Consider the following 142400-nt stretch of genomic DNA (forward strand, 5'->3'; position numbering starts at 1 on the left):
TGTCTTTCTCTTGTACAGATGTCAGTGTTTCTTATGTGGATGTCCCCAAGTGTCTCAGATTGGCTAAGTATTGCTCAAACATACTCTTGTGATCCCGTGACTTCTCTTTTTCTGTTTTGGTTTTAGGAATCGAACCCAGAGCCTTGTGCCCAACAGATAAGAATGTAGCCACTGAGCTACATTGCAAGCCCCCCTACCCCCATGGAATTTTTGAGACAGGGTCTCCTGTATTCCATGGTACAGGCCTTCAGGTTCCTTCATGTTGGAAGACGTGAGGCCCTCCCCGTTGATGTAGGATGTAGACTAGGAGAGACAATACCTCACATGGAGATGCTCTGTGACCCTCACTGTCTAATCCCTGCAGCCTCCTATTCCCCCTCAACTAGCAGAGTCTGCTTTCCTGTTCACTCACACCCTCTTGTGCCACTCCTCATGGCCCCTAAACCCCCATGGCTCAACCCCGCCGCTCAACAGCTGTCACCTCGAACTTTCCACACCAGGATAAAATCACATTGCCCATCGAGGTCCAAATGCAAGTCTTCTCCAAGCATGACAAGAGCCTCTCGGGAATCCCTGCCTCGTTTTCTACCATGCCTTCCTTTCCTCTCTACCTTCTCTCTGGACCCCAGTCCTGTGGTACCTCAGACACAAGGCCATTGAGCTGTTGAGAAAGTTGTCGCAGACTCTCAGTCGATGAGAAAGTCCTAAGGGAGGAGACATAAGATCAGGGGTGCAGGTAGTTTGATGGAAACAGGGCTCATGGGCAGAGGCCTGCCCTGACTCCCTCAGTAGGGAACACTTACTTGGTCTCCTCCATGAGGTTAGAGCAATTGCCAGCATCGTGGCTCTGTGTGGGTAGAAAGAGACAAGGTAACATTATTCAGCTTCTGCTTACTGTCACACAGGGACACCATGAGCCAAATTCATCTCAACTCCCATCTTCCCAAGCCTTCCCCAGCTTGGCCTCCCCATGCCAGGCTCCCGGTGCAGCACCCGGACCAAGCTATCTGAAGAGAGTTGAGAACTTCGGGAGTCCTTCGGGAAGCAGACAGGAGGGTGGGGAGAAGCACAAACCTGAGGTGACACCCCCCTAATGAGATCAGCATCTGGGCAAGGAACGACCCCGAGGAACATAACGTCATCAGTGGTTGGAGGTGCAGAAGCAGTGTTGTCTGTGGTCACCTGTCATAGAGCGGAACAAGTTGGGGGGGGCAGGATTAGAAGACCATGTGCCTCCCTGTCACAGACATGTGTGGTCCCCAGTCTGCCCACTTCCCTCTGAGGTGTCAGACATGTCTGTATGCCAGACTGAGGTGGCAGAGTCTGGGATGAACAGGTTCCACAGGACTCAGGCCCAGCTGGGCATTAATGCCAAGAGTGTTCCAGCTCGGGGCTGGGTGGCCTGCACTGGGCAGGTAGCTGGGGTCCCAAGTCCCTCAACAGCTGCAGCAATGGGAGTGTGAGCTGCTGCCACTCTGATGTGAGCCCCTGCAGGCAGCGGGAACCTGGCCAGCCAGGCGGGTCCGAGATCCGGTGATAAATGCTTTGTGAGGGAGGAGTCTTCTCCAAGAGTCACAGCTCAGTAAAGACAGCTCCTTTCAGATGATCCTTGGGGAACTAACTTGTGCACTTTATTCCTGTGGGACAGGGACTATCAGGACCTTGGGGAGTGGGATGGGTTTGCGGAGGTAAAGGTTTCCTATTGGCTGAGTTTCAGATGTTGGTGATGCTTTCTTTGAACTCCAGATGCTGCGTTACATGACTGACCGCCGTGGTCCTCTCGGTTGGTGTGTAGTTACACGTTCCAGAGCTGGTGTGGGAGGCTGTAAGGGGGCAGCTCCACTCCGACCGTCTCAGATCTCTGAGACTCCCAGGGTTTGAGCGCACCCCACCACACCAGTTCTTATGCCTGTCTGGCAGCACAGCCCATGTGCCTCATGGACATGAGGTGATGGGGCAAGCAGGGTAGCACAGCCCCAAGCACAGGACAGTTGCACATGCTGGGAGCTACTGGGCTACAGACAAGACATGCCCAGGCCCCAGGCCACTTAGTAGCATTCTGAAGGGCCAGAGCTCAAAGCAGAGGCTGCAGGGGCTCCTTCCTGAACACACAAGGACCTAGTTCCCTCTGGAGCTCTGACCTGTGGCAGCCACAGCAGGTAGACGAAGTGCCAAGTGCAGGAGGCAGAGAGCTAACGGCCCCTGGCTATAGGCCTTGCTCCTGGGATGGACTCTCATCAGGGTCAACATAACCATTCTCCCTCTCCTCTCGCTTTCCTGCCTTCCCTCCTCCCAGACCCACGCACTGGCTGTGTTTGTCGATTCAGAAACAACTGAGTAAAGTAGAGAACAATGGCTGCCCTTTGGCTTGAGCATCCTGGAGGTTGAATCTAGTAGATAAGAGCAGGGTGACAGTAGCTGGCCAAGCACGGGTGTCAGTTCTGTCTAGGGAATGGGAATTAGATTTGCAGAGTTGTCATCAAGTACCTTTTCCACTGAGCAATCCCGCTGGCCATCATTAACCTCAGAGACGGTTTAAAACCACACAGTTCTTAGCTGTGGGGCAAGGGCTCTGAGAATACTGGAACAGACCAGAATTTTCCTAATGAGGAAACTGAGGCCTCAGATCCCCTCCATCCTTTCTTTAGGATAGCAAAAGTCTCATACGTGACTTGCAGATTCCTCTAGTCAATCCTGTCCTCCCCACCCCTCTGCCCCCACCTCATGTGCCACCCCTGAGATGACAGGTTGAGCCCCAGTACCTGAGTGGGCCAGAATACCTGGCCTGGATCAGCTTTGAGGACTGCGAAGTCATTCATCTCTAACTGACCGTCGTCGTCTGCCTGTCTCTGTTCCTTTCCCCATACCCAGCTCCAGCAGGATGAGGCCCTCGCTCGAGCCTCCTCCTTCCTCTGGGCAGAGGCCCGTTTCCTTCGTCTGGCAGATGGCTCTCGGGGAATGAGAATCACGAAGGAAGTACTAACATCATAACCAGAGGACGCCATCTCTGCCCTGGCTGGAGTCACCGTGTCTAAAGCGTGTCTGTGAGCTCAGTTGTGAGCTCACAATGCTGCGGTGAGCTCACAGCTCCCTGCACTCCAGCTCTCCACGTGGTTGAACGTGACCCTCCTGTCCTTTGAAAGGACGCTGCAAGCACCCATTCCTGCACCCTCAAGGCCACCGAAAACCAACATACCCAGCCCAGCTTGTGGGATATCACCGCATTAGGCATCCTGGAGGGAGCACGGCTTCTCTCTGTGTTCATTTTTTTTTTTAATACATGGACTCATGCATAGATATATGTGTGCATGTGCACCTGTGTGTGTGTGTGGTGTGTGTGTGTGTGTGTGTGTGTGTGTGAGAGAGAGAGAGAGAGAGAGAGAGAGAGAGAGAGACAGAGAGAGACAGAGAGACAGAGAGAGACAGAGAGACAGAGAGACAGACAGAGAGACAGAGACAGAGAGGTAGAGACAGTGACAGAGCACATGGACACTAGTGTGTTAGTTCCAGGACAGCCTGGAGGAATCTCTGCTCTCCTGCCAGCTTGTGGGTTCTGGAGATGAAGCTCAGGTTGTCAGTCTTGGCAACAGCCTCCTTACTGCAGAGCCATCTTGCTGGCCTTCAAGAAAGCCTGTTGCTGGTTATAGGATCATGATGTTCTGGGTCAGCAAGGGTTGGTACTTGTTTTTCATGTGGTGTGTGTGTGTGTGTGTGTGTGTGTGTGTGTGTGTGTGTGTGTGTGTGTGTACATATGTTATATATCATATACATATGCACATATACATGTTGGGATAATATTTATATGCACTGTGGGAAAATGTGTCTCTGTTCTTTGCCAGCCTAAGGCACCTTCTGATTCATCAAAATAAAAATCCGATGGCCAATAAGCTGAGGTGGGATATCCAGCAGAGAGAAAGGAAATAGTCAGGCATGGGAAGATTCACCATCCTTCCTAGGAGGAAGTCAGATGTATGAAAGTGAGGAGAATAACCAGTCACGGGGCAGACGTAGAATGGAATAACAGGATAATTGAGTTATGAGCTAGTTGGGGAACAAGCCTAGCTTAAAGCCTAGGCATTTATTGATAAATTATAAGCCTCCTAATTGTTATTCATGAACTAGGGCATGGTGGAAAAGCCCACAGTTTTATATGTATATATGTATATGTATATGTGGGCTGGAGAGATGGCTCAGGGGTTAAGAGCACTGACTGCTCTTCCTAGAGGTCCTGAGTTCAAATCCCAGGGACCACATGGGGGCTCACAACCATCTGAAATGGGATCAGATGTCCAATTCTGGTGTGTCTGAAGACAGATACAGTGTACTTATATAATAAATAAATCTTTAAATAAAAAATGTATATGGGTGTGTATAATTTTTTTCTTTAGACGGGGTTTCACTATGTAGATCTTGTAGCCCTGGCTGTCCTGGAACTCGCTCTGTAGACCAGGCCGACATCAAACTCACATAGATCTGCCTGCCTTTGCTTCCCAGATGCTGGGGTTGAAGGTGTGTACTAGCACATCTAACTGTTTCTGCTATCCTCCTCCTCTTCTTCATCCCTTTTCCCACGAGGTCTCATGTAACTCAACCTGATAAACTTGCTATGTAGCCAACAATGACCTTGACCTTGTTGATGTTTGTGCTTCCACATATAGGGTGCTGGGGTGACAGGCGTGTGCTGGGATGACAGGCGTGTGCTGGGGTGACAGGCGTGTGCTGGGGTGACAGGCATGTGTTAGGGTGACAGGCATGTGCTGGGGTGACAGGCAAGTGCTGGGGTGACAGGCGTGTGCTGGGGTGACAGGCATGTGCTGGGGGGTGACAGGCATGTGTGGGGCAGCAGGGCTGGGGTGACAGGCATGTGCTGGGGTGACAGGCGTGTGCTGGGGTGACAGGCGTGTGCTGGGGGGGGTGACAGGCATGTGTTGGGGTGACAGGCATGTGCTGGGGTGACAGGCATGTGCTGGGGTGACACATGTGCTGGGGTGACATGGGGTGTGTGCTGGGGCAACAGAGGCAGGGTGGGGTGACAGGCATGTGCTGGGGTGACAGGCGTGTGCTGGGGTGACAGGTGTGTGCTGGGGTGACAGAGGCATGTTGGGGTGACAGGCATGTGCTGGGGTGACAGGCACGTGCTGGGTGACAGGCATGTGCTGGGGTGACAGGCGTGTGCTGGGGTGACAGGCGTGTGCTGGGGTGACAGGCGTGTGCTGGGGTGACAGGCGTGTGCTGGGGTGACAGGCGTGTGCTGGGGTGACAGGCATGTGCTGGGTGAAAGGTGTGTGCTGGGGTGACAGGCATGTGCTGGGGTGACAGGCGTGTGCTGGGGTGACAGGCATGTGCTGGGGTGACAGGCGTGTGCTGGGGTGACAGGCATGTGCTGGGTGAAAGGTGTGTGCTGGGGTGACAGGCATGTGCTGGGGTGACAGGTGTGTGCTGGGGTGACAGGCGTGTGTTGGGTGACAGGTGTGTGCTGGGGTGACAGGTGTGTGCTGGGGTGACAGGCGTGTGCTGGGGTGACAGGTGTGTGCTGGGTGACAGGCATGTGCTGGGGTGACAGGCGTGTGCTGGGGTGACAGGCATTCTGGGGGGCAGACGTGTGCTGGGGGAGCAGAGGGATGTTGGGGTGGCAGGCATGTGCTGGGGTGACAGGCGTGTGCTGGGGTGACAGGTGTGTGCTGGGGTGACAGGGGTGACAGGTGTGCTGGGTGTGTGCTGGGGTGACAGGCATGTGCTGGGGGGTGACAGGGTGTGTGCTGGGGTGACAGGCATGTGCTGGGGTGACAGGCACGTGCTGGGGGTGACATGTGTGCTGGGTGACAGGCGTGTGCTGGGGGTGACAGGGTGTGCTGGGGTGACAGGCGTGTGCTGGGGTGACAGGGTGCTGGGGTGACAGGGCATGTGCTGGGTGAAAGGTGTGTGCTGGGGTGACAGGCATGTGCTGGGGTGACAGGCGTGTGCTGGGGTGACAGGTATGTGCTGGGTGAAAGGTGTGTGCTGGGGTGACAGGCACGTGCTGGGGTGACAGGTGTGTGCTGGGGTGACAGGCGTGTGCTGGGGTGACAGGCGTGTGTTGGGTGACAGGTGTGTGCTGGGGTGACAGGCGTGTGTGGGGTGACACATGTGCTGGGTGACAGGTGTGTGCTGGGGCAACAGAGGCATGTTGGGGTGACAGGCATGTGCTGGGGTGACAGGCGTGTGCTGGGGTGACAGGTGTGTGCTGGGGTGAAAGGGCATGTTGGGGTGACAGGCATGTGCTGGGGTGACAGGCACGTGCTGGGTGACAGGCATGTGCTGGGGTGACAGGCGTGTGCTGGGGTGACAGGTGTGTGCTGGGGTGACAGGCATGTGCTGGGGTGACAGGCGTGTGCTGGGGTGACAGGTGTGTGCTGGGGTGACAGGCGTGTGCTGGGGTGACAGGCAGTGGGGTGTGGGGCTGGGGGTGACAGGCATGTGCTGGGGTGAAGGTGTGTGCTGGGGTGACAGGCATGTGCTGGGGTGACAGGTGTGTGCTGGGGTGACAGGCGTGTGCTGGGGTGACAGGCGTGTGCTGGGGTGACAGGCGTGTGCTGGGTGAAAGGCGTGTGCTGGGGTGACAGGTGTGTGCTGGGGGGACAGGGCATGTTGGGGTGACAGGCATGTGCTGGGGTGACAGGCGTGTGCTGGGGTGACAGGCGTGTGCTAGGGTGACAGGGGTGTGCTGGGGTGACAGGCGTGTGCTGGGGTGACAGGCATGTGCTGGGTGAAAGGTGTGTGCTGGGGTGACAGGCATGTGCTGGGGTGACAGGCGTGTGCTAGGGTGACAGGCATGTGCTGGGGTGAGCGGCGGGTGCTGGGGTGACAGGGAGGAGCTGGGTGAAGGGGGCGTGCGGGGGTGACAGGCATGTGCTGGGGTGACAGGTGTGTGCTGGGGTGACAGGTGTGTGCTGGGGGGTGACAGGGTGACAGGGCGTGTGCTGGGGGTGACAGGCGTGTGCTGGGGTGACAGGCATGTGCTGGGTGAAAGGTGTGTGCTGGGGTGACAGGCATGTGCTGGGGTGACAGGCGTGTGCTGGGGTGACAGGCGTGTGCTGGGTGAAAGGCGTGTGCTGGGGTGACAGGCATGTGCTGGGGGGACAGGGCTGGGGTGGGGGTGACAGGCGTGTGCTGGGGTGACAGGCGTGTGTTGGGTGACAGGTGTGTGCTGGGGTGACAGGCATGTGTGGGGTGACACATGTGCTGGTGACAGGTGTGTGCTGGGGCAGACAGAGGCATGTTGGGGTGACAGGCATGTGCTGGGGTGACAGGCGTGTGCTGGGGTGACAGGTGTGTGCTGGGGGGTGACAGAGGCATGTTGGGGTGACAGGCACGTGTGCTGGGTGACAGGCATGTGCTGGGGTGACAGGTGTGTGCTGGGGTGACAGGCGTGTGTTGGGGTGACAGGCATGTGCTGGGTGAAAGGTGTGTGCTGGGGTGACAGGCATGTGTTAGGGGGGCGCGTGACAGGCGTGTGCTGTGGGTGACAGGGTGTGCTGGGGTGAAGGTGTGTGCTGGGGGGTGACAGGTGCGTGTGCTGGGGTGAAAGGCGTGTGCTGGGGTGACAGGCGTGTGACAGGCATGTGCTGGGGTGACAGGTGTGTGGGGTGACTGGGGTGACAGGTGCAGGCTGGGTGACAGGCATGTGCTGGGGTGACAGGCGTGTGCTGGGTGACAGGCATGTGCTGGGGTGACAGACCGTGCTGGGTGAGCAGGCATGTGCTGGGGTGACAGGCGTGTGCTGGGTGACAGGCATGTGCTGGGGTGACTGGGGTGACAGGCGTGTGCTGGGGTGACAGGTGTGTGCTGGGGTGACAGGCACGTGCTGGGTGACAGGTGTGTGCTGGGTGACAGGCGTGTGCAGGCATGGGGGTGACAGGTGTGTGCTGGGGGGGCATGTGACAGGCCGTGCTGGGGTGACAGGTGCATGCTGGGGTGACAGGGCGTGTGCTGGGGTGACAGGCGCGTGCTGGGTGAAAGGTGTGTGCTGGGGTGACAGGCTGGGGTGTGTTGGGGGGTGACAGGTGTGTGTTGGGGTGACAGGCATGTGCTGGGGTGACAGGCATGTGCTGGGGTGACAGGCGTGACAGGCGTGTGCTGGGGTGACAGGCACGCTGCTGGGTGAAAGGTGTGTGCTGGGGGTGACAGGCGGGGTGTGCTGGGTGACAGGTGCTGGGTGCTGGGGTGACAGGGCCGTGTGCTGGGTGAAAGGCGTGTGCTGGGGTGACAGGTGTGTGCTGGGGTGACAGGCATGTGCTGGGGTGACAGGTGCATGCTGGGGTGACAGGCGTGTGTTGGGGTGACAGGCACGTGCTGGGTGACAGGTGCATGCTGGGGTGACAGGCGCGTGCTGGGGGGTGACAGGCGTGTGTTGGGGTGACAGGCGTGTGCTGGGGTGACAGACACGTGCTGGGTGACAGGCATGTGCTGGGGTGACAGGCGTGTGCTGGGGTGACAGGCACGTGCTGGGTGACAGGTGCATGCTGGGGTGACAGGCGTGTGCTGGGGTGACAGGCGTGTGCTGGGTGACAGGTGCACAGGTGCATGCTGGGGTGACAGGCGTGTGCTGGGGTGACAGGCGTGTGCTGGGGTGACAGGCACGTGCTGGGTGACAGGTGCATGCTGGGGTGACAGGCGTGTGCTGGGGTGACAGGCGTGTGCCATCACGTTCAATATGGATGTTGTGGGTTAGTCTAGTGCTGCTCTGTATTCAAATGCTGGCCACTGGCCCCAAGGTCTTGGTGCAGTCCCACACGCACACTCTCGTCTAACACCAAATGATGCTGCATAAACTTTGCTCAGTCTTCTCTGACTGGTTATAAAAAATGACGGCAGCCAATTACTGGGGCGCCTAGTGGTAGGAACCAGGAGGAGAAAGAGAGAGGGAGAGGAGGAGAAGCATGGTAAAGTGAGGAGGAGGAGGGGGAGGAGGAGGCCACTATGAGAGGAGATGGACGGGCATCGAGGAGGAATGCAGCCTGAGGACAGATTGTTGGAGCAGAAAGGCAGCCCGGATGATGCTCAAACAGCAAGGAACAAGTGCTGCTGGGAATTAGCTAGTCTATCACATAGAAAACAGCTCGGCTGTCCTGAAACTCACTGTGCAGACCTGGCTGACCTTGAACTCACAGAGGTCTGCCTGCCTCTGCCCCTGGAGTGCTGGGATTGAAGTCGAGGGCCACCGTGTTCAACCTTACTTTTGAATTTTTTTAAAAAGATTTATTCATTTATTATATATAAGTACACTGTAGCTGTCTTCAGACACACCAGAAGAGGGCATCGGATCTCATTACAGATGGGTGTGAGCCACCATGTGGTTGCTGGGAATTGAACTCAGGACCTCTGGAAGAGCAGTAGGGTGCTCTTAACCGCGGAGCCATCTCTCCAGCCCCCTGAATTTTTTTCCTTTCTTTTTTTTTCGGAGCTGAGGACGAACCCAGGGCCTTGAGCTTTCTAGGCAAGCGCTCTACCACTGAGGTAAATCCCCAACCCCCTTACTTTTGAATTTTGAAGCACTACATTTTTTTAAAAAGATTTATTTATTAATTAATTATATATAAGCACACTTAGCTGTCTTCAGACACACCAGAAGAGGGCATCAGTACTTATATCCATAAAATAAATAAATCTTGAACAAAATTCCAGGTGAGCCAGGAAGTGGAGTCATGTGCCTTTAGTTCCCGTTCCATTCAGGAGGAGGCTGGAGCAGGTGGATGTCTGTGAGTTTGAGGCCAGTCTGGTCTACAGAGTGAGTTCTAGGACAGCCAGGGCTACACAGAGAAACTGTGTCTTGAAAAAAAACCACAACCACCACAACAACAATAGCAACAACAAAGCAAGGTTTGGCCTGCCTTCTCCTCTAGCCCATCGACTGCAGATGAGCACGGTGCTGCGATCTCCCCCTCCCCCTCTTTGCTCCTGAATGACACGCTTGGGTCTTCTGGTCTACCTGCTTCCTGGGCTCTGTGCTGTGTGGCCGGATCTGTTGCCCATTCTGGCTCCTCCTCCATGTCCACAGTGTCATGGTCTCTGGACTTTTCCCAGTGACTTTCTCCCTCTTAGTTGCGTGCCTGTGTGGTTGATGTTTCCTCAGGAAGGCGAGGAGCTGTCTGTAATGTGTGTTTTCATGGGTATGTGTGTCCAGGGGCGTGCTGAGGCCAGAAGAGGGCAACAGATCCCTTAGAACTGGACATACAGTGAATGGTGTGATGTGGGTGCTAGGAACGGAACTCCAGTCCTATGCAAGTACATGCTCCTCTGACAGCTCCTCCTGAGCCATCTCTTCAGCTTAACCTGCAACCGTTTCTTGTCCAGTGCCTTTCGTATGCTTTTGCTCAGCTGCAGAACTCCAGATGTGGAATCTCGCTGTCTGCTATTAGATACACGTCACTCCAAAACGTCATGCAGAGTGCAGCAGCCTGTGGTTCTGGGTGCTGGCTGCTTCCCCTGCAGTCTCCTGTAGGGCTGCTTAACCAGTGACTTTCACAGTGTCTGAGCTGAGAATTTATCACCAGGCCAGGGAGTACGGAGATCCTGTGCCTTTGAAGTGCTGGGCTAAAAGGCATGGGCCACCACTGCCTTAGAACACACTCTCCTATCTTAATGATCAGAGATCTCCTGGTAAAGTCTAATGTTTATGACAGTTTCTTTGTTTGGGGCAATCCCCTTTCTCCTTAATGATCTTCAGGTCAACTTAAAGCATTCTATAAAAACCTAAACTCCATTTAGTCGGGGCGGCTCTCCCTCCTCTCAGGCAGTCTTGCAGTTTGTGTAACATTAAAGCTTCACCCTTTGGTCTCCCTGCGGCTCTGGTGGTCTCTCTTTCCTGTAAACCTCAGACCAATACATTCTTCCCTAAGTTCCTTCCGTCATGGTGTGTCTTCAGAGCAATAGAAAAGTAAGACTTTGTAGTTGTGTACGGGCATGTGAGTGCAGTGTCTTTAGAGGACAAAAGGGTGTCAGATCCCTGGAACTGAAGCTACAGTTGTGAGCTGCCCAGTGTGGGCGCTGGGAACCAAACTCAAGGTCTTAACCTCCGAGCCATCTCTCAGCCCCTCCCTGTCATTTTTTTTTTCTTTTTTTCGGAGCTGGGGACCGAACCCAAGGCCTTGCGCTTGCTAGGCAAGTGCTCTACCACTGAGCTAAATCCCCAACCCCACTCCCTGTCATTTTTAACACATACATTAGGAGCTTCTGGATCACATGGATGAGCTAACCTTGAACCATATATACTCAGCCGGTGGGAAGGGTTCATTTCCCTATCCAGGAGCTCTGCTGAGTCTTTGTAAACTCTGTGAGCCACCTCTCCTCACCCCACATCTCTGCCTCATCCACCCAAGCTTCAAGGCCTGGTGAGAGTTAATTTGAAACTCAGCCATGACCAGGGCTGCTCAGTCGGTCCCTCCTTCTCAGTCACTCCCTCGTCAGTCATCCTCAGTTCGGTTCCTAGGCAGGTCCTCCTTGTCTGGAGCTCAGCTGTGAATAACAAAAGGTGGCCAAGCATCCCTGCCTTGTGAGAGCGGTATTTTTAAGGTAGATTCTTTGGCCTGCTGTATCTCAGGGGCCAGGTAGGGCTTGTGGGAGGCGGAATGTTCTAGATCTCAGCTCTACACTGTGGCTTCTCCGGCGGGTAGGGGGTGAGAAGCTGATGAAAAACCCCACCTGGCCACACTATCCTGCTTTGGGTCATAGGTGCACCCTGCTTCTCTTCCCAGGTAGGTCAGGTCTCCACCTCTCCCCATGGTCTCTTTCCTGGCTCTATCCATCCCCGTGGGAATAGCCTGTTCCAATCTCTCGTTGGCTTCCCCCAACCCCGACACACCCAGGCCCCCGCAACTCCGCAAAGGGATCGATCAAGGCTGCACAGAGCGGACCCTGCCCTCGGGGTCCTCTGCAGCTCTAACTATCCCAAGCCAGGAGGACGCCGGGTGGGTGCGAGCGCCAGGGCGCGAGGGAGCGACTTGTTGACTCAGCCGTGGACAAACAAGGCGGCCAATTATTAACCTGCCGCGCGGCGGGCACCAGGAAACCTGAGCCACCACCGTCCACCGGCTTGGGGCGGACCCAGGCTACAGGTCCTGAGCAGCACAGCCCGCGGGCACCCACGCTGATCGGGTCATGGAGGCAGGTGAGGGGCGCGGGGTACAGGGAAAACAGAGCAGAGACTGAGGGTGCGGACAAGAGCTAGGCAATACTGGGGCCGGGGCACACTCGCACTCAGAGCCTGGGGTGCCAAGAGGCTGCGGGGATAGCTCAGGATCTCCCGCCCTTTCTTGCATCGTTGCGGGACAGCTGGGGAAAGACTGGCCTCAGACGGACAGAAGGTGTCCTGGCAGCAGCAGGTGGCTCTGCATTTCCCTCCCCGGAATCTCCTTGCAGCGTCCAGTATTTGTTGGCTTTAACCATCACCCCCTCCCCCCCCGCCCCCCCCCCCACACCAGGACCAGGCCAGGTCCCCAAAGCAGGGCAGGCTGGGGGCGCAGCCTGGATCAGAAATTGCAGGCTGGGTGGGTTCGCGCGGATGCTTCACGGTAGGGCCACACATCGGAGCAGCGGACCCTGGGGTGGGGGTGGGAAGTGGGTCAAAACTGTGTCTCTAGAGACTCCGAAGCTTAAGAGGCCAGGACCTGTGCAGAGTAGCGATCGGATGCCCTGGGTGTCCCCTCACCTTCCCTGCACCTGCTGCAGGGAATGCTGGGGTGACTGGTAGAATTTGCCTCTGCCCCACCCCCTTCTAGAACACCCCAAGCCTTGGAGCAGCCCTCTCCATTCCCCTGTCTCAGCTGGACTATCGTCTCAGGCTCGGGTGTCAAGAACTCGAGAACCCGAGGCCACGGAGCCCGGCGCAGCCAGAGGATTTATTTACTCCGGGGCCCCTATCTCGGTGCCATCAGGCCCGGTATTTGAGCAGGCTGGATCCAGGGAAACTGTGGGTTTTGTTGTTCTGATAACTAGGGCAGGGGCCTGGCATTTCTGTGACAGCGTTCTGGAAGGACGGGCTCTTTCCCTAGTGGTTCTAAGTCGTCGAAGTGCTATCTGGACTCAGGTTCTCTGGTCTAAGTAAGGGGGCCCCTGAAGTCCTGAGGCCAGGGCCTGGGCACCGGCTTGCCATTTCTGTAACACTGTAATAACTATAGGCAATGGTGGTGGAAGGATTTCCCCACAAGACAGGAGAGGCGCTCCAACGTGTGCGTGTGCGTGTGGGTGCGTGTGTGTCCGTCTGTCCATCTGTCTGTCTCTGTCTCTGTCTATGCAAATGTGAACTAGTGGCTCCTAATTGGGCATTGAAGGCCAGAGGGCAACTCCAGGTGTGTTTAGCATTTTCTGCCTTATTACCCTGAGAAAGCATTTCTCACTCAGCCCAGGGCTCAAAAAATTGAAACCATCCTCTTTTGTCCATCCCCTGTAGCATTGAGGTGTCTGGTACACAGATGTGGATCTGAACCCAGAGGGTACTGTGGATCTGAACCCAGGTCCTCCTGTATGTTTAGCAAGAGCGCTCTCTCTCTCTCTCTCTCTCTCTCTCTCTCTCTCTCTCTCTCTCTCTCTTTTTTAAAGATTTATTTATTTATTTATTATAAGTACTCTGTTGCTGTGTTCAGACACACCAGAAGAGGGCATCAGATCCCATTACAGATGGTTGTGAGCCACCATGTGGTTGCTGGAATTGAACTCAGGACCTCTGGAAGAGCAGTCAGTGCTCTTAACCTCTGAGCCATCTCTCCAGCCCTGTAGGTGATTTTTTAAAAAACCTTCCTTTCTCCCCGCCTCTTCCATCTGTCCCCTCCCCCACTCTCCTGTATTGAGGGTTGAAGCCAGAATACCATGAATGTCAGGCAAGCTATCACTAAATTATATCCCAACCTTTAACACTTTAAAAAAAAAAAGTTTTAACTCTGTTCAAACACATCAGAGGAAACATAGTTAAAGTGTGTTGTGATCTCATTTTGAATATCAGACCTGGGTTTTGGTTTTTGGAGACAGAGTCTCTCTATGTAGCCCTGGCTGTCCTGGAGCTTGCTCTGTAGACCAGGCTGGCCTTGAACTCACAGAGATCTGCCTGCTTCTGTCTTCTGAGCACTGAGATTAAAGGTATCACTGTCACCACCTGGCTTTATTATTTTTTTGTCGGTCTTTTTCCTCCCCATCTTCTCCAAGTTTAGTGTGTGTGTGTGTGTGTGTGTGTGTGTACACATGTGTGTGCACACGAACATGTTAGGGGTGTTCTCATGCAAGCACTGGAATGCCGTGGTGCATAGCGGAGAGGTCAGATAACAACTTGCAGGGGTCAGTTCTCTCCTTCTACGGTGTGGGTCCTGGGGATTGAACTCAGGTCATCAGCCTCAGCCCCATGCTCCTTTACCTGGCTGAGCCATCCAGCTGGCCTTTCTTCCTGCCTTTGAGATAAGTCTCAAGTTGTAGCCTGGGCTGGTCTTGAACTTGCAGCAATCCTGCCTCAGTTTCCTGAGTGCTGGGATTGCAGGGCTTGTTGGTCTTTTCTCTTGAAAAGAATGCGCACACGGTCTTCCTCACGGTGTAGAATATTCAGGGTTGTGCCCTGGGTGCCAGGCTGTTCATGTTGTTTCTTGGCCCTGCTGTAATTCCCTGGCTGGGGCGATGCCCACCGCACTCAGCCTGATTGGTTCGTCTCTGTATTGCTTCCCCGTGGTTGGCTCCTTTCTCACGCCTGCTGCGTTAGTGTGGGGCTGCCCCTGCACCTGGTGCTCAGGGCTGCATCCAATACTTGGAGGATTAGTTCTCGAGCCTCAAAGCCTCCCTAATTGATCAGGACTTGGGCTCCTCCAGGACCAGAGACAGTCAAGGGCAAAGGCCTTGACTCATGCAGTGCTCATGGAGTTCAGAATCCCCCTCCACTCTTCCTGCAAGGCCTTTCCTTTATCCTGGGCTCAGCAGTACAGGCTGACTGTGTGCTCAGCAGCTTGACCCTAGTTCTGCCCCACATCCCTCCTGTGGCCAGGTCTGGGGCTCAGGACTGGGAGGGAGCAGGGGGTGAGGAATCTCTCTCCTGTTCTCACTTTCAGTGACTCGGGTGACTTGTATAATCAACTGGAGAGGCAAGCTTTTTAAAAAAGCGTGGCTAGGGCTGGAGCGATGGTTCAGGGGTTAAGTGCACTGGCAGAGGACCTGGGTTCATTTCTCCACCCTCACATGGTGGCTCACAACCATCTGTAACTCAAGCTCCACAGACTCTATCGCCCTCTTCTGGCCGCCTTAGGCACTGCATGTATATGATGCATAGGATACACTCACGCACATAAAATACATTCAGTTTTTAAAAAGTGTGGTTAAAGCACACAGCGTAAACTTTTTCATTGTGAATTTTTTGTCCTTTATTTTCTTCCTGAGAAGGGAGGAGATAGGTCAACCTCAGGAATTATCCTTTTGGAGCTGCCTACGGTATTTTTTGAGTCTCTCACTGGCTGTTAGGTCATTAGGTTAAGGTGGCTGGCCAGTGAACCTCTGGGGACCCACGTGTCTCCATCACTGGGATGGCAAACCTCTGTCACGGTTTTTATGTAGGTTCGGGGGGTTGAACTCGGGTTTTCATGGCGCAGCAGCCACAGTTTCAACGAATCCATCTCGCCGGCCCTGACTCCCAGCCCTGCCTTTCTCCCTAGGTCCGGACGCCAAGACGGGCGACATCCCCGCAGGCCGGGAGGACCCCCCAGCCGCCGAGGACCAGCGCGGCGCCGCGCAGCCATCGCTCCCGCAGCTCCCGCGCCGCCCGCAGTTGCTGGAAGAAGACGCGGGGCCGGAGGAAGATCGGGCCGAGGCCGCAGAAGGCAGCGAGCCAGCCGGGGGGGACCCAGAACCGGCGACTGCGTCCGGCGAGGCGGGTCCCGGGCCCAAGGCTACTGGCGGTACTGTGCCGCCCATCGGCTTCGTAGGCGAGCCTCCACCCTACGCGCCGCCGGACCCCAAGGCAGTGGCGCTGCTCTATCCGCCCTTCCCGCAGGTGCCGGTGCTGTTCCAGCCGGCGCCCGGGCCCGCCGCCCTCTACCCTCCAGCTCCCGGCCCACTTTTCCCACCCCCTGGCGGAGCCTCCTTCCCTTTCCCCACGGTGAGCACAACGCCCCACCTCATGCCTGCAGGAGGAGGAGATTAGCAACAGAGTTCCTAAGAACCAATAGGAGCTGTCCAGAAAGGATCCTGGGCCCCGCACAGACTGTGGGGTGGCTAAGTCAGGTGTTCTGGGAAGGATGGGGTTTGTTTGGTGGTGGTAAGAGGAGTAAGAAAGGTGACATCAATGGCGAAGGTCCCAAGGGGGTGGACGTGAGGCACGATAGAATAATAATAATTAAAAAAAAAATTTTAAAAGATAACGTCTCATGTAGCTTAGGCTGGCCTGGAACTCACTATATAGTTGAGAATTCCTGATCCTGTTCCCTCCGACTCTTTTTTTTTTTTTTTTTCCGGGCTGGGGACCCGAACCCAGGGCCTTGCACTTGCTAGGCAAGCGCTCTACCACTGAGCTAAATCCCCAACCCCTCCCTCCGACTCTTAAGTGCTAGGACTAGGTGGCCCAAGCCTTTAACCCTAGCAAAAGCCTCTCAGAGGCTGGCGAATCTCCAGAATTTCAGTCTGGCCAAGTCTACATAGAGACCCCCTGTTGATGCAACAAAAGCAGGGAGCCATGGTTTGCCAGTGGAGACTCCGAGCCTTCACTCTCCCTGGCAGAGAAGACATCTGGTAGCCTACTCTGGGCTAGATTGTGTGCTGCACAGCAATGAGAGGACTCCAGCCGCATGGGTGGGTGAGCGGAGGGGAAATGGGGCAGCCTGACTTTCTCTGGTTCTTCATGTTAAGTGGTTCTACCCCACAGTATGGCAGCCCCGTGGCTGGCGGGCCTGCTCCCATGCAAGTGGAGCACAGGCCTCTGCCCAAGGACTTCATGATGGAGTCGGTGCTGGTGACCCTGTTCTGTTGCCTGCTCACAGGGCTGATTGCCATTGTCTACTCCCACGAGGTAGGTGACCAGGAGGGACATACTCATAAGACACAACCTCTGTCCCTGTGGGGACTTGTTAGGGGGCCACTCAGCACTCAGCAGCCAGCAGCCGGGTGGGACTCAGGAATGCGCTTTGTTGGAGCCTGGCCTTTCTCATCTGTTTTCCTTCTCTTTCTCACTTGTGACCTCACTACTAAGGATCTGTTATGGCAATTTCTAAAACAAACAAACAAACAAACAAACAAACAAACAGATGTATAAGCAATGATGAGGCCCAAGGTGTTACGCATCACTGGGGCAGGGGTATTTCAGCACCCTTTAGTCTGCATCTCCTGGCTGCCTCAACTGCCTCTCTGCCTAGAGACCATCTGCCTGCCCACGACTCATGCCATTGTGAATGTACTCATCTGTTAATCCATCTTTCCACCCTCCCTCCCGCTAGGACACATCACCCCATCAACTCAGCTACCCATCCTTCACCCCTCCATCATCATGAATTCATCTGCCTTTTCCCTTACCCGCCTATTGGTCTCTACTCATCTGCCCTCTGGTTGTTCCTTTACTCATCTGTATAACTCTCTACTCTCCACCTCACTAGCTCCCCTCCTCCCATTTTCTCCCTGAGTCCCTCATTACTGTCCAAACGCCCGTCCGGCACTTCATGGTTAGGCCATGAAGGTGGCATGACATTCTGACTGACAGAAGGCAAGCCTGTGTGCGTGCTACAGCCTGGCCTTGCTGGGAAGTAGCAGGAGGTCTCAGGCCCAGGTCATCAGTAGTCAGAACTGAGGGGAGCAAGCAGCTCCAATGTAGGACGATGGACTTTGGCTTTACCATCAGCTGTGTGGTCCAGGGAGGTCACTTAAGGTCTGCTGAGCTTACATCATCAGCACAGTGGGGTGCAATGAGATTTGAGGGCTGCTTTGAGGTGGCATGAGAGGAGCTTGGGAGCATTCCTCATGATGGAGGTACCTCCGCCATTACTCCTGGGGCTGCTTCCCAACAGTCTCAGAATGTCAGTTTCTGGCTTGCGGCTTGGGCCTCACCTTCTAGCTGTGCAGGTGGGGTCTGGGGTGGATAAGAGGGGGATCATCGTTGGCACTTCCCACCCTGGCCTATCTCATTACAGACTCGAGCAGCCCTGGGCCGCGGTGACCTGGCCCAGGCAGAGGAAGCCTCAAGGAAGGCTCGCTCACTTGTGCTCTTCAGCCTGCTCTTCGGGGTCTTCGTGTCTACCAGCTGGGTCATCTACGTGGTGGTGGCCCTCTACCTCCCCTGAGGCCCTGGACTTACAGGCTAGGCTGTGCCCTTTCTGGGGACCCTGGTCCCCACTGTAGTAGCCAGTTCTGCTCACGCAGGGCAAAGGGGAGGTGGGCTCAGAAGCCCTGTCCGTGAGGCCTTGGGTGGGATCCACGTACAGCCTGGAAGTCTGCCTTCACCTTTACTCCTGGAGAACACAGAAGACTAAAGCTCTCACTGTCTCCAGAACCTTCTGGAAGGACATGGCTACCTCCAGCTCAGGGATCTGGCTGCAGTCAATATGCACTCTCCCTGGGAGTTCCTGCCTGGTCTTACACCCTGCCCATGCTGGGAGAGGCCAGGACAACTATGTGTGTAACAAAGTGGCAGAACTTCCTGCCATTACTTCGGGACCCAGCTTTTTGTCTTCTATCTCTGTGCAGTCGAGTCCCAGGACTATCGCTGCCCTCTTCTCTTTACTGCTCTACTGGTCCGGTCTGAGGCTTTTGGCTTCGGCCTCTCCTTGCCCTGCTCATTCTGTCTTTACAGTCATGGCTGCAAATAGGTGAGGCGGGATGTGTTGGTCGACTGAGTGCATGTGCAACGGCTGTGTTCATTCCTGGCATTACGCAGAGGGGGGTGGGGCTGCATACTTGTACTCCTAAACCTTGAGCAGTTTCAGGTCATCTTGGCTACACAGGAGCTAAAGGAGTCCTCTCAGGCCAGGGCAGTATGAGACACCCGCAGAACAAATCCCAGCTGTCCTCACATGCTCTGGGGTCAAGTCTGGCTGGCTGTGAGAAAGACTGTCACAGGGGTCCCGTCTGTGAGAAGGGCACGAGGAAGGACTGTAAAGCGAACAGCTCCCATGCAGGCTGACCTTCCCTTCAGGCCCTGCTGTCTGCAGACACAGCCCCTGGAGCCCTAGGGACACCCCCAGAGCCTCCTTTGGGGCAGAGATGGAATACGGAAGTCAACGGTGAGCAGCATGGAGATGCAGGACACAGGGCTGTTCTGGAATTTGACCTTTGAGGTGCATGGCAGCCATAAAGAGGAGAAAAGAGTGGGGGTGGGGGTCTGGCAGATGCCTCAAAAGTACATCACAGCACCCACCAGCCAACCACCATTCTCACACACCTTTTAAATAAATCACTGTGAACCGGGCAGGGGTGACAAACATCTTTAATCTCAGCACTTGGGAGGCAGAGGCAAGCTTATCTCTGTGAGTTCAAGGCCAGCCTTGGTCTACAGAGAAACCCTGTCACAAACAAACAAGTCACCCCTTTGAAGGGGTGAGTCACCTGGGGAATTGCATTGAAGTGCTGTGGGCTTGTAATGGCAGCCTGAAGCTCTGCTTGGGGAATGAGCTTCTTGCCTCCTCTGGGCTTCAGGACACTGGCTGGTGATTCCGAATGTTAAGAGTACTGGCGCCAGCATCTCACCATCAAAGCTGCAATGTCTGCCACTTAATGCTGTTGTGAAGTTGCAGCTGATATGAAAAAGAAGAGGTAGGGTCTGGAGTGTGGGAAGCAGAGATGGAAGGCAGTGCTGTCACCAGCTAAAGTGGGGGACGGCTCACTGTATATGAATAGTCATCAGATAAAGGGGGACGGCTCAGCACTGCATATGAATATTCATCAGATAAAGGGGGACAGCTCAGCACTACATATGAATATTCATCAGATAAAGGGGGACGGCTCATCATTGTGTATGAATATTCATCAGATGAAGGGGGATGGCTCACTGTGCATGAATATTCATCAGATAAAGGGGGATGGTTTAGCAGTGTATGAATATTTACCAGATAAAGGAGGACGGCTCAGCACTGTGTATGAGTATTCATCAGATAAAGGGAGATGGCTTAGCAGTGTATGAATATTTACCAGATAAAAGGGGGATGGCTTGGCACTGCATGTGAATATTCATTAGACAAAAGGAGGACGGCTCAGCACTGTGTATGAATATTCATCAGATAGGGCAGGAGAGATGGCTCAGAGGTTAAGAGCATTGACTGCTCTTCCAGAGGTCCTGAGTTCAATTCCCAGCAACCACATGGTGGCTCACAACCATCTGTAATGGGATCCAATGCCCTCTTCTGGTGTGTCTGAGAACAGCTACAGTGTACTCACATATATAAAATAAATACATCTTAAAACGGAAAAAGAACAAAAAGAGGAAAAAAATCACCAGATAAAAGGGGGATGGTTCATCAGGTAAAGGCTGCATGGTAGGAGGAGAGAGCTAACTCCTCAAAGTTGTCCCTTGAGTGCCACAGGACACCAAAGCATGTGCACACACACACACACACACACACACACACACACGGAAAAGAAAACCAGAAGAGATGATTCTGCAGCTAGAATACTATGAAAAACAGAAACAGAAAATGAATTGTGATGGTTTGTATATGCTTGGCCCAGGGAGTGGCACTACTAGTGGGTGTGTCATTGTGGGCATGGGCTTAAGACCCTCACCCTAGCAGCCTGCAGATGGAGATGCAGAACTCTCAGCTCTTCCTGCACCATGCCTGCCTGGATGCTGCCATGCTCCTGCCTTGACGATAGTGGACTGAACCTCTGAGCCAACAGCCCTAATCAAATGTCCTTGTAAGAGTTGCCTTGGTCGGAGGCTGGAGAGATGGCTCAGCGGTTAAGAGCTCCGACTGCTCTTCCAGAGGTCCTGAGTTCAATTCCCAGCAACTACATGGTGGCTCACAACCATCTGTAATGGGATCCGATGCCTTCTTCTGATGCGTCTGAAGACAGCTAGTGTGTACTCAAATAAATAAAAATAAAAAAAATTTAAATAAGAGTTGCCTTGGTCATGGTGTCTGCTCCCAGCAGTAAAACCCTAACTAAGACATGAATAAACACAAAAGTCAGACTTAGTCAAGTGACTGGATACAAAATATACATATATGGAAATTAACTGTAGCCACTTTGAAGTTGAAAATGAAGACTGGGGTTGGGGATTTGGCTCAGTGGTAGAGTGCTTGCCTAGCATCCGTAAGGCCCTGGGTTGGTCCCCAGCTCCGGAAAAAAAAAAAAAAAAAAAAAAAAAAAAAAAAAAGAAAATGAAGACTAGTGCTCACAGAGTGGGGCAGGCTTTAGTGGTCCCAGGTGATGTGCTCTGAGCACTGCTACTATGTGTGTGAGGGGAGCTCAGGCCATCTGTGAGACATGTTAGGAAAGAGTGAATTAATGTTTTTAATTGAGCTTTCAGTTTGCATCTGTGCCCAGGAGCAGGCCCTCCACATCCCAATCACACCCAGAGACAGCTTGACCCCCAGCAGTTCTGACACACCCAGTCTCACAGGGAATGTAGGACAAAGAGTGGACCAGAGGGTGGAGAAGGAAAGGTCATCCAGAGCCTGCCCCACCTGGGGATCCATCCCATATGCAGCCACCAAACCCAGACACTATTGCTGATGCCAAGAAGTGCTTGTTGACAGGAACGTGGTATGGGTGTCCTCCTAGAGGCTCTGCCAGAGCCTGACCAATACAGATGGGGATGCTCACAGCCAACCATTAGACAGAGCATGGGGACCCCAATGGAAGAGTTAGGGGGAGAACTGAAGGAGCTGAAGGGGTTTTCAACCCCATAGGAAGAACAACAATATCAAACAACCGGAGGCCCCAGAGTTCCCAGGGACTAAACCACCAAAGAGTACAACCACCAAGGAGGGACCTATGGCTTCAGACACATATGTAGCAGAGGATGGCCTTATCTGGCCATCAGTGGGAGGAAGGGCCCTTGGTCCTGTGGAGGTTTGATGCCCCAGTGTAGGGGGAATGCCAGGGTGGTGAGGCGGGAGTGGGTGGGTGGAGGAGCACCCTCATAGAGGCAGGGGGTGATGGGGTGGGATGGGGGTTTGCAGAGGGGAAACTGGGAAGGGGAGCAACATTCGAAATATAAATAAATAAAATAACCAATAAAAAATACTGCTCATAATAGCGACAAAAGCCAGGAAGTGGTGGTGCTCACCTTTAATCCCAGCACTTAGGAAACTGAGGCAGGTGGATTTCTATGAGTTCAAGGCAACCCTGGTCTACTACAGAGTTCTAGGACAGCCAGGGCTACACAGAGAAACCCTGTCTTAACACCCACCCCTCCCAAAAGTAACAGTAGTAGTATTATAAATATATTTCAGTAAAGATCTATCTGGCTATAGAGATGGCCCAGTGTAGGGACACCTGAAAATACAGGTGCATAGAAACAGAGGCAAGTACAACGCCCACACTCAAAAATAACAAAGATATAGACATCTGTAGATCCAGCTGTCTGTCTTGTCTTTGTCGTGTTTTTCGAGACAGGGTTTCTGAGCATAGCCCCAGCTGTCCTGGAACTCACTTGGTAGATCAGGGTTGCCTTGAACTCAGATATCTGTGTGCCTCAGCTTCCCAAGCGCTGAGATTAGAAGTGTGGGCAAAAATCTTAACTAAGCCAAAAGTGGAGAATTAAAGATGACATCTGATGTTAGTTAGCATCTGGCCTCCACATGCACATTCGCGTGCGCGCGCCCTCGTGCAACGCCCACACACCTGCACCTGCAGACACACGTGCACTCGCACACTATTGCGATTGTAATAGTGATTGCTTTACACAGGCGATTAGCTGAGGTCAGACGGCTATTCTGGGAGAGTCGCAGCGTGTAGGCGGAGGCGACACAGAATACTGGTATACTGGACAACTCGCATCTTTACAAGACCAGCTCGTGAGACATTTTATGAATGTAGTATTTTTTCCTGTTCGCATGTGCTGTAGCACTGAGGATTGAATCAAGGACCTCACACATGCTGGGCAAGCACCTTACCACTGAGCCACATGTGAGCCCTTACAGCTGGGCCTTTAGCAGCCTCTGAGTGCTTGTTTCCTGTGTGGAATCTGGCAGATTCATCAGCAGCCGTTTCTTTGACGCTGTTGGAACTACAGCCCCTTCTGCTTTTCTCTCCTTTAAAGCCCAGGCAGTTTGACACATCTGTGAAGTTAATGGTCACAGGAGGCTGTAATCCACACACTTTGCTGTTTTCCTTCTCGGGGTTTAGCGTGTTCTTCGTGTTCTGTTGCATTGGCTAGAATTGCAAGGCCTGCAATACGTAACAGGAGTGTGGATGCTGAACTGACTTCTGAGTTCAGAAGGAAGGTTTTAAAAGACTTTAGTCCTAGTTTTTTAAGCACTACAAAAAAATAACAGAGATGTCAGATTTTGGAAGTGGTTTTCATGTATCAACTGACAAGTTATAAAATGAATTCTATTGCTATGTTAACTACAATGACTTCAATCTTTTTTTTTGCGACAAGGTCCCCAGCACCCTCGGTTGGTCTGGAACTCAGAGATCTACCTGCTTCTGCCTCCCAAGTGCTGGGATTAAAGGTGTGCACCACCAACCAAGCCTGGCTCAGACTTCAGTTTTCTAGATTCTGTGGACGAGTGCTTCGTCATCATGAGTGTGCACTGCATGTGTGGTGCTGAAAGAGGTCAGAAGAGGGCACTGGAGTTACAAATCACAGATGCTGGGAACTGGACTCGGGTCTTCTGGAAGAGCAGCCAGTGCTCTTAACTGCTGAGGTCTCTCTTCAGAATCCGGTGCTGGCTGTGAGCTGTCCTTTGGGTGTGGTACTTTGGTCTTTCTCAGCACTTGAATTCGGAAGACACAGGATTGAACGACCCTCAGAAGCAGAGGCAGTGAGGGGAGGAGTCAAGGCCCGGGGCTTTAGTCCTCCCCTGCTCACTCCCATGACAGTGTGTGTGACAGTGTGTGCGCGGCCGTCAGAGGACAACTTGCAGGAGTCAGTCCTCTCCTAGCACACGGGCTCCCAGTGCTTACAGAGCTCAGCCCACCTTCCCTTCCCCACTTCCCTTCCCCTAGGTCACACATAGCAGGGACTGGCCCAACGCAGCCTGATAGAGAAAGCCTGGACACAGACGTGGCATCAGACGGGCTTTTGTCTGTTTATTTTTCTTTCATATAAAAATTGCGCGCTGTTCTGTCTGTAGGAAGATGCATTGTCCGACAGGTGAGTGGGGGGTTATATTACAGTGCCACACTGGGAGGCTTAAGGGTCAGTCAGACATGGTGTTTGCTTGCCCTAGCCTTGGTCAGACCATATCCACAGGTAAGGGCTGGCCTCTGCTGGGAACCGAATTGTCCATGCTGCTTAGTATGTCTATAAAGACCCATCTTCACAGCTCTCCCAGCCCCCCACCCCTAAAAAACAGACATGTGGAAGCCAGGCTGCGGGAACGCTGGGCTCAGCCGCAGCCAGAGGCAGGTGACTGGGGAAGCCTGCTGGCTAATAAGTTAAACCCACACATCGCACCTCAACATCCCCACACAGAAACTCCAGATGTGCCCTGGCCCTTGACTTAGTCTGCCTAAGGCTCCCAGGATTGTAGGAGGGCCTGGCTTTTCTGGTCTGGAAGGAAGGAGAGCCTTCCTTTCTAGCCAGCTCATGTTTGGGAACCAGTAGACACAGACCACAGAGCCGCTCTGTTGGCTGCAGCACCAGTAGGCTGGGCCTATGTTGGCCTGTGCTACAGAGGGAGGCTGCAGGGGCCTCTAAAGCGCTGGGAGGAAAGACCCCGTGTGCACAGTGCTTCCACTCGCACACAGCAGCACCTAGAGCTGCTGAAGGACAGCAAGTAGGAGCAAAGACTGAAATGAAAGGACCTGTAAAAGAGGAACACACCAAAGACCCACGCGACTGTTCACAAGCCTGACTCCACAAACGCTCCATAAACAATCCAGTACCGGCTGCTGCCAGAGGGAGCTGGCCAAGGGGCTGTTTACAGATGTCCCCTTTCTATTTACAGCACAAATAAACAGAAGAGGGGCCTATAGTTCTTATTTGATAAAAGCTGCTTTAAAAACAAAAACAAAACAAAAAACCAACCCAGGAGGGGTTCAGAGTGACAGCTGTTTCAAATTAGTACCCGGCCAGCAGCTGCTGCTGTCTTTTCTTCTGCTCTGACGACTGGGCTGGGAAGCACAGAAATCCCGGGATCCACTTGGCCAAGCCCCATGACCAGAAGAAGAGGGTGCCTGTCCATGCAAACCTGAACTGGAGGGATGGTGCAGGGCCAGCAGCACCTCTGCATTCTGACCTGCACCCTGCCGATCAGCCTACAGTGAGGCCGTGGGACCATGGCCAGGGAGATCCCAGTCCTGAGCCCTGAACAGATTGTCAACCTCAGCAGCAGGGGTGGCTCTGCCACCTGCCTGGAATCAGGAGCCTCTGGAGGCCTCACATCCTAGGCTTCTTTAGCCTTGGGAACAGGAGACATTCCCAGGGAGCAAAAAGGGCCCAGGACCCTGCTGGCTGCCAGGGGTGGGGCACAGGAGGAGGGAAGCCCACAGGCCTGGAAGGAACAGGAGATGGCATTTAAGGCACACAGCAAGCACGGAGAGGCTGCTTGCCTCTCCCTAGGTCACTAAAGATCCTCACTTTCTGAGCCACTTGGAAGCACAGCCTTGGCCCCAGCTCAGCATGAACTCTCCCTTCTGCCTCCTGTTCCTGACCCCCAGAGAACCGCTGATGTGGGCTGGGCTGGGGCTGGACAGTGGTGGGGCAACAGGGTGGAAGGTGCAACTGGTGCTGCTGTCAGTCCAGCAGGTGAGCCTTGGTGGACCATGCCTGGCAGGACAGGGCTGGGGCCAGTACTGTGACAAGTGTCAGCTCTGGCTGCTGCCTATCCCATGATACTTTCACGCCAGGTCGACATCCTCATCCTCCATGTCTAAAAGGCAGGAAACAGACAGTGAGGGTTGCCTGCTGTGGCCCTTTCCTCCTCCTTCCACCTCCCAGCCCTATCTCCTCTGCTCCAGGTACCCTGGAGGGCGGTCTACCCAAGGGCCCTGGGGCCTCTACTTATCTGCCACTTAAGAAGGCCAAGGCAGCCTTGGGAGGGAGGAAGGAAGCCGGCCACTCCCCCGGTCTGCTGCTCAGGTTTCTTCTGCTCCCTGTTGGAGGGGACAGTAGGGAACAGGACGGAGCATCGACAGAAAACAGAAAACAAAACCAGACCAGGGGCCACCAGTACACAAGCCAGTCCTGAGGCCTGCCAGCCAGCTCACTGTGAACCCTGGGGCTTTAGCCATAGGGAAGGAGGCAGGAAACCGGCCGGCAGACTCGGTGCTGCCACACAGCCAAGCCATGGACAGGCTCTGAGGCTGGGACGGTCCAGGTCCTCTCCTGGCTGCTTGAGCATCCTCACAGCCAGCCTGCTCCTAGGTCTTCTCTTCGCGGTCTGTTTTCCGCCTTGTTATGTTCCTAGGCTTGATCTTCAGAGAGAGTTCCCATAGGGCTTCCTCGGCCAGGTGGTCGCTGAAGTCATTGAAGAAGTTTATGATGTCGTCGTTTCTCCGGATTTCATAGTGCCTGGTGGGAGAGGGGTAGTCAGCAAGTCCAGGGCTAGCTGAATAGCTTGGCCGGAACCTCACAGGGTGGGTCCTCACAGTCATCTGCCTGGTAGGGTCATTGCTACCTAACAGGGGACAACAGCACTCAGTACCAGAAGGCAGACTGAGCTCTGGCTTCCAGCCAGCACTGTTCCTGCAGCTCCTCATGGAAGCCTGGCTTCCCAGTGGTTCCCTGAGCGGATCCATCCGGGACATGACACATGTAGACCATGCTGAGTAGGGTGACGTTGCCTACCCCTTCTGCCAGGGAGGCTGGATTGACAGCCTCCTTCTTGTGACCTGGGGAGTACCTGCTTCCTGACTTGTAACTGGAGGACAAGCTGGCTGCCACCACAGGGCCAGGCCAGCAGTCCTTTGAGTCCTTTATGTGAATCTCCCCATATTGTCCTGGAAAAACCCTAGGGAGCAGGGACTAAATTCCATCCCACAGATGCGGGCTCTGGCCTCTCTTGGCCGTGCCGTCCCTGCAGCAGAGCCGGCTGGTACCGGCCAGCACTTACACCTGCTGGAAACAGCGCATGCTGTCCAGGATGTTGAACTGCTGCCACCGCTTGGAGAAGTTGACCTTCCCGTCTATGTAGTCTGGGTTTCCCAGGTGGACGAACGTCAGGTCTTGCAGGATCAGACCTCTGAGGGGGACAAAGGCAGAAGGCAGTTGCTGTATTAGGGAGAGTCAGGAGGTAGCTATGTGCTGGCCCACGACAGGCAGCTGCTGGCCCCAGAGCGGGCCAGGGCACATGCGGTCTTCCAGTCCACAGCCAACTCTACCCTGTGGATCCCTTAAGGATCAGCTCAGGATTGACAAACATGGAGTACTTGTAAATCCTCTATGCAGGGCTGTGAGGCTGGCCTGGCTGCAGAGTCAGACAGGGCTGTGGTTGCTAAGGTCGACTGTTAACTGAGCAGTCAGATCTCGAAAGGCAAGCTGGCGGCTGGAGTTGGCTCAGCAGCTAAGTGTGCTCACTGCCTTTGCAGAAGACTTGGGTTTGGTTCCCAACACCCACATGGCCACTCATAACTACTGCTAACTCCAGTTCCAGGGAATCCCATTCTTTCCCATACACAGTACATACATATACAGTCAGGCACACATATACATGCGGGGACACACACACACACACACACACACACACACACACACACACACAAAATATATATTAAAGATGAAAACATCAAAACCCAGTAAAACTGACAGAGGGGACCAAGATGTCTGTACTGTCAGGCGTGGTGACTGGGTCGCTGTGGGAGAGAGACAACTCACAGGTATGGGATACATGGAGGTTCCACCTCTGAGAGGGCAGCCCGGTAGGCTCGGAAGGAGGATGAGCTGTCAATCAACGTGCAGTACTCAGCCAGGCCCTGCAGGAGATGGATGGGTTAGTGATAGGTGCTGATGCCACAACATGCCAGACTCAGGCCCTGTGGACTGCTGTTAATGGTGTCGGCTAACCTCTGGCAGAGGGCCTCAGGCCTGTGTGACACGCTCTGTGGGTGGCAAGAGCACGTGCCCTTCTCAGGAGCTCACTTGTCCGTCATCTTGCCCACACAGCAGGCCCAATGCAGTGCTGAGCCCAGAGCCCACTTTGGATGAATGGGTTAAAGAGTAGACTCTACAGGTGAACCTGAGGCCCAGGGACAGAGACAGGTGACAACCCCACAACCAACCATGAAAGTCCCTGGACCTGCTGACTGGAGAGAGCAGGCACCAGGGTCTGACGCTGGGTAGGCAGCAGTCCCGGTCACACGAGAGATGAGTGGCCAGATGGGGACCCCTGCCTTGTCTTGCTCAGGCCCTGCCCAGCCTGCCCAGGCTACTTCCCACTGCCCACCTCTGAGGTCTGTCGCTGCCACTCCAGTCTGCGGATGGGGGCTGAGTCCAGCGCGGAGAGGATGGCCAGGTAGGAGTTGAAATTGTTGAGCTTGCGCAGGTGCTATGAGGAGAGGCGATGGTGAGGGGAAGGGTAGGGCAGTGTGGGGCTGAGGCTCCAGCCCCCCGAGGCAGCAGGAGAGCTCTGGGCGTTGAGCCTGTTTGCTACCTTCATGATCTTGATGAACTTCAGGAGCAGCCTCTCCCGGTCCTGGGCCTTCTCCTGCAGCATGATGACGGACCGCACCCTGCAGGAAAAGGCAGGCAGGCAGCAGCTGAGAGACCACGCTCCACAGGCTCAGTGGCCCTGGTAGACGAGACACGTGTGACCCCTGTGCCAGTATCACGAGTTCTTACCCACCAGGGGCCCACAGCCCAAGCCCGAGCCTGGTCCCTGATCTCGGGGTCTGGAACAGGCTTCCTTCTGCAGAGGACTTAGGGACTGAAACAACTTTTCAGCAGGGAACCGCATCATGGGCCTTGCTGCTGACTCAGAAACCAGCTGACACAGGAGTAGGAAACCACTCTGACAGTTGATGGGGATGGAAACTCAGAACCTTAGTAGTAACTGAGGCTGAAACCCAAGGCAAGCCTCATGTCTTCTGTTGACCTTGGCCTCAGTCCTCTCCTATCCCATCAAGAGCACCTGTGTCAGGGACATGTCAGAGACCATGGCTCCAAAAGGTAAGTAGCTCCTAACTACCCTAGAAGCCAGGACACTCAGGTTGGAGTGGTGGCTACTGCTGAGGGCCGGTGCTTCCCATGCCAACAACACAGAGAAACAACAAGGCCTTTCCCTAGGGCCATGGCAGCCATGTGGGGCAGGGCCAATGTAGTAGGAGGTGGAGGCACCTGGTCTAATCTTGAAATGGCAAAGTGACTAGCTGATAGACACACTGCTGCCTTCATTTTGCCTTAAGAATCCAGACACAAGCTAGGTGGTAGTGCACAGGGCAGAGGCAAGTGGATCTCTGAGTTTAAGAACAGCTAGGGCTATGTAGAGAGACAAACTCGTCCCCCCAAATTAAAGCCACAACAATCTACTCCTTTGCTAAGCAGTTGGTCTCTATCAACCAATCAGGTGAGTTAATGCCTTAAAGTAACTGTGGAGACAGGCAATGAGCAACAATGGTGAAAGGGTACCTTCTCCTTGCAGTCAGTCAGTCAGTCAGTCAGTCAGTCAGTCAGTCAGTCAGTCAGTCAGTCAGGGCAGACATTACTAATCAATCCCGACAGAGTCTATGGTGCTACCTCAATCAGCTCTGCCTTCTCTCGGCTTCCCACAGTTCAAGGCTAGTGCTTAGACTCTGGAAAGATCCAAGACTGACCATTCAACCTCTCTGCCAAGGAAGCCTAGATTGTGCCACCCATGCCACCTGAGCATGTGCTGTAGCTCCTCACCAGTAGGACATGTTGTTGAAGTGCTCTGTGAACTGGGTCAGATTGGGGCTCTTCTCTTCATTCTGCTCTTTGGCCCAAAGCAAAACTTCGGGAATCTGTGTGGAAACAGAATAGTCAGCACTGTAGTCTCTGGTGCTCCTGCGTCTGGGTGTGGGGCTCTCCATAGGGACAGCCATCAATAGCTTCCAGGCAGAGAGCTAGCTGCCTTCCTTGCAGGGCCACTCAGTCATACCTCTATCTTATAGAAAAGCTCGGCATCCAGCAGTGTCAGCTGTTCAGCTATCTCGTGGCTGTGGAAATCATGCAAGGTTCCTGGCCTGGAACACAGCATGAGAAGCAAGGTTGAGGCAGGGCTACACTCAGGGTGTCTGGCCTCCTTCATCCCCTGACTCTGCTCCTCACCTTCCACCTTCCACACCCCCACCAGCTAGGCAAAGAGCAGGAGAGACTTCCCAGGCCTATAGGAAGCCAGGATGGTACAGGAGGAAGCATCAGTGCTGGGAAAGTCCAGGGCTGACCGAAGCCCAGTGCAGTCATCTCCTGCCTTCCCAGCTCCATTTGCTTTTTTTTTTTTTTGGCAACGTGGGATTCCTTGCTCTACATGGACTGTGGGGAGAGGCCCAGTCACAGGTACTCAGGGTCTGTCCCTGAGGCACCTGTGATTAACAGGGCTGTGGGGCAAGGTGGATGCTGGGCTTGGCTCCGACCTACAATGTGGAGCTGGCTGAGATACTGGTTCCTCACCTGGCTGCAACACCCCTGGCTGCCAAAGGCTGGTCGGAATGGGCACACCTGAGCAGCTTCTTCTGGTCCACCTTGTCCAGAATGTTCTTTCGGAGTACTCTGGCCAAGCTGAGCTCTCCACTGCACACTAGGCGGAAGACTAACTCCATCAGCAGCTTCAGGATCTCCTCTGTCAGCTCCACCAGGCTAAGGGTCAAGGGCACTCAGTGAAAGGCAGGCCAGGGCCCAGCTGAGGATGCCACTCAGAGCCTCCACAGCGCTGGGATAGCGTTTCTGCAGCAGGCCTCTGCCAACTCACTCAACACACTTGCTGCTCTCTGCCTTGGGGAAGTTCCTGGTCTAACACACAGTGATGCGATGCCAGACAGGCATCTGTGGAAGACTGTCATCTCCACTGAGCTCCTCCATTCCTTACCTGAACATTATATAGCCACCATATAAGGGCGAGATGACACTGGAGGGCAAGCATTCAGAGGTGGCACACCCAGAACAGGCTTGACTAAGTATGGAAATAGCAGGAGTGGTGGAGAGCAGCCTCTTCCACACATCCAGCCCCCACTTGGCCCCACTGTGCTGCTATGAGTGTGTCTTGCTGTGAACTAGTCATAAGATAGCATAGGGAGAAGAGTCCCCGATGGGGCAGGGACTCATCCTGCAAGGAACTCCAGACCTAACATCCACCCCTACCTTGGTCTGTAGGGTCTGTTCCTCTCAGAGCTGGGAGGAAGCAATGGAACCAGTGGGCAGAAGTCTGTATTAGGGCACATACCTCCTCCCCCCTCAACAGTGAGTGGAATGCAATGGTTGTCCAATCCAGGTGAGGAAGCCGGCATCCCTCTGGCTTGCTGGCGGCCTGCACACAGGCTTGAACATCTGCAACCACTCCTGCGAACCTGGGGCAAGGCACTCACCAGAGCTCGTCCACCACCCGCACCAGCACGAAGAATGTGTTCTTGCTCACTCGCTTCTTGAATGTGTCAGCAAAGGGAGAGAACTTCTCGTACGTGAAGTGTGGGTTAAGGTCCACAGGCAGGATCCGCATGCAATGCTAATTTTACCCCACCCCCACACATGTGCTGGGAACCCTGTGAGTGAAGGCTTAGCTTATAGAAGCAAAGGGCTGTCCTGTGTGCAGCGGGATTGTGCAAAAGCCACAGTCTAGCCTGGGCTACTGGCTTCAGAGGCTGTTCCTGAATGCTGCCTTCTGGTTTGCAGGACTGACTCTGGCACCATCCATGTTGTCTGTGTGTTGGACCTGAGTGCCATCATACTGAGGGTCATGGTGTTGGAAGGGAGCAGGACCCTGTGGGCCCAGAGAGTGAACAGGCCCAAAAGGCCTCCCTCTCCATTCTATGGGCTTCCATCTGAAGAGCTTTTTTCCAACTACATGGCCACAATGGTATGGATATTCTTGGGAACTTGTGCCTTGGAAAGTCAGGCTGGTTCATCCTTCTGGGGCCAGTAGACCCCCAGGTGTTCCCCTAGGCCCATGGCAGCCCTCAGCTGACTGCTGAAGCTGGGGTCTACTCTGGAGATGACTGCTTCCTGCTGCTGTCCTGTCCCCACCCACTTGCCACATCCTTGCTCATCCCCCAATGATGCCTGATCTGAGTTTTGGCGTTCAAGGGGAGCCACATCGAATGGACAGTCTGCCTGGGCCCCAGGAAAGCACTGCCCCAGGATTTGAGAGGAAATGCCTCCATGGACTTGCTAGCCGAGGCTAATGGGGAAGGGCTGAGAAACTGACCTGGCCGTAGAGGTTGGAGGTGGGAACATGCAGGTCAGTTGCACATTCTCCATTTTAAGGGTGCCATTATACAATAGAATAAAAATGGCCCCCACGTAAATGTGGACCCCACATGTAAATGCATGTCAGGTTTGACATGTTCCTGGCAGATGTAACTGACATTTCAGTGAGGCCAGGCTCTAGCTGGTGCTCAGAGTCCACAAAAAGGGACAGGCCACGGTTAGTCAGGGTCAGACTGAGCAGAGAAGGTGTACAGGAGCCCCACGGGAATGTGGAGAGCTGCCCAGTGACAGCAGCTGTCCAGCAGATGGCAGTCACAGGCCATGTGGCTGGGAGGTGGCCTCGTAGCTGGATTCCAGGTAGGCCAAGGACAGAGAAAGAGGAACAGGCAACAAAAGTGGGTTCTTTCAAGACCACAGATAGGGTCTTGTCCACTAACAGGGGTAGCAATCCCCAAGGGTAAATTCTGGGGTGGGCAAAGTGTAACTGTGGTGGAGGACCTGTGGTCCTGTGGTGGAGGACCAGGGCTAGATGACCACGGCAGGCAGGAGGGGCCAGGGCTGCTGTGGTGGAGGACCAGGGCTAGATGACCACGGCAGGCAGGAGGGGCCAAGTCTGCCATGAAGGCACTTAGTTTTTTCTTCTCTTTCTCTCCCTCCCTCCTACCCTCCTCATCCTTTATCTTCCTCCTACTCCTTTTGGTTTAGTAAGACAGGGCTTTTCTGTGTAGCCCTGACTGTCCTGGAACTCACTCTGAAGACCAGGCTGGCTTTGAACTAAGGGATCAGCCCGCCTCTGCCTCCTGAGCACTGGATCAACCGTGTGCACAATACCTGGCTGAGTTTTCTTCTCTTAAGACTGTTCCACTCTTAAGTCCACAGGTCCCCACCAGCTAGATACTCAGGGCTCAGTGTGAGACCCTGTAGGAAGCCCCCAGGAGGGCCACCCACCTCCTTCCTTCTCTCAGCCTTCTCAGTCTTTCCTTTCCAAAGTTACCCAGTGGTCCCACCCATCCTCAACAGTGCGGCAGACCCCATTCCAGGCTCTCTATGCCATTCCACATTTTCCTCAGCCATTCTGTGAGTCAGTGCTGGGATATGGCTGGTTGGGGTGGGAACTGGGGCCCCACAGTCTTGAGGGAGCAGTGCCTCCATGAACAGGCTGGGTGCAGCTAACCTGGGAAGGGCTGAGAGCCCCAGGGCTGATGGCACTACACAAGCTTGGTCACTTCAACATGCTCAGCCTCAGTCTCCTCAGTGACTGCTGCGGAGACAGTAAGTCACCCAGGCCGAGGCCGCAGGCGGGGAAGGATATCGGCACTGCAGCTTCTTGATGAGCTCCTCAGGGCTGATGAAGGTCCTGTAGGTGGTCAGGAAGGCTTCACAGTACAGTACCAGGTCTGCAGGGAGCAAAGAAACCATGTAGGCAAGGCTCAGGGTGTGGGCTGTGCCTTACAGCATGGGCATCATGAGGAGTCCTCTCCAAGAGCCTGGCCAGGGAGAGCCAGGGAGGGTCCTAGGTCTGTCATCTTACAAGCATGGGGGGGACCTAGCTGTGGGAGGGCCTGAGGCTCAGTGCAGAAAACAAACTTCATTTACTCAGGGACCCCTGTGCTGGTAAGGGGCAGAGATCTAGGTATAGTGGCTCTGGATTGTGCCACCCCCAGATTAGCACAGATGCTGCCCCACGGCCCAGTGGCTCACTGACTCCTCACTGCTATGGGCAGAGAGAGCAGTCCAAACTTGCCAGCCAGCAGGTTCTTGTTAAACCAGAGGCAGTATTTTAGATAACAGGATCCAGTAATTAAACAATTTGGGGAAATTCTATTCTAAGTCCCCAGGGGCGGCTGAGGTGGCTGTGTGCTGAGGCTCAGTGGTACCTTGCTGCTCACAAAGGGTAAGGGCGGCTGTGACCCCCAAACCCAGTTGCTGGAGGCCTCAGCCTGGTAGCACCAGCCTTCCAAAGGGAAAGGGTGTTACCAGCTAATGACCCCTGCCTCTCTAAAGTCCTAGAGCCCTGTTTACTGTTGTGACATTTCCCATGCTTAGACAGTAGGCATAGGATGTCATGGGAGACAGAGTGGGCTAGCACAAGGATGGCTGTGCTGTACCACACTGGCCCTGGGAAAGCTCACTGCATGGCTGGTGCAGCACTGTAGTGTCTTGAGTTTCACTTTCCGGGTGCAGAGCATCCTCCCCGACCTTTTCTCATACCTCTCCAATTGCTGGGGTGGAGGGGTCTCAAGGCCCTGAGTGGCATGTCCTGCCATCACACTGTGCTTGCATTTGATCCCTGTGCTGTGCTCAGCCTCACAGCCGTATTCTACCCAGCCGACTCACTGTTCTAGAAAGAGCAGAGCTAGGGCAGCTGTCTCTGGAACCAGGGTGCAAATGCAGGGAACTGCCAGGAGCCAGTGGCCTCTTGCAGGGTGTGTTCTAATGTGCTGGTGAGCACCAGGCAGGCAGGTAAAGAAACTCACGTTCGCGAAAAAGAGTAGGTCAGACTTGCCGGGCAGCAGTGACGCACACCTTTAATCCCAGCACTTGGGAGGCAGAGGCAGAAGGATCTGTGAGTTTGAAGCCAGCCTGGTCTACAGAGTGAGTTCCAGGCCAATGTGTGTCGGGGAGGGAAGAGTATGCCAGACACAAGGATGGTGGTGCTGTGCCCGGGCTTGCTGGACTAGAGCTCTTCGCATAAGCTGGTTGTGGGCTCTGGTTTCACCTGGCGTGTGGGTGGGAGCTGGAGCCAAACGCTACAGTGCTCACAGGGCTGTCTTGGTTAAGGCCCCCTTGTCCCCAGTGGCCTTCAGAGGAATGGAAGCTTGGGGGTCAAGTAACAATTTAGGACACAGGTCCCAAGGAAGGGGCAGGATCTGAGCTTGGGCCCAACATCCCCAACCTGGCCCCGTCCACACTTCTCACAGTGCCACCTGAGAGAAAGGCTATGTAATGACAAGTGTGCCATCCTTCCTGCTTACCTGTCTAAATGGCTTAGCCCTGCTTGTCACAGCTGAGCCATGAAGCCTCCCAGGGCCTTTGAGTCACTCATATACCACTGGTGCAGGGAACCACCTGCCTGAAGAACTTTGCCATCTGCCACGGGCACTGTGTCCACTCTGATGTAGCTCAAGGCCTCTGTTTCTGGTAAGACGCCTAGGTAACGCCAAATCTGATTCTGCAGGGACCTCAAATCCTATTGAAACTTCCGTTCAAAAGTCTTCCTCCAGCAGACCCAATGGGAAGACCAGAAAGCTTTTGGGTCCCTGTCAGAGAGCCCTTTGGCCTGGCTACAGCTGGCTGCAGCTGGCAGGGCAGGGGAGTTAGCCTTACATGACTAGGCCAGAAGGCAGCCCACATCCTAGCCCCACTTCTAGATAAAAATGAGGTGAAAACGGCTACTTTGCCAGGATGTCCTGAGGTGCTACTGAACAAGCCCTGGACACTGCCTGTACCTCCACCCCTAAAAGGTCAGGAAACCAAGGCCCAAGAGAACAGGCTGTCCCAGAGCTGTGAGGTTGTGGCAGGCTTCCAACAGTGTCTGAGACTGCCTTCCTGTCATGGCTAGGAGAAAAGGGTGAAGATGGCCGAGGGTTCAGATAAAGGTAAGCTTGTATGAAGGCTTCCCCTTTCAGTTTCTGCCAGCTAAACGGTTTTTACACTATTCTCTTACTTCAGAATTTCATAGAACTTTGTATTTACTTTGGGTTCTAGTCATTTAAAACAAACAAACGCAAGCTGGTTGGGTTAGGGTTTTAAGTCTAGGGTGATTTTACCTATAGTTTAACTAACTTTTCAGAATTTCTTTTCCTTCCTTCCTTTCTAGTTTTTCTGAGACAAGGTTTCTCTGTGTAGCCCTGGCTGTCCTCTGTAGACCAGGCTGCCCTTGGACTCACAGGGATCTGCCTGTCTCTGCCTCCCGAGCGCTGAGGATTGGTTCCAGGGTCTCTCCATACAGCCCTGGAATCTTACAGATCTGCCTGCTTCCCAAATTCTGAGATTAAAGGCATGTGTGAGTATGCCCTGCCCCTTTTAAGTCCTTTAGAAATATGTAGGCAGAGGCTCTGTGGAACACACCCTGTCTCAAAAAAGAAAAGAAGGAAAAAGAAGAAGAAGCTGGCTGTAGCATGCAGTGGGCTCAGCAGCCTCCTGGAGGCGGGCGGGACAGGGCGGGGTAGGCCTTGCCCGACCTGGGCCACTGGTGCCTTGCTCTGAGACCAGCTCACGGAATGCCCAGTCTCCTTCCATACAGAGCTTTATGAATGGCTGGTTCTTCTGCAGGCACAGCCTACTTAACAAGTGATTCCCAGCCTAGGCCTGGCCTCTGCCTCTCAGCCTGCTCAGATGGTCAGGATGCAGAGAGGATGGCAAGGTTGGGCCAGGTCTTGGACAACAACTTTTGTTCCTAGGAGTTTGTTAGTTAACTATGTGAACTAAATATGTTGAAGAAAAGAATGGCTCAACTATAGGGAAGGGTAGAAGGGGCTGCCCTGTGCTACTGTAAAGGGTATATTTTAAAGAAAGTGTCTGACTCCAGGTTTAGCCTTCTGAGTACCAGCATCCTAGGTGCGTGCCACTGTGGTTGCTTTAACTTTCATACCATGGTCGAGCATGTCATTGTCAGTGGGCTACCCTTGGAGCACACAGTAGGTACCACTGACTGTCCTCCCCTCGGGAGGCTCGTAGGGCCAAGGGCATCATTGTCTTGCACCAAGAGAGGACATGCCTGGTGCAGTTTTGACAGGATCAGGGTCTCCAGAGCCAGCCTCTCCTTCCTCTTCCCTGGTACCATCAGGCCCAAAGTTCAACTCAGAAAGATGGCAGTACAGTGGTTATGTGATGCCTTTGGTGGGACACAAATCCAGCACAGTGCGAGCTGCCATACCTTTTCTGTCTGTCTCAGTAGCATGGACCAGTAAGATGTCTCCTGAACCTCCACGAACATCTGGTCCATCATCACCCTGGAGTAAAAGAGCATGAGGCAAGGCTGAGGTGATGAACTCCCCATGCTTCAGGGTCCCCGAGCCCCTTCTGTTCCCCTCAGCTCAGCAGCAGCAGCAGCAGCACTGTGCACACAGACAGCATCTGCAGCCACCTGCTCCCATGGATTCTGTAGATGGTACTGGGCATTAAGGAAGCTGTCCAGATGCTGTGAGCACCAGGGTACATCACTTTCCAGAGGCCACATGGGGTCAGAGCACTATGGTTTCCACCCTATCTCCACCTCGTGGCTCACCCCGAAAGGTGAGATTCCAGAGGAAAAAGGCAGTCCCTAAGCCTAGGAGACAGGAAGATGATATGCAGGCTTGTGTCTCTCCACACCTGCAGCTACCTTTGGGTTTAGCTCCTTTCCAAGGTGGAAGTAGGATTCATCTGCAGGGACATACCCCACAGGCTGCTCTCAGGAGGACTTCACTAGTAGAGTGTAAAACATCACAAGACTGCTCATGACATAGGATGTTTACAAGGTAACCAAACCCAGCTGCTAGTGGAAGACCAACTCTTTCCACAGGCAAACGAGTTTTAGTCTGGTCTAGTGACGGAGCTGTAGGTGGGGCTGGGACTCTGAGGAAGACAGAGCCAATGTCCTATCTGCGCACCCCATGGACAGATATTTCCATCTGAACTTCAGAGTTCTGAGTGCTCTGGGCTTCCCACCCGGGACAAGGTTGGCTATGTTCATGACCCTGTTTTCCAGAGGAATTTAGCTTTTCTTTCTGCAGAGGTTCTGCCTAGATTCTGCTAAGCCTACCAGCAGCCTGATGGCCTAGGAAGCTGCTCAGGATGGCCCAGGAATTGCATAGGGGAGTACCTTTCCTATGTCTGTATGTTACAACCATCAACCCAGTCCCCAGATGCAGAGCTACTCAGGGGCCGAGATGTCCACTAACCCAAGTTCCCAGAACGTACAGAGAAGAGGAAAGCTCTTGGGGCCAGTTTCTTCCTCTCTCATGACATGTCTGGGTGTTTATCACTAAGGCTCCTCAAACAAGGCACAGATCAGCATCTATGCCCCATTTTCTTAACGGGCAGAGACCAGAAGAGGGAGGGGCTGGCTGTGTTACTAAGAGCACACACATGCCTCACACTGCTTCTTGTACAGGCTACACTGAGCCTTGCAATGCCCTCAGAAGTACCTGCTTGAGGCTCAAAGAGGCTTTGTAAGGGCCAAGTTCACTTCTGGAAAGAAAGGGACAGTGAGCTTTCTCCAGGAGCCCTTTTTAGCTGGGACCCAAGAGCTGAGGCGCTGCCTGACTCAGGTCTCCCCACTGGAGCATTTCTCTGCTTCCCCTTCCCTCTTGGTTGGTGGTTATAAGATCCAGGTTTGGGGAATCCTCACCTCTTGCTTCAGTGTCAGCCTGGCCATGATTTCATTGTGGTCAATGAGGGACAGTTCATCCACTTCCTCTTCTGACTGGGCTGACTCCAGAGCATCCAGTGACTTCGGGGACCTGGAAGGAAGAATGGTTGGTGCGGAAAGTGTCAGACACACCCCAGGTTTCCCAGTCCCTGGAGGTCTTTAGGTTGAGGCAACACAGGTGATGGTTAATCTTAATTGTCAGCTTAATGAGACCTAAGGGGACTCAGGCCTTTGTGCATGTCTGATTAGGCTAGGAGGGGTGGAAAGACCCATTTACTGTGGGCGGCACCATTGCCAGGGCTGGGGTCCTGGACTGTCTAAAAAGGAAAGAGTGAGCTGGGGTTGGGGATTTAGCTCAGTGGTAGAGCGCTTGCCTAGCAAGCGCAAGGCCCTGGGTTCCGTCCCCAGCTCCGGAAAAAAAGAAAAAAAAAAGTGAGCTGAGCCCCAGAAGTCATTGCTCTCTGCTTCCTGACTGCATGCAGTGACCACTGCCTCGAGCTCCTGCCGCTGTGACTTTCCCATCACTACTCACTGTGACACTGAGCTGTGAGCCCAAACACACCCCTGTCCCTTAGGTAACTCAGGCACCTGCTAAGTACAGACCAGGGTGTACGAGCTGCGCATAGGCAAGCTGGGAACGGCAACCATAATGTAAAGCTGGAGCTGCAGCAGGGCCAGGTGACAACTAGACTCCTGGTTTTGCCTGGGGACACTTCTGTTCTCTGAAGCTGGGGGTAAAGGACTAGGCTGTTGAGTGAAAATGGTCCCCTGCGCTCTCTAATGGTTTCGGCTGCTCCTTGCCCAGCCCCTTCACAGACACACATGGGCAGCACTTGAAGGGAAGTGCAGTAAGAGGGCCACAAGGAGGGAGGCCACATGTCCCTCCATGTTACCCCCAAGCTGTGCTTAGCAGTAAGAAAAACCTGGGACCTAGCAAATGTAGTCCCATGTCGTCAAGTGCTCAATCTCACAAGAGATGGCTTTTAACACAGGCAGCCATTGCACTGGAGAAAGAGGGAGGGCCCTTGCTTTGGACAGACAGACTTAGAGCACTGAACAGCATTGGCCAAAGGAAGAGGTTCTCAGGCTACATCCAGAGAGACATTAGCCAGGCTTTGAGTCTTCAGAGGGCACTACCCCCCGCCCCCCACACTCTCAGAAGCAAACGTGTGAGAGTCAGTCTTCTCTCCAGCACTGGGTCCCTGGCAGCAGTGTCACACACACACACACACACACACACACACACACACACACACACACACACACACACACACTCAGAAGCAAACGTGTGAGAGTCAGTCTTCTCTCCAGCACTGGGTCCCTGGCAGCAGTGACACACACACACACACACACACACACACACACACACACACACACACACACACACACTCAGAAGCATACGTGTGAGAGTCAGTCTTCTCTCTCCAGCACTGGGTCCCTGGCAGCAGTGTCACACACACACACACACACACACACACACACACACACACACACACACACCAGAAGCAAACGTGTGAGAGCAGTCTTCTCTCTCCAGCACTGGGTCCCTGGCAGCAGTGTCTTTGCCCACTGCACCTCTTTCTGTCCCTCAGGACACATTTTCTCTGTAGCTGAGCTGGAGGAGCCATGGGTTAGCACCAACATCCCCCGGGCTGGAGAAGAGCCACACTCTGCTGCTCTTAGGAGGCCTTTGCGTCCCGGGAGCTTTCTGACTAGCAGTGTGCTCGTCTTTCTAACCATTTCACCTGCAGGTCTGCTGAGCTCCAAGAGTAGTTCTTGGGAGAGTCCTCCCTCAGGAGGTGGGTAACCTGAACATGACACCTGATTCCAATGAAGCAGGTGACAGGATCCGCAGGCTGCTTTGGCCTGGCACACACAAGCCTTTCTGGCCAGTGTTCTACTAACACTTGAGGACAACCCAGCCTGGAGGAGTCATCAGACAGACCCATGACCATGAGAATCCAAGAGCAGACAGGATGCAAGCCTGTCCAAATGGCTTGCAGGTCTTTGCTTCTCTTGTCTTTTAAAGGCAAAACAAAAGGAAAAACAAAACCCTTTTAGTGCTTGCCCTAGGCCTGCCACTGATCAGCCAGAAGTCACTTTGCTCTGCTAAGATCAGTGAGGCCTCAGGTGACCGAGAAGCCAGAGTACCTGGCACATTTCACAGGAAGTGGCATCGTGGGGATGCTCACTGGCAGGGAGGCTGCTTCAGCCTGCACTAAGTGGTCCAGGGAATGAGCTACACTTCTGCAAGCCTGAACACACTGAGACCAAGGGAAGGGACAGGTGTCTAAAGGCACTGCAAATCTGTGGGTCATAAGCCAAAATGTTACAGAAGGTACTCTTAGGAGGGCTGGCCTGTGGCGCAGTGTTAGAGTCCTGCCCTGGAGGGAGGAGGAGGAGGAGGAGGAGGAGGAGGAGGAGGGAGGAGGAGGAGGAGGAGGAGGAGGAGGAGACTGAGATGTCTGGGTTTGCTTTCCAGAGCACATGAGGGAGCCTTTTCTGTCTCAGGTGACAATGATGTTGTGATCACTGTTTCCACTTCTCAGGAGGGTGTGACGGTTATGTGGGACTGAGGGTCACAACACCTGTAAGCTCCTTTCAAAATGGCTTAGCAACACAACATATGTATTTATGACTGGAAATGCCCACAGTGACAGGTTTGTGGGTGGGAAGGTCTTTCACACTTCCTTCGTATGGGACAGTAGACAGCACAGGTGCCAGCAGGAAGGCACACCACACCGTGCGTGGCAAGGCCTCAGAGGGTGGGTTATTAGTGGCCATTCAGTTTCTTTGTAGCTTTCACGCTGAGCACTGACAATTTTGAGGATCAGAAAGATAAAAGACAGACAGTCTCACTGAATGGCTGCGGCTTTTGGGGCCTGGATAGTTCCTGCTCCCTTCTTACCTCTCCCCATTTTCTCTGCTGTCCTTCCCAGATGCACTGCTGACCGAAAGATCTCTGGGATGTCCGTCCTTCCCAGATGGCGGTTCCTGCAAAGAGAAGAATGGAGGCGTTTGGACAGACGGCCTATGCTGGGGTGGTCTGTCTCCTTAGCACTATGGAGCAGCTGGCCGTGGGAACAAGCTAATGAGGAACGGGGTTAATTACTAGAAACACAGGCCCTCTGGAGAACAACACCTGCCTTGGGAGGGGGAGGTGCCATTCCTTCTACTGTCTATGGCCTGCCAGTCGGGGTGCAGACACTGTATCCACTCCCTGAAGTCAGAGTGCTGAGTATCTGCACGCCTCTCCTTCACTCTCTTCAACAAGCTACCACCATGCCGCCATTCCCCGCAGAAACTGACTGCCAGGATATCCAATGGCAGAGTAGACTTGAACTCTTAGGAGGCTATCTGCCCCCCAAGCTTCTATCTTTAAGCACTACACCCAAACTTCCCCGACTTCTTACACAGTCTTCAGGGCTATGACCCTTAACCAGTGACAGGCTGTTCAGAAGTCCAGCTGCCCAAACTCCGAATGTAACCTGTCTTGGGCAGACTTGCTGCCTCTGTACCCACTGACAACACACGTCTACGATGTTTCTGGGCTGTCCTGGAAGTGGTGGTGAAGAAAAAGGCCTTGTGAATCCTGGGACTGTCACCAGGGACAGCATAGTGGGGCTGGCACTGCAGGGCAGAGAAGGCCGTGGGGCCTGGGCATTGACTCCCTGAGTTCGGTGCTACTGGTGACACAGGTCACCAGTGGGTGGGGAGCTGGTTCAACTCTCACAAACAGGACCAAATCCCACTGGAGGGAAGCTTATGTTGTGCTGATGTCTGGGGGGGGGGGGGGCGGTGGCTGCCTTGACATAGACATTGGAAAGCCCTAAGGAATCATGGCATGACTATTCATGGGATGGCCATGATGTGCAGTCTGGGCTTGCCAGGGCGGTGATTCCTTGTCCATGATGACCTGACCTCACCCCTAGAACTTCTCATTCAATCTCCTGGGGACAGTGACCTCTGACTTCATCTCCCAAAGGAACTTCTCATTCAGTCTCACATGATGGTGACCTTTGAAGTCTCTCAATTTGCCCGTTTTGCTAAAGCCAAATTTGGAAAGCTGCCTGCTCAATAGAAGGTTTGCAATGTGAGGCCACCATCTGGGCAGTGGCATAATCCAGGCATGGACCTCCAGAACCCAGCAAGGAGCCTGCTCTCAGGAGGGACAAGTGTAGATATCCAGCAGGGCTCCCATCACTGGCCTTGCTTCCTTGGGAGTAGCTGAGGGCAGCAGGGCATGCTGGGAAAAAGGGCAGGAGTGAAAAGCATCTCTTGGACAGGGGATCAGCACTGAGGGATGAATGGGAAGAAATCCCAGGGAGCAGCTGGGGCTGGGCCAGGGTCCAGTGGTTTCTAGGAGACTCATCAGCCAGGTTCTGAAAAATGCCACACTCACTGAAGCAAAAGCAGGGCAGACCTTGACCTGGAAGCCATGTCCTCTCCCACAGGACGGGTTGGCTTCCAGCAGGCCTACAGGGGCTCAGCCAATAGAAGCAGCTACAAGGGAAGCGACTTTGAGGGGGACAGTGGCCAGCCCATGCACAAGGCCACCCACTGAGGTTACTTACTCCTCCAGAGGGAGCCAGCTCCTCGCTGGTCTGGCCAGAGGAGTACAGATTGACATATTCACCCCCACCAGCTTCCTCACTGCTGGCGTTTTCACTCTGGGGGAGACAGGGTAAGAGGAGAGAAAATGGGCCAGGCCCGAGAGCTACCTCAGTTTTCCCTGGGAAGTGCTTCCCCAGTGCAGAGGGCAAAGTTGCTCTCACCACCTCTTGCTTCTGGCTAGCCAGGCCCCAGTCTCCTGCTGGAACTTCTTCAGAGTGTTTAGAGACATTCTGGAAACTCCCAGAAAGCTGTTCCACGTGTAGTAGGGCCTGTAGGGGTCCCCAGTTTGTAAAATGGCTTGCAGAGGTCCCTAACCTGTAGCCAGGCCTGCAGAGGTCTCCAGGGCAGAGGACAAGAAGCAACATACTTGACAGCTCAAGATGTGGGAAATGTGTCTGAATGTCAGATGCTCTTTGTCCTCTACCTGTCCCCACTGCTCTGTAAATGCAGCTCCTCCCTATGCATTAAGCCCTACAAGCAACCTTACTTTGGTTTCTTCCACTCCACAAGAGTCTAGACCTCTCCACAGACACACAACAGAAAGCTCATATGTTTTCTACCTTATTTTTGTGACATTTATTGTTCTAAATGGTCACTAGTCCAATTCCCAGTGTGATAGGAATTCTATACAAAAGATTTGGTTTTTGTTCTAGAAACAGGTGGATCAATCAGAACTACATTTGAGGTCCCCATAAGTGCCAATCTATTCATGCTTCCAGTGGCCTCAAACCAGCAGCAGACTGGGCTGCTGGATGGAGGACAAGGCCCTCTGTGGGAGGTAGCATTGTTTTCTAAAACCCTGCAGGCCAGCGCACAGACTTGTGCGTGCTGAGTTCTCACCGAGTCAGTGAAAGAGGTTTCGGAAGGAAGGCGGACAGGGTTCCCATGAAAGCTGCTGTCCTGAGAAGACGAGAGAGGCCCGTCCACGGTGCTGGGAGGCGGACTGCTTACGGTGGGCACCGCTAAGTCCGAGCTCTGGGACGCGTGGACAGGTGGGAAATGTGGAGAGGAAGAGGAGGTAGGCGGAAGGAAAGGTTGGACGGAGGCTTGGTGGTGAGGCATGAAGTCCTGGGAGTAAGACCTAAACACAGATTTGTACTGCAGAACCCAGGCAGAAAACACACAAACAAGAATGTGGGAAGGAGAAAACAGACAAGAGAAAAGGTGGTTAGGTCAACTGAGGCTCAGCGTGGTTGGTGTGTCCTATCTTTCCTAACAGGGGCTGCTGGCCATGACAGACAACCCCTTAGACTCCCATGACTATGCTGCTTCCAGAAAGGGACCTGTAGGCTGACAGCACTATCTGAACAGCAGAATAGACAGTCCAAGGACGGGACACCCTTCCCACTCTCCGTGCTGATCACCAATCACAGGAGCCTTTGACGTGGAAAGGATCGGATCCTCTACCAACCCACCTCTCAGGAGCCTCAGGGCTGAACTCTAAGTCACTGGCATTTATTCATTTGGAATCTTCTGGACAACTCTGGTGCACCCCTTCCTTAAAAGACAAACATACCGTCTTTTAAGCTCATCAAACGTACCTCAGGCCCTTTTAGAAAAGGGCAGGAGCCTCAAAAATGACTAGAGGAGTTTTAGCATCTCCCTTCCCCTTCCAGCTCTTTTTTTTTTTTTTTTAAACGTAGTGACTTTACCATCCTTCTAATGTCACCCCAGAGCCACAGGCATGATTCCTCCTACCTCTCATTTGACAGAAAAGTCAGATGGCAGACTGAGAGGTGTCCCTGAGTCTTCATAGCTTCTGAGACCCAAGGAGTATACTCTAAGCCCCCAAACTGAGAGATGTTTGACGCCATTGTGCCTGCTAGAGGTCTGACAGCACACGGCTAACCACTACAGATCCTGGGAGGGCAGTTAGGAGGGAGGCACACTTGGTATTCCTGCCGTCTGCATGTGCCTATCACAGGTGCCAACCGAAACACACACTCGGTTCACTTTTCTGGGTATAGGAGTTTCAGAACCCACGGAAATAAGAAAAAGGAAGGAGAAATGAAGTTTTAAACTGAATGGAGAAGTTAGCGTTTGAATCAGAAATGCCCCCCAGCACAGGCGTCTGTACTGATCACATGTCGTCCAGCTGCCCGCACAGTTGAGGATTCGGTGGGGCCTCACCCGCCGTCGGAGGTGCCTCATCCTCTCTAATCTGGGTCAGCTGTGAGTCTCAACGCAGGCTGCAGATCCCCTGACTACCCTTTCCCCATCCAAGGCATCTATACCTTGTTACTTTTCCATCTGTGTGACTTTGGGCAAGTTCTTGCGGATGAGTGCCCTTATCTTTAAATGGGGTGAGCTAGTTGTGGTGGTGTACACTAGTAAGATTTCCTAAAGGAGCTGGAGGTAGGAAGATCACTAGTTTGAGGCTAGTTTTGGTTACACATTTATTGTGCCAGGCCTGGTGGCACAAATCTTTACTCCCAGCACTCAGGAGGCAGAGGTAGGTGGATTCTGGTGTTTCAGGTCAGACTGCTCTACACAGTGAGTTTCAGGTCAACCAGGGCTACACAGGAAACCTTCTCTCAAAAGACAGCCCACACCCAAGGGGGGTGAAAAGGACACTAATTCCCTCAGAGAGCAGTTGTAGCCAGTCAGTGTGACACTGTCCTGCCAGCCTTCAGCATGGCTCCCGTAAGAGGCCCATACCACCAGCTCACTAGCTGTCCTCTACCCTGTAAGAGCAGAGAGGTTCTTCACAGGAGGCAGTACAGCTGGCTGGATGAAGAGATGCTTAAAAAAATTTACTAGGATTAAAAAAAACTTAAAAATTCATGCACTTAATTATCTGTGTGTATAATTTTGGCCATACTACTGTGCACTACTGGAGGTCGGAATTGGTTCTCTTCTTGTGGGTCCCGGGGATGCAACTCAGGTTATCAGCCTTGCCCCTTTACCTGCTGGGCCATCTTGTTTTCTGAGGGGGACGGATGGGGAGACATGATCTCACTATATAGTCTTCAATGGTCTAGAACTCACAGAGATCTGCCTGCCTCTGCCTCCTGAGTGCTGGTATTAAAGGTGTGGGGCACCATGCTTGGTTACACTGAGCTAGCTTGTTAGCCACCAGTGTAATTTTCTTTTTGAAACAGGGTTAGGCTATGTAGCCCAGGATGGCCTCAAATCTATAACCTTGTCTCAGTCTCCTGAGGGTGGCTGTGTACCACTACACTGGATATTGGTTTTACTTACTTACCTAAATATTTATCTTAAATAATTTCATGGTTTTTGTGGGTTTTTTTGGTTTTTGAGATTTTATTTTATATGTATGAGTGTTTACCTGCAGAGGCCGGAAGAGGGTGTTAGAGCCCCTGTGACTGGAGTTATGGACAGTTGTGAGCCACCATGTGGCATGTTCATGTTTACAAGAACAACAAGTGTTCTTTCTTTCTCTCTCTTTTTTTTTAATAGTGTAGAATAGAGTGTATTTAGGGCATGGGAAGGGGAGTTGGGAAGGGGAGGAGGGAGAGAAGGGGAGGGGTGGGGGGAGAAGAGGAGAGAGAGGAGGTGGGCCAAGAACTCATGGAGGGGAGAAGAAAGGAGAAAGGGAGAGGGGAGGGGAGAGAGGAGAGAGAAGGGGACAGAGGGAGGGGGAGGGGAGAGGAGAGAGAAGGGGACAGAGGGAGGGGGGAGGGAGAGGAAAGAGAAGGGGACAGAGGGAGGGGGGAGGGGAGAGAGGGAAAGAGAAGGGGACAGAGGGGAGGGGGAGGGGAGAGGAGAGAGAAGGGGACAGAGGGAGGGGGAGGGGAGAGGGAAAGAGAAGGGGACAGAGGGAGGGGGAGGGGAGAGGAGAGAGAAGGGGACAGAGGGAGGGGGGGGGAGAGAGAGAAGGGGACAGAGGGAGGGGGGGGGGAGAGGAGAGAAGGGACAGGGAGGGAGGGGGAGGGAGGAGAGAGGGGACAGAGGGAGGGGGGGGAGAGGAGAGAGAAGGGACAGAGGGGGGGGGGGAGAGAAGGGGACAGAGGGAGGGGAGGGGAGAGGAGAGAGAAGGGGACAGGGGAGGGGGAGGGGAGAGGAGAGAGAAGGGGACAGAGGGAGGGGGAGGGGAGAGGAGAGAGAAGGGGACAGAGGGAGGGGGAGGGGAGAGGAGAGAGAAGGGGACAGAGGGAAGGGGAGGGGAGAGAGGGAGGGGGAGAGGAGGGGGGGGAGGGAGAGGAGAGAGAAGGGGACAGGGGAGGGGGGGGAGGAGAGAGAGGGGACAGAGGGAGGGGGGAGAGAGGAGAGACACAGAGGGAGGGGGGGGGGAGGGAGAGAAAGGGGACAGAGGGAGGGGAGGGAGAGGAGAGAAGGGGACAGAGGGAGAGGGAGAGAGGAGAGAGAAGGGGACAGAGGGGAAGGGAGGGGAGAGGAGAGAGAAGGGGACAGAGGGAGAAAGGGGTCAGGAAGAGAAGGGCAAAGAGTAAGAGAGTACAAGTGCTCTTGACTGCTGAGCCACCGCTCCAGCTGCTGGTTTAACTTTTGAGAAGGGATGCTTTGATATGTTGCTCATATGGGCTGATGGGGGTCACACATTGCCTGATTAAGGTGTGCAGTGATCTGCTAGGCCTGGAACCGCAGGACCTCAGCTGTGAGTGGGGATGAGTCAATGGACAGGAAGAGGCTAGAGCAGTGTGGGTGTGGGACAAAGGGGCCTGGGTGCTCCCTTCCCTTCCAGGCCCTGCTCTTAGCCTCTGCAGGCACTGTAGTTACACAGTCAGGCTGGGACAAGAGCCAAGCTTGAGAAGCACCTTTCCAAGGGTAGGAGGTGCCAGGGAAGGCTCCCCAATCACCACAGAGCACGGCTGGCCCTGGGCTGCTCTGGGTGATCTGGGGTGGGGGCTGTTTCCACAGGCCCTGGCTCTGTTAGCCCTTCAGATCATGCTCATCCCCAGGGTTGGGGGAAGGGCACAGATGGTCATCTCACAGCCACCAGCCCCACAGCAGCCTGGAGTCTATTTCTGGATCTGGGGAGTGTTTGGTTTTGTTTTTGAGATCCCTGTGCAGAAGGAATTTGTATTTATAGCCTGAGAGGTGCTGTTTGGGTTGTCGAGTCTGGGGAAGGGGTACAGTGGTGCCAGAGTAAGTGAGCACCAGGAGGCAGGCTGGTTCCAGTGTCAGGCCAGCATCTGCCAGGGACACTGGAAGGCCTGGGCAGTGATGCTCAGAGTGCTGCGGTGGGTCATCTCATTACCTGTGCTGTTGGGGGATGGCACAGAGTGGGCTGTGTCACTTGGATCTGAGAAGGTGGCTCTGCCCATCTGTCCTGACCTGATGGGCTGGGTCCTCAGCCGAGCACTACTGTCCTGACCTGATGGGCTGGGTCCTCAGCCGAGCACTACTGTCCTGACCTGATGGGCTGGGTCCTCAGCCGAGCACTACTGTCCTGACCTGATGGGGTGGGTCCTCAGCCGAGCACTACTGTCCTGACCTGATGGGGTGGGTCCTCAGCCGAGCACTACTGTCCTGACCTGATGGGGTGGGTCCTCAGCCAAGCACTACTGTCCTGACCTGATGGGCTGGGTCCTCAGCCGAGCACTACTGTGATGCTGGGCAGGCTGAGCCAGGTAGGGATGACAGAGAGCAGAGTCCTGACCGAGCTGGGAAAGACGGAAGCAGAGTTGGCTCTTCTGAAAAGATATGCCAATTTTTGGAGTAAAAAAGATAGTGAAGGGCTGGAGAGATGGCTCAGAGGTTAAGAGCACTGGCTGCTCTTCCAGAGGCCCTGAGTTCAATTTCCAGCAACCACTTGGTGGCTCACAACCATCTGTAATGGGATCTGATGCCCTCTTCTGGTGCGTCTGAAGACAGTGATAGTGTACTCACATACATAAAATAAATAAATAAACCTTAAAAAACAAAAAAGACAGTGAAGGCTGATGGGCAACCTGATTGCTTGAAGCTAATTCATTAAAGGCAGAGCCGCCTGATGCTGGCCAAGCTCCAGTGAGACTTTCCCTCTGTTAGTCCTGGCATGAAGCTGTCGGGGTGGGGCCTGTGCTGCCTGGGCAGGGGTCGGGGGTGGATCAGGAGGAGGCCTGAACTCAGTACTGAGGGATCTGATCCATCCTGCAGCTCCCAGTTGGAGGACAGCAAACGGTGTGCTCTGACAGTGAGGGAAGCCTCCAGAGACAGGTCGTCCCTGCACTAAGCAAGCTCAGGAGGGCTAGGTTTTGGGTGCTCTTAGAAATATGCATATGAGCTGGGTAGTGTAGTGGGTGGCCCATGACTTTAGTCCCAGGACTTGGGAGGAAGGGGCAGGCAGATCTCTTGAGTTTCAGGCCAGCCTGGTCTACAGAATGAGTTGCTGGACAGCTAGGGCTACACAGAGAAACCCTGTCTCAAAAAACAAACATTAAAAAGAAAGAAAGAAAAAAAAATATGGACAAGCCACTGCACCACTGCTTTTCCAAAGGTCACTAACACAGTCACAGGAAGCCATTTTCATGACCTGAGAGTCTTCACTTGGACCCTCCCTAGGTGCTGTGCTGAGTACTTGCCCTGCCTTCAGCAGGGTGGCCAGAGCAGCAGGCTAGGTACAGAGTGGAGCTTCAACGCTCCCAAGAGTCACCTGAGGAGACTGCTCTGGTCCTTTGGAGTTGGGATGTGACCATGTCAGGCAGGGAGGTCCTGGGTAACACTGCTCCCCTCATCCCATTTACCAGTGCCCATGCTGGGGCTGTCTTATCCAGGGGCAGCTCTCCTGTTTGAGGCTCTTCTGCTAATTATAGGAACTACATTTTGCAAATGACAAAGCCAACAGTAGTTTCAGAGGCTGATGCTGTGAGCTTCCAGTCATGAGATCTGTCACAGGCCACTGGTCTTTTTTCCTGGCAGGGAGAGGCACTTCTGCAGGTCACCTGAGAGTGACACAAGCATTGGTCTTACCAAGAAGAGTGACACTGTCATCACTCCATATCCAAACAACCTCTAGCTGGTAAAACACACTTCTTGGTGCATTTAATTTGAAAAACTATTTGAAAACTCTGGAAACAAGGACATAAAAGAACAGAATTGTTTTGCCCATGTGAGTTCTGGGTAAGTGGTCTGAGTGTAAAGACAGACAAAGCCACTCCTGACACTATGGCACAGATACCTGCCCCTGAAAATCCTTTCTTCTGCCACACTGCATCTCAGGGTGCTCTGTGTGTCATCAGAGGACAACATGAACAGCGTGGCTCTAAGAACAGCACAATACAGACAAGAGCTGCGCTCGGCCCAGCAATGGTGGAGCTGTTCTCATGGGCCTGAGGCTTTGGCAACCAAATGGCCTCTAGCTTATCTTAGAACTCTTCTTAGATCTGGTAGCTACCTTCAGCAATCCTTGACAACATGAAGGAAGGAGACACACACACACACACACACACACACACACACACACACACACACACCCCTCCAAGGCCAGCAAAGAGGCAGCTCTGATCAGCTACATTGGATCTCAGTTATTTATTTGGCCACAGAATAGCTCATGAAGGCCAACGTGATGGTGTAATCTTTATGACAGATTTGGGTTCTGACCCTGGCTCTGGCTTGACATTAGGAGCAGATGACTTAGCTTCTGCCTCGGTGTCTCCATGTCCTGGGTGGGAACAATACTCTATCATAGACCTATAAGAAAGGTCCTGGACAGGGGTCAGGGTAGAAAGGCAAGAGCCATCTGTGGAGCAGTGTCCTTGGGGATCGTGCCACCACATGGCCCTCCTGGAAGCTGGACTCTGGTGTCAGGTGGAGCAGGTGCTAGAGCAACACTCTTATGTCTTGGCTGGTCCCAGAGCCCTGATGTGCTAAAATGTTGGGGCGCAGAGAGGACAACAGCAAGCCTAGAATTCTAGTGGAGTATGTGTGTGGCTATTTCAAAAGCACAGTTTGTGAAGGCTCAAAGGCAAGCCCTAGTCCACTCACTCGTCCCCAGCATGGTGAAGCAGCCTTATCCCGCCCCTACCTTTCCTGAGCTGGGAATGTGTACATTGGGGCTCTCCTTCGGGGGAGAAGCATGGGAGGAGTGCTGGTGTATGGGGTAAATCCACCCTTCGAGGAGGCTTTACAGTGAGGTGTAGAGCGGGGTCTAGTCTGTCTGTGCACTCAGGCAGCGCAGGCCTGCAGTACCTGGGCTTTCCCTAAGGACAGAAAAGCATAAGGTGAGTTACCGCAAGGCCCATGGCTTATTTCAAGGGCTGGCTGGGGCCTCAAAAAACCATGTGGGTGTTTTCCTGGAGCTGCAGGATGGAACATTTCACCACAGAAGTAGGGCATTGGTGGAGCAAAGCAGGCCATGACTGAGGCAGCAGAGGAGAGAAACATGCCAGCTCCAGGTGAAAGGCTTTGCCACAGTGCAAGGACCCTGGGGCTCTGTGGACGATGAACATGGGGCACACAGGGTGTTCATGGAGCCATGCGCAGACCAGAGAAGAAACGGTAAGTAAGGTGAGTCAGGAGTGGGTACTCACTCACCACCTGCTACACACGGGCTTGGAACTCAGAGCCTGGTGTTAGACAGACGTCTGCATAAAAGGTTAGAGACCCTGGGACCTGGGACATGTGCTGCCAACCTCCAGGCAGTAGACAGACTGCTTATAAAGTGGGGTTTCACAAAACAAGTACTTCCTCCCCCGGAAGGGAAACCCTCCTGATGTTAACTAACAATGCAAGAGACCTTTCACAGAAACCCAGGAAGCCTGGCAAGCCCAGGGAACAAGCCAGCAGGGAAGTGGCCCTAGCAACACCCATCTGGTCCTGGGTCATTGGGCCTTACTCCCCACCCCCACTCCACATCCTTTCCTTTCCTGTGTGTGATTTAGCTTTGCTTAGGCCAAGAAGCGAGTAGACAAATGGTATAGACCAAGTGAGGGCTGGAGTGGCGACAAGCTGCCTGAGCCTGTCTTCATGACCCATCATGCGCACGCCTTTCTTGCCCACCCTACTACCCTAATTCTCTCCCTCCCTGGTTCCTGTTTGGTTTTTAGAGGTGGTATTGCCCACGGTGTCTGTGGTAGCTTTTGGGTGAATTTTCAGGGGTAGTTCATGTCCATAGACATGGGCATATTGGTGGAGTTAAGGAGCCAGCCCTACATATCAGGAGGAGGCTCTGGCTATATCTCTGGCCATAGCATAGAAGCCAAATGTTTACGTGAGGCCTAGGTCTTCTGAAGGACACACGTCTGATGCCTCCACGCCTGGATCTAGCAGCTCAGAGAAAGACAGGACTGTCTGAGCCCAGAATGCGATAGCAGCTGCTGTACAGCCCTTTTTAAAGCACTGGGGTCCAGGGTGACATACACTTAGCTTTTTTTTGAGGGGGGCAGGGTGAGGGATTCAAGACAGGGTTTCTCTGTGTAGCCCTGGGTGTTCTAGAACTTGCTCTGCAGACCATGCTGGCTTGAACTCAGAGAGCCTCCTGCCTCTGCCTCTGGAGTATTGGGATTAAAGGCACACATCACTACAACCTGGTCATGTTTAACTTTCATATTTCAAAAATTTTGTTTTAAATCATGAGCATCATTCTGGGTAGGTATTTGAGCATAACCTCTCAGAGTGAAACCAGCCAGCTATATTACTTATCCAGAACTGGATGAGAAAGAAACCAGTCCACAGTCTAGCATCCCAGCAGGCCTCTCGGTGGCAGCATTTGGAGTGGTTGCTAGTAAAGAAAGGAGGCAAGACAGTCTGGGGGATGGGAGAGGCGACTCTCTACTGCCCATTCCACAGTATACACAGGGACTGACCATCCTTGTGGTTACCAAGAGTCTGAATGCTGTCACTATTGCACAAGGGCAAGGTACATACGGACCCAACTCACACTGTTCAGGACAGAGAAGAGACTTGCAATGGGATGACTGGGACACAGGTGTAGGGAAAGCTGGGAGCAAGGTGGGCAGTTCCAGAGCTGAGTGACAGTAAGTACACCCTAAGCAGCTCACAGGGTGGCAGAGCCTGGAAAGCCATGGGGGGGAGAGTCTAGGGCAGGAAGAAGTGCCTGCATCTGAAGGCTCAAGCTTGGCAGCTTGGGGCAGGCAGGGGAGGCTCCTTCTCACACATGGACACAGCAGGTGTGTGGCGAGATGAGGCTACTGTCAGGAGGGCCAGGCCTCAGCAAAGGCTACTCCTGGCTTCTTATCTTTCTTTCTTTAGTCTCCCCCTCATTTTTTTCAGTACCAAGCAAGTTTAAATGACCCCGAAGACACAATTTTCTTGGTTGGTGTTCAAGTCATCAGGAGCGAAATGCACATCAGGAAAACAGGACCAGGAAAACAGCTTTAGGCAGGTTGTAGCCTTTCTAAGGACCAACTCCCAGACTCAACCAATACCAAGGGTCCCACTGGACAAAGAAAGGCTAGGACCTGCTTTGCCTGGGTATGGCCCTGAGGACACTTGGGACAGCTGGAACTGCACTCCATTGGGACCTGTGACACATCCCAGTGCTCCTGCTCTAAGTGGCTCTTCAGAATGGCTCCTGGCCACTGTCCCTGAAGCAAGGCCCTGGCTTTGAAACATGTTTGCCTGTCTTTCTTTGTCTTTTGTCTTTCAGACCCAATTGTCTTTTAAGCTACCTACTGACCAACTTCTCACTCCCAAGTCTTTCTGCTGTGTGCCCTGGTATCACTTATGCCTTGATTTAACCCAGTCTCTCAGCTTATCTGACTCTTGACTGAACTGTGAGCTGCTCCCACAGAGCACCCACTCTCATCCTTGTAGCTACCCACACCTGCTTTGATCGAATGGTGGAACCCCATGTCTAAGCTCCTCCTAGAGTTACCCAGGGACTGTGTAGAGCTAGCAGGACACTAAATCACCCGGTGGGCTTTGCCCTCTCACTGACACCCGCTCTAAGCATTTAAGCTGTTACCATGGTTCCTGAGCCTCTTCCCTTCATTGAATGACACATCCCTTTAGTGTGGGCCCTTGGGCTCTTTCCTGGAGCTGGAGCTAAGAATACAGAGTCACAAATGTAAGATGCCTCAATATTCCACAACACTGACACACTCAGACCCAAACCTAAGAAAATGCCCTGTCTGCAATTCTGTAGCAAAGAGGCCAGCTTGTCATCCACAGTCCTCTGCTAACAGCTCAGTGTGTGTGTGTGTGTGTGTGTGTGTGTGTGTGTGTGTGTCTGTGTGTGTGAAAGAGAGAGAGAGAGAGAGAGAGAGAGAGAGAGAGAGAGCGAGAGAGATCGAGAGAGAGCGAGCAGTCAAGGACCAGGATTGTCTTAAACCAAGCTCTGCACGGTCTCTGGAGGGGGCTTGCTAGAGGTGCCTTCTGGGGAAGGCAGGGTGTCCGTGTGGTAGGGTAGAGGTGACTCAGCCTGTCCCATGTACCCAGCACTGCTGAGCACCATGAGAAGTGAGGCTCCATACTACAGGGTAGTCCTGAAGGCCTGGGCATCGAGCTGCAAACCCCAGGCAAAGGTAGAGAGCAGACAAAAAACAAAGCGGGAGCCTGGGCAGGTTTTAAGGTCACCCATTCAAGCTCCTCTTGGGAGCTGAGGAGTGGGTGGCTGAAGTGATCTGCCCTACTCCCGAGCACAGGCTGAGAAGCAGGACACACAAAGCCAGAACTCAAGAAGGGCACTGACAGCTTCTCCACTCCCCATGTGCATGGTGCTTCATGTGGTTTGGTATGGTCCTCTCAATCACAATGTGGCCTCAAGAAGACTGAGGGCCAGGGACGAGTCAATACTTGAGCTCAAGCTGCTCTCAAGAGAGTGGACTTGGCTCCATTCTCCCCCTGAGCCTCAACTGAGATCACAGGAGTAAAGGTGGCTGCTTTGGCTCTGGGGCAGATGCAGTCTTCAGAAAGCCAGGCCTCCTTGTGTGTCACCACTGAGCTGTCTACAGACTGGTCTAGTGTTCGTCACACTGTCCCAAGTCAGTCCTCCCCTTAGGAGCAGGGTCCCCTTCCCCTTCCCCCCAAACTGTGATCTGTGTGATCCTACTGAGTGGCTGCCATGTGTTGACCCTGAGTCAGGGCACCTGACACTTCTCCATTTGTCGTCTTGAAACCCTGCCAGCTGCTACAAGAACAAGCCTAGACCAGCCTGACAGTGGTGACAAACTAGCCCAACTGTCCTAGCTCCCAAGATGTCTGCCTGGACAGATTCACACACCATCCCTAACTTGAGTCCTGAGCAAAGACAAAGGGTTACTGCTCTAAGCCACAGGCTCTGGGGTGGCTGTTTAACAGCATGAGGTAAGCATACCTGCTCCTCTCTGCCCTGCTTCCTACATGGACTGTTCCCTCTTCAGTCTAGACACAGGGCCCTGGGAGAGTAGAACACAACAGAAGAAAAGGCTGCGCTCTGTACCCTGTCGTACTCCAGGCAGGACAGCCCACACTTCCACTCCCAAATCCCTAACCACAGTCCCCAAGGCCCAGGGAAGCAAGTATCCAGATTCTTTCTGCAGACAGACAGGCAGGGTCTGCGGAAGGACAGACTGGTAACAGTGGCGGCAGCAGCAGCAGCAGCAGCAGCATCCAGGAGCACAGGCCTCAAGCACAGACTGCACAAGTTTCCAAGTGAGGAAGAGCAGGGGTAACTCACCGAGGGCACAGGCAAGCTGCCGTGCCGGTTGAGAAAGGAGTTAGACACGGACACACTGAGGCCCTGAGCGGCACTGCCGTCCTCGGGGGTGAAGGCCACTTTAGTTTGCTGGACACAGTGGGAGACAGAGAAGGAAGAAGCAGCATAGGAGGCCTGCTGGGCAGAGGGCGAAATAGAAGGCAGGGAGGAGGAGAAAGCAGAGAATGGTCAGCACAGGCATACGGCTGTGGAGTCTAACTAAGACCGCTCAGGGCTCAGGGGTATCTCACACGGATGGCTGCCTGAATGAGAGGCCTTATGGGAGGCTGTAATGCCAACCTTCAGAGGACAAGTGGGCTGAAGCCACACAGACTTGGGCTTGTGTGGTCATTCTGGATTCAGAGCTCAGACCCCAGGCAGTCTACCTGTGCTTGAATCTGGGCTCCATTAGAGACCACCTACTGGCCTTGGGCATTTCTTAGAGAGCTTGGTGGTCAGGGTCCTGGAAATTGTGGGGAACTCTCGACACTGGGAGAGGATTAAATGAAGTGCCATGCATAGAGCACTGTGAGTCTTGCCTATCACTGTATGTGCACAGCCCCTGCATTTGTGTGCTGGAGAGAGGACACAACTAGCAGCTAGCACAGCCTGTCCTGTGGTTGGTCAGGCTCACCTGGAGCTGATCTCCAGGACTTTGCGTAGCTGTGGCTTGGGGATATGTTCTTCTAGTTCCCAGCCACTCTTTATGGACAGTGGGGATATCAGAACTGTGGGGAGGACTGTGTGTACTTGAACCTGACTGGGGAGGTCCCTAACTGGCTGATCTCTCTCCACACTGCTGCATGGTGGGTGGGACAGGCTGCCTCACGTTATATGCTTTGAATGGTTCTGTTCCACATTCTTGTGAGGAATCTGCCTCCAGCTGTCCAGAATCTATGGACTTCTCACTATAGAGATGCCCAGGGAAACTGACAGGTCACAGAGGAGCAACCTCAGTACGGAGTGGTCAGCACTAGTCCCTTGGGCCTGCATGCCTACCCAGAAAGATGACCTTCCGGGAAGCAGCTGCAGTGGTTTACATCCCAGGTATCCCATGTATTTCATGTATCCCATGTATCCCATGTATCACAGACAGGGCTGGGACCCCAGGTTCCTGGATCTCAGCTCAACCTTTCATCTCTAGAAGAGGCTGCCTCAGTCAGCCGAGCTTCTTTGCAGAAGCAAATGCCTGCTTAGTTAGCTGGCTAAGCCTACACAGGCTGAACAGCTCAGGAGCCTGAGGCAATGCTAAGTCCAAGGCACTACAAGGTAAACAGGGCTCATTCTTCACAGTGCACAGAAAAGGGCTTAGCTTAACCACACACCTCTTTTCTTGCCAGAGACCAGATTGGCTAGCAAGATAGCAAAGCAGCCCACACAGCTCTGCGAAGGGTAAGACCGGGACTCCCCTCTGCAGTTTGGCTGGCCCAGAGAATCTGACCTTGAACCCACCCAATGTATAGGGCAGGTTGGAGCACCAGTAGGTCCAGTGCTCTGCCGCCCCCTGGTGAGTGGGACAGCTGTGCAGGATCCATTGCAGAGGCTGCAAAGGCCACTGCTGGGTTTATAGCACAAAGTGGCTCTGTCTAAAGCTATCCTGCTTCAGTGGAATTTGTTCCCATGGGGCCATTGCTGGCCAGGGATGGGATGGAAGTCACTCCATTCAGTTAGGCCCATTATGGAAGTCAAGCACACAGATGTCTGCACACAGACAGTGCTCTGTGCTTTGATTGAGTCCCTCCTGTCTATGAGGTCTATGTTAGAGCCACAGAAGAAAGGGAAGGCATAAGAGATCGTCAGCAGGGAAATCAAACATTCTGAGTGTAAGCCTGTCCCAGTTACACAGGCTGTTCTGCAGGAGGCCCTTTGTACCCAGGGTGGGGAGATGGCAGTGTGGGGGACAGGCTGCTGGTGAGTATCTGGGAAGGAAGTGGAGGCACCAAGTGACTTGAACATACCTAAGTCTAGGGTTCCACTGTGGATGAAAAGCAGGTTCAATCTTGGCCCAGAAGGACCACTCTAGTCTGCAACAGTGCCAAGGACACAGATGGGGAACTACTTACCAGCTGCCGCTGCTTGGGGGGCAAAGCGGGTGGAGGGGCCAGCTCCTGCGTGGAGTCACTACCACAGAAGGAGTCGCTGAAGCCGTAGACCTCCATGAGCATCTTGTTCTTCTGCTGGTAGATGTGCTCACTCTGCGGGGTCTGGTAGAACATGGAGGGCTGTGGCTCTGAGTAGTCCTCCAGCAGCTGCATGTAGGCCAGCACTGTGGAAAGAGGGGCCGCTGTTCTCTCACCGGTGGGGAGCCCACAGAGCTGTTCCCACCAAGCCTTCATACTCTGCGGTGGGGTGGGGGTTTGAGGAGCAGAAATGATACTCTGGGTGCTATACAAAGGGGACATGAGCCATCACCCAGCTGGTCACACTTTTAGAAGCCTCCTGTGCATGGCGGGCTCTGGATGTGAGGACTGCACATCCAATCCCTGTAACCGATATCCCTCTCTGCCAGGGCAGGCTATTGACATTGGGGGAGGTTGTGAATATGGGAAATTTCTGTACTTTCCGTTCAATGCTGTTGTGAGCCTAAAATGGCTCTACAAACATAAGGTTCTGTTAAAGAAAGCACGAGGGGCACTGTGCTCCCTTCCTGCACAGGTGTGGGGGTTTCCACGCTCAGCAGCACCTGAGGCTCTGTTCAGCTTCTGCCTGCCCTTGGCCTTAGCCTCGTCTGCATTATTTTGGACCAAGTAATGACCACACATAGGGCTCCTGATTTTCCCAAGTCTTACCTTTGACCTACTGTGCCTGGGTCTGGGCCGCAGCCTTCTTGTGGCTCCCCTCCTGTCTCTCCCTACAGCTTGTATCTAGCAGCCTGTGGTCTTTACTTACTGTTTGCTGAGGACGTGGTACTGTACATGTAGGCAAGGGCACAGATGCTGGAAGAACACAGGACCAGCAAGGTGGATCCTCTGCCTTATACGGTGAGGTTCATACTCTCATTGGGTCAACAGAATACACACACACACACACACACACACACACACACACACACACACACACACACACACACGGTATAGTAGCCCCACAGAGAAAGAAAAAGTGTGGTGGCTGTAGAGTGCGGCTTTAGACTATGGAGGGATGACATGAGGAAGGGAAAGGAGCTTCTACCCCAGCCCATAGGTATACAAAGGCTCAAGACTGGGAAAAGTAAAAGGTTGGGCAGAGCCCAGCATGCAGGCATCAGGGAAGGAAGGCTGGGCTGCATTCCAGAGAGGCCGCACACAGCAGGCTTCATTCTGAGCACCAGGAACCTCACAGCAGGGCTCCACTTGGGCGTGGTGCAGGCCTGACCCACATCACACAGTAGCTTGAGATGTCTCTTAAGTCTGTTCAGTGATGGCAGGAATCTAAGGGACTGTAGTGGGAGATAGTGATGTGGAACAGGGCCTTACATATAGATGGAGCAGGATCAACTACTGCCTTTGCTGTAAGGGCTGAAGCTATAGCAGGGCAGGACCTATGTCTGATTCCCGAACATTTGTAGAATGGCTGAATGAGACACGTTTCCAGCAAGTATCTCTAGGGACTTGTTAGCTCACTGTTTCTGTCTGGAGAGACACAGGCCAGGCCAGCAAGAAGGACAGAGGGTGAGGGAGAAAGTACACGAATGCTAACTGATCCATCTGCTCCACCCCTGCTACCAGCATCCCCTTGCACAAGGAGGCTAAGGTGATATCTCCCAGGTAAGCTGTCAGTCACAACCTGTCTGCCTGAGGCCAGCCTCTTTGCCTCAGCAGGGTGGCAGCCAACAACAGCAGGGTCCTCACATGCCTGGGGAGTTGAGAAGCCAGAGGATCAAAGCTCAGCTGCCACACATCATGACCTCATCCTGGGGTTGGGGGTGGGGGGCACCTCTCCACACAGCAGGTGCAGGGCCAGCAGCCTCTTGTGGTCAGAACAGAGGTTCCTGAGTACCCTGGGCCTCATTGTCCATGGAGCTAGAGGGTCCAGAGCATTATGCCTAGGGGCGTGAATGCTGCCCTAAGAGCAGAGGGAAGTCAATGCTGGCCTTCCATCCATCTCTTCCCTAGGCACTGGAACGCTCTACATACAGGGAAGGCTGGTAGAGTTGGCCCGTTCATGCCTAGTTAGGACTGAATATCAGTTCACTCATCGAGAGAGCAAAAATGAGAGCATGAAGACTAGGAGCCTGGGCTCAGGACCAAAGGACCTATGACAATGTGTGACAGACACAGGGACAGCAGCCTTCAGCATCTTCCAGACAGAAACCTTCTCCTCAGGTCACACCACAAGTGCCAGGAGCCCACTGGTTAGAAGGCAGAGGGAGCCAGCCTGAGTCAGAGAGTGCACTCCTCCCTGGCACCCCCGTGGGACCTAAAGTGTTGGCAAAGGTGCTCTTTTGGCAAGTCCTCCTTGTGCTTTTGCTGAAAGGAAGGTGGTCACGTTTATTGCACAGAATACAGAACTTGTTGTCTCTGCTGTGCATTGATAGAACATGGCTGTGCTTGCCATGGCTGAACATGGAAGGGAAGTGCTCCCACTGCCCCTCAAACCCCGCAGTAATGCTGCTGTGTCCCTGTCTAGGGGTGACCCCAGTCCCACCACTGGCTTTCTAGAAGGACCTTGTCTGCCTGTACCGTCAAGTCAAGCTGGTCTCCCCAGGCCTTTAGAACCTCCTGATGCTGAGGCCTGCCAGCTACACACAAAAGAACAGCAGTGAGGCTCGCCCTCACAGGACTTTTCCTTCCATATTGGGCAGTGACTCGGATGCCAGCAGCCAGCCAAGCTGAGAATGCCTGGCTGCACATACTTCTTCAGACACAGGCTCTGGGGAGATCAGTACCCTACAGTGTTCAGTACTCCCACGGGCTACTCTTAGCAAGAAGTGATGTTGGGGCACCCTAGAGAGGACAGACTATGACCTCAGAACTGCCATGTATGAACTGCTTTAGAGGTGCTTTACACCTCCTTTCCTCCAAATAACTTCTGTGTAGCTCCTGTCAGGCCCACACATGGAACTCTCCCATGGTCCTCTCAGGGAGTAAAGGCAGACTCTGGGCCAGGACTGAGCTCAGGGTCTTGAAGGACTTGAAGCTCAGCTTCAAGTTTGGGGCTCATTCACTGAACAGAGAAAGATGACCCCTGTAGGGAGCGGGGGAGGAGACCTTTGTTGAAAACACAGTAGGTCTTAAGGACAGAAGGGAAAGCTTCCTCCTGGGCTTGGGTGTGTGGTCAGACCTGGGCAGACTCAAACGCGTATGAACCCACACTGCCTCTCACCGGCTGCTCTGAGGCCTGGCCTGGAAAACTAACTACATAAGCTTCTGCTCAGAGCCATCACCTTGAACCCTTGGTTGCCCTAAGGAATCTGCAAGAGGAGGTGCTCTAGTCACAGCTGGACAGGACAGAGCTTCAGGCACTTTCCCTGCCACAAAACACCCCATTTTCAGCTACTTGAGACTTGAGAGGAACAGAAGCCTTGCTCTCTGTCTGCCATCAAACTGTCTGCAGGCTTTGCTCGAGGGCTTTGGACCACTCCTGTTCTAGGAGGTTCAAGCAGGAGGCTTCCCTATCATCTGGTATAGTTTGACAGGCATAATCCTGTTCCTCACCCTAATCTGTAGGACTCCTTTGCCGAGAAAGCAAGCGGGTGCCCCCAATGCTAATATTGCTCTGGTCAAGTGGGGGGGAAGGAGAAGCCCAGAAAGATCTGTTCCCAACTGCTGAGTGTTCTCTCCACAGAGCGTCATCTGTAGTGATCCAGCTTACAGGATACATGGAACGACATCATTAGTTAGGAGACCAGCCCTCTCCGTAGCTCAGGACCACCCCAGCAAGGCTGTCACAACACGATGAGATATCTTGGGTGTCAGGGGTTTGGTTACAAATGAGGCTGCTCTGGTCCTGGGATGGCTCTGCTGGGTCTAATGACGCAGGCCTTCTTTGGGAGTAGGAAGCCCTTATTAAGGGATTGAAATGCAATATTTAGTTTTAGGTCTAGGGTAAGGGGACAGTTGGGTTGTGCAGCTGATGTGGTCACACACAACAAAATGGTGACATCTGGATTGCCAGGGGAAATCTGAGATCAGAGTTAGTGAGGTGAGGGAGAGGGCGGGGCAGTGTGGCCTGCAAGCTTCCCAGTGGAGCAGTTGGGGAGGGAAGACAAAAGATGGAATGTCCAGAATGTTACTTAGTAATGCTATGGCAAACTTACAGCTGGAAACTGTCCAAAATACCAACATTCCGCCTTCCAGATCCACCCAGCCTAACAACGACTATCTATTAAAGCATCTAGTCCAAGGGCTAACCATAGGACTCCAGCACGAAAGCTCTGATCTAGGTCACTGTGAGCATGCTATCCACATTGGGACCTCCCTCCGAGGGCTAGACAGGCTCTGGTTAGACACAAAGGTCTATTTCCTGTGCATGCTGCAGCAGTGCCGTGACGCTCGGGTGCCTTTACCACTGTTTAGGTCTGAATGCCATGTTACTAAGTACTCAGGCCAAAAGGGTCAGTGGGTTGCATTTATAGAAGACAGATACCTGGAAGTATCAGGCCTGCGATTTCAAAGCCCACAGAGGAGAGGTGAGCTAATTAGACCTTCGAGGAGCATGAGTAATGATAGTATTGGGCCCCTAGACACATCCACACATGTACCTATGATCCTGTCCTATATGAAAGACAGAGGTCATGAAGCCATTTTGGTCTCAGGTGTGGGCTAAGCAAAACACAGCACTGTGAGGGCTACAGAATGTGCTTACAGAGAGCGCAGGGACTTACTGTGTTTGTTTTTCTTCTCTGGTAGAGGAGGTGGCTTTTCTGGGTCACCAGCTGACTCAGGAACACTGAAATCACCCACAAACTCAACAGGGGCGGAAGAAGCTCCCTGCTGAAAGGGCAGGATAGCAGCAAAGGGCGGGTAGGACACAGGCTGGACTGGGTTCTGCAGATCATCTTCTGAGATGTTGTCATACTGTGAGGGGTGTCGCTCATAGGACACCCTGCAGCCAGAGCTGTCCGTGGTCTGGGAGACTGCGCTCCTACGCTTCTTCTCAGGAAGGGCAGGTGGAGTATCTGTCTGCTGTCCGTCCTGCTGGAGACAGCTGCCCAGAGGCAGCTGGAAAGAGTGGCCAAGAAATGGGGGCCCAGACTCCCCCATGGACTCCGGCAGTGGGCTGAGGTTACAGGCTGCCTGTGGAGGGGTCTGGTCTGCATTGGAGAGGTCTTGCTGGAGGAATTCATAGTCGGGGTCATAGTGATCTGCAAACCACACAGGAAACGCATTAGCCCTAAGCCTCCAAAGTCACCACCCTACCTGCTCTGCTCCATCTCCCTCACACAAGGCATGCTTTATGTTTGACCTCTCCTGTGGGCTTCTCCCTAACTGGACAGTTTTTATCTGGCATGAAATGTAGACATTAAGGAGGTAGTGAGATAGGGCGCGCACGCAAGCACGCACGCATGCACTAGACTATGACTGACTGACTGACTGTGTCTGTCTCTCTCTCGGTCTCTGTCTGTCTGTCTGTCTCTCTCTGTGTGTCTGTGTGTTTGTCTGTGTGTCTGTCTGTCTGGTGGGTCTGGAGATGGAACCCAGGGCTTTGTGCGTGTACTCTACCACCAAGCTATAGGCTCAGCATCTTTCTACATTTTACAGTTTGGTTCCTTAAAAAGGAAAAGATACATGACAAAAGATGGCAGTGATCATGAAAATTAAAGCCAGAGCTGACGTCACAGTTTTTATTTCGATGCATTTTCTTTTTTTTCCTTTTTCTTTTTTTCGGAGCTGGGGACCAAACCCATTGATGCATTTTCTTAAAAATGCTTAAATTTTCTTTTTTTTCTCTAGAACCCTAACTCCACTTTTTTGTTTGTTTTTGAGACATGGTGTCACTACATAGTCCTGGCTGGCTTGAAATTCTCTGTAGACCAGGCTGGCCTAGAACTCACAAACCCTCCTGCCTCTGCCTCCCATCTGCTTTACCACACCTAAGAAAACAGCATGCTCTTGGCCTCAGAGTCTGTCCATGCATCACCATCCATAAGTGACTTTCACTAGGTCTAGGCTGCTCCATCAGAGCAATGTGTCCTCGTTCATCTGATTCTCACTAGAGGCTACTAACTATCTCCATATTATCACCAGTTAATTCTTCGCAGGTTAGCCTCCTCGGACAGGAGCCTTGCTGACAATCTCTCCTTCGTGCTTAGGACACCTTCTCAGAAGGGAAAAGGATCTAGTTTCCAGGACACAAACAGGTTGGGTCTAGCAAGCTCCTGCCAAATGGTGCTGCTGACCCTGGCAAGGAAAGGCGGGAGAGTCAGGACTTCAGGAGCTCACTCCCTCAGAGAAAGCACATGTGCACATGATCAGTTGCTGCACACTGCCAGGCTACCTGCAAGGAGATAACTGTCTGAGCATCTGCTGTGTGACTTTACACTGCTATTTCATACAGGTCCAGACTCTCCAGAGCAGACACCACCTTCATTTTGTAGATGAGGAGACTGAGGCTGGATTTTAAAGAATTTGACTAAAGTCATCTAGCGAATGTCTAGGAATCAGCTGACTGGATCCCAGAATCAAAGGAGCCCAAGGAGCTTAGAGGGAGGAGGGTTGTGATGGCTTACCTAGTGTTTCACAGCTTGTGTTCCGTGAGCACTGCCCGCTATCCCTGTCTAGGGAGGACAGCTGCTCGTCTGACCGGCTGAGCTTGCCTGTACTGCTGCAGGGGGACAGGCGAGGAGATTCACCACCACAGGAGCGGCTGCCTCCTGACAGGCGCCTCTGGGTGTAACATTCAACATCAAAGTCCTTGGGAAGAATGGAAAGGAACTTCAGTCATCCTTGGGAAAGAGAGCAGAGACCAGGGACTCTGGCATGCTCACTAGCTCAGAGAAAGCCCTGCCTAAGCTCAGGGGCTATCTCTGATGCCAGTGTAGGATCAGGATAAGACTGGAAAGGGACTGGGAGGAGCATGGGGGTGTTTCAACAGGGGTGCCTTTGGGAGTTGTCCGAGGTTCATCTACTGCCCCTGTCATGTGGGGCAGGGAGAGGAATGGCTATGGTTTGCCCTCCCACAAGTCTTTAGATGTGAGTAATAGTGATCTGAAGACTACCAGATGACTTTTGGCACTAGGACACAATCCTCAAATTCCAACTTTAGTCCTCCTCCCCAACAGAAAACAGGACTTCATTACCTGCCTATTGATTCCAACAGGCAAACTGGAGCCACTGACAGCACGACTCATGGGGGCTACCACAGCCACCCGGGTAGGGGATGGAGCAGATTGCCTTTTCTTGGGTGGTAATGCTGGTGGACTAGAAGAGACAGAAAATCCAGGCAAACTGTACATCACAAACGAGAGTGCTTTAGAATGGTTTTAGGGACCGGGCCATGAATGAAGCTCTTTTCCACACCTATTTTCATGCTTTCACTGCCTCCTGTTCTCCTCTTGTCAGTCAATGCCCAAAGACCAGAACCAAACAAGACTCCTTCCCTTCCACAGTAGAGCGTGACTAGCTTTACTGGGTCGAGACCTAAGGCAAGCTGAAAGAGCAGGGCCTGTGCAAGGCCCCGGGCCAGAGCCTGGCCACCCTCAGACAGCCTTTCACACAGTCCAGGCCTCTGGAGCATTTACCAGGCACAGCGCCATCCTTCTGCTCGTTCTACCACCCACCCCACATCAACAGAGGCTCTAGAAAAAAAATCCCCTCCAAAGAATTTAGAATTACCTGTTATCAACCACCCGGATGCCAGGTAAAGGGGGCTTGGGGGGCGCAACCTCTTCACTGGTGGAGTCTGGGAGCAGTTCAGTGGATGGTGACACACTTGTCTTATTCAGAATCTCCATTTCTCGGTCTGTCAGAGGGAGCTCAGGCTGGCTGGAGAAATGGGAAGAACTAGGGATCACATGCAGTCAGAGCGCATGTAGCTCCTGAGAGTGAGGGGCAGGGCTAAGGGGATGACGGAGCCGAGGAGGAGCATCAGTTAGTCTTGGGGTTCCCAAGGAGTTCCACCACTGACCAGCTATTGGGCTGCTCTAAAATAACGCGTCATATATTTAACACGGGCCAGTCCTTGAAACTAACACAAGATAGTAAGGCTGTCCACACACAAGGTCCTTCCTCAGTTTACCGAGAAAACGCTACACCAGTGGCCTCCCGTTAGCTGAACTACTACTAAAAAATCCAAGGTCTCCCCCAACCTCTCAGCTGAGCCCTTGGGAGTTCATGGTGCAGTGCCGTTGCCTGGGGCAGTGCCTGGAGAACCACTTCCTTCTGTGCACTCTGAAGCTTATGTGAAATACACATTTTCAAGTGCCAGGCACTCACCAGAACTTACTACTGGAAAGAGGACCAGGCTGCCACAGCCTCTCAAATGCTCTCACTGCTTACCTCCTTTGTCAAGTGTGGGTTCAGTCCCAAAGTGTGTGCCTGGTCCCATTGGGACCAACAAGTCTGCTCAGACTTACCCATCAGGCTTGCTGGCTGGGGAACTGGGCTTCACTGGGCTTGTTGGTGATGGCCGGCCTTGCTTCTCAATGGTTAGCCTCACCAGTTCCTGTGAGGGAGAAGGAAGAGGGGATGACACCACTGTACTTCTAGCAAGAGGCAGAGCTTCCAAGTCCCACATTGTGTCCCCACATTGCCCACACAGGGTAGTCTGCACAGTCCCTACCATGCCTCTTGCCATCTAAAAAAACCATAGCAGCCCAGCCCACTGCAGTTCCACCTGCATCATATGCTTCCTCTTGAAAGGGGAGATGGCAGGTCCGGGTGCTAAGACAAACAGACCACAGAAACTTGTATTCTGTGCAGTCTGGGGAGGGTGGCAGGCATTTTTGATTCCGTAAAGCTGTCATGTTATGCACAATGGCACACATCTAGCTTCTGGCTTTTAATGTTTTCCCAAAGTGCACTGGCTTGGTTGAGACAGGAACTGAGGCTCACAGGACTGGCTGGGAGCCTTCCTTGTCAATGGACTTAGAGTGAAGGTCATGTGACCTTCGCAAAACAGAAAAATGGCTTTGAAAGAAAATAAAGAAATGGTACCTTGAAAACAGCAGGGGAGGGCAGAGCTCAGCTGGGACACATTTATCTGTCCCATGGCTTTTTTTGAGACAGGGTCTCTTAATGTACAAGTGCTGAGATTAAAGGCATGTACTCCCATTTCAGACCACTGTAACGATTTTTCCTGGGTGCACGCTATACTCCACAGTGTGGACAGCACCTGGGGTGTAAGGACCACTCTCATCCCTGTTCTTCTCTTCTGCTGTCCCATCACTCTGTACTTTCTGCTCTGGATGGCTGTGGGCTCCCAGGATGGCATACGTGGGCCTTGTAGTGTGGACACTTGCAGTACCATGAGTTACAGTGGCTGTCCCATGGACTCCATAGAAATGAACCTGCTCTGTGTGTGTGTGTGTGTGTGTGTGTGTGTGTGTGTGTGTGTGTGTGTGTGTGAGACACACATTCATGGCTGTGTGCTCACATGTGTCTTTTTGGACAGGGTCTCTTACTAGCATCTGAAGATCACTGAGTGGGTGAGGCTAGCTGGCCTGAGTGTTCTAGGGACCCATCTGTCTCTTGAGTCCCTAGTGCTGGGATTACAACTGCGGCCACACGCCTGTGGGAAGTTTGTTACAGAATGAACCATCACTCCAGCTTCATCTTTCAAAAGTGTTGTGGAGGTAGAATTCATATACCATGAAATTCACCTACTCTAAGTGTGTGAATACATGTGCGGTCCTTAACACAACTTTAGGACAGAAATTCTGTACCTGCACAGTCCCCTCATTCTCCTGCTGCCCCTGGCAACCACCATTCTCTTCTAGGCTACCCCCCTCCCCCCCCCCACCCCCACCCCCACCTCCCGGCCCTGGCCTTAGCAATCCACCTTGTTTGGGAGCCCAGGTTGGCTCTTTTTCACTACTGATCAGTGTTCTGCTATACACAACCTCCTACACACGACCTCCTCACTGCTCTTTGCTGATGGCTGTGGCTGATGGTCTGGGTGCTTGAGGGAAGAGCACACATTACCTCTGAGGATGCAGAGGTGGGTACCTAACCATGCCTCCCTGACCAGAGGCTAAGAACTAGCATTTCCCAAAGCAGTTTCTTTGACAACATAAAAACTATGAAAAAAGATATACATACAAAAAGAAACATTATTAAAGAGGAGTTTTGCAGATGTGAAGGGTGTTATGAGCACGAGAGCTACTCAAGTTTGATGGCAACAAAATAAAACTTGCAGACACAGGTGGGGTAGGGCAGGACGACAGCAGTGAGAATGGGGTATCCTTGGGGTAGCAGGAATGGTCCGTGGATGACCTATTGGCAAGTATCAAAAGCCTCAAGTACCTGTTAGGAGGAAAGTGTCATGGATGGATGCAAAAGTTCAACTATGGAGGATGTCACCACAGGTAAGATGAGCCTGCTCAAAAGCCCACGGTTAAACACTCACTACAAGTACCAAGTGTGCCGATGTGACAGACCTGTCAAGGGGCCATTCTGAAGTCGGTAAGAATAAAGTCACAGCAGGAACACAGGCCACAGCGACAGCATGGAAAGATTGTGGAATTCTAGGAATACCGGGTGCAGAAAAGCCCTACCTGCTTTGTTGGGGTACACTGTAAATTTTGGAAACAAGATCAAAACCCCTGTCTGTGTTTTTTTTTTTAATCTATTTTTTCAATTGTATCTCTAAATTTTAAAAAATGGGCAGATTAATTCTAAGAAAATTGCCTTCCCCAAACCATGCGAGGGATGTCCATGGGATCAGATCCACGCTCACCCTATTCTGTTCTTGGAGCCATGTGGGACGTAAGATCCTCAGGAGGCTTAGGTTAGCCCAGAAGGGGCCTTCTACTTGTTGTCAGGACTCAGAGCCCAAGTGTTAGAAGGATGCAAAGGGAAACCAGCTGGAGGGGGGCTGCTTCCGTACTCACTACCTGGAGGAGCGTGCAGGAGTGGTCAAGGCAGTTCCCTTAAAGCCCCATAGCCTTGGCTAGGATCAAAGTGTCAGACCCAAGTGACTCAAGGCCTTGAATTCTCATCTTTCTGCTTCAGCATCATGAGTGCTGGGAATGCAGACACGTGAAGCATGCTAAACCAAACTTACTCCATCAAGGAGGATAAAGGAATGCAGAGAAGCCTACACATTTGTATCTGCTGACACAGAGCAAATTCCAGTCCCTCCTGACGTGGGAGCAGGCAAGGAGAGATGCTGTCCTCCTGGAATGGTAGCTGTGACTTCGACTAATGAACAGTGGATAGCTATGGATCCTGGGATGACAAGCACACACTTGCAATTGTGCCCTGAAATTCCAAGACCACATTATGACACAGTGGAGGCTGGGAAAGGGGCGGGCAGCTTTTCTTTCTCTGCCAACCTTCCTGCCCAAACAGAAGGGCTTTGGTCTCAACTTGTCTTAATGATCACACACAGAAGGCTCCAGAAACCTCTTCCATCTAGGTACTTCCGATACCCTGGTCTCACTGAGTGCTCACCGCTTGTGAGTAAACCAGGGCCCAGCACCTTGTGGAAGTCAAATCTCTGAAAGGCAGGGTTTCTCAAAGACAGAGTTAACTGTTAGAGCCTCATGTTGTAAGGTCAGTTAGAACTCTTCTGCCAACGTTCAGTTCTTTGAAAATCAGTTTTCAAAAGTAAGAACATGTGGAGACTGTTCTCCCTAAGAAGGCGAAGCTCCGTCCGACACTGTTCATACTGACGACAATCGACGCACAGCTCTGAATTTGAATGTCTTGGTCCTCGCTTCCTCTCCTCTTTCTCCTGAAATGATACAAAGACCTGCCTGGCAGAAGGGCCCACACTGCTGTGATAGTCCTGGCACAAAGAACCCCAAGGACAGCATGGTGAATAGTGTTCCCTGGGTTCTCACAGTGGGAACTCCACTGGAAGTGCCACAGCTGCAGCCCAGACCCCATCCATCACCCCCTTACTCTCTGACCCTACTCTTTGGGTACACTGCCAGGGCACAGACGTCTGCAGCCACATATCAAGGCTCAGTGCCACCCTCTGTTCTTCACAAACTGTGGGAGAGGGTCAGGTCTAGTGTGACGTGAGGAACACACGCCTGTGACAGGACATGATCACAGGAAGGTCTAGCCCCAGGGTGACTTTGTTTTTTTGTTTTGTGTTTTTGAGACAAGGTCTCTATGTAGTCCTGGCTGTCCTAGACCTTTCTATGTAGACCAGGCTGGCCTCCAACTCTCTCCCTCTGCCACCACACACAGTCCCAGAGTGACTTGTAAAGAAGAGAACATCTAGAGTGTCAGTAAGAAGCGGCCAGTGGGAGGATGCTCTCACTTGCACACACAGCCAAGCAGCACACGGCTTGACGCGCACGGCACAGATGGAATAGGAAAAAATTGCCTGAAGAACGACTGGCATTGCTCGCACGGGCCTAAACCAGAGGACATCAGTGTTATCCTGTAACCGGGATGGTTGGGAAGCAGCGCTAGCTAGAATACTGCATAACTTTTTTATTTTAAAGTTTTTTTGAGACAGGGTTTCTCTGTGTAGCTACTGGCTGCCCTGGAACTCACTCTGTAGACCAGGCTGGCCTCAAGCTCAGAGATTCACCTGCCTCTGCCTCCTGAGTGCTGGGATCAAAGGTGCATGCCACTACCACCTGGCCTGAGCTATATAACACTTTAAAACTAGAAGCACAGGGCAGAGGATGCTAGAAAGCACTCCTAATTTTGAAAACGGTGTATATAAGGAAGTGACAAGCTTTGTATAACAACCTCAAGGGGAAGCTTCTGATTCATTCTGGCTGTTGATGGAGAACTGGCAGAAGCCATCTTCTTATACATCATAGTCTGACAACTCTGAGCACAGCAGTCACAATCAGCAATAATGCCCTCACCAAGGGGGCACCTTTCTTGGGAGCACAGTGCTATCTAGAAACTTCTTTCCTTCACCAACATACTGAGAGGGCTCTGGCCTCCAGCTTCACAGGCATTAAGAGGGCAGAGGGACACCCTAAGCAGCACCACGAGGGTGCCTTTGACTAATTCTACACTGCCACCTTTTAGGAGTAACAACTCTAGGATAAATTTTAAAAACTTTAAGAGGATGAAGTGAGGCCAGAGAGACGCGCAGCAGTCAAGCGCCCTGGGTGCTCTTGCAGAGGATGAGGTCTGGGTCCCAGTACCCACACAGGGCAGCTTACGACTTGCTTCTAACTCTAACTCCAGGGTATCTGATAACTGCTCTGGCTTCTGTGGGCCCTGCACACATGTGGCACACATACAGACAAGTAGGCACACACATATAAATAAAAATAAGATTTTAAATAAACCAAAGTCCCAAAGTTTCAAGAAGGAGACATTTACCCGCTGCTGAAGCTGCCCACAAAGATGATGCTACCCAGTGGCTCTATCTGGGTCCTGGATTTTAAAAAGTAAACCTTTAAAACTAGTAAATCATAGGCCGGAGATGGCTCAGCGGTTAAGGGCACTGACTGCTCTTCCGGAGGTCCTGAGTTCAATTTCCACAACCACATGGTGGCTCACAACCATCTGTAATGGGATCTGATGCTCTCTTCTGGTGTGTCTGAAGACAGCTACAGTATATATATATCTTTTTAAAAAAATAGTAAACCACATTCTGAAGGCCAAAACCAGCCGGGGACTTGTTTCTAGAACGCTCTCGAGGTAAGGCGGCTCAAACAATAAGAGCACTAAACAAGGAATGTGCAATGGGACGTCTGTGCCTGGAAAGGCTTGGAATACTTGTCGCTGGCCCTTACAGAACAGGTACACCCTGCTCCAGTGGGCATGTGGAGGTTCCAGGAAGGAGGTGTCACTCAGGATTTGCACCCTGCAATCTGGGGAGCCAGCGAATTAGGAGAGGAAATCATACTGGCCATGGGTGGACATGGGGAGAACTTGTGAGGCTTGATCAACTCTGGCCAATAAACTGTAAGAGAAATTCTGTGAGGGGCTCTAAGACTCCTCCTTCAATAGAGAGGACAACTCTGTGCCTGCTCTTCCTTGTGTGAAATGTAGCCATGGTAACTGGAGAGGCAGCAGCTACTGTGCAGCCCTGGGTAGAGTCTGTGTTGTTAGCAGCAGAAAAGGGAGTTAGAAGCGTCCTTGAGGAAGTCTCACACTAGCCTTTGTCTATCTCTGGACTTTACATATAAAAATAACATTTTATTTTTTGAGTCATGTATGCAGGCCAGAGGTAGGGTCTTCTCTGGCATTGGGACCTTGCTAATGTGGCTAGACCATCTCACCAACAAGAAACCAAATTGCCTATGTCAACCTTTCTTATCCTGATCACGGGCACACGTTGCTATACATAGCTACTTACCCATTTTTTTCTTTTATGGTGGGTGCTTGGGCTCCAAACTCAGGTCTACATGTTTACGTGGTAAGCACTTTACGACTGTGCCATCTCTCATTCCTCCAAAAGTTTTATGTCTAAACACTGTTTGCATTAATTGATGGGTTGGGGGTGTGTGCATGCGGATGTGTGTGCCACAGCTCCCACATGGAGGTCAGAGGACAGTCTGAGGGAGCTGGCTCTCTTTCCACCGTGTGCACTCTGAGGGTCAGATCAGGTCAGGTTTGGAGGCGAGCACTCTTCTCGGCTGCGCCATCTCACCAGCTGCAAAAGTTCTATCTTTAAAAGCTTCTGCTTGTTTGGGTTCTCTGGCCTGGCTGCTATCCTTAGAAAACCTCTGAGCCTGCTCTGCAAGCGCAGGCCTGGAGGTGATGGTCAAGTGACAGAGCTGTGGGATTCCCCAAGGCTTTCAGTGGAAGAGAGCAGTACACATCTTTTTTTCCCTTCTGTATGTATCTGTGTGAGTGTCCAGATGCCCACGGAGGTCGAGAAAATGGAGTTCTATGTGAGCCGTCCAATACAGACGCTATAAAGCAGAGGATGGGTCGTCCAGAAGAGAGGGTGCATTCTTAGCCGCTGGACTGTCCCTCTAGCCCATAGTACTATTTTAAAGATAACATTTTAGTCTGTGTGAGTGGCTGAGGCTGGGGGGACAAGGGCCTGTTCCTGACATTTCCCAAGGCAAAAGGTGCTACGTCGGAGGAGAAGTGGGCCTTTAACTGGCACAGTACAGAAGGCCTGAAACTTGTGAGTTGCCCTGAGGGAGACACAGTTCTCATCCAAAACGTAAATGTTAGCTACTCTGGTAAAAGTTGCCATAGTGACGAGTGCCCACCCTGCTGCCTGTACTTCAAAGACACAAACTTACCTCTCCTCACACACTCAGAATATTTAAGGACCTACAAGAATCTCAAGGAGTTACTTGTCCAAGGTTACACAGCTCACAAGTGGCATTAATGTGAAGATTTTCGTGGCAGATGACAGTGTTCATGTAGGAACAATACCAAATCATTTATCTGCCTTTCAGGCAAGTTTTCAGTCTCACCCCCATTCCCACCCTCAAACAATTCCATTTAACAAATGAACGAGCGCCTTGAGGGGTGGTGAGCTACTCTGAAGGCATGCACTGTTTCTCTTCCCAGTGGGATGAAGACAGCTGAAGCATTTGTGCTCGCACACTCCTGCCCTCCCAGCTGAGGGAGGCTTGCTCACACACCAGGACACAGGCTTATGAGGTGTCCTTGTTAGGAAATGTGAATGAGGAGGATCCTTTGGGTTGAATCTCCTAGCACAGGGCAGCAGAGGGTGACTAAGTGCGTAAGCCCAGCAGGCATGTGTGAGAATCATGAACTTGCTACTGAACCCTGGTTGGCCCGCCAGTGAAGGTGTCTGCCTCAGTCAGAAGGCTGTTACAAGTATAAAGTTGGGCAGTGTAAAATAGCACCCATTAATTTTACTGTAAGATACTAACCATAAATGCCATGCTGACCAATCTCAGTCCTTGACTGATACCCTCTAGAAGAAGCCTCTAGACAGCTGACTAGACTCCTGCAGGGATGTTGCTCTGACTTCCTTGCCTCTGCATTACCACGAACACTCCTTGCTGTGGCATGTGGCAGGCCAGGCCTGTGCCTGTCATTCATCTCTGTGTGCAGTCCTGTGACAACACCCCACAGAATACAGAGTTCCTTATCTACTGCAGTCTCTGTATGTGTGCTAACTGTGCTTGTGCACGTGTCTGCACCTGCATGCACACATGCATGTGCATGCTCACCTGCACGTGTGAGGACACCTTTTCAGAGTCTGTTTTCTCCAAGGCAGAGTCTCTCTGTCATTTCTGCCCCCACACTGTAAACTCAAGGCTCGCTGGCCCGAGAGTTTCTGGCAGATTCTCCTGGTTCTGCCTTCCACATTGCTGAGCCTTCTCGTCTTACTCTGTTCTGGGTAAACTATTTAAAAACAAACCTGCGAAAAAGTTCTTTGCTCTCAGGTGCTGGGGTGTTCAAGCTCTACAGGTTATACATGTGTGCTTCCAGCCCCAGCGTCATTGAGAAATCAGCTATTTTCATTCAAACATTCCTTCTGCCAACCAGTACAGCCCTGCTTTCATGAGTCCATAAAGAGCATGGACTATGGAGTGTCCTGAAGCTTCTGTGGAAAACGGATCTCGTTTCAGCTGTTTTAACTCATGACTTTCATCAAGATCAGTTTGACAGAAGAAAACCTAAACAATGTCATCTGGAAAATAATTTTGATTTCCAGAAGCCAGGACAAGAACAGCAAGAGTGGGAGAGTCAGAACTCGGCCGGAAAGCACAGGAAGGTCATGTCTCACATTGCCCACAAGAGAAGCTGCAGGAAGAGCTGAGGGGATAAACTGACTGCAGAGACTGTGGCCAACACCCATAGCCTCTTAAAGCTGATGGTATAGAGTCTGCTGGCTCTGTGATAAGAGAGCATGGAGGCGGTCAATGGACAGCACTGATGTTAGCTTGTCATATCTTCTCCTCAAAGTGAACCCAAAGTCCCTGTAGACACAGCAGCACGCAGCCTCACCTTTAAAGGTGCTGGGGCTTTAGCTAACAGCCCATTTGGGAGTGATTTCTCTCACCAAACAAGGCCTCCCTGGCCTTCTCTCTGTAATGAAAACCCTTTGGGGTCTTAGCTCAGTTTTCCAGAGCTTCTAAAGAACACTCCACCAAGAGGAATGATTCAGGAACCTCACAGTCTGGCTGAGGAGGGAGTCTTTCTGACCTAGGCTAACTAATGTGGTTATAAGTTTGGATTAGGGTCTATAGAAGGGACACAGCTTTTCCAAGCCACATCTATCAAGCATGCATTTAGCCCCACGGGATTAATAAAAACAGATGTGAATGCCTATGGGCTTCGTGTATTCCGGCATTGTTCTAGAACATCCCGCACTGACTAGTCTAATCCTGCAATGCTACCATGCAGGGCCCTACTGTCACTCTTGCTTCTGGGTGTGCTCATGGGTGTCATCAAATGAACTACGGCAGTAAATTGTCTAAGCCCAAGGACTACTCAGTGAGGAGCTTGGGATTTAAAGCGTCTTACCTGCCTGAGAAGGCCTCTTCCAACAGTGCCTCCCGCCCACTGCATGCCCTTGTCATTTCACGCCCTCCACTCAGCTTTGCTTCTCATCTCCTGGCATTGACATTCTTAGTCTGGCTTCTGGGCCCAACTCCAGGCCCTCTATTGTCTTTGTTTTGCCCTCCAATTGTGACTCCTAATCTTCTCTGAGGTTTTTTGCAATTTCCCAGATAGTAAACATATTGATCACATCATAGAGATCAAGCGCACTCAGCTTCAACCCTGCTTTCTACCAGGAACCCTACATGTTCGCATGACACGAAAGGGTAACAGTTGATACACTGGGGGCTTTGCTAAAAGCCAGGACAAACAATCTCCATCGAGTCACAGCTGGGACATACGGCCCACAGAGGACTTCATGCCAGCTATCTGCAGGAAGGGCTGATGGCTCTGAGAGTGAAGCAGTCACTGGGTGGAACTAGAACTGGCCCATACCACAGCTTTTGGAAGGCATTCGCCCCGTGTATGGTCTAAAATCAAGTTCTTAGCTTCTTCCGGCTGGCTGTCCAGTCAAGGTTGCCCGAAACCTGCCCTTACCTTCACTCCATCCAGCACAGCTTTGATGACACCCTTCACTGTCGTCACCATCTCCTTATCTTCTGAGTTCACACCCTCGAGCATCACCTGGTCAGACCAGCGGATAAGGTTGGCAAGGCTCTGGTACACTCGGCTATAGCAGGAGGAGAGGGCTGAGCTGCGTGCGGGGAGGAAAGTTTTAAAAGAACATCAGAGAGGAACCTGCATCATAACCCTCACACAAGGCGGACATCATAGGTCCAGGGACCATTTTTTTTTTAAACACAAAATCCATGTTGTTTTGTTTTTGAGCCAGGGTCTTGCTCTGTAGCCAAGAATAGCCTTGACTTCTTAATTCTTCTGCCCTGGCCTCCTGGCTGTGAGATGACAGGTAAGTGCTTCATGCCCCAGCTCATCTGCATTTTCTACAAACTTTTTGTTATATTTAATATGTGTGTGTGTGTGTGTGTGTGTGTGTGTGTGTGTGTGTGTGTGTGTGTGTGTGTGTGAGAGAGAGAGAGAGAGAGAGAGAGAGAGAGGAGGGGGGGAGAGTGTATGTGTGGTGTGTGGGTGTGTGTGTGTGTGTGAGAGAGGGGGGTGTGTGTGTGTGTGTGTGTGTGTGTGTGTGTGTGTGTGTGTGTGTGTGTGTGTGTGTGTGTGTGTGTGAGAGAGAGAGAGAGAGGGTGTGTGGTGTGTGTGTGTGTGTGTGTGTGTGTGTGTGTGTGTGTGTGTGTGGTGTGTGTGTGTGTGTGGGTCAGAAGACGACCTGAAGGAGTTGGCTCCTTCTTTCCCCCATGGAGATCCTGAGAATGGAACTTAGGTTGTCAGGCTGGGATAAGTGCCTTTATCCGTGGAGCTATCTTGCTGATCCTCCAAGATTCCTTTTTGACAGACAATCTTTTTTCTCTTCCTTCTTATGTTCAGTGGATGTTCTATGGAGGTTTACAGTCTAATCGGTTACTGTGTGTCGGAGGAAGGCTTCCTGGTATTGTTCTATCACTCTCTCCCCTATTTTCCTGAGAGTTTCTCAGTGACACTGCAGCAAGGCCAATGAGCCCCAGTGATCCTCTCATTACTGTCCCCAGAACACTGGATTTTGTGTAGATGCTGGGATTTGAACTCAGATCCTCATGATTGCTTAGTGGGAACTATTACCCCAGAGGCTTCTTACCAGCTCCACATACATACAGACAAACACACACACACACACACACACACACACACACACACACACACACACACACACACACACACTGCTCCCTGAGAACCTCTCTTTCCTCATTTCAGTTGCAAACCACTCAACTGGGTAGACCTTTGTGTATTTCCTGTTTTGAATAGTTTGACAGTCATTCTGATGGACCAGAGTCAACAGGTTTGAGGGGTTGGTGGCAGGCATTTGTGAGAGCTGTCTGTCCTTGCTTAGCTTCACCATCCTCAGCGAGGAGCTGTGGCCAGGTAGAGAGGATTTCAAAGACTGCATCAGGGTGAGTGGCCTGTCGTGTGGTGAGCCTGTGCTCATGCGCATGTGTGCACAGCAGCAGCTCCATCCCACGGTGAGGACAACACACAAAGTCCAAGTCTTGGTATTTTTGAGAGCCTTAGTGATTCTTACAGATACCACATACTTTTTTTTTTTTTTTAACTAATTAAGGTTTTTGAGATAGGGTCTCACTATGTAGCCCTGGTTAGCCTGGAAATGACTATGTAGACCAGGCTGGTCTTATAGAAATCTGATTGCCTCTGCCTCCCGAGACCTGGGATCATATGTGCCACCATGCCAGACTATAAATATGAGTCTTCTTAAGGAACCTAGAAAGGGTTGCTGTTCTCATTTCAAACTTTGTACAGAAGAGCAAACAATCACTCCATCACTATTAAAGCAGGCGCTTAGAAACCAAGGGTACAATTTAGAGAAAACAACACAACATTGTAGACTTGACTAAAGCGGGTTCTCCTGTCAAAGGTCTTTAGGCGCTTCACCAACAACACCTCATCAAGTGGAACAGCATGGGGAGAGCTAAGTTTTCCGCCAGCCATGGCTACACTTTGCACGTACCAACTGAACAGTCACTAAGAAGGGAGGCAAACGCCTCTCGTCCCTGAGAATGAATGGAGCTGTCCAAGAAGCTTGGGGATGGGTCAAGGCCTCATGAGGATGAGCAGGGGGCCTTCCCCTCTGGAAGGGGTTGACCCAGTCCTACAGCCTGTCCGGCAGGTGAGGTGCCTCTGGTGGCATGCCTGACACTAGCCTTCTGTTCTCCGCCTCCCCTGCCAATCTAGCTGCTTCCTTCAGCATCCTCCACTTCTTCTCCTCTAGGAAGCAGGACAGGACCACTGCGGTCCCCTCAGTGCCTTCTTCAACATGTACCACACAATCAGCGCATCATCATGTGCTAGTGAGCACAACTTTAACTTGACTTTAACTCTTCCCTGGTGGGGGCCACCATGAGACACAGCATCTGGAGTTAGCCATCTACACATCGGATGGCCTAATGTCAGCACAGTGAGCCAAAGGTCACAAACCCCAGGGGTTGGCCCGCAGAAGCAGAGGTGGAAGTGCTAGGCAGAAGACTTCTTGGGAATAAAGACACAGAATTGGTCATAGCTCTCAGAAGAAAACTGTGAACTTCATTGCCAAGTTCGGAAAACCATTCATAAAGGCTCAGTCTCATGGGGTTAAATGGACACTAAGCTGCCTTGAGAAATCCACACAGAGAGTTGTCAATTATGAATGGGTACCACAGACAAAACCCCAGACCTCAGTCTCTTCTGAAAAGTTCCTGCAGGCTTGGGAAGTGCGTCTAGCATGGCTTTCCATGTGATGCTTACAATAAATGTGGGGCGAGCTAAGCTGTAGGAAGAAAACACACTCTAGCAATCAAAGGCTGCCTGGAAGGTCTTGGCCTGGCACAGGCAGGAGTGTGGGCACACTTTGTCTCATCAGATGACAGCCCCAGCAGCTGAGCACTTGAATGACAGACCATGGTAAATGATGGCGGAGGCTCTGAGAATGCATCCAACCCAATGTGATCAGCGCTAGTGAGCTGAGGCACAGGACACAGCCACAGCTCATGGGTGGTGGCATCTGCTAGGAGGGTGGGGTCTGCTAGCCCACGGGCCTCTGGAGGAGCAACTGTTTCAGAGCTGGGCAGTGGGGCAAGTGGAGGACTCCCTTCTTCCCACTGTTTCAAATGCCCCAAACCAAGGTGCCTCTAAGGTTCCCGCTGCTGCCACAGCTAAGGACCTTCTGGGGGACTCACCTGTGCTGGATCCGAGGGTCAGTCTGCACCAGGGGTAAGATGGCCTCCAGCACCTTGCTGGCTGACCCCGGGAGCATCTCCAGAACCTTCTTATCAATGGCCATTTTGTCCACAATGGTCTTAAAGTAGCGCAAGGCACTGACAACCTCCTTCTCTTTCTCCTCCAGCCAGCACAGGTTCTGAAAGGGAACGCCATGTTTAAGGAACGAGAGGAGATTAAAGGGAGCTGTTCTGAGATCAGTGAAGTCTATGACCTAGCTCCACACCCCTGCAAATGGAAAACACTCGGAGAGCAGAGCAAGCCAGAGGGCTTCTCTAAGGCTTGTGATCAGCAGACAGAGATGAACAGGAAAAGACAGGCTTGGAACAGTCACTTGGAGACTTGGGGATTCCCTTGCCACACTCTGAGGTTCTGAAAACATTCTCCTCTGTGCTGACTGGCTCTGAGATAGCACTTCCTGTCTCCCATTGTGCAGTGAGGTCTCAGAGAGGACAAGAGGGAGCCACAGTCATGCCCAGGGCACATACAGAGAATCTGAGGAACTGGCAGCATCACAGCCCATCCCCCATCTAGATCCCCACACAGTCCTATTCAAACTTGAAGATCCCTTTCCATTAAAGACACATGACTTCCAAGGACTCTAATGTCAGTGCTGGAAGGAAGAGCTAAGGAAGCCAGAGCCACTGTTAGTAACTCAGTGACTACTGGTACTGGGACTCTGAGTACAAGGAAAGCCACCTGGAAGGAAATAGCCAGCGCCCAACTCCCCAGAACTCCTCCTAAGCCCACACTCTTTCCTCCTTGACTGTGGGTAGCCTAGGTCCACACCTGGCCGGGTGCAGGGCGGACAGCTCTAGTCTCCTCCCCCCAGCCTCCTTTCTCCAGTGGCCCAGATCCCAGACAGAACGTCATTCAGAGTGGATAGCTCCACAAATAGACAGCCCACAGAGGGAGTGAGGAGGTGTGTGGACAGTGAGGCCATCACCTGTGGGCTCCCTAAGGTCCAGAGTGTGAGTAACAGCACTGAGGCCGAGAGGTTTAAGCAGTAGTCTATAGATACATGAATGGCAGAGATATTACAAAAAGTAACTATTCTTTTGAATACTAAATCTCCCTCATCGCCAGATAATGTTAGGGAGTATTAATTTAAAAATGATATATATATATATAAAATTAAATAAGTGGATGGAATCAAGTAACCAGAACTTGAGCCAGACACCTTCCAATGGTCCAGTGTGGCTCTCTGGAGTGCTCTGCAGACGACCAGGACCACTCAGCCGTCCGTGCACTGTCTCCCCATCTCTACCTGATACATTCATTTCCTGTCTGTCTCCAAGAGCTGAGCACTGGTTTCTCTACTGCCCGGACAAGAGCGCTCAGCTTTACCATGCCCCAGCCATAGCCGGGCCAACCTGAGGAATCAGGCCACACAGGTGGCGCTGGTGACAGCATGCAAAGCAATCAGGCTACAAGAGAAGGGGGAGGAGGGGGAGGAAGAGGAGGAAGAAGAGGAGGGGGGGGATGGGTTGTCTTGACACATTACAACCTGCTGGAAGGCAAGAGTGATAAACTTGCTGGGGAAACAGGGAAGTATTTTAAGAAAACACGTCAGACGTATGGGCAAGAGTGAACAGGATCTGGGAAAAGTTGAAGGTGCAGGCACTTTGGATCAGAAAGGCTTCTCCTGCCACTAAGGGAGATCAAATCAGGCACATAAGGGCCATGCTAGCTGGACTCAATGAAGGGCTAAGTAAGGACGCAGCAAAGTCAGGTAGCTTCCGTCACCTTCTCCCAAGCCCCATGTCTTGATTATGGTCTCCTTATGCTCAGCACTCCCTGGGCCCTTCAGGTTGTAGACTGTAGTTAGCAGTGAGAATCAGTTCTACACACAGCATAGGTACATAGCACTAGCTGTGGCAGGCCTACAATCAGCCCAGAATGACTGTCAACCTACATACCTCTCCCTCCCCAGGGAGCCGTTGTTACCGCTTGTTCTCATCACCTGGTAACTCTGAGGTTGTCAATCTGGGAAGGGCCAGATCCAAGGCCAAGCTGGACTTGGGAACAGTAGATTCCAGCTCCTTGTCTGTGGGACAGGTGAATGCCCTATGCTATTAAGGAAGTCAAAGTAGGTGGCTGAAGCTGGAGCTCCGCGGCCAAGCACTTGCCTACCGTAGAGAGGCATGGGTTCCATCCCCAGCAGCAAAACAAACAAACAAACAAACAAACAAACACCAACCAAAACAGAACAAAACCAGTCAAAGAAACAGAGACAACAACCAAGGTGAAGACTGATGGCGAGGAAGGGAGTCACTGATAACTGAGGAGACACTCAGGCATCAGGTCAGAGTGAAAAGTCTGAGGAGGATGACAGACCTGAGGAGGAAAGGTCAGGTCACAGCTGGCCCTCTGAGTGCTTCGAGCCACCCAAAGAACTCTGTACTTGTTTCCGTTCAGGCTGTAACCTCCCCACAGAACAGATGCTGTTAGTTCATAAGTGGGGAAACTGAGGCTGCGTGGGGAGTGGGAGGAACAGATAACCTGCCCCAAGACTCCACTGCTAAGTAATCAAATTAAATCACAGACCTGGCAGGCTTCACTCCACAGCCTGGACGTACAAACAGCCAATACTGTTAATAGAAGTAACAAAGCCTCTCCACACGGCTAGAGAAAAACTAAGACAACAGGAGTGAAGCCGCAGGGACAGAGCTGGACAGATGCTCAGGAAGCAGCAGTAGTCTAGAGCTGCACTGAACTCTTGTGCTTCAACATATTTAACAGGGAAGTCACACCTGGGGTAACATGAAACACATATGCAAATGCTCTGTAGGAGGAACAGGGACAGTGAGTGACAAAGGACAGGCAGCAGCAACCTCCCCACACCACAAGGTTTCTGGACACTGTCCTCTCATCTGTGTGCTGTGGCGGGGTCCATCCTGCGGCCTGCACTAAACAGCAGTCCACACTCGGGGTCCTTGGGACAAGCAGGGTTGAATTTAAGCCCCAGGCTGTACCTGCAGCTCCTGCTATAGGGAAGTCTCCCTTCAGCACTGCAAACATCCAGGACCTTGGGGAAGACACCCTGCTGCTACAGGATGGTGCCAGCACTGCTGGCTCCTAATCCAGCAGCTCCCGCTTCATTCTCCTAACTGACAACTGAAGAAAACGTCTCAGCACTGTGGGGCTTTCAGATGCCTCGCTATGTGAAGGGTGTGATTGCAGCAAACTTTCTCCCATGGTCTTTCTTTGGACAATGCATAAAGAAGGGAAGACTCCAGGCCTGGCTTGCTCACCATGTTCCTATCAGCATTCTCTTGCAGGCAAAGCTGTCTGCCAATAAGCCAGTTAGGAATCATGGCCTAAAGGTGTGAGCTCCAAGAACGTTCTGCATGCTAAGACACAGACCGAACCTCTCCCTGCTCACGGCTCTTCTGTATGGAAGTAGTGCATCTGACAATGCCAAGTAGTGCCTTGCTCACAGGCAGCAACTCATTCAACAGAAGTTTCTGGGCTTTCAAACCTCATTTTCTGTACCTTTAACTAGACTTTTAAGATACTCTGCTTGCCCACACAGTCAGGCAGTGTCTGAGCCACAGCAAGCTGACAGCTTTGACAGCAGGTCTGCGTTCAATCACCCTTGGGGTCAGCTCATCTGCAAACCTTGTTCCCTCTTTACATTGCTAAGTGCATTTTTAATGTAAGGACAAGCATTCAGATCTGTAAGACATTATTAACAAACACACCCGGGCTTGACTTCTTAAAGAAGACATATGGTGGCACACACCCCGGATCCTGGCACTCAGAAGGCAGAGGCAGGAAATTGCACTTTAGGACCAGCTTGGGTTAAAGAGCCATATTAAACAAAACAAAACAAAACAAAACAAACTCCAGGACTGCTGTAGCTCAGGGTAAAGCTTTTGCCTAGGGTGCTCAAGGCCCGGGTCAGATCCTCAGCACCACAAAAAGCCCCAGTCAGGCTTTGCATTTAAATCCTGACTTAAGCACTGCTCTGTGGCTTTAGCTAATCCCCCATCTTTAGAGACTTTCTTTTTAAGCAGGGCAGGTTTCACTGCCAGGGCTGTTGGGAGGAGAGGGCCCCACTCCCCTCCAAGCAGCAGAGGCAGGGAAGAGGCCTGATCAGTGCCAGTGGGGCTGCTGTAGGCACCCTTGCTAAGAACTCGAGCCTCCCAAGGCTTTAGAAGCCTTCTCGGTAAACATAGCACATCATCATCTCAGCAACTCAGGGGGACAGCACCCACGCTGGAAAGGTGATACTTCTCCATCTGCCTAAGCACCCACTAAACCACTCTCTTGAAAGGACCCAAACCTAGGCTGCACAGTCTGAGCTCCCTCCCCATCAAAACCACTCAGATGCTTTCATTCAAGCATTATATCAGATACTTGAGCCCATAGCTGCCACCCAGTGAAGACACAGGAACATCGCCACAGGTGTTTTCCATCCCCAGACCACGGACCAGAGTTCTGCAGTGGAAGGCAAGGCAACCCCAATTGTTCTTAATGTCACACTGACCTTCTGCCTCTGAGACCTGGAATCCACAGCACTGGTGGACATAAATTCTACTGCCTGCTGCTCCAGATCCAAGGGGATAGGGTAGCCCTCTGGTAGAAATCTGTCTCTTGCCTCCTGGAAGAGAGGAAACCTGGATTCCTACAGAGCTTGAAATGGACATTGTAGACTGGAAGAAGGGGTTGGTGAGAGTCAACAGCTGTTCCACACATCTGGCTCAGCTGCCCTTGCTGAGGTTACTAATGCTGGAGGATGCCTTTAGATGGGATTCAGGGGGTTGTGAGTTTCAGAGCCCAGGCCCTGAGGCTGAACGACTGGTTCAGGCCATCAGAGCCCTGTGTGAAAGTACCCGAGGGCTTCTGGGTGGGAGGGAGCACCAGGTGAGAGCACAGTGCTCAGAGTTACTTTAAATGCCCAGAGGATGACACGGAACTGTCCAAGCCACTGGCCGGACTGATTAGCAGGACAGGCACTACCATCCTAAGGTCCCAGGTCCCAGGGACACAGATGGCTCTAGTAAACGCACTTATACACAGTGCAGCCCACAACGCTGGCCACAGGCTGGGCCCAGGAGGAACACCTAGAGGCGCGGCTTACTTTGCTCACAGGCTTCTCAGGAGTCTTCGACACCTCAGCTGGCTTTCCCTTCTTGGATGGTGTTCTCTTGATTTTAGGAGAGTGGAATTTGTCCATCAGCTTCATGGTGAAGGAGGAGAGATGAGAGCGCTGAGAGTCTGAAAGCACAGAGAAGTCTGACTGTTAGAGGAGGGGCAGGAGAGGCTGTGGTTCTTGTGGGAGTGATGTGGTCTTTCAGCTAAAACTTCCTTCTTGAAAGAGTCAAAGGAAGGGACATGTGGACCAGGTCTTTTTTCTTTTTGAGACACTGTTTCTTTGTGCAGCCCTGGCTGTCCTGGAACTCCCCCAGGCTGGCCTGGAACTCAGAAACCAGCCTGCCTCTGCCTCCTGGGTCTGGGTTTAGAGGCGTGGGACCCATTCTAACACTCTGCTTACATGTAAGTACTGTTGTACTTTCCCCTGGCCTGAGTGATTAGAATGGTGAGTAACTAAGAGAGGTAGGATGGAGATTAAGAACTTGCATTAAAATGTCAGTTTCCTCGCTAGTTCCATGAGCATTTAATCAAAGTCCAGGAGACACAGGAAGAATACGCATGGATTCAGAGAGGTGTGGCTGTCCTCAGCCTCTGGTGGAGGAAAGAACAAGTGACACAGGCCAGGTCCTAGAGGTGTCAGCAAAAACAGAAATGGAAGCAAGGTGTTCAAACTGTTCTGGTCTAAGATAAAAGACTGACTGATGTTCTTAGAACAAGACAAGTCAAGGGTGTCTGTTCTCACGGATCCTGGGTGGCGCCACTCTGGAAGCTTACACTGTAATTATTAAGAGGAAAAAGGTACTCTGCTCAGAAGGAAGATGTGACACTTCCTCTGTGTCTGCATCTATTTTAAATAGGGTCTCACTATGGCTCAAGATGGCCTCACGGTGAGCCTGCCTTGGCCTCTGGGTCACTGGTGTGCGCACCCAACTCTATTTGCAGAGATTGTTCTGTGTGTGGAAACCCTTAAGCAATCCATTGTAGAACTTTGCTAGCACTGGGTAGGCAGACAGCTCAATGTAGAGCCCGATGTTTGCCTTGTGTGTGCACAGAAGCATATATGAGTAAGTAAATAAGACATGACAGCTTATGCAGAGGTACATTTCTTAATCCCAGCAACTGTCAGGCAGAGGCCGACGGAACTGGTGAGATCCAGGCCACTATGGTCTACATAGTGGGTTCTAGGCCAGCCAGGGCTACATAAGGAAATTCTGTCTCCAAACAAAAAGAAAAACTACTAGCACTAACAAATTCAGTAAGGCTACAGGACACAACATCAACATCATATAAAAACTAATTTTTTTAAATAAAGTAGCAATGAACACACAATGAAATTTTAAAAAACCTCTCATTATATCAGAAAGGACCACAGACTTGGACATACGTCTGACAAGAGCAATTCCCCACTTTACTCTGCGAACTGTAAAACAGTGCCGAGCTCGGAGACGACCAAACCATGTGGAAAGCATCCCATGTTCCTGGATCAAAAGGCTTAATATTGTTATGAGAGTAATATTTCCCAATAACAACTTGTCATCCAAAGAATCCTGCTAGCTTAATTCTTTTGGTAAAAACTGACACTCTAATCCTAAAATTAGTAAGGAAATATGAGTGATCTAGAACAGCCAAAACAAACAGTGAAGCTGGGGACATCGGAACATCTCGATATAAACATTAAACACGTTAACCAAGGCGCTCCAGCACAGATAGAGACACACGACCCAAGAGCAGGACTCAGACTCCAGAAACAAACCCATATGTCCAAGCTTACTGATTTTCAACGAGGATACACAGACCAGTGAATGGGGAAGTAACAATTCTTTCAACAAGCAGTATTAGGGGAAGTAGGCACTTGTTTGTAAAAGAATGAATGAAGGCCCCTGCCTTACACCACATGCTAAAATGAGCTTTAAATAAGTGAAAGATCTAAATATAACAGTTAAAGCTGAAGGGTTAAAACACTTAAAAGAAAGGACAGGTTTTGTGGCCTTGGATCTGAGTCTACTCTTTGCTGTAACACAAAAGACACAAGTAGCAGAAATGAAAAATAGATAAATTAGAACTCCTTCAACATTAAAATCTGTGCTGTAATGTCTGCATCGAGGGAGTGGAAAGACAGACTGTTGGGTGAGGAAAATATTTATGGACTATGTATCTGATGAGGGACTGCACACAGAATGGAACAGCATTCTGGGGACTGGTGTATGCCTCGAATTCCCGTACTCTGAAGGCTGAAGCACCAAAGTTACAAATTAGCAGCCAGCCTGGGCTACACAGCCAGACTCTGCCTCAAAAGAAAGGCAAACAATCAAACAAGGAAGCCATTGGGATGTAGGTAGTAGGGAGGAGCTCCCCTAAGTGGCCTTGCACTCTGCAGCACTGCAAACAGCAGCAGCAGCAGCAATGCAGCAGCAGCAATGCAGCAATGCAGGAAAATGTTCCCACTTCAGCAGCAGCAGACAAACCTTAAAATACACAGAAAGGCAGAAAGACTCTGCCTCACAAAGTCCAAATCAAACAACCAAAAACACTCCAGACTACGTAACGAGTAAAGAATCTGAATGGGGACAGTGAGAAAAGACGTGGTGGCCACACGAGCCTGAAGGAAGTGATCCCCAGAGCCGGTGGGGGAGGAGAGGCAGCTTCTGAAAGCTGTTCTCAGACCACACATGTGCAGACACCTCACACACGCAATAAATAAACTGAGAAAATAAAAAAGAATTTGAAAAGACATTTCTCCAAAGACATATTGGTAATAAATACATAAAAAGACGAACCATGTTTGGACTCAGGTGGGAGGCCCTGGTTTGGTCCCTAGCGCTGAAAAGAACAAGCAAGGAAAAGCCAAACACAACAGTCAACACTACTAGGCAAATGTAAACCCACTTGACACCCAGAATACTGAAAACAACAGGACTGCTAAGTATTGGGAGGACTAGGTGAACTGGAAGCTTACAGGCTGATGTTAGAAATAGAATAGCTGCACTGGCGAACTCCTGGCAGGTCGTCAGAATACCAAACACATCATTCCAGCAGTTCTATTGCAGGCCTATGTTCATCTAGAAGTGACGAGAAATACCCATAAGGTGTGCACAGGGAAGTTCAGAGCCATAGCTTCATCATGGCCAAGAGGTGAAAATAACTCAAAGGTCTAAATGCCTGTGAACGAGTAAGTAAATGTGGCAGACCCACCCAGTGGAATAGTATTTGGTAATGAAAAGGAAATTGAGCCCAACCTTGCAACAATAAGGATAATCTCAAAAACAGTGTGCCAAGTGATGACAGCCACACAGAAAAGGCCGCTCATCTGACTGAGATGTCCAGAAAAGTCAAGTCCACAGAGGTAGAAAATAGGTCAATGGCTGCCTAAGACTGCAGAGGGAACAGAGGAGCATGGAGAATGACCATTAAGAAACTCGGGGTCTTTGTGGAAGAGCTCGGATGACATCAGAATGTGACGATGGCTGCACTAACCAGAAAGACACACAGATGGCATCACCACAGGGCTGACAAAGACAACTAAGCAATCTACTACCTCCGTTCTTCTGTCCTTATTGGTGTGTGTGTGTGTGTGTGTGTGTGTGTGTGTGTGCGTGCGTGCGTGCGTGCGTGCGTGCACGCGCGCATGTGTGAACAATACCTTCGATCCCAGCATTTGGAAGGCAGAGGCAGGCTGGCCTCTAGGTTCAAGACCAACCTGTACAGGGTAAGTTCCAGGATATCCAGGGTTACAAAGAAAAACACTGTCTCAAAACAAAACTAAACCAAACCAAACCAAACCAAACCGTCCTCATTAGCTGTTTCCTGACAGGAATACCAGCTCCCTGAGGGCCATACCTGTGTGCTTCGGCAGCTGACAGCATCTGGCTCACAGAAAGTGAGCAGCAAACAGCTCTTCAACAAATGAACACATCAATCACCGGATACCCCACCCCCTCAAGAAAGCAACACAGCACTGCAGCTTTCTGCCACAGCAGAGAGCCACAGGAAAAATACAACTATTTTTAATACTTAACACTGGAAAACTAAAGAACAAAACATTCTGTACGCCTTGGGAAGAAAGTTATCTATAGTTTAGAAAAATAAAAAGTCCTTCCCCATTTTAGCAATAAATCTCCAGCAATTTATTGCTAAAGTAAAAGTTGTCCCCAAACAGACGATGTAGTAGCTACATTTCAGGGCTGTCACTGTCAGCACTGCTGCACACAACTGAAGGTCAAAGTTCAGTTTCTTAGGCAAAAATATTCCAAGTACTCAGGCAGGGTCAGATAAACTCTGGCCTCTGAAGATCACCAGGGAGCCCAGAAGCACTCAGCCACACAGAAGAGCCTTTGCCTTCACTCAAATGCAGGCAAACCCAACCCTGGGTGCACAGCAGCAGGAAGCCCTGGCTCTCCGGGGCAGGGGCAATGCTAGCTTGAAGGAGGCCCACCGGGCCTGGAGGTCAGAGCAGAAGTGGCATGGGGGGTCTCTGGCCCTCATCTCTCCCCTCACACAGCTGCACAGGGCAGGGCCAGGCACAGCTGTACTTCCTTTAAACGTGAAGGCTGCGAAGCGAGTCATATAGAACGGTGCAGAGCTCTGACCGGGTGGGGTCAGAGAGCTTGGGCAACCCGGTACCATGTGTCTCTCCGACTCTTTCACTGAGGCTCAAACTGTTCTCCTGCTTCGAAAGGATGGTGTGCTGGAGACTGACACATGCAGGAGATGCTGCACTGCTGTGCTGAGCAGTCTGTGCCGAGGCAACACTGGGCAGGCAGGGAACAACTGATGGTCTGCACCTCATGGCTGGCGGTCCTTAGAAATACACAGCTCCTAAGTGAGAGGCGACACTTGGCAGGCAAGGTGCCTTATTAGCAGTGAGCTTGTGCTGGAGGACTCTGCCTGTAGACAGAGCATGTGTGAGACAGGGTGGTCTGCTAGATGATTGTGTGTGTGTGTGTGTGTGTGTGTGTGTGTGTGTGTGTGTGTGTGTGTGTGTGTGTGATGCTTGAGGTCCAGCACTTGATCCTTTGAAGTTGTAGTTAGAGGGAGCACTCTTAAGTACTAAGCCATTTTTCCACAGATACATAAACACATAGATACATCAATTAAGTTTTAGAGATTATTTAGTTCTATGTACACAAGTGACTTGCCTGCATATGTGCATATGTACTGCATACATGCCTGTGGGAGTCAGAAAAGGGCATCAGATCCTTTGGAATTGGAGTTACTATAAATTACCACATGGGTGCCAGGAATCGATCCCAGGTATTCTACAAGAGAAAAAAGGTGCTCTTAACCACTGAGCCACCTCTCCAGTCCCACAGGTAAATTAGTCTTTTTTGAAAGTGTGTTTTAAGTGTGCACCTAGTTCACAGAACATCATAGTCCAGGCCAGACATGCTCAGAACACTTCTGTGAGCTGTCCCCAAATCCATTTCTGATTTGTATTTTTAACTAAAATGGGTACACTGTGGTATAACTTCGTTTCCACTGGCCGGCACGGGGTAACTGCTCGGCACGGAGGCAAGCCTGTCTACAGAGTTTTAGCGCTGCACAGTTAGTCAGACTTTGAGTGTTACTTCCATACGGCCCACAGGTCCAGCATTGACACGTGGTTCATGCTTCTGATCAGAGGGCCTCATCAATACTCTCTTCTCTTCCCTTACAGGAAGGGGCACACCTGCCCTGTACCAGTTTCACAGCTAGTCCATCCTTCCATCCCTTCTGATGCAGGCTGGCCTTGTGACATCCTCTAAAGAGAGCACAGGGCTCCCAGACAGGCTGGGGCTTGATGGGCTATGAAGGCAATTGACTAATTTGTCCAAGACAGGCTGAGAGAAGAGAGAAAAGCGGGGTTGAAGAGGAAGTCTGGGCAGCTTATATATTTCTTGGGTTTACTGTGGTGATCAAGTTCCTTAGAGACTCAGCTGTGTGAGCCAACTTCCTCTTTCTCTAGGGTCTGCTGCCCTCGGTCCTGTAAAGAGATGCAGGGGTAAGGAGCTGGCCAGACTCACAGCCAACTCTCACAACCAAGGCGGAACCAACATGGAAAGGAAATGTAGAGAGCACAAAAACCCCCTGAGGAACATGAGGACAAGGCTGGCCCTGACCACAAGCCAGAGACACCTACTCCTGATAGCTGCCATCAAAGCCAGGAAATGGTGACAGAACTCACCCTATCTTTTCCTGCCTGGTCCTGAAAACAGGTTGAGCAGGTACACAGTTGGGAAGCTGTGGTGACGGTTTGAGGCCCGGGTCAGTGAGTAGGCGCAAACCAACCAGCAAATCACATGGGCACAGAGATGCTGTGTCAGAACAGCCAACCTTCCAATTCCGGAGACCAGGACTGGGCTGCTCTGCTTTCCCTGGGAAGATGGGTGAACAACCAGGTTTCAGGAGGCCATTGGGATCCCCAACTGCTGTGAAGTGCAGATGAGTACTGCTCTAATGGCCAGCAGTGGCGCAGTGGGTGGAGGCAGCAGGCGGCATCTGCTGCTGGGTCAGCTTGTCCACAGCCCCAGTCACAGGCATTCACTCTCCTGCCCCTTCACACATCTGCCTACCACTAAGGAGGGGCAGTGCCAAAGAGCTACTCCCACAGTGCAGTAGCCTCAGGTGCTTCCTGCTCTACTGTTCCCTGTGGTTCATGCTGAGAGATGACATTGGTAAATGCATCTTTAAAAAAGCATTATGTATGTGAGTATACAGCTACTGTCTTCAGACACACCAGAAGAGGGCATCAGATCCCACCACAGACGGCTGTGAGCCACCATGTGGGTGCTGGGAATTGAACTCAGGTTCTCTCAGGTGCTCTTAACCACTGAGCCATCTCTCCAGCCTCCTGCAAATGCATCTTTGTAAACACTTTTTAAGACTAAAATGAAAACAAAAAGTACTGAACACATGTAGACATTTACTACCTGTCAAACAGCACTACCTTTATGCAATGATGCTGTGGTCCACGCCATGGGTTGAATGAAAATGGCCCCCATAGGCTCATATAGTCAAATGCTGGATCCCCAGTCAGTGGAACTTTTGGGAAGGAGTAGGAGGTGGGGTCCTGTTTGAGGATGTATGTCACTCAGGGTGGGCTTTGAGGTTTCACAAGCCCATGCCATTCCCAGTTAGTCAGCTTGCTTATGTTCTCATTGGTTCGTGTTCTCTCTCTCTCTCTCTCTCTCTCTCTCTCTCTCTCTCTCTCTCTCTCTCTCTCTCTCTCTCTCCTCCCTCCCCTCCCCCCCTGTCTTTTTCCCTCTTCTTGTACAGATGTAAGCTCTCAGCATTAGCTGCGGGACCATGCCTACTGGCCTGATGCCTGTCACGAAGGTCATGGACTCCAACCATCTGAATCTATAAGCCCCAATAAATGCTTTCTCTATAAGTTGTCTTGGTCATGCTGTCCTATCAGCAACTGAAAAACAACTATGAGTGAGAAATGTATAGCTGCTTCCCTGTACTTTACATATAGCCAGGAGGATGGTGCGGCCACACAGTAGGGTGCTGCTCTGAAGTTTCTTTGCCGGGGTCACTCTCCTGTCACATAGGTGGCCACCATGTGGTTGTGTGGACTGTGATTCCTCTTTTTATAATTTGCATGCACGTGTGTAGTTTAACTTAGAAGTTTGTGGCCATCTCACAAGGTAGTGCTCTATACAGTTTCTTTCTCTACAGGCCTGATGCAGAGGTGTACGCATGCTTGCTTTGTTAGGTCTGCCTGTCCACCATGGTCACTGGGTGGTTCTTGGGCTTGGGCTCTCATAAACAATGCTGCTGCAGATACATCCAGCGTGTCTTTTGGCCATGCGTGAGGAGGTCCTATGAGTAAACTGGCGGGTTGCAGGGCAGGTCCCTTATTTAACTTCACAGACAATGTCAGACAATCCCAAGGGGCTGTGCGATTTAACAGTTATACCAGAAGGGATAAGGGACCCAGGTACTGTAAGCTGAGGACTGCCCCCCCCCACTTGCACACACATGTTTTCCATATAGCTGTACTAAGCATAGGGGAAAAGTTGGAACACTATGACCTATACGCTTGCAAAGGCTTGAAAGGCCACTAACAGAAGCTAAGGCTGAGTCCCTCCCTCCCTGTGTGGCAGGGCATTTGCACCAAGGACTAATGCTGGCCCTTTCCTCCCTGGAAGAACAGCTCTTTAATCTCTGGGTGAGTGCAGCAGTGTCACTAACGACAGCCATTTTTCTGGACAATCCGTGAGCTGCATGTCCCCTACCTAGGAAGGAGAGGGTGAAGGAGAACACCCAGCCTACTCACAGGATCAACCACAGCAAAAACTCAAGGTGATTGACCCCTACAAAGCTGGCCAATTTCTTCTCAAGTGCCCTGCCCGCTGCCAGGATTTCATTCTTAGATCTTTAGCTTGCCCCTCTGTGGGTTTAGCAATGATGTCTGTCTGCTCCTGACAAATGTGCTATCAACTGGCCTTTCAAATGTCACTTGCAGTGGCAGCTGGGATCCCAACTTAGCAGCAGTTTCTGTCAGGGCTTAATTCCATCCCAAGATGGGAGGCCTCTAAGCAACATCCACAACAGGGATCACAAAGTCAAGGTCATGTGGATGGGGCTCACATAGCTGCTCCACAGTGCTTGTAGTCAGCCTAGAGATCTGACCTGTGGTCTTTGATACCTGTCCTACACACCTCCTCTAGGTCTCTAAAGAACAGTGGATGTTTTAGGCCCTTACTGGGCAGAAGCCCAGTGGCAGTCATATTTAATACCATTTTCACCCCATTTTGTCTAAAATATCAGCACCCAGCAGACAATTTCATACAACTGCTCCTGAGTTACTCCTTGTTTTTCTTACATTCTACTACAGTGTAGAGTTTACACTTCCAGCATGTTCTATTCACATAAGTCGTTTTTAGGATACCTGAATTAGACAGGACAACTCTGGGCCCTCCCCTTCCATGCCAAAGAAGTTCCCAGGACTAGGCTGGCTGTAACTGCTTCTAGGTCACACCCACTAGCAGCACACAACTATGGAATGCAAGTGGATCCGCTCACCGTTAGCTGGGCTCCAGCCTAGGAAGCCCTCTCCACCCTTATGCTAGGTATTGCAGGGCCTGAGAGCAAGCAGCACTGAGGGGCAGACTGCTGCGGAGTCGGGGAGAACTCAGAGGAGAGATGTGACCATCTATTCTCTCATGAATCCTGCCCGCCCCGCCCCTCTAGAAACAGACTATCTCTGCCACACAGAGCAGGCACTAAGTAGCCAGGTCAGCTGTTCACTCGCTCGCTCACCTGGAGCCAAAAGGAAGCTCCAGACTCGGCCTCCTGGCCAAAGCCAGCACACTTCTGTCCCTGGTCTTCGCTGAAAGAACGTCACAGCTACCTCTGCTTCCACGAGCTATCTCCATCACTGCCAAGTATCCAGAGGGCTAGACAGCACGACTGGTCCAGGGGCTCATGCTTTCGAATTAGAGACACAAGTCATACTGAGTTACGTAAAACCGGACTTCACTGATGTAAGGCCACTTCGTTCCCAGTCAGATGTGACCTCTCCCCTCCCCCAACACTATTAAGCACATAGCACTGTGTTAGGTGGTGACAATGGCCTGGACCATTTCCCATCAGAGGCTTTCTGCACCTGACCTCATTTGATCCCACAGCCACCTCTTAGGGGCTCACAGAAACCTTGAGGCTGAGGAAACAGACTGGGCAGAGATGGGATCTGATGTCAGTCTTGGTGCATTTGCCAACCAGCAGTGTCTGGTTTGGCAGCAGAGAGTGATATGTACCCTGCAGATGGCTCAAAGTAGATCAAAGGCCAGTGGTGGGAGGGCTTGGGGTCCGATCCCTGGAGGAATCTTATTTCCTCCAGGTCAACTCAAAAGTTTCCTTCCAACAAACCAGCACTTACTAGGTGCAGAGAGAGCACACGCAGACACACACACACACGCAGACACACATACACGCAGACACACACACACGCAGACACACACGCAGACACACACACACACACACACACACACACACACACACACACACACACACACACACACACACACACACACAGAGCTTTGTTTCCCATGGTCCTCTCTGAAACTTATGCCCAGCATGGAAGCTGTCTGGTAGATGTGCTTATAGCAGAGCAGGGAACCAAGTCTCCACTAGTTGAAAGACTTTCTAGCCAGCAGTCCGTGTAAAAGTAAAAAATCAGCTCCTAGAAAAGCAGTCAATGACTGTTCATCAAAGGCATCAAAGGCAGAGGGCTTGAGAGGAGGAGCTGAGGCCACACCCTGCTCTCTGACCAGGAGAGGGTAATGGAAAGGGGGTGGACTTTATTTTTAAACCTTAGTGGGGAGAACACACAGTTCAAAGATGTGTAGAATTGCCAGCATCTGGCTGGAGAGAGGGGAGAGGTTTTCTGACGTTGGCCAGGTTCCCAGTTCTAAGTGTGGTCTGTGAGCTCTCACAAAGTCTTGGGCCTGGCCATCTCTTTTCCTGCTAACTCTCCTCACTTCTTCAGCTCTTCCTGATCCACCTCGTGCCTGGAAGAAGGCTTCAGTAAACGCTAAGGGCTATCCACCTTCACACACCTGCTGAGAGTACTGAAGGCTTCACTGAAGGGTCTCCAGGACAGGGGACACTTTGGTGACAGCACCACTTTAGGCCTGTTTAGAAGCAGGTTGTTTCCTGAAGCAGATGGCCCCTCACTAGTCTTAAGGTTCACATCTTGGTAGTTACAAGGCCAGGGGAACGACAGCAGAAACCTGTCTTGTCCACTTGAGTTTGTCTCTAATCCCTCTTGTTCGTAAACAGTATTACAGATTTGGGGTTGGCCCATTCCACTGAGCATGCTTGGCTGAGAGACTCTAACTAATTCCACACTGTCCATTTCAGGCAGGATACAGAAGTCACCTGGGTGGGCGGGACGACTACAGATAAGACTAACCATGTCACAACACAAGTTGTGCTTCCTATTCAGGTCCCAGACCTGAGAACCATGATGAGAATGCAGGTGACAGGGAAGGGCAAACCATTCCTGAGGGAAGACCAGAGATGGAGGCTTTGGACTACAGTGAGAAATTATTACTGTTCATGCACAAAGACTGTGAAGACTTGACTCTGTACTAGTCACCAATTCTACTATAAATTACCAAAACTGGCCAGGGGAAGAGCCAAGAAGCCCAAGCAGCTGGCTCTGCACAGGAGCAGGCCATTGGCTGGAGGCTCAGCCCTATACCCTCTGCAGGCCTGACCTATGGGTCAGTTGCATCCTTGGTAGAAAACAAAGGAATCTAAAGCCCCACGGCCACATTCTAGGAGGAAGCCAACTTTATATTTGGCATGGGAAACCTTGAGATTTCTTAGCAGGGAAATAAAATCAACTGGGAAGGAAAGGTTGTGCCAAGGGTCCAACAGCCCAAAGTGTAGTCCCTCTAGATCTGAAGGATTCAGGACTCCTAGGATGCAAGGCCCCACTCCAGTGTGTGACCCCAGCAGACCTTCCTCAGGGAGGAGGCCAGGGACAACGAGGAGAATCCACTGTATTTCACAGAAATTTCTCGGAGCCATGAAGTGACCATGCAAGGAAACATAGTACTCCCTCTTCTTCCAGGAAGCCTGGGTCTGTTGTGACCCACTACTGTGTCTAAGAACGTAAGTGCCATCTGTAAGGTGCTGTGATCTCAGGTCCAAGGATATTTTAATCAAAGTACTACTGTGCATGTTTGAGAAGTCACCCAAAATTCTTGTTCTGAATCTGTAAATGGGTTTAGGCCCCACAAGAGAAATTATCGGTCAGTAAGCTAAGCATGAGTTTTTGAGGCTGCCTGATGAATAATGTTTAGTTCCAACATCCTTTACAAACTAAAGCACTAACACAGAGCAGGGACTGAAGAGTCTAGTTCCTTTGCAGCAATGTTTTTATGTTCTCTATAGCAAGGGGCTGGGAGTAGTGTTTTGGGTAAGGTCTGGGCTGCTTCAGAAGGCTGCCTGTCTTTTTGCCTTTAAAGCAGTCATAGAAGGTGGGCTGGAAACACTGCAACAGAGCGCTGTTTGCCTTTGGTCTCTAAACACCTCTTACCCAAAGATCAACTTGGAATCAGCTCAGATCCATGCCATAAATTAGCTCTGGGCCAGTTCCTCAAAGCACCAGAGGTCACTGAGGTTAAAGGCTGTGGTGTGGGAGAGACCACCACTGTGGGCCCTCCTCCCCTGGGCTTTCCAGAAAGAGACACTTAGACCTTGTGATGGCTGCTCTAAACAGCAGGCCCCTGTGAAGGAGCCTGGAGCGAGCAAGGAGCAGAGGAGGGAAGGAGAGCTAAGCAGAGGTAACTCCGCCACCTTCTTGGGGACAGGCATGCTGGGTCATGGGGAATGGGCAGAGAGCAGCCGGGAGGAGTTTAACTTGGGCTGTAGGATGGATGGGTTTTCTTCGTTGCCATCAGAAAGCTATAGTTCTAAACACTAGACCTGAGTCTGTTAGAGACACATCTGTCCTTTAACAAAGAGATCTGCCACTCATGTGCCCTGGCTTTCATGCTTAGACAGAACCCAACTCCATAAAGGAGCTAAGGGCCGTGTGCAGGCAACTGATGCCTGAAATGGCACTCTTGGGCCTATGAGTACCCAAGGTTGTCAGTTCGAAGTGAACCCCAGAAAAACAGCTGGGCACCCAGTCAGCACCACAGTGGCCTGCTAGTCATGGACACCGAATACAGTTTTCCATTCTCTTAGTGTTGCTTCAGTCATTCGCTCTGTCAACAAGCAGGCACAATTTGCCCCAGTCTCTTCTCATGTGGGAAGCAAAGACAACAGACTACACCAGGGGTTCTCAAAATGTGGCTGCCCTGAAATCAATCAATCAATCTCTCTGTCTCTCTCTCTCTCTTCTATCTCTCTATCTGTCATAACTTATTATTTTTTATTTTATATGCATTGGTGCTTTGTCTGCCTATATATCTGTGTGAGGGTGTCAGATCCTCTGGAACTCGAGTTACGGACGGGTGTGAGCCACCATGGGGATGCTGAGAATTGAACCTGGGGCCTCCGTAAGAGCAGCCAGTGTTCTTACCAGCTGAGCCATCCCTCTAGCCCCTCCTGCAATCTCTTAACAGTCCCTCAGGAGAGTCAGAGCCACTACATTACAAGGTACTGCCTATGAGAGCGCTCTTCCTTCCATTTTACAAAGCTTTCCTTCCCTGCCCCTTTTCTATCCGTGTTGTTACCGACTTCATTATCACCTAACAAATGCAGAGTGTCTACTGTAAGCTAGGCGGCCATGTTCAGGCTCCCTCTGCATAGATGAGCACATGGCTTGTTCACTGGTTGGTTCCTGGTATATAGTCCAATGGCCTTTCGGGCCACTTTTCCTAACCCATAGTCTTCCTAAACACACTACACCTTAAGCAAGATGCTGTGTACCTGCTGGAGTGCAAGGAGGAACCCACATAGTGCCAGTGTCTCTGTACTGCTATGTGAAGGAGTGAACTGTGCGTATTATGGCTGGGGTTTGTTTGACTCTTGCCTTGTATGCGGGGTGGGGGGGTGGGGGGTGAAATGCAGACGGGAATGGAACATCTGCCAGACAAGGACTCTGCCACTAAGCAACACCACAGTGCTCTGTATGTCTGGAGACGGTGGAAAACGGGCTGCAGACATTCTCAAAAATATGGACAGCAATAGCACAGATGACATTTCTTCTGCCTCAAACTATTTTAATGACTCATTGTTTCACAGGTCTTAATGTTATTCTAGGTGCAAAATGACAAATACCAAGTGACATTTTCAGCAACCCACTTTGCTTTAGGAGTTATACACAGGAAATGCAAAAGCAAACTCTAAAATGCTCTACCCAGAGAGGAGATGAAGCCAGCTACCACAGCCGCAATCAGAAGGTCACTTCCTCTCTCCTCTGAGCCTGAGCAGAGGCATTGACTCCCCCTGAAGGGGGAAGCAGCCCAGCTGCTGCACAGCTTCTTAGGGAGTCTTGGTCTGCACCAATCCCACTTTCCCTCTGGGTCAGAACGGCAGTAGGGTTTCGCCCCTGGAGAGATGCAGAAATCAGAGTTCACCAGCCAGCCAGCCAGCTCTCGTTAAACAACTCACCTAATAATCAGCATAACATACTTACAGGCGACTTCTGCTCTGAAGCTGGGTCAAAGTCAACCGCAGTGCTAACGTGCAGTTAAGAACAGTTCTTCCCCTAATGGTGATGTTTGTTTAGGTAACACAAAACCCCTAACAAGAAAGTTTAAAAGCATGCAATAGCAGAAGCCTAAAGACAGAGGTACTGTACCAGCTGTAGTTGTTTGGCTCTGAGTTTCCTGTTGGCCAAGATAAAAAGGTGAACAAGATGGGTTAATTCTGCCCACTGAAGAAAGCTCTGGATTCAGAAGAGGGTAACTTCCTAGTACAACACTGTAGAAGGAATTGCAAGGAAGATGTAAAGAAGCTATGAACTTGGTCTTCAACTTGGGTTTCTGTGAGTTAATAATGGTCTTCAAATGACCATTTAAACCTTACACTTAGCAGAGTAAATAGTCTGACAATGTCATATATCAGGTATTTCTTAGGAAATCTATGCTTTTTCCAGGAGCTGTATTTAACACAGAAATAACTCGGAGGGAACTTACTGGAAAGCCTGGTGAGGTGGGGGCTCACACTTGCTGTCCCAGCACTGGAAAGGCTGCAGGACTGACAGGAGTTTGAACCTAGCCTGGACTACACAGTGAGTTCCAGGGGACTTGATACTATAGATGGAGACCTGTCCCAAAACCAAACCAAACCAAACCAAAAATCAATTTAATGAGACTGTCTTACCCCATCTGCCTTCAGCAGACATGATAAAGGTCACCATTAAGTTCCGTTTTTAAGGGAGGACCCAGTGCTGATTCCTGTCTTAGAGCTTCACGTTAAGAATGTTCTGTAACAGTTGGTGCCACCTCGCACACACTTGGTTCCCACTGCTGCAGGACAGTGTCCTAGAGTTTCCATAGCTCAAAGCCACACACATCAGCTCTGCTTGGTTTCTGAGGGCCAGGGTAGGGTCTAGAAAGGAAGCTACCCTGGGTCTGAGACTGCTGGGAAACTTTCAAGATGTGACAGGCTTTATCTGACTAAGACAACTTTCTCTTACAACGTGGTTCTTCCCTTTGGACCCTTGTGTCCCTGTCACCTGCCATCCCTGCATAGAAGAGCTGATTCAAGCTCCAGATCCTTTCTGAGCTCAGGTGGGTTTTGTTTTTGTTTTTTCTGTTTGTTTGTTTTGATAGAGTGAATTATTTCTTTCTTTTTTTTTTTTTTTTAAGATTTATTTATTTATTATCTATAAGTACACTGTAGCTGTCTTCAGATACACCAGAAGAGGGCATCGGATCTCTCTACAGATGGTTGTGAGCCACCATGTGGTTGCTGGGAATTGAACTCATAACCTCTGGAAGAGCAATCGGGTGCTCTTAACCGCTGAGCCATCTCTCCAGCCCGAATTATTTATTTCTAAGGCAATCAACTTTCTTGATAAAACACTTTGAGATATTAATATCTTCACATTTTGTGTTTACACATATAGAAATGATACATTTCCTTTCCCCTGTTGTCAATATGGTGATTGTCTATACCAGTGTCTTTTTATTAAGTCAAATGAACAGCTTACTTACACAGTTTTTTTTTTTAAGTTGTTCCCCTGTTGACATGGCTGTGATGTTATTTAATATGCACATTCTTTTGTGGTTTTTTAAAAAATTATTATTTTACTTATTCACTTTACCTCCCGCTCATTGACCTCCTCCCAGTCACTCCTTCCCACAATCCTTCCCTCATCCCCACTACCATTCTCTAAGCAGATGAGGCCTGGTATTCTCCCGTCCAGCTCAGGGGCTTTATAATAAGCACTTATCCCCTCTGGGAGTCTCCTATTCTAGGGGAGCCGGTGACAGCATAATTAAACACGGGCTTCTCCTGTTAACCTGTATATGTCAACTTAAAATTTTAGCCCAGTCAAGAAGCCTGGGAATATATAGGGGAGACAGTCTCCTCTCTTCATCTATGGGATTAAGGTCATTAGTTTTATGGGGTATGGACTAGAGGCTGCCCTAGTTTCCCCTTGTTCAAAGCCAGGGAGATAGAGTCTTCAGAGCAAATCCGTATGAGGCCGACGTCTCTGATAACCTGCAAGTGGGCACCACTGGGCCACATTCTCTTAGCCCCTCTATCAACATCAAATCAAATCTATAATTAATGCAAATAAAGCCTGCCCTAGTGCAGATGAACAGTTTCGTTTTATGGTCAAGGTGTTCCCTGTGTCCTGGACTTCACGGTCAGGCAGAGCATGTGGGAGCCGAAGGGAGCTGTTTGAGTACGATATGGTTGGTGGTTAAAATGACAACTCTTTTTCTTCCCCACTGTCTCCTGAAACTATCGGGCCATAAGTTATTTTCAGTGTTTGAAATCACCATTTGTATGCCTTGCACCTGTACTCGGCTCTGTTCTGCAGCCCTTCTGCTGAAGAAGCACAGACAACACATTGTCATCTCCACTAAAAATCAAGGTCGTGGTATGGACTTGGATCAAAGAGAGAGAAAGGACTGGGGAAGAAGGACAGCACTTAGATACCAGTTGTGAGCCTGACCCCAGCTGAGAGTCAGAAAGGAGAGGTAGAATACATCATTCCTTGCCCTTATATCTCCAGTGTGAGCGCCTCTCACCCAGTTACGGACCATTTTCCTACTTCCTGGTGCCAAATATAAGACAGCGCTTTCACTTGTTCTACATGTTTCCCTAAAAGGGGAGAGCAACAGTTGCTGCTGGTTTTGTGAGCTTGACTACAGAAGTGAGAAAGTACCATGACCATATGTATGTGAGGGTGGATTTCAATAAAGTTTTATTCACAAAAACAGACAGCCAATTAGGTTTTGGCCTGCAGTTTGCAATCCCTGATTGAAGAAACAGACCAGCTTTGCTGCTCTTCAGCTGGGTCTGGAGGGTGACTCTGACCACACAGTTGTTCAGCACCTTCCCTTGGACCCACCTAGGTAGAATCCCCTCACTACATGCCTGGCTACATTAAGAGCTGCCAAATCCACCCTGCAACCACTGTCGAGTCGATTTCCAGCCCATCTTACTATGTCTATAGCTGAAATCATTCACTTCTTCTCTAGACCCTCTGGGTCTCCAAGACCGAGTGTCTTAGGGCTATGACTGCTGTGATGAAACACCATGACCAAAAGCAAACTGCAGTGAAGGGTTTATCTGGCTTACACTTCACATCACTGTTCATCATCAGGAAATCAAGACAGGAACTCAGGGCTGGAACCTGGAGCAGGAGCTGATGCAGAGGCCATGGAGGGTGCTGCTCACCGGCTTGTTCCATGTGGCTTGCTCAGCCTGTTTCTTATAGAGCCCAGTATCACCATCCAGGGATGGCCTGGCTCAAAACTAGCTGGACCCTCCCCATCAATCACTAATTGAGAACATGCACACGGCTTCTCTCAGCTGAGGGTCTCTCCTTTCCAGTGACCTTAGCTTGTGTCACGTTGAGGTAAGTCTAGCCAGCACACCCGGGAAAGAGGCCGGAACTTTCTGCTACCCTCACGTTTAAACTCCATGCTGTAGTCACGGTCCTGCCTCTCTTCCCCTCTGTAGCAGGGCTGAGTGCTGCTCCAGTGCTCAGCTGAGAGTTGGAGACTTGGCAGTCCTCATCAACAGACTGCCGGACACAGTGGAGCCAGTTCACCTATGAGCAGCTGTACTCAAATGCCACACCACAGTCACACCGAAATTATTTAGGTGCATTACAGAAGGAACCTGCAACAATGAAGGTCTACAATAAGCTCAAAGTTTCAGCTGCTGAGACTCAAAACTACGCACAACTATAGAACAACCAATCCTACATGTTTTATTAAATATGTTCATTTAAATCACTGCTGGCCTCTGACTTCTCAGCAGCACTGGGAAATTTAGAAGGCAGACCTGGATGAGGGAGTCTGATGACCTGTCAGTCATTGCTCTGAGTGGCCAACAGGGTACCACGTATGTCTTCCACCCTTCCTCTGAACATGGCTGTTCAAAACTAACCATGTCTCAAAAGTAAGGCACACTCAGCTTCTCTTAACTGGAAGAAGTACGCAGTCACTGCCACAGCTACCACTAGGGACCCAATGCTTAGCATGGACTCAGCTGAGGTTCTGACACAGCTGACTAGTTCACACATCACTGGCAAAGAGTGCCAGGTCAGACACAGACACACACAGACACAGACACACACAGACACAGACACACAAACACAGATACACACACAAAGACACAGACACACACACACACATCCAGGATGCTCCACCATCACATCTGGCAATTAATTTTCACATAAGTAGAAAATTAACTTCTCAGCCTTGACAGTGCACATACATTCGTCCCAAGAGCTTGGTGACAGCATCCCATGGGCTGCTTGGAGCAAGTGTTAGTTAAACCAAATGAGGACACCTGGCAGAGCAGTTTGGTAAATCACAGGAGTCACTCATGGATGGAGGCTTCCTGGGACCTCCTAATGAGAACATTCTCATTAGGAGCCCAATTGCCCATGAAAAGAAAGACAAATGAGCCACGAGGAAGCCCTTACTCCTTGGTTGGTCTATGTAGTTCTCTTGTGGGGCAGAGCTGCCTGGAGCACACAGACAGCAAGAGCACAGCTTTCTAGCTGGACACTATTTCCTACTGAAAACCCAAGCCCCACAAGGTAAGACCTCTGGGGAAGAGCTGTTACTTCATGCATATGAATACCTACAAACAACAGCTGAATGCCCACTGAATAAAAACTGACAAAGTCCTCCAAGAACCACTGTTCAGTGTTTACAGACAAACCAGACAGCAACAGGTCTCTAGGATTCCACATCTCACTGGCTGGTGACGTCCGTCTATAAGGCCAAAAATCTTGGGCCAAATTCACTCCCCACCTCGCCAAGCCCTGTTCAAGCAGCAGCTCTACTTACCTTTGCCTGGCTTCTATTTTACCCTTTAAGCACCCAGGGACTCTGTCACACTACCCCATCACAAACTGTCTGCGACAGAACTCAAGCTGTGAGTTTCTGAGTGTCTCCTGTGCTGCCTCCCATGCCGGGGTCCTCCTGGCTTTTCAAATCAACAATCCGATCTCTCAGTAAGTCTCTTAGGGACACACGGCACTGAAAACACGGCTCAGCTTCACAGTGTCCTTCAGCTCAAGGCCGGCAGGATGACAAGCCACCACTCAGCCACTGCACCTATACCTCACAGCGCCTCTGCCCACGATTTCCTCCCTCCCCAGGGCCCCTGACCCCTCACCTACTTAACTCTGACTTGTTCTGAGCTCAGCTCTGATCTTTCATGGTGTTGTCTGGTCTGTAATTATGTCCCTACCCAGCCATTTTCACTTCTCGACCTGGTGCCCTAGGACCCTAGAGCAGTGCTCTCAACCTTCCCAATGCTAGCACCGTTTGATACAGTTTCCCATGCTGTGATGACCCCAAACCATAAAACATTTTCACTGCTACTTCATAGCTGCAATTTTACTACTGTTGGCCTTAGGCGACCCCTGTGAAAGGGTGTTTGATCCCCAGAAGGGTCAGGACCCACAGGCTGGGAACTACTACCCTATAGCACCCACTGAAATAGTGAACCATAGTGATTTCTCTATGCATCTGGACATCAGCCATGCACCATGCCCAGAAGATTTGATAAAATAGAAACACAGTTGATTCTGTGACCTGTGGTGCAGACATGGAGCTCTGCTTTCTACCAAATAGTACTACCCCTTAGGAGGTGCTCAAATGTTGGCTGAGTGAAAATGAAACAAGGAATTAAATTAACTAATGAACTACCCACTTGGTGTCTCGCTTCCTGTCACTGTGTGCATGTCATTATGAAGCCTGCTCTAATCTCCCCACGCCTAGGACCATCTAAAACACACAGGTCATTACATAGGTCAATGGCTAGCAGCCCAGGGGATAACCAGCAATGGAAGAGGGTACTCTGGGCAAAACAAGAGAAAGCAGGCCACCTGGAGCTGATGAGCATTCGGGTAGAGTCTCCATGACTCATGGAGGACAGCATCATTCCTTCTGCATCCCAGCTCAGAAGGGGTAGGCAGCAAGTTCTACCAAACTAGGCCTTGGAGCCCAGATCTGACCTTGATGGCGTTTACTGAGGAGATGAAGTCCAGGGACTTGCCCACCCTCCCCACTGCCCCACCTCTAACAGACGTGCACAGACATTTCACACTAAAACAACTATGGCAAAAATTGTTTGCGCTCCCAGATAGCCATCGTTGTCTAGAATTCACTGCTCCCACCACTGGTAAGGATGTTATAAGTGACTCCCAGGCAAGAATATTTTCTTTGGGTTAACTGGTGCCTCTGACTGGACTCAGGCTTTCAGGAGGCCATGGGGGAGGGGCAGAAGCAGCTCAGCTCGAGCTGGGCAGGAAGCCTCAGAGTCTGCAGCATGGTGAATCTCACCCCCAGAACATAGTACTGAGAAGGAAGGAAGACAGAGATCAGACACACTGGCAAGGTTCTACAGTTACAGGGACCGAGCCTGATCGAGGGGGAAGGCACTCCAGCTGGACATGAGGACCTGGGGCAAGGCACAGGGCCAGCATGATGCCAGTCAGCTCATGAAGACCAATGTTCGTTCTTTCTTTAAGAATGCAGGTCTAATAAAGAAGTTTTACATAGCTTCCAGCTTCCAACTCCTAACCCTAACGCCTCTGCTGCCGGGTGCATCATCGTGGCTCTTTAGGTGTCTACATTCAAGGGATCCGAGAAGAACAAAGAAGTGTATCTGACAGAGACCCCATGGCTCATGGTTCTGATGTGAACTCTATGTTACAGGTGGCTCCAGACACTTTCCAAGGGGACTGTGACTCCAGGATGCTCCCCCATGTTCCAACAGTGAGCTGGATCCTAAGCTAGCAACTTGGCAAAATACAAGCCATAGCTTAGAAACTAAAGGCAGACACCAAGCAATGCACAGCTCTTCACAGCCTGAGCAGAGAGGACATAGGCGGTGGCCATTGCCACAAGTGGTGTCTGATGACACAAACCTGAGGGAAGCGGATGAGGGAGAAACACAGGGTGACTGTGTACAAGCAAAGGACTCGTCAACCAGGGACCACAATACAGAAGACAACCTGGGGGGGAGGGGAGAGAGAGAGAGAGAAGGGGAGGGGGGAGGGGGAGGGAGGAGAGAAAGGGAGGGAGAGACGAAGGAAGAGGGAGAGAGGGGGTGAGGGGGCTAAGCAGGTAAAGGTACTTGGCTTCAGGCTGGAAGACCTGAGTCTGACTCCTGAGAACCAAATAGTACAAGAAGAGAACTATCTTGCCTCTGGCCTCCATGTCCATACATACGCTGGGACAAGAAATCTGCAGCCTCAAAATAAAAAATGAGGTGTATATTAATAAAAATGTTTAAAATATGAAGCCTATGTATAACTATAACCACAGCTGGCCCAGGATGAGCACTGCAAAGTTGTGATCTCTGCCTCACACACCTCAGCCGACAGCAGCTGAGGAGATGCACACATGCACAAAGCGGGCTGACCCAGTGAGTGGTCTCCCCAAGGTTCCATGACATTAGTAAGTAGCAAGAGACTACCCACTGTGGTTGAAGTGACAGAAGGAAGAAAGACCATCTCTCAGCCCAGCATCAGCTGGCTCAGAGCAGGGCAGGTCAAAGCAGAGCTCCTTTAAGACCCAGCCCCCAACTCTCCTCCAGGGAAGGCTCAACTTCCTTCCTAGGAGGGCAAAGCTTTTAGCTCCCACACAGGCTAGATTAAAGGGTCCTGCATCCTGACCAACCTTACTGATCATCTCTTTCCCTGCCCAAAGAGAGCATTCAACATGTTTGCACCAAGATTTCCACTATCCAATCAAATGTCATCTCTTTAGAGACTGCAGAGCCAGTCCTTCCCAGCCACTTCCCCAGCTGCTTTCCTAATGGGGGGAGTTGCTGCTCTAAATGGTGGGGCACCCAGCTGGACACGGAGGAACCTGAAGGGCTGAGATGCAGAGGTCAGGATACAGACAGCGTAGCCACTGCAAGAGAACACCCTAGGCAGAGGTATGCACACTGCAGCGTCACACTGAGTCAAGTGGCCTATGACCCAGCTCCATTAGCACATTCTTCTTGCACTCAGGAAGCTGAGGGGAAAGGACTTGCCCAAGGATATACTTGTAGGGATGAAGCCAAAGTTCCTGTCCACCACTGTACACATCCCCACCTTTTGGATTCGGCACTGGGGAAGCCTGAGGTTCAGTGTGCTGAGCAGAGGCAGATCAATTACATGAGCTTTAGAACGAGGAGGCCTGAGCAGAGAAGGCTAATCCCAGACTACATGCAAAGCGGCCCGGCCTAGGGCCAGAGGTAGAAAGAAAGGATGCAGGGATGAAGTCAGGAGGCCTGTAGGCCAGGAAGCTGGAGGAGGCCTGTGTGGAGGAGTCAGCTGACAGGAAAAGTGAAGGTATAGCTGAGAGTGGAAATCGGAATAAAAGCCCTAATCAAACACCACACAGTGACCCTGATGGGATCCCAATAAGTACAGTTGCCCAATCATATGTAGTCCAAGAAGCCGGCCAAAGCAAGATAATCAGTGCTCCAGATTAACGCCCGTCATGAGACAACTCCCAACACATTATTCATCTGCTCAGGATGGGAGAGACAGACACAGAGGGCAGCAAGAGAGAGAAAAGGTAACCAGATGCTAGAGACCACACATGGGGTCCGACTCTGCCAACCCTCTAGCCTGTGAGCTTGAGCTTGAAGACCAAGTTCGTATTTGTGACATGGGACTAATACTGTGACCAGAGAGCTCCAGTCAGCCGCAAATGCAGCAGCATAGTCCCCAGGGGACAGTGGCATACTGTGTGCAAAAGTGACCCAAAGCTTCCCTATCCTACACCCACACATGTTGGCAAGGTGACTTTACAATCTTCTCTCGGGAGCCAGAAACTGCTCCCCTTCTGCCTCCCACTCTCTGGCAAGTCGTCCCACTTGGTGAGTGGCTGGAGACACAGAGGGAGTCCTGGTAGCCGTCGGCAGGTACCTGAGGGACAGGAGCAGCAGTGCAGTCTCAACTGCCAGCTGTCGAGGCAGACTCCATGCTAGCTATTTCAGCTCAGCGTGGAAAGGTGATGCCAACAGGAGCTGTCTTAGGGAATGGTCAGTGTGGCGAAGCCACAGTTAACAACTCCTAGCCAGCAGTGAGCCTCTTAACTATATCCCCGTTTCCTGCTTCTCTACTGTAGCTCAGCCACACCGTCCCCTTCACTCTGTAGGAGAACTTCCCTCAGACTCCTCTCCCCTCACTAACTGCCATCTTTGCTGTGGGCGGCAGAGTTCCTGGAAAATCTCTGTCTAGTTACTCTTTGCTGTGTCTGCCTTCACTCTCCTATCTTCAGATTCCACTGGAACCATGTGACAAGGCCCCGGTGACTTCCAAGGACCTGAAGTCAAGTCTCAGCGCTCAGGCACTAGGACACAAGTCAGCATCACCTGGCACCTCAGCGCCCTCCCTCCACAGCTGCACTTCCTCTCCCAGGCTTCCGAGGTCCCCCACCCCCACCCCGGCTGCTTCCTACTCTACCCTTAGCTTCCAGGGAAGCCTTCCTAGGTATTACCTGGTATCTCCTGCCCGTTCTAGTGCTGGAGGCTCTGGAGCTCCCATCTCAGCCTCCACCTTCTCCAGCTTAATCCTCAGGTGAGCCTGCCCACCTGAATGACAACAACTTTCAAAAAGCCAACTCTTTCCTGATTCCATATTCTTTATTTTGTGGATTCTCTCTCTCTCTCTCTCTCTCTCTCTCTCTCTCTCTCTCTCTCTCTCTCTCTCTGTATGTGGGGGGTGTGTAGGAGGGTGTGGTATGTGAAGCACATACACACATATAAGAATGTTTGCAGAGGCCGGGTGTCCTGTTCTATTACTTTCTGCCTTATTCATGAGACAAGACTCTCACTGAACCTGGAGCTACTATGGCAGCTGGCAAGCCCCAGCAATCACCCTGTCACTGCCCACACTGTTAGGGTAACCACTGTGAGCACAGCTCTACCTGGTTTTTTATATAGGTGCTTGGGATTCGAACTTTGGTCCTTATGTTTATGTAGCAAACATTCCTAGTCACTTATCCCTACTAGGCGTGAACCCCCATTCTTATACTCACCAGCCTAATGGCTACCTCCTTGATTCTCACAAACGTCTCAAACTCAGCTCGACTTCTGCCAGTCCCCTTATCTGTAGAAGCATCCCTGCAGATGCACCGGCCAGAAACTCTGAGTTATCTTTGCTGCCTTTCTCTTCAGGTGCCCGCCCAAATTCTCCCTATCCCAAAGCTCTCCCCCACAGCATTTCTGCAACTGTCTCCATGGCCTCATATGCTATCACTCTCCAGTCTTACAAGGTCCTCAGGCTGTTTCTTCTAGAGCATTCTAGCATGGATATCTACAAACTTAGGCTCCCTTCGTGTTGGGTATCTACCTTCTGTACACAGAATCTCTTAAAAGCATCACCTGTCAATAAAAATGCAGATGGCCAATGAGCTGAGGCAGGAAATAGGAGGTGGGACACTGGTAGGAAGAAGAGAGGATTCTGGGGAAGAGAATAAGAAATCCAAGGGAGAGCTGAGGGAACCCTGAGGAGCTGGAGGAGATGGTCGAAAGCCAGTAGGTAGCAGAAGGAGAGCAGTATGAAGAGAAAACCCACCTGGGGAACACAGAGGTCAGCGTATGAAACTGAGGAGAAGTGCCTACCAATGTGGAAGACACAGAATAGTTTGAATAGGTTAAGTAAGTTACGAGCTAGTCAGGGAAGGAGTCAAAGCTCATGGCCTTGGCATTCATTAATAAATAATTAGTCTCAAAGTTGTCATTCTCCAAGTAGGGGCTGGAAGGAAAAAACAGGTATTTTTAGACAACCTTCTTCTTCCTATATAAAACTAAAAGTCCCCAGCCACTGACCATCCCTGGCCCTTCTCTGCCAGTACAGGACACCTACCTCCCAGAGACAACCTAGCACTAGTCTGTGTACAAACTTGTAGACTCCAGAGGGCAGCAGTGACTTGTGTTTCCACAATCCATCCCCGGAGCCCAGAACAGTGCCTGTGTCGCATGTGCCGTCCATCAGTTTGTAATGGGAATGATGAAATCAACTTTCTCCCACTGAAAACACTTTACTTCGGCTAGAACACGTGCAGGGAAGATGGTCCCACTAAACTTAGCACCTCAGACCATTCCATGGCAAAGAAAACCTCAAAGCCTATAGTCTGGATGAGGTTTCAGAGCCTCTCCCCTCTATCTCCCTCCTCCTGACAATAAAAGCTTGGACGTGTGTGGTCGCATGGACCCATTCTAATCACTGTGGTGGGCACTTAGGTGGACACCAAGTTCCTCCAGCCTAGAAATGACAAGATTCTTCTATTTCCTGTGTGAGTGAGGAACATGTTGCTGACTCCCAGAGGGGCAATGACCACAGAAAACATCCAAACCAAGAGACTCTGAAGGTCAGGGGTCGGTAAACAGCCTCTCATCCAGAATTCCAACAGCAGCCTGCACCCAGGGAATGGTTTTCATATTTGTAAATGTTCATGTAAACACCTACATAATGGTCTTGATCTTATTTCTTCTAAAATCCCACCTGGTTCTTTGTTTCCAGACCCTTAACACAGATGAACTATAGGACAAACTTCTCAGCTCTGTCTATGGTCTTCAAGGCTCCTAAAAGTCTTCCGAGCAGTCCCTGGAAAGTAACTGTCGATCTTGGGTGGCTGAGGGCCACTGCAATCACGGCAGATAACAGCAACAGCCTCTACACAGCTGGGAAAGAAATCTTGAAAACCGGAAATGTATTTTACGCACGTTCCCAGGGTGAAACACACTCTATAGCCAGTGGCTCAGGACAGACATTGTTCTAAATTTGGAGCTATCTGATGACAGAGCCAAGTTTCCTTCCCTTTTCTTACCCACACCCAAAGCAACACCCAGACTTCTTATGAGAAAACCCTTCACACTTACAGTTCCATTTGCCATAACTGATCCCTGCTGAATAAAAAATCCAATTTATAGAAGGCTGAGTTAGACACCAACTGTGTACAAACAGAAGCCATGGTGAACACTGATCTTCTTGTATCACACCTGGCACACTTAATACCACATCCCAGCTGCTACAAGTCAGTGCCACACATGCTACAGTGCTGTGTTACATGTGGTATATGTACACATGCTATACATTGTATTTTATAGGCATTTTTACACTATACATGTAAACTGCTTTACATGTTGCAGGATATTTATAAACGTATCATGTTAAGTATGAAACATATGATATACAATGTGTTGTTTCCTATTAGTACTGATACACTGTCCTAACCTTGTTATGACATGGGTAACAGAGGATACAAGCTGCAAGATTTCACATCCCACCTCATTCCTCCCCTGTTAAAATTAAGACAATTTTATATTTTTATCCTTCTAGCCCAAGACATGAGATTTCAAAAGTAGCCTATGTAAGCTTCTGTTTTTAAAGGTTTTCTCTCATCCTGAACCTTCTTGTGATATTACCACACATGGCTTTGACCCTTCTCAGCCGTCACCTTTAGTCACATTCTAACTGCATGAGTTAACTGATTAAGAGCACCTTGGCCATTTATTTTGATGCATTTATTTATAGGCTAGGTCTTAATATGTAGTCCAGGTTGGCTGGTGTCTCACCACTGAGAAGCAGCTGGGAAAAGGACCAGTTTGGTTGTTCGCCCCCCAGCCCAGCAGTCAGCCCAACACTAACAATGTCAGGACTCCTTGGCTCATTCTACATCTTCAACAGGAGAATAATTTTTAATGTTCAATGTTCTCTAGGAGACAGAAGACAAGAAGTAATGGCGATAAACGCGCATCCTTAAACACAGCTTTGCTCTTCTTTCACTGAAACTTGGCATTTAAAAGCAACCAAGGGAAGTCCAAAGCAAATTAGAATGTTGTAAGCAGTAGCTTTGTCACACTGCTGCTGCTGACGGCCCTGGACATCCTTTCCTCGGATGACCTCAGCTGACATTTGCTAGAAATCTCCAAACAGATGGGACATGGGTGCGGATGTGCAGCGACACCTGGGGAATCCATGCTTCACGTGGGAGAACACTCACAGACGCCTCTCCTTTGAGAGAACAGCATGGTGAGCTCACAAAGCAATTCCTATGTTCCTGGCCTGGGAATGTGGTGGTGGGAACTTATCCTAAGGAAGCCATCCAGCAGCATCACCTAGCCCTGCTCCTGGAGCTCCTCAGTGTTGCCCAGTTTCAGCACTCAACAGCAGATGGCTAATTTAAAACAGTGCAATATTGGCACTATGGCACGCTACCATCACTACTGTAGCTATGGGGTCACACAGAGGCCTGCCATCTAAGGGGGAATTACACACACATGCTTGTTACTATAGAAAACCATGGGAGTGTGCATGTGCAGGGCTCCGGAAAACAGCAGCAGCAGCTAAGCTGAGGTGTCTATCCTCTTGCAAGGTTTTGGGCCCTGTAGGAACTCAGCGTGTGTTTCTTCCTTGTCTTACCATGGTTCCCTTAATAATGTAGTATCACGTTTTCCTTAATAATGTAGTATCACGAACAAGGGAGTGGAGTAGCTCAGGGGCAGGTGCTTGCATACCAAGCACAAGACCCAGGGTTCCTGCCATCACCAGGAGATGTGCAGGATAACAAATAATGTAAGGTTATTTCATCTAAAGTAAAAGGCATAGTCTCTGTATTTGACCCTCAAATAACTGGAAAATGAGAATTCAACCTTGGCATCCTGGTTCAAAGTCATGCTCTTAACCACTGTGTAACTGGAAAACAAAACAAAACAAAAACAGTGACCAGTGAGGGAAAATTGAGTCTTCTGGGTAGTACGACAGGCACTACACATTCTGTGAGTCTGCACCATAAACAATTGTGAGCAGGGCACGTGGACACTAGGATTAATGCAAAGGGTCCTTTAAGAGTGTCATGATATCTTCCCTTTGAGAGGACATTGGCAGAGAATCATTCACATCCGCATGGTTCTGGGAGAGCACGGACTGAGTAAATGCAGGGTCTCCCCAGTGAACAGAATGCAATAAGCATTTCTGACAAGCAGGATGCATTTACCCAGGCTCCTGTATACTAAGGGCCTCACTGCTCATTTCCCTTAGACACCAGGAAATGTGCAGGCCTGCAAATGTGAAGCTGGGTCAGTGGTCAGAGTGGCCCTTGTGTATTCTGGATGGACATTTATGACTCAGGACATGGACATCCAGTTTCACCAGATGCCTCTCCACTGTGCGTGCAGGTCTAAACTTCTAAAGCCAATGTGAGAAAGAAAGAGTCTGAAGGGCAGAGTCAGCACACTCAGACACCATCACATCACTTCAATCTTCCAACTTCCCCGCCCACAGACTGATCAGAAGGGCAGACAGGATTTCTTTTCAGATAGATTTCAGAATGCAGCAAGGGTTGGCCCTCACACATCATTCTTGGCTCTAGGCAAAGAGTCTGCTCAGAGTATCAGCCATCACAGGATGCTAAGAGAGTGTCAGAAGCTCCTGGGCTATCCCGATTGCAGCAAATGTGGACACTGGATTCCCATCCATTCACCCCTTCCCTAGTGTGTCAGAGACCCCAGCCAAGTGGCTTGCCTCAAACTACCACACATCCACCAGGAAGGATCTCATCACCTCACTGAAAGGGGACTGGACCGTGGCCCTGAGGTCAGGTCCAGATAGGCTTTAGATTGAGAGGACAGACTTGGTTCCAGGGTGTACCCTAGATAAACCAGCCAAGCCTCCGAGGAAAGGTGAGTTGGAAATCATAGGTCACAGGGGCTCGCTCTATCCCCACACACTTGAACGGACTATCAGCTACAGCCCTACAACTACTCCCAGTTACTGACCACAACCAACCAACCCTCAAAACTCTCTGTAATTATTTCCAGTGAAAACTTAACAACTTATGTGAACCTAGCTGCTGCTTGCTTTTATTTTAAACACGCAAAAACACACTGAAGAGTGCTGGGGTGTAGCTCAGTGGTAAAGCACTCACCTACTGTGGGCCAGGCCCCTGGCTGCGTTGTCAGTACTGTTAAGCATAACAAGTGTACCTCTGACCCATCACCCAACTCTGCTGTGCTAAGATTCCCCCTATTTTGCTCATCTGGAAGTCCTCACTTTCAAATGCATCATTCTGCTGAATCGTGTCAGGGTAATTACAGTCAGCACAGCTCTTCAAACACTCCAGAGTGACTATGCAAAACCAAGACTGTTCCCCCACATTGCTCAGTGCCAAGAGGGACAGAGGCCGAGGGTGCAGCTCAGAGCAGGGAGTTGATTAGCACGATCCAAGTGCTGGGTTCAATACCCAGCACCAAAGAAAGATGGGTTCCAGAACAAGCCCCTCCTATTTCCTATTCCATTTTGTTATGCTGGAGTCCAGTGCAGCACCACTCAGGAGCAATTCCTCACAGAAGCAGCAGATGCCACACCGACGAGGGAGGCTCTGACCTGGTTTCCCTTTCAAGCCACAAAACTTTCTGTAATTTGGCTCCAACAGTGGCTGTTAAACTCCCAGGCATTGCTTCTCCATTCACAAACACACACGCAGACATACATTACAGTGGACTGCCAAACACACATCAAGTACCACTGCAGGGCTAGGCAAGGCCTGGACGGATGGCTGGGTGTGGTGCCCACCTGTAATCCCAGCACTGAGAGCTGAAACAGGACTTCAAATCTGAGGCCAACCTCATGAGACAGAAAACTCAGGACCAGTACAGACAGGCTGAACGATGAGATCCTGTCCCCAAGTCCTGCAGGTGCCACGTCTGGCACACCTGCCAGGGGCGGGTCTAATGGGTCAGCACTGAGGCAGAGCTGCCCTGTGTCTCGGTGGAGGTGCAATGGGCCCGACTCCTCCCTCAGAGCTGAGAGTTAGGGTAGGTGTTGAAAGAGGTTGCTGCCCCCCTCATGGTGTTGAAAATTGGTAATTGGGACACGGACAGACAGACAGACAGACAGACAGACAGACAGACAGACAGACACACACACACACACACACACACACACACCCCTTTGGGAGATGATACAGGTTTAAAAGCTTTCAATGACATTCTTTACACCAAAAATATCACAAAATACTCCCAACTCCTTTATATCTAAATTTTGACTTAGATTAGGTCTTAAAAATTAAACAATGTTGGGGTTGGGGATTTGGCTCAGTGGTAGAGCACTTGCCTAGCAAGCGCAAGGCCCTGGGTTCGGTCCCCAGCTCCGGAAAAAAAAAAAAAAAAAAAGAATAGAAAAAAAATTAAACAATGTTGCCAGGAGGTAATGACACAATCCCAGTTCTTAGAAGGCAGAGGCAGGTGGATCTCTGTGAATTCAAATTCCAGGCAGTCAGGGCTACACAAAGAAACCCTGTCTCAACCCCTACCCCCTACCTCCGCCCCCCCAACCCCAAACCAAACCTCAAAGAAAACAAACAAATGAACGGTGTCAACATAGAAACAGAGGCTCCTGAGGGAACAAGCGATTACAATGAGGAAGGCTAATTCAGCTGGGCCAGGGTCCCCCAGACAAGGCCAGCCTTAGCTGCCTATAAAAGGGGGGCAGAGCCTTCTTACCTTGTTTCCAGGGGCACAGATGGCTTTGTCTCAGGGGCTTCTGTTTTTCAATGGCATTGCCCATCCTAAAGCCAGCAGATCACAGCACCTTTCCCAGCCCAGACATCTTCACCGAATGACAGTAAGAACCAAGACACAGGCTGAAAGGGGACTCATCTCTAGGTTAACCCAATGACCCAGCAGCCTCAGGCAGAGCTCCAGGAGGGCTGACACACCCTCAGGAAAGCAGGAACTCTGTCACTCTAAAACATCTCAGCCTCCTGCCTTTCAAATTCTTTAGAGGTCCTGGGAGGAAACTAGAAGAAAGGGCTGTTCCGGCCCTGCCTCACCGCCCTGCCCTACCGGTGGGTTCTGTAATCCACTATATTAAGCAGCCCTTTGCTTCCTTTGACATCACTACTCACTAGCTCAGCAGGGACTGGGGAATGGGCTGTGCTCCTGGCCCTGCTGCTTTCCTGAGGGGAAGAGTAGGCAGTGGTGACCCAGGAGCTGAAAGTCAAGACAGTCCGTTCTACTGTATGCAGTGAAGAAACCTGCACAGACCCATCTGTCACATCTTCTATTTAAAGTCTCATTTGCAGACCCATGACATGGACAGAGGAAACAGACTGATCTCATTAATACTGTGGCTCCGGGGTGAGCGGGGGCGCGCTCAGATGCAAGTGATAGGAGACAAAATGCCAATTCCACCTATAAGGTGTGCACTCGGAGACCTAAGGCCCACTCCATTTGGATAACAGTTCTGCTGGAGAAGGTGGCACCTGGTTTGCTGGAAGAAAACAAGGGCATGAAGCCTGGGAAAAAAAAGAAAGGAGAAACCATGGCGGGGGAGGGGGGCTAAGTCTAATGTATTTCAGGCCCCACAGTAGGAGGTAGAAATGCAGCTCAGAGGCATCAGGGTAAGCTTGCCAGATCTGGGCCCAGCCAGAGCTTCAACCCCAGCTCTGCCACTGCTGTTGTCCATGAACCCAGCAGCCTTAGTTTCCCTGTCTGCCAAGTGGACACACCACACCCCGCCCCCTCTGCTGCCTTGTTTGGACCAGAGCCACTTGAGAAGACTTGGTGCATGTTCCTCACGACTGTCTCCTAACCTCGGACTCTATATAGCAGGTGAGGTGGGAAAGCCCTGGCTCCAGGTTAGCCAGGTACACAGGTACATAGCAGACATGCTCTGTGAAGCTGGGTGGCATGGCATGGAAGCGAATGGAAATAGACTTAAGACAACACCCACAAGGCCTTGGAACCCTTAGAACCAGAGAGGCTTAGTCTTCTTTACAACTCTGGAGCTGCCCCAGCTAGCCTGGGAGAATGGCCTCTCTACATCTCTCCGAGATCTTTGGGTACTGGGTTTTCCTCCATCAATATAGAAAGCACTTCAGAAAATCACAGTCTGAACTTCCAAACTTGGCAAAACTAACTGTACCCAGTTCATCTTTCCAAGGTTGCTGCAGGAATGAGAAGAAATGAGAGGATCCTGTTTCCCTCACTGCACAGAGCACCTAAGTCATAGTGCAACCACACAGTGGACAGGCCAAGGGTAAAAGCCCGAATCTGTGCGACTCAGCAAGCTGCTAGTTAGCTACCTGCTAACCATCTAATCCTTTTGATGATCTGGAATAACTTCATCTGTCTCCTTCTCATTAAACACCTGAACACCTTTTCTCAGGGAAGTTTTAGCTACAAATACACTACTTGATCTGGCTTCTTACAGGCTATGTGCAGGTTAAAATATGTTCAAACTAACACATCTGAGAGGCTCTGGTTGGAACCTGCATTGTAACATCTTTACTTAGAGAAAGTTTTACTTTATCACTGTTCGGCAAATCATTTATGCACTGCCCAGCGGGAAGAACTGCCATGGAGTGGGCTCAGCAACTCTGGTACACAGATGCAGATGGATCGAGGAAGGAATGAACCAGTGAGGGGTCCCAGTGTTCCCCACATTAGAACAGTTAGCCACACGGAAGCCAGCCAGAGCCCACGCAGGGCCTCTGCCCTGGGAGTGACACATCAGTACTGCTCCTCCTGGTCTAGAAAGTCACTGATGCAGATACCACAGAACATGCCAGTTACAGCCCTGGGCTCAGGATCTGTGCGGTGCTTCAGGAGTACCTGCATTTGACCCCCAGAAATCCGTGATGGAAGGAGAGCTCCTCAAAGTTGCCCTTTGGCAGTCACACATGCCCCATGACGTGCTCTCTTCTTTCACAGCATTTGCAGGCCCACACTCACACAGTAGCAACAACAACAACAACAGCAAAATGTATACAGAGCTGGGCTCGGGTTCTGACCTGCTGTTTCTGAACTGTCACTCTAGTGGTGGGGTTTCCATGAGCAAACGAACCCAAGTTCCACACGACACACCCATTAATGGCACCAGCAAAGAGACTTTCTCAAGAGCATATGTTACTTGAGGACTTGGTGGCTTCTTCAAGCCCTGGTTTCATATGACTCAAACCTGGGGCAGGGAGACGAGCTGAGGAGTCTTTTTTAAGGGTTCCTCCTGAATTGCCGAGTCTGAGAAAGTGTACCCAGAAACATCACAAACAGTAAATATGCTGTTAGTCAAGACCAGCTGACATTCCCATGCAGGGATATGACAGGAGACACTCACAGGACGAATCAAAATCTGAATGACACCTGGACATGGCCGCTCCAGCCTATGATTTCAGCACTTGACAGACTGAAGGAGGATGATCCCAGAGCAGTTACGGCTAGTGCAAGAGAAACCCTGTCTCGAAAACCAAAGCAAACTAAAGTTAGTGCACCAGAGTGGAAGGCTCTATTCACAGCCAACAAGGCCATGTCCCCATGTCCCACAAACACCAGAACCCGACAACTAGGCCTTGGGTCATCAATTGCTTCTTGAATGAAGACAGTGCTAGAAACCCCCAAACACATACTCAGAAGAGCAGTGGCCAAGCAGACTCCGATCAGCTTCTCTTTTACACACAGCTACTAAGAAGTCCTTATCCATAGCCCATCCCCCTTCATCTTTGCCTAGTAAAAAGGCTCGTTTCCTCCTGTCCAGAGCGGAAGGACGGTGGCAGAAACTGGCTTTGGAGGGCAGCTGGCCTGGTCTAAAGCACACTAGTCAGTGTGCTTCTGACTAGTGAACTGTGAGACAGAAAGGGAACCTTTCTAAACCTTATTTTCTCAAAAGCGTTTACAATCAAGCCATCTAGCCACCCTAGGCTAAGTAGGAAAGGCCACTCTAATGCTAAGTAAGAAGTTACAAAGTGTCGGTGCGTAGCAGGCTCTCAACAAACAACAGCTACTGCTGTGGGTTTCCCTGCCATTATCTACAAACTACAAGCCTTGGCTACAACTGGAAGAAAATGATTTACCTTCTCAAGGGTTGGCCCCTGGAGCACAGATCTGCTGCTGCACTGCTAAATAACTCACTTCCATCACACAATCAAACTAATACTTCCCTCGCAAATATCTGAGCATGGGAAGGATACATATGTGGGAGGCAACATAAATCAGAAACATGACACTGTGGCCTACAGTTTAGAACATTTTAGGGAGAGCTCTCCCTCTGCTCCCCTCAGAACCTCAGGGCGCTGCTCACCGCGAGGATGCTAAGATGGAAAGGAAGGGAGGGAAAGGCTGGTCCTGAGGGGTACCATTGTGGGGCTCTTGGGTGTTGCCCAGGGGCTGACACCCAGCTTTGTGCGTGTGTGTCTGGGGGGAGGAAAGTCTGCTGTTGGTCATTTCCCTCCTGGAGAGAACTACAACAATACAAGGAAGCATGGAGCCTGGTGGGAATGTTCCATGGGGGCAGGGAGCCTGGTCCTGCACATGCTCAAAGGGCTGAGCGGAGCACAGGTCAGGTGTCAAGGACATGAGGCAGAACTCATGGGCCAAAATTTTGGGTCATCCGCTGACACCCTGGCACAGCAGGGAGTACCTCAGGGGCAAAGGCACTACAGTGGAGTGTGTCACGGGAAGCACCCGGATTCTCTTCAGAGACACTGCACACTCACTGGCCAGCTTCAGAATTAGTCTTAAGCATCAGATGACATGTACAACAGTAACTTGGTTACCATGCTGAGGCAGGCTGGGGAAGCACACCACCTGGTCCAACTGGAAGGAAGCAGGATGAGAATTAAAGGATGTACAGTAGGGAGAGGGAGTGTTACTGTAGGTGTACAGGAGGTGGTGGTGAGCACTGGACAACCTAGAGTACTGGTCAGCCTAGAGCACCACTGGTCAGCCTAGAGCACCACTGGTCAGCCTAGAGCACTGGTCAGCCTAGAGCACCACTGGACAGGCTAGAGCACCACTGGTCAGCCTAGAGCACCACTGGTCAGCCTAGAGCACCACTGGACAGGCTAGAGCATCACTGGACAGGCTAGAGCACCACTGGACAGGCTAGAGCATCACTGGACAGGCTAGAGCATCACTGGACAGGCTAGAGCATCACTGGACAGGCTAGAGCATCACTGGACAGGCTAGAGCACCACTGGACAGGCTAGAGCATCACTGGACAGGCTAGAGCATCACTGGACAGGCTAAAGCATCACTGGACAGGCTAGAGCACTGGACAGGCTAGAGCATCACTGGACAGGCTAGAGCATCACTGGACAGGCTAGAGCACTGGACAGGCTAGAGCACTGGACAGCCTAGAGCACTGGACAGGCTAGAGCAGCACTGGACAGGCTAGAGCACTGGACAGGCTAGAGCACTGGACAGGCTAGAGCACTGGACAGCCTAGAGCACTGGACAGGTTAGTGCACTTGATACGTAAAGGAGGGTTCTTTTCCTAAAATGTTAAGCCATATACAGGCATTTTTCTGGTAAGATAAGTTCATAGTTTTCACCACCTCAAAGAATTCTAAAAAGGCCAGAATCACCAAGTTTGCCCAAATCATTACAATGAAATGGGAAATCTAGTGTCTTAGTTACGTTTCTACTGTGTAACAAAACCCCATGACCAAGTGATTGATAAAAGAGAACATTTAACTCAGAGGCTCACAGCTTCTGAAAGCCATGGCATTATGGTGGGGAGCAGGGCAGCAAGCAGGCTGGCATGGCACTGGTGCAATTAAAAGCTGATGTTCTGACCCACAGGTAGGGTTGGGGGAGCATGGAGGGAGTGAGGGAGATCACTAACTGGGAATGGTGTAGACTTTGAAACCTCAAGACGGCCCCTACCCACTCCAGTGACACATGTTTCTGCAGAGCATGTGTCCCGCACTGTGAACTTAGCCCTGAGAGCAGAATGATGATGATGATGATGATGATGCCCAATGATGCAGCTGTGCTGTTCCCTGGTAGACCCGGAAGGGAGCCACACACTACCATGACCTGTAAATGATAGCTTACCGGCTGTACAGGCCTCAAAGATCAGTTCCTCGCCTCCCAGACCCCTTGAGGTGGCTGGTCTTCAGGGACCTCTTGACAATGTAGACTATTACCGGGGAGCATGCAGGAACTACTGTGGCTGCTACAGTCATCCTGCCTCTCTGAAGCTGCTTCCAGTTTATAGCCAAGATCTGACTCTACATGTGAGGCCTGGATTCTTAGTTCTACCCAGAAGTGGAAGGGAGTTTGCTTGTTTTTAAAACAGGATCTCATGTAGCCCAGGCTGGCCCACCTATCCCAAGTTCCAGGGATACAGATATGCTCCTTGACACCTAGCCTTGGAAGAAGCTTTTAAAAGTGAACAGGGGGAGGTAGGGACTAAGCACACACAGAATCCTTCTCACATCCTTACTGCTTTCTGGAGTACCTGGGAGAAAGACTCTAGTGTTGATATTCAGAAGCCTTTGAAGCCTGGCTCCCACACCACCACCTACCTTTCTGTGCGGCCTTCCCCTCACACCTAATGCTATTGCCGTGAAGGCTCACTTCTTAGCTAGGCAGCTGACTCTCAATGGCATGCTTTAGGAGTCCCATGATCTGTCCCACTGAGGGACAGTGCTGCTCCGGGGAGGCTTGATACTTCATCATCTCTGAAGCTTAGCCTCTGGCTCCTGCCCTCAGTCTCTCAACTTCCAGAGTCAGGGGAGCAGCATGGGCAAAGGCCAAGTTGCAAGAAAGGGTAAGTCATTGAAGTTGGCAGGAGCTAGGGGCAGAAAACAGGGTTAGGTTGCTGCAAACATACAAGGTGGCTCCAATATGCCCTCTAACAGCTGAATGATAAGCGGACATTTCTGAGACAAGAATGGAAACCGGGTCACCGGTTACAAGGGAGCTGCACAGGACTGCAGCTTCATGAATTACCCGGGACAGTCAGAGGAAGCAAGGATGACTCTGAGCCTTCTGAGCTTGGCCACAAAGTCCAAGATGCAATGGGCCCAGAACTGACTATAATAATAGTCTCAGAACTCAGGAAGCTAAGGCAAGAGAATCCCAAGTTTAGGACCAGCCCAGACTGTGCTGGGAAGCTTGAGAGAAGGCACACAAAGTCTGGGCACATTGCTATGCTCTTAAAGGTATATGGTATGCACCTCAAACTCACACTGAAGTTACACTCCCAATAAGTGAAATAACAAGGAAGTGACTGGTTGGTGAGGACAGAGCCCATGTGTATGGTCATAGAGAGACTCTGGGCCTGTGATGAGCATAGGTTTTTTTAAAAAGCCCTTTAGACATGTAAAAATGGCTTAGTCAGGATCCCCACTACACCCAAGGCTGCTGATAACCTGAGACCCAGAAGCCGGTGACATCACTCACTCAGGATAACCAGACACAGTCCTAGAAACCCATGATGCCAACTGTGTTCTGTTCTGCACATCTGAAGAGACGCCACCTTGATTTGTGTTGTGGCTGGAAAGTCTCCCCCAGGAACCTGAACCTCAAATCAGAGACTTTTGTTAGAGACTGAACCTGACCTTCAGCTAAGATACGTTACACTGGTGATCAGCCTTGGGAACTCAGGCTTAAGACCATAGTTAGGAATTTGGAATGTGAATCTTGTGATGACCCTCAGCGTAATAAAATAACAATGTGTATCTACCTCCTTGCTCCCGACACGGCCCCTTCCATGTAAGGACACAGCCAAGAAAGCACCATCCTTGGATACCCAATCTACCAGGCTTTGGTCTTAAACTCCCTCCCGAGCTCTGAGTCTGTGAGAGAGGGATGCTTGTAAGACACATTCGGTTGAAGTTATTCCATCATAGCAGCCAAGCAGGCTAAGACTACATTCATGGAGAAATGTTCAACAGGTAGCTGATACTTGGCTGAGGACCAGGGAAAAAGAGGGTCGGGAAATAGACACTTGGGGATAGGCTCTGCTTAGAGCAGAGGTTCTCAACCTTCCTGATGCTGTGACCTTTAACACAGTTCCTCATGTTGTAGTGACCCCCAACCATAAAATTATTTTTGTTGCTACTTTATAACTGTATCTTTGCTACTGTTATGAATCATAAATTTTTTAGAAATAGAAGTTTGCAGAGGGGCTTGTGAACCAAAGGTTGAGAACCACTGCCCTAGAGGTTCTAGATTGCCCAGCAAGTAATTAGAGGTCTCATCCAAGGACATTCCAAACTGGAGAGATCAAGAGGGTGAAGACGCTACAACAGAGGGCTGAGAGGAAGTGGGGCTCTGGGAGCATCTGGACAGGAAGAAGCCTGTCAGTGTTTACCACCACACTGTGAGAGGGCTGATGTGCTGTGTGGCTTCAAACACAATTTAAACTTTGAGTTCGAACTGCATGCTTAGTTTTTAAATGTCTTGTTTATCGTGATGACGAATACATCATCCTAATTAATTAACTAATATCCCAAGGCACACTATGCATTAAGTGGGAGATGCATCAGAGATTGTTCATAGCCGCTAAACTCCCGGCCACCTTCTTGTCAGAGCTAATTAGACAGCTGCCGAGTTCTCCCTGTGGTTTACTAAAGAAAGCAGGCCTTGCTCACCCTGCTCACTCTCTCAGAATCATCTTTAGGCTGCAATTGCTTTGGGAGAATGTTTCAAGCTCCTTCTCCACATTACCAGGGTGGGTTTCAGTGACAGCAGGGTTTCTACTTAGGTCTCCCACGTGCCATCAGGGCTGCATTCTGTCACCCACTTCTAATGTGTTCCCCAGTGATGCTGCTACGGAAGGACACACCCTGGCCCCCGCTCCTGTGGAGAGGAACAGGGAAGGCACTGGAGGTCTGATCTCAGCAGTGGGAAGCTGCCCTTGGACCAGCAGAATGACAACAGTCACATACTGCTGTCAGGAGGGACTGTGGTATTGCTGTTGGGTGAAAACCTGAAGCCCCAATGATCCAGCCAGCCTGATTTCAATCTCCAGGACCCATACGATGAAAGGAGAGAACTAACCTTTTACCTTCACATTGTTCTCTGATTTCCACATGCAGAGATGTATGCACATGCACGTGCACACACACGCATGCACACTTAAAATACTATATGTTATTAAGAACATTACACACATATTTTAAGAGACTTAATTTGACACAAATTCTACTCCTGTCTCCGTCCACTCTAAGAATACAAAGATTGCTTAACCTCACATAAGGAGGATGCACTCTAGTTGTCTGTACATGTTCAATGTTCTTTTTTTTTTTTTTTTTTTTTTTCTTTTTTTTTCAGAGCTGGGGACCGAACCCAGGGCCTTGCGCTTCCCTAGGCAAGCGCTCTACCACTGAGCTAAATCCCCAACCCCATGTTCAATGTTCTTAATCCAACTCTTCCAGATTTTGATGTTTATCAGCGTGGAGTAGAAGGAATGTGGAAACAGCAAATGTTTGTGGGAAGAACAGAGTTGAGATGTCACAGACTCTCATGAGACCCCTCCAGAACTAAGCCTATATTTCTAAGCTGGTTCTCTCAAAGGAACCTGGTCCCTCTGCAATACAAGCTGTGTTCATGTTTGTGACAGTATTTTCTGTCTGCCCCAGGATGCTGATAGGGTGGGGTTATGGAACAGTCACCCTGAGGAAATCAGGAGCAGGCCAAGAGGAGCAGTAAACACTCATTTGTGAAGGTCTGCATGAGCAAGGGCCTCATTGATTTCTTATTGTGAGGCCATAACAGAGGAACATTTATAAGCAAAGATCAGAACCCAGCTCTTGAACCAATGCTTGAACCTGCTTGTGATCCCAGCACCATGAAATTGAAACAGGAGGATTGTGAGATCCAAAGCCAGCCTGGGCTCCAGCAGCAGGGAGCCCTGATCTGGGTAGGTATCCAAGCTCCTCCTGACATGGCTCCTACAGAACAGGCACTTGGAACTCAGCAAAGACATCATCATGTTCCAGTGTGTCCCTGGATACATACTTTCTCGAAGCTTAACTTTGGAATCCAAGTGTGCTGCTTTACAATCCCCTGCTAAAGTATTTGTTTCTTGAGAAATGCTATGAAAGAACCTTACATGTGCTGCTCTGCTAATGTCTATACCCAGCCCTGCTTATCACTTGGGACCAGGTCCACGGTGACCTGTAATGATGCCCATTGACCAGAGACTCTATTTTGGTAATCTTAGATTTGAGCTCAGTGAGGTGCTGTCCATCTAACAGGCCCGGGAGGGCTGGAATTTCTGAGGAAGCCTTGGCCTTGCTTCTGTCTAGGTTCCCCTCCCTCTGCCCCTCCCATGAGCCAGTCATATTTTCTTAGGAATGTGGCCAAAGCTTGAAACCCTGCCAGAGGTTCACAGTGCCTGCCGCCTGTACCATCAACCAGAGCAGCTGCCCAGTGTGCAGGCCCTGAGAAGTCTGGGCTTCCGTAGCTGCTGGCAGAGCCAAACTACAGCAAGCCCAGGGTGAGGTCCAGCTACATCTTCAGACCCCGAGACTTCTGTCGGCCATTCTTAGCTCTTGTGGCCTCAGAGTATAGCTATACGGCAGGGACACAAACTGTCTGAGCCTGACCCCACGAGGGGCTGGGCTGGGCTACTAGAGAGGGAAAGCCCAAACACATGTTAGCAAGAACCTTATCCAGTAGTCTAGTATCTCATCTGACTTAAAGGCTTCCTGAACACACAAGTCCCTCAAGGGCTAGGCCCCAGCACAGGAGCTGTTGTACACAGAGGGTCCTTTACCTGGTGCCCCTCTCAGCCCAGATACAGCCCATCCAGCCCTACACACGGCCACTAATGTAGCCACCACATACTTCTTTTTTAAAACTGTTTTGACATGATTTATTATGTAAGGATACTTCTAAGACTAAATACATTTAGGTAAATAAATGCTAACACTTTTGTATCCACAGCAAGTTTTGAAGCCAATGAGTATGAAGCTAGAGCTCTGTGGTAGAGAACCATTAAAGCAGCTGTGGTGAAATGTGCTTAAAGTGACCACCTGACACTTGCTATGTTTAGATTGGCCACAAACCCCATGCTGCATCACCACCAGCTACACAAGATCTTCACCTTGCAAAACGAACTGTCCGTTAACCACCAACTCCAGCTCTTCCTTCGTCTAACCTCCGCCTCACTCTGCTTCATCGATCTGAGTTTTACTCAGTTAGATCCCGTGAAAGGGAAGCCACATGGCGCTGCTTCTCTGACTTCTTGCTGCACTTGGCACAGTGCCCTCAGTGCAGCACATGAGACAGCACTTCTCTTTTTTAAGGCTAAATAATAGTCCACAATGGAGACAAACTGCTTGTTTATCTATTCACTCCTGAACAGCATCTGAGTTGCCTCTGCCTCTCGGTGATCAAGAGTAGTGACACTATAGAAGGGAGAGAGAAGGGGGGGGAGGGGGAGAGGAGGGAGGGGGCAGGGAGAGTACTCTAAGACCCTGCTTTCTGTATGGTGATCTGCTTGTGGTCTTAGATTTCATGTCCTACCAACTTGAGGTTTTACTTTTTTTTTTTTTTTTTTTCTTTTTTTCGGAGCTGGGGACCAAACCCAGGGCCTTGCGCTTGCTTGGCAAGCGCTCTACCACTGAGGCTAAATCCCCAACCCCGAGGTTTTACTTTTTTTTTTTTTTTTTTTCTTGGGCTGGGGACCGAACCCAGGGCCTTGCGCGTGCTAGGCAAGCGCTCTACCGCTGAGCTAAATCCCCAACCCGAGGTTTTACTTTTTAACAAGCTATTCTCCCCAGGGTTTTGGAAGGAGCCATCCTTGGGTGGGGTGTGTTCTCACTGCATGAATTAGGTTTCCCTGGTGATTAATAGTTCTGTGCATATTCACGAGCTCATTGGCTGTTTTCATAGTTCTTGGAGAAATGTCAATTTGAGTGTGGACAGCACTTTTAAAGATAAAGTTACTTTTGTTGGTCCCATGCCATCCTTTATCTGTTCCTCAGAAACACCAAAATGGCAGCCAAGGTCAAATTCTCAACAGATGAACAAGCCAATACTACAATGGAATACAACACAACAATAAAAAAGGCACAATAAACACAGCAAGCTGAGAGTGCAGAGTGAAGAGCCCCATGTTCACAGACCTGGTCACAAGGTCACATTTCCACAGGGACAGGTGGCAGAGAGCTTGGTGGTCACTGAGGCTGGAAAAGAGTTTGACCTAAGGACTTCGCAGGGAGTTTCTCTTTGGGTAATGGAATGGCTGGGCAACCTGACTATGGTAGGGTTAAAAAAGATCTGCTCATGTTAAACACAGAGCTCTACAATATGAGGTCTAGAGCATTCGTGCTCAGAAGAAGAAAGCTCCCTTCGCCCACACAGACCTGGCTATGGTGGCTACACCATTCCTGGGATGCTGACAATCCTCAGGGCTTCATGAGGACTGCCACTTGAACCCAGTCTGAACTAGGGGACATGAAGTCCTAAAGAGCCAAAGTGTGCACAAATGTTCCACCACATAGGAGGCGGGATTCACAGCAGGAGACATGTGAGTATTAAATTTCCTTGGGGATGACCATCCACACACACTCCAGCAGAGCAGACCTACACAGACCACAGCCTCCCTTCACAGAGGAGACACGGAGGATGTAGAGGACCTACAGCACCAGGCCCTTCCTTTGCACTGCCTGGAGACATCCGTCCCAGCCAGTGTAACAGTAACCTCGAACTCTGCAATGGCCTCAGCCTATGTGACTTCCTCAGCAGAAAGAGTTTTCACCCCATCAAGTTGGGACCTGAGGACTTTGGCCCCTGCAGCCCAGAGTGGGAGTACAGTACAGGTTCCTACCCCAGTTCCTATGCTTTAAACACAACAGCTCCTACAGGCTGTTTAGGGTGATGAAGAGAGACAAGGCCAGATCATGCAGAACAGCATGCTTTTGATGCAGGCCTTTGGTTCTCTGATGACCTCAGAGAACGAGTATGTTTAAGCTTCTAGACAAGTCCAGGCAGAAGCACAGACTACTGAGATGATGCTAATAAGGAGAGAGGTCCTGCAGCTCCAGGACCCAATGATGAGAGTCAGGGCTGAACAATTCCGTCTCCTTCAGACAGCACAGTGCCGTGTGCCTGAGGCATGGAGCCTCCACACCCACTTGCACATGGCTGGGAGGCCCAGGAAGACGCAAAGCAGAGCAGGATACTGGAATCCTGAGTCTGTATAGCTGTGACAGGTAACCTTGGGAGGAAAATACAGGGCAGGGATCACCCTTACAGGGCACTCGATGCCACTGGTAAATTACCTGTGACAGAGACTTGAATGATGGACAGCATTTTACCCATCACAAAACCAAAGCAGCAGACTGTGAGTGAGACTGCAGGACGGCTTCCTGATCTGGAGCAGTGCTGGATGGGGAATCAGGTGCTGGGACTGAACACAACTGCTGAGGTCTGAGTCCTGCCACACACAAGCTCATTCTAGACTAGAATAGCAGTCAGGACTGTCCTCACCCTGCCTGCAGCATGGCCAGCATATGTGACTGAATTCAGTGAGACCCAGCTCCTCTTTGCCTAACTATAACCATCCCTAACCAATCTCAACCTTGGGAGGCAGCCTTCCCAAGAGAAGCAGGGGGAAGAGGGGCACACCCCAAGAGCCAGAGCCCTCTTTCCTCTGAGGATTGATGTGTAAAATATCAATTTTTTAAAGACATGTTATATTAGGGCAGAAGGGCCTTAAATAAAAATAAGGCCCACGTCCACTCAACATTTCTCAAGTGCTCAGACTCAGTGAGAACCCTGAGGTATCAGAAGGCTCAGAGACTATTCCCTTTACACTAAATGGCTGGCCCACGGAAAGGAGGGAGATCCCATAGCCACCACTTGGAAGAGCTGGCGAGAAAATCTGGCTCTGGGCCCTCAGGCCACACTCAGCTGCTTCTGAGTACCCGCTGGCCAGTCATTGTCTAGGTGAAGAAACCTAAGAGCTCACAGGGTATTGACTTCACTGCACTGGGGCAGTCCCAGGGTCCCAAGGAGCTCCACCTTTACCACAGAGGAATATACAAAAGGCTCAGCCTCCTGCACACAGGCACTGGCTAATGGACTCCTGGACGTCTCTGAAGGGCAGGATGCGGGCGCTCGGTGACACCCACCACTTCTCACTCTTCCTGCACCACTCCTCTCCCAAGCTGCTTTTCTGCAATGTTTCCAGCCACTTCTGAGCTGAGGACCCACAGGCTGATTTGCAAGTGTGTGAGCAGATGTGCAGTCGGTGTTGGTCCTGCTGAGATGCAGGAAAGCCCCAGGGGAGTCCCAAGCTGAGCTGTTTCCAAGCAAGGGTCAAAGTGGTGACTCTGCGCCACCCCTGTGACTCAGCAGATGAGTCCTGAACCCAGAGTCTAGATACAAGGGAAGGGAAAACCAGGTTCCTTGCAGTTGTGCGCCTACATAAAGCCAGTTACCTCCCCTAACCATACCTCCCTTTCCACAGCTGTAAGAAAGCTTCTCCCAGGAAGAGGAGCATCAATCAAGCACCTATCTGAAGGTCCAACTCCTAGCAGTGTCTGGCACATAAGAGAAAGTGGACACCAGCCACCACCTCCCTCACCCAGAACAATGCTGTGCAGTCCCAACACCTTAGGCGAGACAGAGTCAACAAAACCTAAAGTGACAAAAAAGGCTTGTATCTGTGAAACACTTGGGAAGCTACAGAGGACTCCACATACATCTGTGGGCTGAGGAGGTAGGTAAGAACATTTGCAGTTCAGGCATGAGGGCCTGTGCTTGGGTCTCCGGCACCCATATAAAAGGCCAGGTGTGGTCATGGCACAAGCCTATGACCCAGTGCTTGAGGTTGGGGGAGTAGAGAGGGAAAGGTCCCTGGGGCTAGTGGCTGTCAGCCTTACTAAAACACCATCAGCAAGCCCAATACTTGGGAATAAAAGGCAGAATGACTAGGTGTGCCTGAAGTTAGACTTAGTTATACAGTGAATTCAAGACCAGCACAGGCCACATGGTCCTGATCTCAACAGGGCACAGAAGTAAGCACCAGTGAGTCCAGTACTCTAAAGCCTGAGGCAGGAGGACCAGGTAAGTTTGAGGTCAGCCTGTGTTACACAGTGTGTTTAAGGCCAGGGTAGGAACATGGCAAATCCCTATCTCTAAATAAATAAATAAATAAATAAATAAATAAATAAATAAATAAAACAGGAAGGGAAAAAGAGAGGGGTGCAGCCTGGGGCTGGGGAGTAACACTTTTCCCAGGCTCTAGGCCCCCCCTGTATAGGACAGTGTCTTCTCAAGCTGTCTGTTGCCCTTCATCCATAATTCTGTAGCAGTCCCCTCTCGGACAGAGGGGTACCTGGAAACATATAAGGCAATCTTTGCCCTCGTCACAGAGCTAAGAGACCTGAGGTAGTGTGCATGCCCGTGGGCTCTTACCTCTGCCCCACCCCCTGTGTGAGTGTGTGCATTTTAACTGCTCCAGACCTCCCAGAACAGCCAGTGGGACTCTGCAGAACAGTGCAGTACCTTTCCTGCACTGTGAGGATGAAGTCACATGTGTGGAATGCTTTCGCCAGTGCCTGGTACTAGCACGTGATGAGTGCCTAAGGACTGTTAGCTGCTACTATTATTTTTACTTACTGAAAGGAGGGGCCTGAGAGACATCGACTCCAAGGCACCCACACAATCATCCATCTATCTGTTCACAACCAGCCACTTGAAGGAGGACAGCCACATGGGACTATCTATAACCAGCAAATAAATACTGCCATTATTCCAGTCAGGAATCTTCTTTGTTTGCTCCAGATCAGGGAAGTCCATGGTGCTTCAGCCGTCCCGCCTTCTCACTCCACACACACTCCCAGGACACTGGGACTTCACTCTCCTGCTCTGCCTCATTTTCAATCCTTATTACATTTATGTATGTCTACAGGACACATGCACACATGTGGAGGTTTACAACCTGTAGGAGCAGGTCTCTCCTTCCACCACTGGAGACCAGGGATTAAAAATGTCACACCTGGAGACAAGGGCCTTTTTACCTGCTGAGCCATCTTGCTGTGGCCTGGGAGCCACACCTGCCAGACTAGAACAATGGTGAACATTTCTAAAAGTTATAAAGTGGGGGCTGGAGAGATGGTTCAGGGGTTACTGTTCTTACAGAGAACCTGGTTTCAGTTCCCAGCACCCACATGGCAGCTCACAACCAATTCCAGGGGGTTCGATACCCTCTTCTAACTTACATGTGTTCATGCATGCATGTGGTGCACATACATGAGTTCACGTACACACACATACAAATAAAATATTTTCGAAGCTATAAAGTAAAAACTGAAATGGGCTCTTGTTCTGGGCCAGCAGGCTCCATTTCCATGCTTTCAAAGTAGGGTGGAGCTCTAACCCAAAACTTAATTTGTAATGAAATGACTGTGGTTCCGGCAGGCAGGGACAAGCAAAGAGAGTCATTCAGTGCCAATGGGTGCAGCAGGCTAGCTAGAGGGGTAGGAATGTGTTTGGTAGGGAGCACGGAGGACTTGAGGTTGAAGAAGGAATTATCACCACAGACCCAGGATGTCTAGGCCACCAGACCAGCCCCTTATTGCATCTCATACAAGATACTCAGGCCCCATGACAGGGGGGCAGAGTCCACCTTCTCCAGGCCCTGAGGACAGCAGGTACCTCCAGCCATCCATAAACATCGCTGAGAAGTGCTCTTAAAGAACGTTCTAAGGGCAACTGAAAAGGCTTAGTGAGTAGCCACCAGGGCACCTACTAGGGACTTGCTATGAGTACCAGCCTGCACAGGGTTGGCAGCCCCTCTGCTGGTAAATGCCAGCACAGTAACTGCTCTGTGAAGGGTGACCACTACCCCAGAGTTCTTCACCCTTGTGCAAATCAAGCGCTAACTAAAATGAGGGCTGGAGTGCATGCTACCCAGCTAAGTGGAGCTCTGCCTCACCCTGGCCAAACACTGACAATCTGCTCTTCCTCTTGCCATTAATGGGAGGCTTGAACTTAGGGTCTGATTTTTGTTTTTTAAAGACTTATTTATCTGATTTATTTATATGAGTATTTGTCTGTGCACCAGGTACACATTGTGCCCAAGGAGACCAGACAGGTGTCAGATCCTCTGGAACTGAAGTCCCAGATGTGAACCATCATGTGGGTACTGGGAACTAAACTTGGGACCTCTGCAAAAGCAGCCAGGGCTCTTCACTACGGAGGCATCTCCATAGCCCCAAGCCTAGAGTCTTGTGTATGGCAAGCTTCTCTTTCCCTTTTCTTTTTCCGAGATGAAGTCTCACTGTACTGCCCAGACCAGACTCAAACTCTTAGGCACAAGAGATCCTCCTACCCAAGACTCCCAAAAACCAGGGATAAAGGCATGCCACCACACAAGACCTGGGAATTTGTGGGGTGTTTTGTCTTTGTGTTCAGGGCTCTTTGAGGCAGGGTGCCCCTTGGTAGCCCAGGCTGGCCTGGGCACTCTCCATCCTCTGGCCTCAGCCCCACAGCAGCTTGGGAATCTGACTGCAGCGCTATCAAATGCAAAATCCCTGACCAATGTACATAGTTAGCACAGCCCCATCCATGGGACACCCCTCTCAGACAAGGCCTACCAACTTGCCAAGAAGCCACCTAGGTAGCCTAAAGTCAGTCAGGGCTGGTGTGTGGCTCAGTGGTTCAGCGTTTGCCTAGCACGTGGAAGGCTCTGGTTTGATCTCCAGCAAGAATTAAAAACAGTCGACGCCTTGAAAGCAGAGTCCCAGACTCACAGTGTGATGCACTGACTACATCTGCTGTCTGTCTGTCTGTCTGGCTGGCTGGCTGGCTTTCACTTGGATCAGCAGCGCTGAGCTCTGGCCTTGTGCGAGGACTTGCACCACCCTGCCATACCCTGGCCATCACTCATTCTTTGAGTTAAGTATGGACTGGGTACCTACTGTGTGCTAAGCTGGCTAGCAGCCAGCCAGTGGTGGACAGGCATATCCCTCCCAGGACCTAAGGTTCTAATACGACTTTATTTATTGTTAACCTGCTGACAGGACAGTGGGCTCTGGATTCTGAAACAGTTAAACAGTACCACTGCTCACTTAGGTATCTGTGTGAAGTCTTTCCCCAGAAGCTACTATCTGCTAGGGAAGAGAAAGCACTAGGCATCATGAGGTCAACTTTGGTGGAGGAAGCTTTTGAGGCCATCGTGTTAGTGGTGGCCAGTGTTGGTGGAGGGACCTCTGAGGAGCCTCCAGGGCTACAACATGGCAGGAGGAGTTGAAGTCAAGGCAGGCTCCCCACTCTGTGTTACTCCGGTGCTGAGATTCAAATCTTGTGTAGGCTAGACAGAGGTTCTGCTGCTGGGCTGCATTCCCAGTCAGCTGCAATTGCTCTCTCCTGGGTAAAGGGGACTGCTGCCTTAGATGGCAGAGTCCCGGTCCTTCCAGGAGCCTATGGGTGAGAGCTCTGAGAAGGGAAAGAATCGCCCAAGGACACAAGTTTCAGATGATCTCAAACAAATGACCAAGCAGGTGACAGACCCAGAAGATGACAGCTCTTTTTCCAATTCACAGTCTGTGGGTGTGTTTACTCATAATCCAGCCTTTGGGGTGCAGTGGGTGACTGTCAGTGGAACACCTGTCCCAGCAACAAGGCAGGGGGTGGGGGTCACGTGGGTGTGGCACACACTGTGGCCAGGCCTCTCCTCTTTCCACTGTGTCATCTTACTATGGCAACAGGCAATACAGAGGCTGGACTGAGGTAAGACCCAGCCTGCACAAAGAGCAAGCTGCAATCTGGGCTAATTTGGGAAATGGTTTTTCTGCAAGCTCATACGTGAGTCATCTTTCCAAGCTATCGTCTCCTGGCTACAAGGAATCCCATTCAAACTGCCTGCCAGCAGCTGCACAGGAGATCAGGAGGCACTGGGGTCTGCTGCGGCTGTTTTAAAAACAAGTTACCTCTTACCTCCCTAGAGTGCTGCAAATGTGGTCAGTGTTACAAAAATCGCAAGCAGCCCCAGGGTCAGCTTGGGTCTACACTAACTAACTTGGTGGTTTGGGGCCATTTCTTTCCCCAAGATCAGAAAAGAAATGTAGAAACATAAACTAAAATTGGGGCAGACATTGCCCTGTCCCTCAGACACTGGAATTCTACAGTGTATCTTACAGACGGAAAGGGGTCAGTTCCCCATTTTACTTCCCTAAGACTGTGTGTGATCTTGGGCAGTAACCCAAAACCCTGGGCCTCTGCTCTCCACAGGTGCAGCATGAGGATCAGCTCCCCTCACCTCAGCTGTGACAAACAGCGCCTTGGGAAGACCATGTTCCAGAGGGCTCCACATACCATCCCACATGACAGGGTGTCTGCCAGGGAGGTGCACAGAAAAGACTGAATAGGCAGGTCAATGAAAAAAACCTGGAGCTACAAAATTTGTGTCAATAACCGGAAACACTGAAACCAGAAAGATTCCTAACTTATGGGAAAGGGAAGCAGAAGCTGATTGGTTAAGAAAGGTCAGTACCCAGTGCCTGCCCATTAAGGGCAGAGGCCTGACTTTCGGTGTCTGTTCTGATGACACATAGTAACAAGTTCCACTGTAAACCCCTCCCGCTTGTAACAAAAGTACCCGTAAGCATTTGAAAAGCACAGCACGTGGACTTTGACACCCATGTTTATTCTGTCAGTGGGTGTGTTGAGGGAGCTTGTGGCCATCCCACTAGTCCCAGCAAACTTCACTGCAGCTCCTGGGTACCAGCACTGGCCAGACAGTTTGGTAAACGATGAAGCTTATGAGCAGATTGTGGTTAAGCTGGGTCAGAGAGGGAGGAGAGGGATGAGAACACCACAGGACCTTCCAGTTCCCAGAGGCCCCAGGTGATTGGCTACTGAAGGAATGGAGTAGAGTGGAGTGGGGCAGGCAGGGTAGGGGCTGAGTAGACCTGCAGGGATCCCCTCCACCAGTTCAGTGACCTTGAAGGCCATTCATTCCCCACAAGGCAACTCCCTGCCCCTCAGCAGGATCCTTGAATCTCCATTTGCTATGGAGGGAGTTTACAGCCACCTGACAGCCTGACTCAGATCCTTTAGCCTGATACACAGGACACAAGACAGTGGTCTTTATGGCAGGTCCCGATCCCCAGAGCTACACACAGCACATGGCACAGCAGGTGCTTCACCAGTGCCAGATGAAGGAATGGGGGAGCCAATCAATGAAGGAATGGGGCAAGAGGCAAAGTCCACGTCACAAGTAAACAGCTGTGAGTCATCCCTGAGAGTCAGGCTCGAAAACGTCAACAGTCCAAGTGGGAAGGGGCCTCAGTGAGTGGCCAACAGAGAAAGGGGAAGGGACACCGGGCAGACAGCTCCCCCACCCCAGCTCCCACACGTAGGTACAAACATGAGAGAGAGCTCTGCATTACCAGAGATTCTCAGTCTTTGGGAGAACCAGAAACCTGAGATTTTTGGAGCAATTTCCTAGTTTCTAAGTACTGACCAACAGCTCTTTTCTTTCTTGGGAACACACAGAGCCTAGTGGGCTAAAGTCAGCTGATTATTGCCAGTATGGCATTAAACTCCAGAAATCTGGGGGCATCGGCTCTCCTCCCTCATGTCTTTGCTGGAAGAGATGAGGGCAAGCAGAACCACCATGCCTGCTTAAACAAGTAGAGACAGTAACGTGTGCACCGTGTGCCTCTGCCCAGTCCTCTACTGCAACCTCAAAGCAGCTGTAGGCATCTCCCAGAGAACTCGCTCAGCCCCTGATCACAGTAGATCCTCATTCTAACTTTCCTCTTGACCCTCCTAACTGACAGCCCAGCAGGAGTCCCCTCAACTCAGCCAGAGACTATCCTGATCCTCCCTGGGCATCTGGAATAGAAGAACATTAATGCTGCCTTCCTATGCCTCCATGGAGTGGTGTGACTTCTGATGCCAAAGGCAGAGGCCACAAGATGACTGACTGACAGGTCCAGAGGCCCCTCCCAGAGGTAAGTGAAAGCGAACAGGGAGAGCAAACTGATTAGAAGGACCAGGGTAAGGGTATAAGATTTCTGTTCACTCAAAATCCTTAGACCCCGAGCCGCAAACCTGAGAAGCAAACCCAGCCGTCTGTTTTCGGAGGGCGAAGGAGCACAGGCATATTTTGGCAACACTCCTGTTCTTTGAAGCTCGGAAAACAGCAGCAACTGTTAGTGGGTGTGGGCTCCTCCACAGTCACTAGAGACTGGTACCTGGCTGAATAAAGGTGTCTCTCCAGCACACCATCGCTCATGCTTAACAAACAGCAGGCCCACCTCGCAACCAAACAGGAACTCTGGCGGAACGCACACCATGTTCACCGAGGATGACCCACAGTAGCTCCAAGAGGGGAAGCCCTCATCCCAAGCACACCCCAATCTTCCCCGGCAGGGTACGCAGACCACAGCAGAGAGCGCTGCACGAGGGTTCCTTCCTGTCATCTCATCTGTGAGTCCCAGCTATGGCCAACCAAGAAGTCTATCACCTCTAGCTGCTTCTCCCCAAAGGCACCTTCCTCCCATCCTTTCTGCAGCTCCCTCTTGTCATCTCTCCCTCTATAAGAAAGCCTTGGAGAGACTTGAAGTGCCCAAGTGGGGTGATACCCAGGGGGACTCCAATTACTCAGAGGGGAAGGGGTGGGGAAGGGATTATGGGTAGGGGACAGGGAGGGTGGATTTAAAGAAAATTTTTAATTTAAAAAAAGAAAGAAAGAAAAAAAGCCTTTCTTTTCCTGGTCTAGTGAACAGGCCTTCCAGGACCTTCCACAACTGGGTTCAGAATCTTCGTGGGGTCTGGCAGGGAAGATACCACTACCAATTCTCAGACAAGCTCTTCTAAAGAGGGCATGGCAGCAGCCTAGCAGAGGACAGTGGCCTGGGAAGACCCAGGCGTGAGTGCTGCTGAAAGGGCCTGGGGTAGACACTGAGTAGAAGGCTCTGTCATTCTGAGCTGTGGAAGGAAGTCCCAAAGTGACAGACAGCACATGCCAGCCCCTGTGCTTCCAGGGGTTCCAAATTCTTCATAATGATAGAGAAAACTCAGCTAATGCTATTTAAAATATATCTAGATGTATTTATTTCATTTACATACAACAATGTTTTGCCTGTCTGTATGTCGGTGCACCACATGTGTGTCTGGTGCCCATTGAGGTCAGACCTCCTGAAACTGGAGTTGTGAGATGCCACATGGGTGCCGGAAACTGAACCTGGGTGCTCAAGAGCAACAAGTGCTGTTGACTGCCGAGCCATCTCTCCAGCACATGAACGCTATTTTCAAACAGTGTCATTCGGAAGAGACACTGTAAGGAGTTCATAAGCAGTGCTGCGCAGATGGGCCAGAGATAATTCCAGAGCAGCACGTATTCAGGAAAGCGACTCATAGTCACTAGACAAGGCCTCCGGGCAAGAGGACAAGGAGACAAACACCCCAGAAACAGCATCTGCAAAGGAACAGTCCAGCCATGAGAATGGTATCCTGCTTCTTGTCAGAGGCAGATGTCAATACCCTATCTATGCTCCTTGCTGGGTGGGCTACAAAAATTCACTGAGCCTCTCTGGGTCCTTAAAACAGAGACCACACTCTGGTAGGCAATCTTCAAGTATTTTTAATAAACAACACAACCAAGAGACCAAACACAGAGAAGACACATAACAGATGCTCAATAAGGAGAATCAAAACGTTCTGCCTTGTGTTCAAACTAGGGCTGCAAAAGTTACAGCCATTGCTTGTTGGTCCACAGCTAATACAAATCCAAATATCCCCAAGTCCACCTATGAAACGGCAACTTCCAAACATTAGTGCTGCCGAACACCTTTTCAGGTTCTGCCTTCTTTACAGAGTTTCCAGGCTAACTGGGTATCCCCACTGTGACAACCCCCAACACAGGCCCTGGACCACTGCCTACCTCACCTAGCAGCCAAGAATCCGCCCTCTCATACAAGGAATCCCTGCTTGACGGCTAATTAAGCTCTGGGCCCCATATGCACAACAGTAATTGACTCTCGGGAGTATCTAACTCCCAGAATATGCAAGCTGGGGGGCGGGGAGAAGAATTGGGAGGCGACTCCCCAAGATTTCCAGGAACACACAAAGAGATGAGGTTTGCATCAAGATCGCATCCACCTTCTCCCCCAAACCCTATGGCTCTCCACTTGCCCTGCTTGCAGAGCGAGGAAGAAATATCGGAGGACAACTTGGCTGCTCCCTGAAACATCGCTCCAACACACCCTAGCCTGCTGTCCTTTGAAGCCACCGAAGTGAACACTTGTGGTTAAACTCGAGGCTCATTAGGAGTGACACATTTTATAACTGGGCTGGCGATCACCTCTAGAGCGCGCCTGTCCTTCTGCATGCGGTCGGGGCCCGGCCTTCTAAGGGTCCCGGACTCCAGCCATTGTGGGAGGTTCCAGGGAACAAGGCTACGGGGACCTCCACTCGCTCCCCCAGAATCCCGCTAGCATCACGGGTCCCCCCGGCGCCAGGCAGGCCCTGCTCAAAGATGGCCCTCGCGGCGTCACTGCCAGGCTGGGGCCCGGACAGGGGGTCGAGCACATGAAGCCAAGGAGGCGCGCCGCCCGCCGGCCCGCCCGCCCGCCTCACCTGCTTTCTCGATCTTGCCGGACATTTCCGGGCTGCGCCGGAGGCCGAGGCCGCTGCTCAACGGGCCCCGGCCGGGCCGCTGCGGGGTAAGAGGCCGGCGCGCCCGCCGCTCTCCTGGACCGGTGCTCGCCGCGACTCACACTCGCGCCGTCATGGCGGGCTCCGCGCGGCCGCGGCTGGTGCGCTCGCCGCCCCGCGCTCCAGCCCGCACCGGGCCTGCCGCTTGGCGCTCCACCTCCCGCGCAGCCGCTGCTCCGGGGCCGCGAGCCGCCAGCCGCAGCGCCGCGCCGCCGCCCGCCCGCCGGCCTGGGCCCCGAGGCCACGGCGCCACCTGCCGGAAGCCCGCCGCGCCGCCCGCGCCACAGCGCCCTCTGCCGACCCGGGCCGAGCTAAGCCTGGCGCGAGACGCAGCGCCCCCTGCCGGCCTGGGTCCTCCGTGCCACAGCTCATGGACCCCACCCTTTCTTGAGAGAGAGAGAGAGAGAGAGAGAGAGAGAGAGAGAGAGAGAGAGAGAGAGAGAGGGAGAGAGAGGAGAGAGAGAGAGGAGAGGAGGGAGGAGGGAGAGAGAGGAGGGAGGAGGGAGGAGGGAGGAGGAGGAGGGAGAGATCAAGCCTACGACAGACAACTCCAACTCAGAACTTCCGCATGCCCTCCCAGGAAAGATCAAAACCCTCGGTAACCCAGACTTTTCCATCTCAAGTCGTGGGCTAACTCCCCATGTCTATTACCCAAGTTCAGCATCCTCCTTAGGCCCAAGACTCCTCTAATTGACCCTAAACTAGTCTCAACAACTTCCTTACTAAAAACACAAGAAACCTGGACAAGGTTCGGGACTGACACCCACCTTCACTCCCCCGACCTCATACACACTATGTAAGACTCAGGGGCCAGTGAAAAGCAGAACCTTTTGGCCAGATGTGGGCTCTGATCTTCCAAGCCAAAGCTTAGGCCCAAACCTGGAGGGACACAGCAACTTTGGCTTGCTTTGCTCAAGCAGTCCTCCAATGGGAACATACAGCCTAGAGAGCAGTCTTTTTTAGTATACTAATGAGTTCGTTTACAGTTATTTTGGGGAATTCAAAGAACCTTTGCTATGCACTATGTCATACATATCCTACCAAGACTAACACAATGGATTCTTCCCTTCAAACAAACTCACAGCTGGCTTGGAGAGTCAAACATTATTAGTGAGCAATACGTTTTAGCAACACGAGAGGGTGTTCAGACACAGGGAAAGCTACTCCCTGTTCATTGATTTTAGCTAAAATGGAATTCACATCAACAATGTGCATGTGTGCATGTGCACAGAGAGAGAGAGAGAGAGAGAGAGAGAGAGAGAGAGAGAGAGAGAGAGAGAGAGAGAAAGAGAAAGAGAGAGAACTAGGCTAGGGACTGACCATCTGAGCTCAGCAAGTGAAGGCAGCCGCTGCCAAGCTTGACCAGACTTAAACGACTGAGGAAGAACCAATTTCTGCAAATTGTTCTCTGACTTATACACACATAGACACACTATGTACCTAAAGAACATTTAAAAGTAACGAGAGCACTTTTCCCTCTAGATATGTAAGCTAGTGGTAGGGACAGAATTTGAGGCATGTGCAGGGAGAAGCACAAGGTGGCTGATGCCACCAAAGATTTCTATTTCCATCTCCCTACACGCTGAAGTCTGATGATTCTGTGACTGAGGGCTGCCCACCATCAACAGCCAAATTTCCAGAGTCATCAGTCCAAGCCCTCTAGGAGTCAAAGGCAAAGGCAAAGACTGACAAATTCATTTCCCTTTTCAAGTTGACAAATGGCTGCTCAGAGCCAGAATGGCTCCGCTCGGCTCCGGCGGAAGCTGCATCAGCAGACAAAATTGGCACATAGCTCAAGGCCCGCCTCCCCGGCCTTCCCAAGGTGTTTAGTCTTCGAGGCGTCTGAGCTCAGAACGTCAATATTTCACGCCCCAAATTCTGAAGCAAGGAGCTGAACAATGAATGTAGGCGCAGTCAGGTTTAAGGCTCCTAAGAACAAGATCAAATCCATGTGGTAAACTGCTGCATATCAGCTAGTGAGGAATTTGCAGAGAGTGGAGTATTGATGCCCGCCAGACTCGCAGAACTTGCTTCCTACAGGTTCAAGGCGTTCATAGCCATAGTAGCACACATCCAGAATTAAGACACAGTTAATCAATGGTTAAAGACCGCCTTTTCCTTGCCTTAGCTCGTCCTCACTCTTGCCCCTCCTCTCTGCAAACTCTCCACCATCTTTTGAGTTTCATTATGATTTGCCCTCAGAACCCTTCCCTGAGGCCCACAGCACCAGCTTCCTCCTGGTTATCCACCTTTCGTTGTCAAAAACTCAGACAGGAGCTGGGTGCGGCGGTGCACACTGTTAATCCCAGCACTCGATCGGCAGAGGCAGGTGGATGTCTCTGAGCTCAAGACTAGTCTGCTCTACGTAGTGAGTTCCAGACCAGCCAGGGATACACAGTAAGAACCTGTCTCAAAAAAAGAAAAGAAAGAAACCCAGGCCCCAGTCAGATCCAAATGCAGATGACCAAGATACGAATACTGACTGCGTGCTCTGGGCTCAGGCCACTGCTTTGCACGCTGGCAAGGGCAGTGTATCAGTTCCCAGTGCCCATGTCTGGGGCTCACGACAGCAGCTCCTGAGGCTCCAACACCTTCTAATGCACATACCAGTATGCACTCAATATACAAATAATATTTTTAAGTTACTTTTCTAAAAACAACAAAAAATCAGATGTGAGGGGCTGGGGAGATGCTCAGTTGCTAAAGTGTCATGCAAGCCTGAGGGCCCATGAGTTCAGATCCCTGGCACCCGCACAAAAGCTGGGCACAGTGATACGTGTCTGTAATCCTAGTTCTGGGGAGGTTTGGAAGAGGGTCCTGGAGATTCCCTGGCCAACCAGTCTAGCCAAGAAGTGAGATCCGGTTTCAACCAGAAACCCTGTCTCAGAAGTGTAACTTCAATTTTTTCAATCTTTATTTTTTAATGATGGTTCTCAAATGCTTTAACCTCCCTTTTAGCCCACCACCCACCAGAGATGGTGGAAAAGAAAGGATATGGGGAAGGGGAGTGGACTTGTTTAGAAAGGTTCTTTTGAGCAACTCTCATCTGTGCTGTCTGGAAATCAGCAGTTCAGTTCACAGGTCAGCAGGCAGTGGCAGCTCGAGCCACTCGCAAACACCTCACAGATACACCAGCAATCCAGTTTGGTAGAGTTGGGATAACAAGCACAAATCGGCAGTGGTGGCGCTACCTAGCAGATACAGCCAGGCCTCAGCCTCAGCTGGGGTCAGCAGGAGGGACGGCAGGAGAAGTTGCACAGCTGTGCCTCTCTCAGGGAAGTGAAGATCAGAGACCCAGAGACCCAGGAGCAGGTAGTTCTATAAGCAAGACAAGCTCAGTTTCCGTCACTGTCCGTTGAGTTCTATTTATATCCTCCAAACATCATGTGTCCATGTGTCTTGCCTCAGAACGTGTGTCTGTCTCAGCTGACATCACTCTGCCAACCAACCAGAGCCCCAGGAAGCGGCACACCACCAGAAGTTTTTTTGGTGCATTTCTCTCTATGGAGTCCTGACAAATGGAGCTCAATGACCCAACGTAAGGCAAATCAATACATGTGTGTTGTTAGCAAAGAATCCTTCATCACGTGTCTTTTCATGTGCTTGCTTTAGCAGAACATCCTCTCTCCTGTGTCTGCTTCAGCTAAACGTTCCTTCATGTTTGTCCCAGCAAAACACAATCCAACTGACTTCCCAAGGAACCCTTATGTTTGTACTTCACAGAAGGAGAAAACTGATAGAGTAAGATAGAACATGGACTTCTAGTCTCCAACTTGCACATAGGGCCATGTGCATCTGAACCCAGATGGTACATGCTTGTACACAATTCCTAATGCACACACATGCACAGCAAGATATGTTGAGGCGTGCCTGCAATCCTAGCATTAGAGAGGCTGTGGCAAGAGGATTATGAATACAAGCCATCCTGGGTTATAGCAAGACTGTATCTCAAAACAAATAAATAAATACTTCGGAATTAAATTAAGCAAAGAGGCAAAAGAATTGCAAACTAAAAATCATAAAAAAGTTGAGCCAGATATGTTGGAGCACATCAGTGATCAAAGCTCTTGGGAATAGAAGGCAGGAGGATCAGGAGGCAGGAGGGTCAGGGGTTTGAGACCAATCTCAACTACATACTGAGTTCAGGTCATCTCAGGCTACAGAAGACATGAGATCCTGCTCAAAATGAAAAACAAACAAACAAATAGAAATTATCACCATGAAATGCTTCTGAAAGAAATTTAAAGCAAAAAAATGCCCAAACTGGAGAGCCATACCTTGTGCTTATCCGGGGAACACTTGAGACTGTGTTACTGTGATATTTGTTATTGTGGAAATAGGAAACATACACAGAAGCGCAAGTAACTATGGAAGTCTGTTTTGTGTTACTGTAGCAAAATGCCCAAGACTGGGTACTTTATAGAGAAACAAAGTTTGTTTGTATTATGTACTTGTTTAGCTTGTTCATTTGTTAATCCAATGCTAGGTATCACACCAAGCACACGATGGGCGAGCACTCCACTACTGAGTTATATCTTTGACCCTAAAAGG

General features: G+C 51.1%; 2 protein-coding genes and 1 long non-coding RNA gene across 4 annotated transcripts; 1 reads left to right on the plus strand and 2 right to left on the minus strand.

The window, feature by feature from the left end:
- Positions 1-251: 251 nt before the first annotated feature.
- Positions 252-854, minus strand: LOC116900063. Its single transcript, XR_004387913.1, has 3 exons — positions 804-854; positions 641-704; positions 252-303 (listed from the first exon to the last, which is right to left on the minus strand). It is a non-coding gene; the product is annotated as an uncharacterized LOC116900063 (long non-coding RNA).
- Positions 855-12135: 11281 nt separating this feature from the next.
- Positions 12136-18416, plus strand: Prrt1b (proline rich transmembrane protein 1B). The gene is made up of 4 exons (XM_032901809.1): positions 12136-12145; positions 15657-16099; positions 16862-17005; positions 18117-18416. The coding sequence occupies exons 1-4, from the start codon at positions 12136-12138 to the stop codon at positions 18264-18266; spliced, it is 747 nt and encodes a 248-aa protein (XP_032757700.1). The 3' UTR covers positions 18267-18416.
- A 5739-nt stretch (positions 18417-24155) lies between these two features.
- Rapgef1 (Rap guanine nucleotide exchange factor 1) lies at positions 24156-115199 on the minus strand. 2 transcript variants are annotated; one of them, XM_032902934.1, is made up of 27 exons: positions 114939-115199; positions 84322-84458; positions 83728-83841; positions 79196-79374; positions 75957-76113; positions 66407-66495; positions 65667-65816; positions 65132-65252; positions 64562-64745; positions 62717-63196; positions 57978-58180; positions 55897-56049; positions 44217-44474; positions 43337-43432; positions 41671-41756; positions 38742-38853; positions 37287-37362; positions 33720-33804; positions 31570-31662; positions 30659-30844; positions 30147-30231; positions 29915-30009; positions 28683-28761; positions 28476-28577; positions 27908-28005; positions 27147-27275; positions 24156-26605 (listed from the first exon to the last, which is right to left on the minus strand). In XM_032902934.1, exons 1-27 carry the CDS (start codon positions 115000-115002, stop codon positions 26455-26457), a joined length of 3762 nt encoding a protein of 1253 aa, XP_032758825.1. In that variant the 5' UTR covers positions 115003-115199; the 3' UTR covers positions 24156-26454. The 2 variants fall into 2 exon arrangements, with proteins under 2 accessions (XP_032758825.1, XP_032758826.1); XM_032902935.1 differs by lacking the exons at positions 43337-43432; positions 44217-44474; positions 55897-56049 and having other exon boundaries at positions 114939-115162.
- Between the last annotated feature and the right edge of the window lie 27201 nt (positions 115200-142400).

This window comes from Rattus rattus, chromosome 5 (genome assembly GCF_011064425.1).
Source record: "Rattus rattus isolate New Zealand chromosome 5, Rrattus_CSIRO_v1, whole genome shotgun sequence".
Lineage (NCBI taxonomy): Eukaryota > Metazoa > Chordata > Mammalia > Rodentia > Muridae > Rattus > Rattus rattus.

Bases quoted from the DNA above. Each gene is read 5' to 3' on its own strand.
- Prrt1b (XM_032901809.1), top strand. The intron at 16,100-16,861 runs GTGAGCACAACG...TCTACCCCACAG, and splicing joins CCTCCTTCCCTTTCCCCACG to TATGGCAGCCCCGTGGCTGG. The intron at 17,006-18,116 runs GTAGGTGACCAG...ATCTCATTACAG, and splicing joins CCATTGTCTACTCCCACGAG to ACTCGAGCAGCCCTGGGCCG.
- Rapgef1 (XM_032902934.1), bottom strand. From the start codon at position 115,002: ATGGGCAATGCCATTGAAAAACAGAAGCCCCTGAGACAAAGCCATCTG. The intron at 63,197-64,561 runs GTAAGCCATCAC...TGTGGTTTGCAG, and splicing joins CACAAGCTGTGAAACACTAG to ATCACTATGACCCCGACTAT. The intron at 30,845-31,569 runs GTGAGTGCCTTG...CTTGACCCTTAG, and splicing joins CGGGTGGTGGACGAGCTCTG to CCTGGTGGAGCTGACAGAGG.